Raw genomic sequence first — 144179 nt, forward strand, 5'->3', positions numbered from 1 at the left:
TTCCTTCCTTCCTCCCTTCTTTTCCTTCTTCCCTTCCTTCCTTCCTTCCTTCCTTCCTCCCTCCCTTCCTTCCTCCCTCCCTCCCTCTCTCCCTCCCTCCCTCCCTCCCTCCCTCCCTCCCTTCCTTCCTCTCTCTTTCTTTCTGACCTGGAACACGATATGTAAACAGGCTGGCCTCAATCCTGCCTCTATATCCTGAGTGCTGGGGTTAAAGGCATGTGCCAAGACACTTGGCTTTTGTTTTGGGTATAGTGCCCTGAACCAGTGAGCCATCTCTGTAGCCCATAGTATTCCAAGGTGTAGGGCTATACAATCGTTTGTTTACTCACTCTCCCAGCCTCCCACCTCTGCTGATGGGTGCCGAAGAGTGCGCACAGGTGCTTGTAATTACAAGTCACACGCTGGTTTGTATCTTGAAGCTGAATTCTGGCAGAGGCATTGCTGCTTCTAGTGAGATATGCAGTTGTGGCTTTGGTGGATAATGCCAAATGCATCCTCCACTCCGAGGCCCTGAGAACTCCTGTTTTCTCACACACTCACCAGCTGAGTGCGGTGACAATGTATGATGTGTCTGGCATGTAGGCAAATTTTCAATCTGCATTCCAGCTACCCAGTGTGCATGTGAATACTTGTTTATATACATAGATTTAAGAGACCATAAACACGAAAAGGCACCCTGCTTAGTGCCTTCTTATTTGTATGTGCACCTACTTGTCTATGAAATATTTATAACTTTTGTCCTATCTCATGTGTCTTTCTGACATCTTATGAGCCTCATATAGGTTTTATATTTATGCTGCATATGGTTTTTGGCAATGCACGTTCATTCTTACCCTGCTTTTTGCCCTCGTCTCTACTGTGGGAGTTGGAAGCTGGAAATAATTGTTTACAAGCCTCCCTTTCCTCTAGATGCATTTCCTCTTGTGTGAGTTAAACAAGTGAGTGTGAGGCAAAAACAAACAATGAAGCCACCCACTCTCTTCCAACACACAGAAGCAGTGAATGGGTTCAACTCTGAGTCTGGAGTCTCCGAAGGATTCCCCGGCCCCCCTGCCAAGCACATCCCTCAGGATCAAGGAGTATCGTGATAAGTCATTGCAATTTCCTGTAGGCAACAATGATCAAGACCCCTGAAATGTGTCTGCAGTTGACATAAGGTAATGTGAGATTCAGAAATGCTCGGGAAGTTCCTCTCTGTAATATCAGCATAAAAAAAAAAAAATGGTGGGAAAAGGAGCCTATTTACAAGATAAAATACCAAGAGATAAGCGCAGTTGTGTAAAACCTGGATGCTGCTAAACCCCTGGAAGGCAAGTCTTAGACAGGTGGAAAGCCATCTTCTGTAGTTCTGTTTATTTATTACACGCATGTGCACGTGACTGTGCCACGGGTGCTTCTCGGGAGCCCAGAGGGCAACTTCTGGGAATCAATACATGCTTTCCACCCTGTGGGCTTCTGAAAACTGGATTCAGGTCACCAGGCTTGGCAGCAAGTACTGTGCCCCTGAGCCAACACTCGGTGTTGGCTGGCGATGGATTTTGTACTTTCCTTTGTTCCATTTCTATTTTCCAGTCGTTAACCGCATCCTTGCTGTGGAAACAGGGTAGCTTTCATCCTTCCCAGCTTCCTTCTTCAAATCTCAGATAGGTAAATCAATGGCGTTCTCAATTTCTTCATGGCCTGAGCTTGCAGTCACCACTGTTTTCTTTGTTGCCTGCTGAGTAATTTCAGCTTTGTGCTGGATCCGCTCGACCCACATCTTTATTATTATTGTTTGTTTTAGTATGTTTTGGTTTGTTTTGGGTTGAGGATACACGTACCGAGTCTCATGTACACCAGATTGGACTGTGCACACAGAGCCCTCACTGCTGTGGAGGATGGCCTTGAACCATTGGCCATCCTTGGGTTTTAGCCTCCTGAGTGCCTGGATTCTTTCTTACGATCCCCTAGTTTCATAATTTCCCTTTTAAAAGGGGTACAGCCTGAATAGGAAATGTCCCACATAGACTCACATGTCGAATGCTTGGTTCCTCAAAGTGAGACCACCGAACAGGAACACTCTGTGGGTGGAAGGAAAGGTTGATTTTGGAAAATTCACAAGTGTTGTTCCTATCTCTCAGGAGGCAGAGAGAGAGAGGGAGAGGAAGACGGAAGGGAGAGAGAGAGACACAGAGACACACAGAGAGATTATAGCAAAGTGGACTGCCCTGGCTGTCTCTTGGGTGGTAGAGACAAGAACAAAAGGCAGGGACCGCTTTGCCAGTTTTAAAGGGTATCTGCCTGTGCAGAAGTCTGCAAGCAGAAACAGCCTGGGAGTTAGAGTAGATATTGGGGAGGTTCACTGGCCAGAAGAGGCTGGCAGCTAGTGTTGTGCTCTGGTATGTGCTCATAGGGAACTAGATGCCCCATGTAAAGGAGACAGTCATCTGTCAGGGGGTGGGCATGACAAGCAGAAACCTACTTCACACAAGTTTCTGAGCAGCACTGATTCAGTTCACTCGGTTAAGAGTCTAACCTGAGGAGTCCAGACTGTCATATTTGGGGTTTGGGTGCCCACTCTTGGGAGGTAGTAGAAACTTTAGAAAATGGGGGCTGACCTATTAGACAATAGGTCACTGTGGGGAGGGGTGCTCTTTAAGGTTATATGCATCCTCTGGTCCCTGGTCCCTTTCTAGTGATCTGTCTGTCATGAGATAAATAGCATCTGCCTCATGTCTTACCACTACTCTTTCTCAGCACAGAATCGGGATCAGTGGAGCCAGGGATGCTGGTCTGAGCCCTCTGAAAACAGGAGCCCAGATGAGCCCTTTCCCCTTTAAGTTGTTTTTGCCAGGGAATTTTGTATTTTGTATTTTGTCAAAAGGAAGCAAAATCTGACCAATATAGTTGGGTAATCCTTAGGCTACTTTCCACATGTCATGAATATTTCATACCCTTGTTAGTTCTCTACATCTAATAAGTGAAGTTCCATTTTACCTAAAACTTTCCTTAGAATGCTAATATAAAAACACAGATGAAGAATCACTGGCAGGTGTGGGAAGTAATGGAAACCTGACAAGGCATTCTGGGTAGGAGTTTGGTTTTGTTGAGAAGATGCTTAGGGTTCCCATGGTAAATCTGTCCTCTCTGGGCTACCTCCTACAAGTGCAAAAGCTAGTAGGAGACCTTGCAGTAAGAAAGCAGACAGAATTTGCATCTACTTCGAGCTCATTTTTAATGAGTTTCTTTCTGTTTTCTATTTTTGTTCTCTCTGCTCAACTCATGTTATCCCAGGCTTGAGCTTAGAGTGGGAGCATTGAACACACATAAATTCATGTTATTTCAGAAATAAAGCATGAGACTGTTTTGTAATCATTTGGAACTGGGAACAGATTTTTTTTTTCAATTTGTAGAGATTTCTATGTCTTTAGAATCTGCCCTGGCAAAAGAGGAAACTGAAAGAACAAAACTCCCCAGAAGTGATTCACCCATTGCATTTTCTTCCTTCTGAGACAGGCAGAGCAGGAAACTGTTATTTCATGGTATTAAGAATGAGATGATAGTCCTTGACCTGAGACTTTTAGGGTCACTTGCTATTCATCAGGTTAAGTCAAATTACCAACCAGCTAGAAGAAAATAATTGGTATGACCTGACATTGTAAAACTGTGTGGCTCAGGACAATCAGGGTCATTCTGATCAATACCAGAGGAAGAAATTGCCACTTCCAAGAACGTTGCAATAGTCCCAACTTCCAAGTTTCTATAATTGCTGTAAAATGGTTTTCTCTGTTGCCCGGTAGACATATCTCTGAGAGTCTCTACTTTTCTGTATTTTTGTGGCTTTCTCAAAAAAATATACAAGTCCTTTGAATCACAGCATCAAAACTCCTGATGACATTTGTGGCCTCCTTTTTGTTCTAAGAGGCCTCACATCCCATTCTAATGGCACATGTGGAGCCCCTAGGGCTTAGAAACAGTATTTAAAAAAAAACCTACATATTCCCATAAACTAACATTTCTGGTAGGGTGGGAAAACGCTACTGTTATTACCCCAAGGAGACTCTGATGACCACATTTGATAAAATCAGAACTATGGACACTTTTCATCTGTAATCTCCATATGCTATTAATATAAAGCCTTCTAGATCATAAATGCTTAGTTAAAGGCTACATAATCAATTGCAGTGTGATGGTTAACCTCAATAATCAACTGATGAGCTCTAGAACCACCTGGGAGATAAGCCTCTGGGTATGCCTGTGAGGGGTTTTCTTGGTTATATTGTTTGATGCAGGAAGACTAGCCCACTGTGGGCAGCAGCATTCCCTAGGCTGAGACCCTGGCTTGTACACAGATATCCATTGCTCTTCTTCCTGTCTGCAGATGGGATGAGGCTAGTTGCTTTAATCTTCTGCTGCCTCCACTACACTACCACGATCGACCACACTCTTGAGCTGTGAGCCAAAGCACACTGTTTCTTTCTAAAGTACTCTTTGTCACAGCAACAGAAAAAGTAACACAGGCACATAGTATTAGGTTTTTCTTTCCTAAATCTTTATCCTGGATAAATACTGGGGTTTAAAAAAAAGTATTGGCTCAAATATTTACCCAAACTTCTGATTTCTTACACATTTGAATGGAAGCCCTTCTGTGTCCATTAGAAGAGACTTCTGAACTATATTTTCTTTAGCTGCTCATCAGCAAAACAAAAAAAAAGACAATTTCTAGACCGATAGTGAAACATATGTTTTATTTCAGGGTTTTTCTTTTTCCTGAACACATTCTTTACTAACCCATTAAAACAGAGACTGTTATGAACAGCTGATCTTTTTGTGGGTGTGTGGTAGTGGGGGTAAATTGATCCGTTTAGAAAGTAAACTGGCTACCTTTATCAACATGAAGACTAATGCTTTAAAAATCAAACCAAAACAAAGTGTGTAAAGCTCTTGTGCCTCAGGTTGTATTCGAACAGTTTTGTTCACTTCTCCTCACAAAAGTGTCTCAGACCCTTGGCACAGTTGGCAATCTCTCAGTGGTTAGTTACTTTAGAACATTGCTCAGATCACCCCCTCTGTCTGTTGCTCTGATGCATGAGCAGCAAACCTAACATCTCAAACTGTCCTAGAGATTTGTTTAATTGACCTGAGAAACCCTCCCAGGGCTTCTCCTCAAGCTTTTTCTTTTCTTTTAAAAAAAAAGTTATTTATTTTATGCATATAAATACATGGTTGCTGTCGTCAGACACACCAGAAGAGGGCATCAGATCCCATTACAGATGGTTGTGAGTCACCATGTGGTTGCTGGAATTTGAACTCAGGACCTCTAGCAGAGCAGTCAGTGCTCTTAACTATTAAGCCATCTCTCCAGCCCTCAAGCATTTACTGTGTTCCTTAATTTGTGGCTGTATCCAGATGGTCTTTCTATTCTATGTAGGATACTAGGATCCTCCACAGCATAGATCTTTAAGGTGCCCAGCATGCTACTTGGCACATGTATCATACATAGGTGAACACATCTAGTATGAGTTGTCTTATAAGAAGCATTATGGTTTTATCTAGAAGATATGAAAATAAAATGCAGATTTTAAGAAATACTCAGAGCTATCCTAACAACCATTTTCCATGGAACAAAAGTGTTCCTCCGAATGAATCACAGAGCTGAACATAAAAAGAAAGGCGTTCTTGTGATATCAGTCCTCTCCAAAATACTCACTTACTTGCTGCTGAATGAAGCTAAGCAGACAACACAGGTCTAATTAAGCAGGTATAAACATCTTCTCAAAGCTCTACCTGTCTAGTTTGACTAGTTCTGGTGAGGAACCACCTTCCTCAGCTATGTATACAGAGGTACATGAAATGACAGAAATAAAAGATAGCCTCTTCTCCCCAAGAAGAGCATGCTGGTCCATTATGCCTAAGTAATGCAATCTTCAAAGACTATCAGGTTGGGCACTAGTACAAGCTACTGCCTTCTACTCACTGAAAGATGATACTGAGTTCCATAGAAGAGCTAGGAGCGACATATGTGTTCCAGTGGCTCTTGCTTCGCCCTTTGCACTCAATTAACTTCTGCCTCTGGATCTCTGATATGTCCCTTTGTGACAAATTGTTGATAGAACTACCAAATCCTTCCTAGAAATTGTTTGGAAATCACAATTCAATTACTAGTGTCCAGTATCGTGTGTCTTTATAAACTCCTAAAGTGAGGAATGGTCAGACTGGATAAGAAACCACTGTAAAAGGGACAGCCATATCAGGACATTATGGTGTTCAATGTCATTCAGCCTAGAAATTCAATATATAATATTAGGTCATTTATAATTGTACCTGTAATTACCTTTTTGTTGGCAACTTTTCTGTAAAAGCTTGGTGAGGTGGACATTCAACTTACCTAGTTTACATATGCATAAAACAGGCCAGGTGCAGTAATATTGATTGTGGCAAATATTGTCATCATTTCGTCTAGATGCTCAATACATATGGGTACATCGCTCCTCGTGGATCTGTCCAAGGTACTCAGGATTGATGTTACCTTCGGGGTTTCCACTCCCTGATTTACCATAGTCTAGTAGTCCCTTTCTTCACGTACAGGAAGAGGCTCCGGTGTTCTTCATTCCAGTATGAGCCTGACACACACAGAAGGAGGTCATGAGATGGATTAATGACTTATTAATGAATTAATAAATCATCCCAGGGAGATTATTTAGTACTCAGTGGGTAACATTAATTCATGAACTTAAGTATGGGGAAAAGAACAAGGAAACAGACAGGAACCCAGCCCAGGAATGGAGGACAGAGATGGGGAATTTTGTAGGAGAGTTGACTCCAAGCAGCAGTTGCCCACATACTCCCCACTGTCTTGTGCACATATCTCTGCCCATTTTTCTCCTACAGAGTCCCCCCAAAATACATCGAGGATGTGGTGTGTGCACTTCTTGTTGCTGTTACAAAAATAGCACTTTAAAACTGTGAAGGAATTGAGTGTATTTAGATTTTTGTAAATAAGGAATATGGCTCACTGGTTAAAGCATGCCCCATATAAATGTGAGGACCAGAATTTGGGTCCCCAGAACAAATGTGAATGCCAGGTGTGTCGGTGACATGCCCATAGTTCCAGCACTGGGAAGGTGGAGAAAGGGATGGCAAGGCCAAGCTCAGAGCTTTATCAGCAAGCTCTGGATTCAGCTAACAGCCCTTTCATCTGTGAATAGGTGGGTAGCTGAGGAAGACTGCCAACATCAGTGTTGGGTCTCCACATGCACACTTGCACACACATGAGACTGCACACATGCACACAGCCATTTACTCATAGGTGTACCACACATACATATACACGAGAGATGTATGGTAGGATGGCAGAGTGAATTAGCACGCAGGGACTGTGCTAGAGTTGAATAAGGGAGGTTAGATGACTTTAGGCAAGCTCCAACGCTCTGTGCTCAGTATTCTGAAAAATGGAGATGAAGTTAATGGTAGTATCTGACCAACTTAAGATGGTAGTTTGAACAAATTAATCTTTGTAAGGCATTTATAGCAAATGCCATATAGATGTGCATCAAATTTAAGTAATGGTCTTCAGAAGAAGAAAATTAAAGAGGTTATGGTGTGTGTCAGCCACCAAGGCCTCTTATTTTGTTGCAAATAAGCATGACATATTTTATAACTTTGGGGGAGGGTGTATGCAGAAGCCTACCGATCCCATCTGAGATCTACAGAAGTATGATTTATTTGTCTGGTAGAGAACCTTCTCTCAACCAGCAAGACATCTGAAAAGAAGCCTGAAGTTGATTACTTGTGGATGGCTAATTTTTATCAAAGCATTGGTGGAATGTTCATCAGTAAATAGAAGAATCCATTCTCCAAACAGCATGGCCAGCCAAGCTGGCTGGGGTGGGGGTGGGGGCACTGCAGGGGATGGGACTGGTTTTCTAATAATTTAATTGCTATCTCCAAGCACAAATGGCTCAGTTTGGTTTATGAGTTAAATGTTTTCACCTGTTCCAGGGAGGGAAATGACAGCTCGACCAGTTCTCTCTTCCCCATTATACAAACATCGGTTTCTGATGGGTTCAGCACCTGTGTGTACATTCATTTTCTGGAATTAACAGACTTCATGCTTCTTATGGTCTCATTTGAATTGTACAGGACAAAACCAAAGAGATCGGTGGGGGCCAACCTTCCTTTTGTCACAAGGATATACTTTGTGAACTTTGTTTTTTCTTATAAAGGAGAGATCTTGCTGAATTTGAACCAGGAATAAATTAAAGTAACAAGAGAAGAAATGAGCAGAAAAACCAAGTAATTGGAGTCTGAGGATAAAAATAGAGTCTATTGGGGTTGGAGAAATGGCTCAGCAGTTACTGACGGCTCTCCCAGAGGTCCCGAGTTCAATTTTCAACGACCACATGGTGGCTTACAACCATCTGTGATAGGATTCTATGTCCCCTTCTGGTGTGTTTGAAGACAGCAACAGTGGTCTCATATACATAAAATAAATAAAATAAATCTTTAAAAAAATACTCTATGAACTAAGTGATCAGGTTGGTAAGAGTCAGAGCTGGAGTGAGCTCCCGATCTATGCACCACCCAAAAAGCAGAATTTCTGGCTGGATGTCCTGCTTGGTTAGTGTTTCCTCAAGCCTTCCATCCTGTTATTGGCAGAGACATTCCTGCTCAGATGTTCTCCAATGAAACAAGCTTTGCATTCTTTGAAGAGATTGGGAGAAACATTTGCAGTGTGGCACTTTGTGTTGAATTTGAGGGAATTCTAAGTAGAATGTCACTAGACAGGTTTCATTCCTTTGTCCTCTTAATAATTATCTAGACTACCTCATCTTTGAGAGCCAAGCTCTAAGTCCTCCCACACTTATGGCAGATATGGGCCATAGAAGACTCCAGTGGGGAACCTGTCTTTCGTTTATGGACCTCCCAGCCTGGTATTTATGGTTGAATGCTCACTCCTGTGCTTCACCAGACTCCTGATTGCTCAGCAGAGAAGGGTTGAAAAAAATCACAGTAACGCGAATTAGAAATCCCATATTGTGATGAGTTCTACACATTTCCAAGAGACAGTGTACTCGAGAGGCACAGGGAAACAGAGAAGCCAAACCGATGAGCAGTCAGACAGGGGTCCAACGCCCCCTTTCAAAGTATGACTCACAGAAACACAGAAGGCATCAGAACAAATCTATGCACAGCTCAGTGGAAAGTTTGAGTCTTAAACTGTTTGAATTGTTGGCTGGGTTACCTGCACAGCTTCCTGGAGGATGACAAGAAACTTTCCCTAGAATTCACAGATCCCAGGTTTATCCACTAGAAGCAATCAAAGGCAGTCTGGTAAGTAAGTACAGCTCAAAATCTCTGGGAATCTCCCAACATTTGTTGTTCAACTGGAGATCTGTTACCAGCATCATGACACTGAGATTAATGCAGCTTTTCCTGGACTTAGTTACATCTCCATTTCTGTGATAAAACATCATGACCAAGGCAACTTATAAAATGATGTGTTTCATTTTGGACTTACTGTGCCAGAGGGTTAGAGTCCATGACCATCATAATGGAGCACATGGCTGCAGGCAGGGGGACAATAGCTAAAAGCTCACATCTCGAATCACAACTACTCAAGGTAGAGAAAGAGACACTAAAATGGTGAGAGTCTTTTGAAACCTCAAATCAAACCCCCCAGTGACACACCTCCTTCCAACAAGGCCACACCTCCTTTTTTAAAAATTGGATATTCTCTGTATTTACATCTCAGATGTTATCCCTTTTTCCCCAATACCATCCCCCTCCCCCTTCCATTGCCTCCATCTTCTAACCACCCTTTCCCACCTCATCACCTTGGCATTTCCCTACACTGGAAAAATAATCCTTCACTGGACCAAAGGCTTCTCCTCTCATTGCCTCCAGAGAATGATATCCTCTGCTACATATGCACCTGGAGCCATGGGTCTCTCCATGCAAACTCATTGATTGGTGTTTTAGTCCCTGGTAGCTCTGATGGGTTTAGTTAGTTGGTAATTTTGTTCTTCCCATGGGATTGCAGATCCTTTCAGCTCCTTCATTAGGGTCCCCGTGTTCAGTCCCATGGTTAGCTACAAGCATCCTCCTCTGTATCAGTATGGCTCTGGCAGAGCCTCTGAGGAGTCATCCATATCAGATTTCTGCCATTAAGCAATATTTGGCATCACTGAATGCATATGCGATGGATACCCAGTTAAGGCAGTCTTTAGATGATTTTTTTCTGCAATCCCTGCTCCTCTATTTGTCATATTATTTCCTCCCATGAGTGTTTAGTTCTCCCTTCTACGAAGGACTGAGACATCCACCTTCTGAGGCCACACCTCCTAATCCTCCCCAAACAGTTCCACCAACTAGGGACCAAGTATTCAAATATATAAACTTATAAAGTCAATTTAATTCAAACTACCCCATCACGTTTTTTCTTGATTTCTCTTAAAACAAGGCTCTGAGGGCTCCAAACATCTAGAATGTCTTATGAGAAGACATACTTCTGCTTCAAGTAGTATGTGGCTTTCTCAACTGGTGAGAACTTGAAGATAACATGCTGCCTTTTCATTATCTTCTCTCTTTGAGGAGAAATGTGCCAGAAAGCCATCACAGAAACACGCATCACATCTCCCTTTCTTAATATCCAAGTGCTGAGAATATCCTTAATAATGTAGGATGACTCATTGGCATAATATAAGCTGGTGATTATTATGAAGGCCTTGTGAGGTACTGAAAAACTAAGGAACAGAATTTATTTAAGCAGAAAAAAAATGAAATGTACTGGAAAAAAACAACAAAAACCTTACAAGGTTCTCAAATGCTTTGGAAAGACAATGAAACTATACCCTTGTTTGCCTAAGGCATCAGGTCTTCACAATTTACCTAACGTTTTTGCAGCCAAAATACACTTCCTTGTCTAACTTGTCTTGTGCCTTTGATGGCATAATAATTACCATGGCTTCCCATTTCTGTTGAGTAGTACTTTTGAGAATAGCATCCTTTAGAAACAGAATATGAGAGTGGTATCTTTTTTTATGCTTACCAATTAACAAACACATAGAACATCCATTATCAGACATGCATTATACACCAGACATGACGTTTTTTAAGAATTAATAGGATACAGAATCTGCCTTTAAGAACCTCATGATTTAGTAATTAAAATATATTAGGCTTGTAGCCAGCATGGCATCTGAGGTTTAAGCTATTTGCAATATTTTTAAAAAGTAGCAGTCTCACAGGCCATATGAAGCTCAAGAAAAACAAAGGCCAAAAAAATGAAAGCCTCAGTCCTTCTTAGGAAAAAAATAAATGTATAGTACCCTCTCAGAGTGTGGTACACCTGGACCTTAAATCATTAATAATCCAAGAGCCCTTGGCAATTTTTGGTATTCAAAGATCATGATGCTTAATCTATACTCACCAAGAAAACTGTTTCCATGTTACGTTCTGTCCTACATGTACTTTGTGCTCATGGTAACTAGTGGGATTTCAATGCATACTATCAAACCTCTAAAAGAATTAAGTACTGACAAAAATTATTCATATAGTGTTATGCCAAAATGCCTTTAAAAAATCTGTATATGTATCCCTCTTTTTTAAAAAATAAAGTTGTAAGAGAGAAAAAAGTAGCAATCTTTAGAAAAACAGGACCTATTTCCCACTCTACAAGTCTGAAGTTGCGCTTGGGAATAATGACCTCCCACACGCAGGGGCTGCTGGTTAAGCCATGAGGCAGGCTGGAGCACTGGAGGCCTTTCTCTTTCCTCCTTGTGTGTTTCCACTTCTTCATCCACAGCACAGATAGCCTGCTTATCTCACGTACGCATCATGGAATCAGATGAGGAAAACCCTAGAAGAGTCTGGAGAACATGCCAGACGTTAGTTGGCGCCACAAAGGAGGGAATCTGGTTTGTTTTGCTCATCTAAAGGGCACCTGGATCTTGATACACATATGAGACATATTTACTGAATGATGGACCACACAGGGTAGCAGTTGATATTACCCTTCCACTTTAAACAATCCAAAATTATTGCAAATTCATTGCTATTTTACAAAAGAACATCTCTATCTCCACCTGCATCATCTCCATCTCTCTCCATCATCATCGCTCTATTTCTTCTAGCATCACTGGGCTTGAAGTGATCTGCAAAAGCATCACGTCCATCCTTGTAGGGTGACTTTAATGCCCTTGACTCTGTCTTTGCCACGTACTTGTGTATCTTGCTTGTTCCAGATCACAGCCACTGGGGAAGTACTCTTTGGGCCACCTAGCAGAATGTTTTCTCACTCAAGTGAAACCTACTTCTACCTAAAGCCACTGAACAATTCTCCCCAGGTCCCCAGCCTTCATGTGTTTGATGGAGTCACCACCTTTCTCTGCCCGTAGATTTCCTGTGTATAGACTAAATGGGATGATTTCTCATTCATAAACTTATGACAGTAACTTAACATCTGGTTAATAGTATAGGAAAGTATTGCCAAATGGATAAAAACTTTTACTAGTATTGTCTTCTACTACGCTGGCTGGACTTATTGGCAGGCACTGAAAATGCTGACAGGTATAAAGTAAACATGAATGGACAGAGGGAATAAGTACTTAACATAGTTTCTCTGCTGAGGAACCAACTGAAGCCAAATCAGATGTGTAAAGGCGGGTTTATTGAGAGGCAGCTCTCAGCTGAGTCCACCGATCTCACGGGTGGAGGGCAGTGAAGCTATCCGGAATTTATGGGTTTGGGGCTCAGGGTGATGACAAGAGAGGTAGGCACCTGTGAAATTTTGCTCATATAAGGTAAAAATATTAAGCCCCTGGGAAGGCATTTGTGGGTGAATTTAATTATTTGTAGCCAGAAATGCTGAGACAGGGAGAGATGATGTGTTAGACCACATTTCCTCCCTGTAGGCAGGCCTGGGAAAGAAGAGCAGACAGGTTTCTTAGCTTGGGCAGGGGATGAGTCGGAACAAATTCAGTGAAATATTAGTACTGCTAAGAGGTTCTGTTTGCTGGCATTGGTGTCAGACACCTATAATCCCTGAGGCAGGAGAGTTGACAGTCTGAGTCTAGCTTAAGCTGTAGAGCAGGATTCTGTCAAAGAATAATAAAGTTGTTGTTTATGCACATTGTATAATAAAAATAAAATACAATAAAGTAACATTACGTGGAAAAAAACCCAATAGTCCAGTTTATGGCTACCACAGCCTACTGTCTAGGCACTGTAGAAATGGCCACGCCTCACACTTGCCTAAGCCTAATGAGAATGCTGCCTGTCATCGGTGATATTGTGGCAGTGAAAGACAGATGCCATTTTCTTCTGTTGCGTGTTATGCTATCTTTAAAGTAGTCAACAGTTTCAATGTCTGCATACTTAATATTCCCAAGATTTTATGCACTATTTACAGACATATGTATCTATCTATATCTATATTATTTATCATTTCTATCTCTATCTCTATCATCTATATCTATAGAGAGACAATGTGTCATCTCACCGTTGTCCATCTTCCTCACATTTGGTTCCACAGAGCGAAGACATGCATTCAATGGAGCCAGAAGTGTGAAGAGCCATCTTCCGAGATCATCTGGGGAGAGGCAGCTGTGTGGTGGTTGCTTTTACCACATCACCCATGATTCTGTCCTAGTAAGCATTAGTCCCTCCTTTGCTTAAAGGGGAAGATGGTGATAACAGTTCTTTGAAATAAGAAACACTTGTTTGACAAGCATTCTGCAGGCCAGAGTGTTATTGTCTTCTTTTCAAAGTTAATTGTAAAACTTCCCTATATTAAAATGTATGTGTCTGTGTATGTGTATACATATATGTGTGTATGCACATATATGGGTATACACCCGTGTGTGTGTGTGTGTGTGTGTGTGTGTGTGTGTGTGTGTGTGAAATGTATTCAACTTGCCACTTCAAAGCTCCAAAAGATTCATCTTCCTGACTTATTGCCACATGTGTACCAAAAGGTGTTAGCTGTTTTGCCTGTCTGGTGCCACACTCTGTGGGTGGATGTCTGTGAGGATGTCTAGTGGAGGAACAATAGGACTAGATGCAAAATGGATAGTTTGAGTCAAAAGACTGGGATTCACAGGGCCTGGGTGTAAGGTTCTGCTGGGTTATGTCTTGTCCTGCTGTGTGGACCACAGGATAAAAAGAAACAGCTTACAATCAGAAGCTAAGAATACAGACATGGCAATGATTGTGCTAACTTGAAAAGGTCCACAAAAAACCAAGGCTAAGCAAATTAAGCCCAATTTTAGACAAAAAAATTATAAGAAAAATATTATAATAATCAGTAACCTCCAAACTCAATTGGGAAAACAGAACTACTGCAGGAAGAGGTGGGAGGGGCCAGGGGGCCTGATTGATAGCAGGGCACTGAGCATGTGTGTCTCACAGTCTAGCTTGGGCTTCTGAGATGTTCACCCTCTTGTTTGTCTTCTGAAAGTCCATAGACAGCAAGGAGAAACTGTCCTTGAGGAATTGTAAGTTGTTCCCTTGGGTAGCTTTCGCTGGCACCTTGTGCAGAAGTGTGTTTCTGCCTTTGGTTTAGCTAGATGACAGATTACCCTAGTATAAAAAGAAAACAGCCAAGTTAGCGTAGGAAATACATCTTTCTGTGCATTCTAAGGTCTGAGGGTAATAGCAGTTTTTCTGTCTCACTACTTCCGTTAGTTGGCTCTCGCCTTGCTGTTGAACACATTGGAATGTAGCCAGGTTTTCTGGGCCAGACACATTAAGTGTTTGTGGTGTATCCTCAGAGACTGGTCTTGGCTTACTGCTCCTCCTGGGCTGGCTGACATAGGTCCTAATCAACAGGAAAACAAACCATTCCACCTCCAGTCTGCAGCCAACAATGCGTCTCTGATTCTTGCATCCTAAGAGCTGCAAGCTGTTCCCTGCCAGCAGTGAGGAGCAGGGCCCATCCATTCATTTTTTTTTTCCTCTACTTCATTTCCTTATGTTCCCTCTGCCTCTCCAGTGATACCTCTGGGTCTTCTCCAGGTTCATTTTGTCTCCAAACCGTTCCTGTTTACTTGGATGCTTGGATACATCCCTGATGGGTTTCATTGCTGGTTTTTATTCTTATTTCTTCGTGAAAACCTTCTTAATAGATGGTATCATCTTAAGAAAATGGAAAGGAACAAACTGCATGCTTTCTTTCATATCTACCTCATCTCTGAGAAAAAGTTCCTTATCTCCAGAAGGGCAGTACATAATACCCAGCATTGAATGAATAAGTGGATAATCAATTCCTCCCACCGTATTTTCTTGTTATCTTCTTATTCTTTTATCCAGTGTCTTATTTCAGCAATTATTTTCTCCCTCAACTCTGTCTTCAAATTTCTTCTTCCTTGGAAAGAGATGCTCTCCATTTTTTACAAATGATTGTCTCTAACCTGAAGAGAAAAACAAAACACAACAAAAACAAAGAGTAAAGCAAGAGCAGCCAGACACTTTGCAATCTCATTAATTTACTCTTTGTGTTGGCTGTACCTACTGCGTGTGTCTCCAGCATCATTCCTGGTACCAAGTTGAGTTAATGAGCCAACAAACACACAGAGCGCCAACTGTGGCCATACACCAAGGCTAGGACTTTGGTGTCTTTTTTGGAAGACCTGTCATTGGCCTTTCCAGTAAGATCATTTAGCTTTGATGACCAGCCCTCCTTATGCCATGGCTTTCCTGTAGTCCTGACCTCTTTCCAGCTTCCTTGTAAGGGCATGGTGTGATCATATGATTAGTCTCTTAGCAGACAGTCTGGCTCTAGTTTCCATTATGTGGCCACTCTGCTATGGGTCATGGCTATGATCATCATCGTAGACATTGTTACTCAACTCCCCATACATTCTACTCCCTCTTGTTCACCTCCTGTTCCCTGGCTGCTCTTTCTGACATCAGTCCTTCTTCTCACGTCTGTTTCCAGGGACCAGGTTCACGAATGCCTTGCTTCAGCTTCTCCATAGTCCCACTGCTATGTAGGCTTAGATCTTTCCAAGTCTGCTTTAGTTGGGGTTCTTAAATACTTCAAACTCTCTTCTAGTCCATGGACCAGAGGTAGCAGAGAAAGACAGTTAATAAGAAAAGGGGGTTGTGGACCTGTTTAGAAGTAGTTCTTTTGAGCAATTCCAATCTTTATTGTCAGGATATCAGCAGTCCAGTCCAATAGCAAACACCAAACACCAATCAATAGCAGCAGCTTGATCCAGCAGAAACTGCAAGGCTCCATCAAATTTGAATGAGTCAAGGGAAGCAGCAAGAATCAGTGGGAATACCATAAGATCTTTGGTGCATTTCTCTCTACGAAGTGAAGACCAGCAGAGACCAGTGAAGACCAGCAAAGCGTTGCTAGGTGTAGCAATGCAAGAACATCCTGTCACTGTCTGAGGGATTATATTTATATTCTTTCAAAACATCACATAGCCTCCACTCCAGCAAAATGTCACATGCCTTCTTGTGTTTCTGCTTTAGCAAAACATCCTCCTACAAGATAACTTTCAGAAAAATGCCCCATGACACAACTAAGTTTCCAGAGAAACCAGAAATTCCCACTTTACTCCCGCATCTCAAGATGTATTCAGGTTTCCATCCCCATATTCCTACGACCAGGCTTTAGGGGCGCATGAGCAATGTGATGGTAGAGGATCTATGTCCATGCAAGGCAATCCCTCGGGATGTAAAGCTATTTGGCTGCCATCCTAAGTTTCTTAAATACATTATCTTTGAGTTTTAAATTGGTGTCATTTGTCTCTTGGGTCTGACCATAACAAAATACCACAGTCTGGGTAACTTAAATAATAGAAATTTATCTCCTCGCAGAGACTACAAGTCTCCTCAGAGGGCCACAGACAGAGCTCTGTTTCAGATATCCCTTCTTGACTTTGGATGATGAGTTTATTCTTGTCTCATATGCTCTTATCCACCCACTGTTTCTCTCTGTGTTAGTTTGCTCTTCTCATGAGAACACTGATTGTACAGATTAAGACTCAACCACACAGCCTCATCTAACTCAATCACCTCTTTAAAGCTCCGATTTCCAAATGGTGTCTAGTATTGGGGATCGGGATGTATGCTCTGGGATTGCATAACTTATCAGTTAGTGAAGTCAGATGGGGGTTGGAGAACTCAAACCCCGAAGGTTCAGTGTCTCAGAAAACTGTGGTCTTATTCCTTTGTCCCTCCATATGACATATTTTTGGCTATCAGCCCCATGACTCTTGGCCTCCTAGCGGGCTAGCAGCACACTCCATTCCCACTTAGGAAGCATTGGTGAGAGGCTGGAGCGCAGCGCCATTTTGGTTTAGGAATGGTAGTACTACTTCACGTTTAGAGGCATCTGGCAGGGCTGAGCCTTCTGTCCTTCCAACATCCAGGTGTCCTGCATATCCTGATTGACTGTGCAAGTACTTAGTCCACAGATCAAGTTTCAAGAAAGGAACCTGATGTCCCTAATTTCTGACCCTGGGCCACTAATCCTTTTTGAAAATTTGATTAAAGCCCTGGTGCTTCTCCTCTGAGATGACATGTAGATGACAACTTTTTACACATGTTCAAGGATGATGTGTTCTATGAAAGTATTTCCTAGACCTCTGTGATCTGGTTTCATTGCCCGACTCATCTTCTGTTGCTTTCAATAACCACACATCACCTGGCCTCCACCCCCATCTCCCACCCCTACCCCATCCCCAGCAATCAAAGCCAGCCTCCTAGTTCATCACACTCATCCAAACCCTGTGGTTTTGCATAGGCTCCTCCTTTGGCTTCTGCAGTTTCCTTCCCTTGGTGTAGCAGGCTTTAATAACTGTGTTCTCGGCGAATCCTTACTGTCAGCCCCCTTTCCAAACACTGTGGGTGAAACAAAGAGCTCCTTTAGGCTCTCTCTCTCCATGAGCCTCCTTTGTGAAGTTCAGAATATTGGGTTTTAATTACCTCCTCGCTCCTCTTTCCCTTTTATTGGATTTTTTAAGGGTAAGATCTGCGAGCCAATCATTCCAATTTTCCTGGCAGCTGTTACGGAGCCGAGGCAAATAATTGCAAATCTCTGTAGAAGGAACACTTGAATGAACGGTTGGAGGAGAGAAAGTATGAGTTCCTGATGAAGATAATTTCTACATTTGGAGTGTGAATCCCAGCTGTGCCACCGAGTAGGATTTGTGACCTTAGGGAAATGATGCTTAAGCCTTAGTTTTCCAATCTCAGAATAGGGCAAACAGAATTTACCTCAAGACAAACTGATGTCATCCTTTATGAATGGGCAACCTCTATGAATGGACAACCTTTATGAATGCACAAAGATACATGGAACTTAGTCTTGACACTAACTCTCCTTGAATTGCAAAAGGCAGTAGATCAGTTTGCTGCCTGTAATAGAAGCATACCTATTAAATGCCCACAGGATGCAAAACATGATCTCCCACAGAATCAGGTCTCTGGGAGGGGTCAGGGTACGCACACTGAATCTAACGTAGAAACAGAGAAGTGCTATTTGAGAGGTGTCAGCTCTCGGGTTGGGAGAGTTCATGGATGGCACTAAGGGAGGCGACCCTGGGTGAAGTGCTTGTGTGAGCTTCAGTTTGGACCTGAGTTTGGATCAAGGAACATGTGTCTGTAATTCCAGTCTTGCAGTAAGATAGGGCACGGCACAGGTTAGACGTGTTACCAACGAAAGATCCTGTCTCAAAGGAGGTGAGGACAGATGGCAGAGGCTGTCCTCCCCCTTCTGCACACTCACTGCGGCACACGTGAGACTAACACACAGGGACACGCACATTTCCCATGCGTGTACTTATCGCTCCACAGAGACGTTCCAAGCAGAGCAGTGAGGAAGGTTTTCTAGGTGCGATGCTTGAGATGGACCTACAGGGAAAGGAAGAAAGATGTTAGTGACTCTGGAGGAAAGACATGGAGATGTACCAGTAGTGGTGCAGACAGCTAGGGGTACCTAGGAGGGACCTCTGGGCTTCCTGATCCTCCTGATGTTGCTTTCCAGGAGGCTGCAGTTTTGGCTACTGAAACAAATGGTTAGCCACCCGCCTTTGCCCCCACGCATGATGCTCACGGACTATCCATCTGGCGTCCACAACTGAGGTGGATATTGGCCTATTCTGCAGCATTCTGTCACCTTACTGCTCTGTGTAGTGTCACCAGACTCTGACAGTGGTAGAGATGCCAGTGCCCCAGTGACATCACATCCCCAGAAACAGAATTCTGCAAAGTCCATGTACGGTCTTGGGAACCACGATGTTAAAATGTATCATTTAGAATCAAGCTGCCTGCCAGGGAGGCGGGAGAGCACACAGGGATGCTATATAAACACGGAAACTGCTTTTCCAAAAGATCCAGGAAGCAGCTTTCACAGAGAGCATTTCCAAGAATCCTTTTCTGGCAGGGCCTTCCCAAGCAGTTCTCCCTCTCTCTGCTTGCCTCCCCCTTTCCCTCTTGGGTTTCTTTGTGTAGCTATCCTGAACCTCTTTCTGTGGACCAGATTGGCTTCGAACTCAGAGTGCTGGGATTAAAGGTATGGTGCCATTGCTGCCAGGTCTAAGTTTTCTTGTTTGTAAAACCCACATGGCCATGGACCTTTCTCATGTCGTACACACACACACACACACACACACACACACACACACACACACACACAGAGGGGGAGAGAGAGAGAGAGAGAGAGGCAGACAGACAGACAGACTCACACACAGACACAGACACACAGACAGACAGACTCACACACACACACACACACACACACACACAGAGAGAGAGAGAGAGAGAGAGAGAGAGAGAGAGACAGACAGACAGACAGACAGACAGACAGACAGACAGACACACAAGTATATGCTAAGGGACATCTTCGAGCCTGACTCTAAGGTAGTGTTCTTTTCCTATATGCAGGCCTGGTTGTTTTCTTACCTCCTTGATACACAGTTAGGCTAGCTCTGAACACACCCCTGCCCTATTTTCATTTTGTACCATTGCCCACACTTTACTCACATAGCCCCAGTTGTGTTTATTGGTAAAGTTTATTGTCTGTCTCATTACTAGACATATCCGTTCGAAAGCTGGTGTTTGGCACCGGACACAGATTGGATGAACAAGCGGATGCAGAAGAGAGTCATGGCTGTTAACCTGAGCCTGCTCCCCAGCCCACAGCCCAGTTAACTCTTTGGGATCGATCTGGACGGTGTTTGCTGCCCCTTGGCATCTGTACCTGCAGGTTCCGTACACCTCTCTGTTCATGTGGCCCCGTTTCATCTTGATCACCTCATGAGAGTTTGTACCCAAAGCTGGCCCTAAGACACCCTCTACAGAGTCAGAGAGGGTAAAGTATCCCTGGACATCTTTTCTTTCCTTTGCTCATCGCAGGGGTGGTGTGTGTGTGTGTGTGTGTGTGTGTGTGTGTGTGTGTGTGTGTGTGTGTGTGTGTGTGTGTGTGTAGGATCCTGTGGATCCCGGAGGTTGGGGAGGCATTTCGGGAGCTCAGCCACAGCCTTTGTGCCCAGCACCGCCTCCGCGCTAGGTCGCAAGCGCGCACCTCCACCGCACCGCGGCGCAGGGAGCTACTTGCACAGCTCCGGTTACTGGCAGTGGCGGCTCGGCAGCAGTGAGGCTCGCGCACCGGAGGAGCTGCTGGACCGTGTAAAACCTGCGGTAAACCGGGACAGGACGGGGTGTGGGGCTAGCCTTGGGTCCGGGTGCTTTTCAGTCTGCACCCATGTTGGGATTGGAGTGGGCGAAGATAAGAAGGGTGGGAAAGAGTTATCAGGGTTTAAGACGGTATTCAGGTATCTTGCTGGCCTTTTGAAGGGCTCCCAAGTTCGAAGCCTGTCCTGCTGCTAAGGTCAGCCCTTCCTGCCCAAGGAGTCAGGAAATCTTGGCTATAGCTCCGAGGGCTGAGCTGAGCATCCAGGGGGCGTAGGGCACCACGACCCAGCCACACCCGCTGCTGTAGGTGAGAAACTTTCCCGCCGCCACCTGGGTCTGCGGACCTCCGCAGCGCCACCACAGAGCCCCAGGGTCTGTGGAACCTGCACCTCCAGACCAAGGGCGTGGTCCCCCAGCCCCAGGATGCGCGTCCCCTGTGAGTCTGTTTCTCTGGACTAACCTGCGTTGACAGGTTTGTTCAGATTGGGGAGCCAGCGGGTGGTGGGTCACCTTATGGGTGAGACTGCCGATGCAAGTCCCTCCTGCGTTCTTCTCTGCCCCGTTCTGTGTACTGAACCGGGGAAGGCCTTCTGAGAGCAAGTGAGACAGAAAACTGTTCTGATGCTTCGGTTTCCACAGCGCTTTAGATGACATGGGGCCCTGGATATTGTAACTCCATTTAATCTGGCAACGATGAAGCAATCGGGAACATTTTGAGAGCAAAAGAAGCTTGGAAGAAGGTGTCCCTGACGACCCAAGGAAGAGAGAGAGGAACTGCCACACATAAATTAAGCCTTTCGAACTGTCCCCTCCCCCAAGTAAGTAGCAGTATTTCCAGCACACAGGTGAAAAGGGATGAAAGAGCGAAGTACTTTTTTTTCACCCGACTCCCCAAGCTAACTGTGGGGGCGGAGGGAGATCTGGAAACTAACGCTGTGATTCCAGGCATGGAGCACAGAAGCAAAAACAGGTACAGAAAACAGCGAAACAGATCAGCCCTGGAGGCGAGGATCCATCCCATCAGACCGGCACTGATGTTTCTAGCAGGGCAGTGATACTGACCTGACTGGGTAGAGGGGCGGAGCGGGGATAAGGAAGTAGCTCCTTCGGAGGGGCAGAGGCCGGCCTAAACTGCTTGGAGAGGTCTTGAAGTCCTAAAGGGGCAGTTCGAAGCTAGAGTAGCCAGCGCCCCGGAACAGTAAAGGGTTTTAGAAGCACCTCTGCACCTGGTGTGAGGGAGGGGAACAGAGCCAGGAGGCTTTTCAAAGGATGGAAACATCACCTCCCAGAACAAATGCCTTTAAGAGACAGCCCAGGACCACCCAGGAAAGCATCCCCAGAGGGAATTTATGGGTAACTGGGCTGTGGATGACAGCTTGCCATTTCCACGTTTGTACAATGTGAGGGATGAGTCATTAAGGTAATGATGCTAGCCTAGTAGGTGGCAACCAGCATTTTGAAAACATGGAGCTCAATAGAAGGGAAGAGAAAAGCATCAGCACTTATGAGAGCCAGAGTTGCCATCGACTTGTGGTGTGTGTGTGTGTGTGTGTGTGTGCGCGCGCGCGCATGCGCATATGCATGCATGCATGTACTCTGTGCGCCTGCGCATTCCATTCTAGCTGCTCATCCTGCTGTTCCCACATTCTTAGTCCTGGTGCCTAGTGCCTGCCCTCTAGGCTGACCCACCTCTGCTCACACAGGGTCTTACTTTGCCAATGACATCATTTTCACATTTTCCTAGTTTCTATTAGCTGGCAGAAGCTGGGACATTTGACCACTCAGAATCCACTTCTGGATGCTTTGGGATTTGAAAGTTTTGCAACTTGCTGAGGTGCTTCCTCATCTATGGTCTGTCTCCTCTAGTCTCAAGCCTAAGTGATTTACAAATATATTGGAGTCACCAACCCTACCGTGGTAGACAATATAAAGTGCACCTGGCTTTGTAGGATCTTGGGAGGCAACGTCCTGCTATATTAAACAACAGGCGAGGGTGAGGATGGGGTCGGGGCGGGGAGTAAAGTGAGTAAGGGGCTCTGTCTCTACACCTTTTCCTTCTTGGTACCACTTACTCTGACGAAGATATATGGTCTGTGAAGCGCTGATTAAAGTTGCAATAACTATAGATCTGAGGGGAAATGTATCTGCAAGATACTAATCATAGAATTGTGGGCACACAGGTTGAAGCTCTATCTCTATCTCAAGTTCAGAGACCATTTTAAAATAGAGGACATGGGGTTGGAGAGCTGACTAGGTGGTGAAGAGCACTGGCTACTCTTCCAGAGGACCTGAGTTCAATTCCCAGCACCCAAATTGTCCATAACGCTGATCCTAGAGGATCGGATGCTTCTTCTGGCTTCCCTGGGTACTGCACACACATGGTTAGTAGAGTACTTGCTAGATAATCTAGCATGCACATTAAAAATGCCAGAGTTACAGCCAGGCATAGTGGCTGTAATTCTACTGTTAGAGAGATAGAGACAGGGTTTGCTGCCCCACTAGTCTTTATGAATCATTGAGCTTCAGATCTGAGAGAGAATCTGTGTCAAAACGGTGGAGAGCAATAGAGGAAGATGCTTTACACCAGTCTCTTGCTTCCCCACACAAACATGCACACACATGCATATATACCCACACATATACACATGCATGTACAGACACGCACACACACACACACACACACACAGAGTCAGATGAATTGCATAGGTTGTACAGGGTTATGTTTGGGGGCCGTCATGGGCTACACAGTGGGTCCTTGTCTCAAAGATTTGGGGGTGGAGGGAGAGGTAGGAAGAGAAGAGATGCGATTACAGGATAGTTCCTCCCTGATGAGCTGCATTCTGGGGTCTCCGTCATCTGCCAGCTAAGCGAGCCCTAGGGACCAGCCTTGCATTTCATCGATAAAGACATGCCATTCCTTATGTGCATTTGTGTAGAGCTTTTCAGACGTCAGGAAGATAGGAGTGTTCGAAATTTACCCCAACACCTGTAGCACCCCCATGCTGTGGGACTATGTCATCACTATGCCCGTTTAGGAGATGGCAGGAGTGAAGAGACGGAGATGCAGGAGTAAGGTATGTGTGCTCAGTCGCAGGGCCAAAAGACAGGAGAGCTGAGGTTAGAGCCAGGCATGAACCAGAATTACCTGTTGCCTCCATGTGGTGTAGATCAGAGGAGCCCAGGGTCTACTCCATTCCATGTTCAATTCTGAGCAGCAGCTATTTAGAGGATGGAACCACATCAAAGAATCTGCAGGAATGTGGCTTGAGACAGAGATCTGGAGGAACAGGCAATAACCTGGCCTGAGCCAGTCCTGAGCTAATAAGCAGGAGGTGGAGCATGCCTAGGACTGGCGGTCAGGACTATAGGAAAGAGCAGTTCCCCCTAGGATTAGAGGCAAGCTGGATTTCCTTTTCCAATGTTCACATTGAATTTTGTTAGAAAGCAAGAAGAAAAACAATCAGAAATTAGCACACAATGTGGCCGTAGATAAAGTGAGGGCACCGAGGTAAACTTTTTGACTAAGGAACACACCGGCCACTCCAAGAATGTGAAGATGGAGCTGGAGAGATGGCTCAGTTGACAAGGTGCCTGCGTGGCAAACACGAGAACCTGAGTTAGGGACCCCCCAGAATCTGTGGGAAAGGTTGGGTGCCATGGTGCGTGCCTGTAGGCCTAGTTCTCAGGGTCAAGGTGGAAGCCGAGACTGACAGGTGGGCTCCTGAAGCTCCTTGGGTAGCCAGTCCAGCTGAGTCAGTGAGCTGCAGGTTCAACGAAAGACTCTGCCTCACAAAACAAAGGTGGAGAGGAGTAGAGGAGGGCACCTGACATGGACCTCTGGCCTCCACATACATAAGCATACATGTACAGATCATAGCACCTGAAGAATGTGTGCATGCATGCTTGCACACACATGTACACACACACACACACACACACACACGGCGGGGGGGATTTGTGAGCGCTGGATGGATTGCTGGGACAAGTCAGTGACGGAACACTTGCCTACCTTAAGTGAGACCCTGTATTGTATCCCCAGCACCACAAAGACACAAAAGATGAGTAATAATATAAGGGTTGAGGGAAGAGGCTGTTGAAGAGATGTCTTTGGAGAGAGCTGTTGAACTTGCATATGTGTTTCCTGAACATGCAGCTCATGAGATGTCATAGGTAGCTCAATCAACCTACCTTGTTCAAATTTGGTGAGAAAAGGATGCTAGGACCTTTCCTGGGGCCACGAGGGACCAGCCAGAGTGGCAGCACAGGAGCAGCGAGCTTTGAGGTAGGGAGGTGATGAAGAGCCACCGGAAAAAAGACAGGTGTCACTGAGCAGCTCAGAGAACCAGGCCACTGTAGTCCTGCCTTCCTGCTCTGACCTTGCATGGGTGAGGAGCTGTCCAGCAGCTCAGAAGATGATGGAGAAAGAAAAGTTCTCCTAGGAGGGAGCACAGTGAGAGGCCAGCCTTCATTTGTGGACACTGCTGTTCTAGTGACTGTGTGAGTAGAGAAGCTCTGTCCTCTGTGGTGAAAGGCAGCGGAGGGGTATTGGGAAACAAAAGCAGGCAAATACTGGGGCAGGTCCCACCAAATGTGGCTGCTCAGAATATGAGGGTTTTTTTTGTTTGTTTTTTGTTTTTGTTTTTTTAATAGTTGGATTAGAATGGGAAAGAGTAGCAATCTGTCCGCTCGATGCTCCATTTGCTTCTGGTGGCAGAAGATTTAGATGTGGGAGCAGTTAGGGAGAAAAATACTTCTTTCGCCAGTATTTCAGAGATTCCCATTGGAAAGAGAGGCTCATCAGAATTTAGGGGGAGGGAGGGGAGGAGAGAGAGGTGGGGAGGGAGGACGCTGTAATAGACACATGAAGAGAAGTACCCTGCAAAATTACGGACAGTACCAAGTGTGCGTGTGTCGGTTGTTTGTGGTTAGAAATGACTTTTTCACGCATTTCATTTTCCTAAAATTGTGACCTTTCTTCAGACAACAGCACAGCAAACAAATGGGTGCGACAGGTGGGGAGATGTGTTTTCCTTAGTTCAGGGTTGGAAGAAGTGTAACTTTGTAAAGCATTAACATCACGAGATTCCATAATACATACAGCATGTCTATGACCCAGGCCTGTGCTCTTAGTTCATTCTTTTTTCTTTAAACAAAACTTTATTATGTTTTTGTGAGCATGAGGGGTGTGTGTGTGTGTGTGTGTGTGTGTGTGTGTGTGTTTGTATGTGTAGGTTAGAGGACAACTTAATGATGTTCTCTTCCTTTATCTTTATGTGGGTTCTAGGAATTGAGCTCAGGTTTGTACAAGAGCTTTAACCACTGAGCCATCTCACCCTCGATCTTGGTCTGTTCTCGGTGTGTGCACAAAATACCTTAGGCTTAGAAACAATAGGCATGTATTGCTAATAGTTCTGGAGGATGGGAAATCCAATGTGAAGACACCAACACACTCAGTGTCTGGCAGGGACTCTCAGCCTTATAGACAATGCTTCGTTGTTGTGTCTTCATAAGATGGGGACAGGCAGTGCACTTGGCTGCTTTTCTTAGGCTACTAATCCCACTCAGGAGGATTGAGCCCTTGTGACCTAGTTACCCCCTAAAAGGTCTACAAACTCTTACTATGATCCAAAATTCAACACACGAGTGTGGGGAAAACCAACATTGAGAACATGACTTGTAGGTGAAAGGAACTCCAGCAGTCAGCAAAGTAGAAAAGGCCATTGTTTGATGACTTACAGAAGGAGCCAGGAGACAGAGCAGGCCAGGGGAGGGCTTATTAGCTGAATGGCATCATAACTTTTCTTGTCGTATTCTGGGGAGGACTGTCTCCATCCCCAAAGGTCAAGAACATTTGTCATGTCACAGTACCTAGAATTTAGTTGGGAAGATCTTCTGAACTGAGGCAGGGGGAACTACAGGGCCAGGAGACACTAACTCGAAGCATTATTACTGTGTGGCCTGTTTACTTATTAAAGTGCATCAAGCCTAACTGGGGGAGGAATTTCTAGTCCTTTTCAAGGCTTGTTAGAGAAAGGATGTCCATGTGTTAATCAATCGAGTCTCTCCATTTAATGTGCTCGCTTAGTACCTATCTGGGCATAATTTTTAAGGTCCATTTGTTATTTTACAAGTTACTATCTTGATCTGAATGTTTATTTTTTTAGGGGACATCATCTATCTTAGGGACACACTTTTTATTCTGTGGTGTGCTCTGAAACCAGTCACATCTGTGCCCTGGCAAACAGAGGCAGAGCCTAAGGTACATTCTGAAAACCTGTTCGGTCACAGTATAGAGTGTCTTCTGAGAAACAGAGGGGGATGAAATAAAGCTTGAGAGTGTAGACCATTGGTTCATCTTAACCTGGGAGTCCTGACCCCTTTGGGGGTCAAATGACCATTTCATAGGGGTCACCTAAGATCACTGGAAAACAGATATTTGCATTAACATGGAGATGAAGGTTATCTAACTGGCCTCTTGGGGTGAGCATCTTTGAGGTAGTTGGGTGGAGATACTGAATGCCTTTTCTCAGTTTGATCCATCAGGGAACTTGCATGTTTGAGAGATGGGAAGACACGCTTGCTCTTAAGAAAGGAACGCCCAGGAGGAGCAAGAGGAGCTAGTGTGGGGTTCAAAGAGTCAGAGGAGCTAATGAGAAAGTGTGACAGTGTGTGAGGAAGAAGACACGATGGATGGTTTTTTACACATGCACAGAAAGGTGTCTGGAGTCTGCTAATCACCGTTTCCCACCAGGGGTTGTTCCTGATGCTCCCAAAAAAGCTAGCCCGTTTTCCAGTGTGGTTTGAAGGTCCTAATTGTTACTGCCTTCATTGGCAACAGTGCTTTCAGCTACATAAAAGAACAGTTTGTCTTTCTACCACCCCAGGAAGCTTGTTTGGGATGTGTTTCCCTTCTGCAAGGTTATTTTTAAGGACTCTAATGATATGGGGGCAATCTGACCTACATTAAATATCTAAAGCAGCAGGACACCAAGGGGGACACCCCCTAACTCCCGTTTGCATATACAGAGAACACTGCCAGCCTTAGCCCCCTGGTGTTAGTCCTGGGGTCACTACCCCAGAACCAGCCAGCTCCTCAGACAGTCTCTAGAGAGTGGGCTTCCCAGACAGACAGGGTAGCAACTTCCAAACAGCCAACAGGTCTGGCTTCCCTTCAGCCAAGCTCAGAGACAGCCCTGGGTGTCTATAGCAGGCAAATTAAGATATTGCTTGCCTTTAACTTCTTTGTCCTTTCATCCTAAACATCTACCTTGGGACATGGATGGGAAAACATTGCCTGCTGGACTTCCCTAGGGTACCACATGACCCTTTAAAGATGAGCCCACAGGTTCTGTCCTAAACTTTACCTCTGGGAGTCAAAAGCGAAAAGGAGTCATACAGTGAGAACATCCCTCCCCGCCCCCCTTTTGCCTGACAACTTCTAAAACTGTAGTTGGCTGGATGAGAGGAATCTGGCTTTCCCTTCTGCCCTACTGCAGGGCCTCAGGGCTGGCTCTGGTATCATTCACAACCCGGTTTGATATGCTAGGTCTCTGCTTTTCTCCCATCATAAATCCTTTCTTTTAGGACCATGGCACATGGAAGTAATAGAGTTGAGTAAGCTATCCCTAATAGCTTGTTTAGGTGAAGCAAATAGTGAACAGGAGAAAAGACACCTTTGTATAAACATTTCGTGTACACCAGAGAGCTTGCAGTGGGGCCCTGGGAGAGCACCAGGTGTCTGCTTTTAGGCCTGTGGGTCTCTGCCGAGTATTGCTCTGGGCTGCCAGGCTGTGGGTAGGGCAGCTGTGTGATTGTGGTGTGAGGCTTAGAGCAGAGGAACAGCATTCTCCACTTTCTTTAAAATGTGTTCCATATACTTATCATTATCTTCTTGTTCCCTCTGCTCTGTTTATTTCATTGGCTGTAATGTCAATTTGTAATGATCAAAGGACACCGCATCGTAGTGGCCTTAAAAAGAAACGGGCATTGCCGGATTTCTAAGTTGGTAAGTCAGTTAAGGAGCAGCGATCCTGAGATGTAGATGCTGATAATCACAGCTTTTAGACAACCAAATGTCATCATTTGAGTTATTTTTATTATAAATAATTTCTCTCCAAATTGTCTTCCTTTTCTTTTATTTCTTTCTTTCTTGTTTTCTTTTTCTTTTTCTTTTTTTTTTTTTTTTTTTTTTTTCAGCTCTGAAGATTTGAGTCCAGGGCTTCCACACATGACAGGTGGTCACTAAGCAACATCCCATATCCCTTACTTTTAATTTTTTTTTTGCCTAGAACACATAGATTGGTTAACCACAGGGTAGGTTTTGTAGTGGCTAGCTGGCCAAGGAGTTGGTAATATCCAAGGAAAAACACAGTGGTGGTTCTGTCCCAGAAGGGTTCTTAGCTAATAGTAACAGTTTATGCTATTCTTAATATTCTTTTAAAAAATATACATTGTATATGAGTACACTGTAGCTGTCTTCAGACACACCAGAAGAGGGCATCAGATCTCATTACAGATGGTTGTGAGCCACCATGTGGTTGCTGGAAATTGAACTCGGGACCTCTGGAAGAGCAGTCAATGCTCTTAACCATTGAGCCATCTCTCCAGCCCCAGTCCCTATTCTTAATATTCTTAATCTTACCCTGAATCTTCACTACAGAAAGAGAGAAAGAGAGAGAGGGAGGGGGAGGGAAAAGGGGAGGGGAGAGGGAGAATATCTATTGTTTCTTAAACATCTGCTTTCCTGATGCATACAGTACCTTCTCAGGGGCCTCTTTACAAGGAATCTGATTCTGCTCCATTCTGCTGGCCTCGGTGGCTTCCTGGAACCTTGGTGCAAGCCTCTACAATCCTGTTGCTCTTTTATTTCTTGTGCCTGTCAAACCATTATGTGGCAGATGCTGCTGCGTCCTGATACCTCTTTAATTGCAATAACCTATTTAATAACACAGCCATGTTGTTGGCCACCCCGGCAACGTCCTAGCTCACCTAGAGCTCTTGTTTAAAAAAAAGAAAAAGAAATGTCTGTTACATCCATGGGATGTTTTTTTACTTACCATTTTTTAAAGTTTATTTTGTTTGTAAACATCATGAGACTTAGTAACATTAACAACTTAAATTGCCAACCTATTAAAAAAAAAAGATTTCCCCTTTGGAATTATGTTTGTAGCAAGAGCTGTAAGAACAATGTTAATCAGCCTTGAATCATGAATTACTTTGTTTTAAAGTAGAAAAGCTGGTTGTTGATAATTTTTGAAATCCTGAGAACTCCCTTTTTTTTTTGAACCAAAAAAATTTACATTAAATTAAAACACATTATTTTTTGATAAGGCACAAAATATGTGAAGTATGTTATAAAAAAAGAACTTATTAGAGACAAGTTGGGAAGTTTGAAATGGCTGTTTGTAAGCATGTGTGGTTGATCTTAACCTGGGGACTGGGAACTGTGGAACTGACTGGCTGGAGCCTGGGACAGGCAGAGCCGCACACAGATCCTCAGGCAGTGAAGAGGGGGAAGTTTCCATCAGCAGCAAGCAGGCCCCTGAACGTTGGCCGTGCCCACCCTTGGGAGTCAGTCAGCCTGGAAGGCAGCTGGTATCAACCAAAGCTGTAATGACCAAGAAAGTAGAAGTCATCTGAGAATATAGTAACAGTTTGGGGAGGGCGGACTGTGTTTGGAACTACCATTAAGGGTCTGCACTGTAGCTAGCACTTTTCTAGCTGGTATTGCACAGTCTTCTATGGTCTCAACAGTCAGATGCTGAACAAGCACAAGGCCAGGTTCATGTCAGCAGGCCCTGCTCCGTGGCACCAACTTTCTGCCTCTCTTACTTTCCTTGGTTCTGTGACAGAATACCTGAGGAAACAGGAACACAGATGGGTTTATCCCAACCCAGAGTTTGAGGGCAGGAAAGGCACGGTGGCAGGGGCATGACACAAGTGTTCACACTACATCCACAGCTGGGGAGCAGAGACAGATCCATGCTGGTGCTTGATTCTCTCTGTCTCTGTCTGTCTCTGTCTGTCTCTGTCTGTCTCTCCTTATTCAATCTGGGACCCCACCCATGACCCGACATCACCTAATTGTCATGGGTCATCCCTCTTCACTTAAGCCTGTCTGAAATCATCTTCATAGATATATCTAGAATTATGTTTCCATGGTGATTCTAAATCCAGTCAAGTTGATCAGATTAACCACGGCATGCGGTAGTGGTTTTGCATTATTTTAAACTGACATTGGATGGGTGATTGATTTAACGTATGTGAAGTTCAGCGGGCCTTCTGGTTTATGGAGGCTTTTCTCCTATGTAAGCATTGACACCTCTGTTTCTGTCCACCTTTAGGGGAAGGATGTAATTCCTGACACTGGCATTTATCTGTGGGCCCCAGCACTTTACTTGTCGGACACTGTGGAATTGGATACTTTGTGAAGGACACCTTTCCTTTGCTAGACAGATTACATTCCTAAAGCTAGCCACCAAGGTCTATTTCCTTATTTGGCCACTTCCTTATGCCCAACTAAAGCTCCAAGGTCCAGCCATCAAAACACCAAGGTCTAGTAATTCACTATTTGGCCACACTGACTATCATGTTCAGGACTTACCAATTCATCCTAACACAGACCTCCCCTTTACCGTGTTAAACCCATGTCTGCCGAGACACTGGCTGCTGTCTTTGCCTGGTCCAGAGGCAGCCCCTAGCTTGTCTGATCTGGAGTAATAAATCTCCTTTCTGCAGAGGATTTAGTGTTTGCCTGTGTTCTGTGCTGACTCTAAGGCCTCAGCATAGTGGGTCCCAGGTCTAGCTAGGAGTAAGGGGAGAGGAGTCAATGAAAGGAGATATAGGAGCCTTGGGTCAGAGTGGTGGTACAGATTTTGCTTAGCTGTCCCCGTGACTGTACCCTAAAGTTGGCTGTGGGTGACTCTTCCCCTGACAGGCAGGCAAAGGTAAGTTCCAGAGAGTTATTTTAAAGACAGAAGTGCAGTGGTGGAGATGCTCACAGAGTCGTGATTTTGATTGGTGTTTCGTCCAAAATTTCTCCTGATTTCTGTTTATCCACGTGCTTGTAGGGTTCTGGTTTATATAACTCTTGTGGCTCTACCGTAGCAGGCTGTCTCAAGTACATTAGATGTAATTGCCCATGGTAATTACACGGAGGCTGCATGGGCTGTAATTAACCCAGGCACACATTCTAACATCTCCCGAAAGAAGATACTTAAAATAACCCGATAAACAAACAAACAAACAAAAGGTATTTGGGAAATGCTGTAAGTGTGGCTCCCCCCCCCCCCGGGGGGTAAACAAAGGCAAGGTTGGGCCTCTCCTGAGGACCTTCCCCCACAGTGCAGTTGCTGTTGCTCATGCTCTCATTTTACCCTGTTTCCTGTCATCTGGGTTGTACGTCTGCATGGCTACACAGTTCAGTGTGACACTGATGGTACCGATCCCACACAGTCTCAGAGGCTCTGACACAGCCTCTTCTTTCCCTTCCCCCGCCATCTCCCAGGAGTTCACTCTGCTTGCATCCAAAGCATCCAGTGCAGTTCACAGCACACAGAAAGACAGTGTCTGGTGTGAGATATGCTGTTGACTAGTGGGGAATGGGGAAAAATAAAGGCTACACTGTACGAGGTGTGGGCAGCTGTGACCCAGCGGTTAAGAGCTAGTGCATCCGAGATCAGTCAGGGTAGCTGTATGTCTGAGACAGACTGATCAGTTCTGCGCTTGCCTTTCTCCATGTGTGCAGGATGGAGACGTCTGTCCAGAGGATGACTTCTAACAGAACATCCCTGCCGTCACCATCTAACTCCGACTACACCTGGGAATATGAGTACTATGAGATTGGACCGGTTTCCTTCGAAGGGCTGAAGGCTCATAAATGTAAGGCTGTGCTGCCGTTCCTCTGGGTAGCTGTCCCCTGTTTGTTTTAACTGCGAAGCCTCCTGTGACTGTCTTTTCCTAACATCCTATCTTCTCACAGAATGCTCTTCTGTCTCTAAATACAAGGCACCCCCTTCACGTTGGCTGGCTTCTGTGGGGGACATTGGTAATTCTGATTTACAAAGGACTTAAAATGACACCTGCTTGGTGGGAGAGTAAGAGCATGTGTTTTAGCTTTAGAAAGAAGTTTTTTGGTGTTGTTTGTTTGTTTTAAAGAAGGCATTAACTATCCCAGGTCCTGCCAGACAGTGAATCTGCCTATCTAAACCCAGCACTTGGGAGGCAGAGGCAGGAAAATCTCTGTGAGTTTGAGGCCAGCCTGGCCTACAGAGTAAGTTTCAGGACAGGCACAGTCTCGGGAAAAAAAGAAAAACCAAACCAAACAGAAAGAAAACAAAAGAATGAAACAACAACAACAAAACAAGAACAAAGGGAACAAAAACTCCCGCAAAACAACAATAAAAATGTGTATAGAACTAGGATGTGCAGCGATTCCATGCAGACTTTTTTGTAAGAGCCAGAAATACGATTTCCAAGCCCACAGGAAGGATGAAGAGCTGAGAGCACTGGTTGTTCTTTCAGAGGACCCAGGTTTTATTCCCAGCACCCTCATGGCTGCTTACAACTATCCTCAACTCCAGCTCCAAAGGATACAACCCTCCTCCTACCTTCTTCATGTGCACTCTACACAGATGGTACATGTACACACATGTAGGCTAAACACCAATAATACACGTGACATAAAAATAAATGTTAAGAGGCATTTCAGAACCCCCATTGAGAGTCTAGATTTGTGAAGAGCAGTGTTCACAGAGACAGACAAAGACAGCCTCCCATCAGAGGCCGTAGAGGTCATCATAGGTGTCAGTTACGTCACAGGGCACCGGGGGTGATTATTGATCTGCCACAGAGCAATGCCATTCAGTGAAATGTTAACTCTCCTCCAACCCAGTGCTTTCTGGCTCACACCAAGCATCCTTTTTTGGGGGGAAGGCAGAACTGATATTATAGGTAATGCACCTCGGCGGTCCATTCTGGGTCCTGCTGTAACTGTGCAATGTTCAGCTGTTTCCAGTTGAATACAAAAATACTGTAAACATTTTAGACTTGCTATGATTCATTGATTTTTTTAGTGTGTGTGTGTGTGTGTGTGTGTGTGTGTGTGTGTGTGTGTGTGTGTAGGTAGGTAGGTAGGTAGTTCCTTCAGAGGGCAGAAGAGGACATCAGCTCCCCTGGAACTGGAGTCATAGGTAGTTGGGAGCTGTCTAATCCAGGCGCTGGGAAATCAACCTGGGTCCGCTACAGTGCAGTGAGTGCTCTTAACTGCTGAGCCATCTCTCCAGCCCTTTATTTTAGGTTCTTAACTGGTCCAGATCAAGTGGAACATCAGAGAGTATAGTCATTGGCTGGTCCCCGCCCTTCCCTTCCTCCCTCCGTCCCTCCCCTGTAGGCAGCAGTGATATGGTACAGCAATATGTAGCAACGCCAATTTGATACATGGAAGGATGGCTCCATTTGTTCCTCAAGCAAAACCACTAGCCAAATCACATCTCCTTCACACGTGCAGTAGCAGTGAAATGCTTTTCTCCTTCCTTTGTTGACACCTGCTCAGTGTTTATGGGGATGAGGAGAGAGGGCACGAGCCTCTTTGGATATACTGTCATGCATTATCTGATGAAGAGTCTTTGTGGTCTGAGCACGGAATCGCCCTCCTAAACTCACCAAGCTCTTTAATCTGTTGTTCTTAATGGGATGACCTCTAGGAAAGGGCACTTGTCTGTTGTGAATTTTGGTGGGAATCGGAAAGACTGGCAGAGAGCCGCGCTGTTCTCTCTGATGTGAGCCTTTCTGTCAGGGCTGTCAGCGTGTTCCCGTCTCTTTCCCGTGGCCTGAGGGGCGCCACAGGCAGCCCGCTGCTATAATTTCCATCGGCGTGTTTTCAGAGACAACCATGGCTGCTCTCTCATGAGCACTTTTGTTGTTGTTATGGATATGATTATTGTTTGAAAAAAGAAAAAGAACTTCCTTCAAAAACCAAGGCAGAGCTGTGTCACATTGCATACTTAATTTAATGACTGTAATGTTAAGGAGGATGCTTTTGTTCCAACATGAACATCAGGGAAATATCAGAGTCCAGGTGAGTACTCACTGTTCCACAGTGAGAAATATGACCAAGGTGAAGGCTCTCGGCACGGGACAGAGTATGAGGCTGAGGGGAGAACAGAATATAAACAGACGTGCCCTCTCCATATATAGGACAGTAAAAAGGCCCAGGAATGCCAACCATAGGAATGCAAGCATCTATATATTCCTTCATTTTATTATCTTTTCTTTATGTGTATTAGTGTTTTGTCTGCTCATATGTCCATAAATCATGCGTGCCTAGTGACCATGGAGACCAGAGGAGGGTATCAAGTCACATGTGACTGGGGTTACAGACAAATGTGAGCCATCATATGGGTGCTGGCAATTGAAACCTGGTTCTCTGCAAGAACAGCACGCACTCTTAACTGCTGGGCCATCTCTCCCGCTCCTGGAGTTCCATTTAAAATAAAGCAGTATCTTTTATCTTTAATATGACATGCTGTTTTACTGGGTGACCTACACAGTTAGTTTGGTCAATAGAATAGCAACAGAACATTTTCAGAAGAAATGTATATTGTAGGGGAGACTGACCATTATGTTTCACTCCCCTTTTTTTGTGCCACATTTGGCAAAGGCAGCTGCCTCCTCAGATGAAGCTCTTCAGCCTATAGAAATCATGGTTGCTCCTTAGAGTAGAAATGGTTCATTCATGACTTCAGCATATTTCCCAGGCACCTGTGATACACGGTATCACATTAAGTGCTGGAGAGACAGCAGTGAGCCTGAAATTCAAAGGCACCTCCTCTAACAGCTTGAATTTGAGGCTATCCATGGAAGGGCCTTACTGGAAAAGATCTGAGGGAATGATCTGGAAGAACTGTGACAGAACATGGCAAAAGGGTCTTGTGGATGGAATGAACTGTAATATGCAAGGAAAACAGAGATCACCCTAGTTCCAGGGGAATGAATTCCATACAGAGTGGCCGAAACCAAGGGTAGAGAAGTCAAGGAAAGCAGAACATGAGGGGCGGGGCATAGAGATGAGGGGCGGAGCATAGCGATCAGGTTGATACTATTGGCTTTTCTCTGAGAAGTCTGTACAAGGTTTAAAACAGAAGAATAGCCCCTGCCTTAGGCTTCAGTGGGACCAGTGAGGGACTCTGCCATAGCCATTGAGGTACCAAGGTGCAGGATAAGGTAGTCTAGCAAGAAGCCCATGCATTTCAGATATTTATAGATGTGGGGTCTCTAGATTGTTTATGACTTGGCATGGTCTTAAGAGGATAGGCAAGACTGTTTTGAAGCTTTGGGACCAGGTGACTGGTAACATGGAATTGCCATTAACTGGGATGAAGAAGTGTAAAGGAAAGATAGGTCTCAGAAGTGAGGAACATCAGAACTCAGCTTTGTACCTGCAGAATTAACATACCAGCCTTGCATCCAAGAAGGCATGGGGAGAAAGATGGAGGTTGTAATACCTTTCAAGGCTAAGAGGCTGGTGAGTGGGTGTGATTAGAAACCTGGTGTGTGTGTGTGTGTGTGTGTGTGTGTGTGTGTGTGTGTGTGTGTGTGTGTGCTGGGATTGAGCCCCAGGACACAGTTAATATCTGTGCATTAGTGTCTGTCAACTTGACACACACTAGAGTCACCTAAGGAGAAGGAACCTCAATCAAGGACTTACCTCCATCACCGTTGGCCTATGGGCAAGACTGCAGGGCATTTTCTTGATTAGTGATTGATGTGGGAGGAGCCAGCTCACTATAGGTGGTGCTACCTCTGACAAGTGGCCTGCCTTGAGTAGGCCGGTAGGCAGTGTTCTTCCTCCATGGCTTCTGCATCAGTTTCTACCTCCGGTTTCTGAGTTCTTAGATTGCTGCCTTGATATCTGTTGATAATGGACTGAAAAACATAAGGTAAAATAACCCTGCCCCTCCCCAAGTTGGTTTTGGTCAGTGTTTATCACGGGGTTGGTGAGGACACTACTGAAGGAAAAGGAGGATTGCTGTTTTGGACCTGACTGTGTTTTGGAGGACTGCAGAGTAGAATTTTGGAACTTTGGGTTGAAAAAGCCATTGAGTGCTCAGAGGTCAGAGCGCTCGCTATCTTGGGAACTCAGAAGGTAATGCTGAGCCCAGTGCACATAATGGGAGTCTGGACTTAGATGTTTCAGAGGGAAGCAAAAACTCTACTGAGCTGTTTGTGTGATCTAATCTGAATCAAGACCCTAGAAGAGAAACGTTTGTCGTCTGGGGAAAATTAGACGAAGGTTAGCTGGAGCTAAGAGAAATCAGCTGTGATTGAGACTAGCATCATCGAGGTAAAATCTGGGAAGAGTTCCTCATGGTCAGCCCAGTGATGCTATGCTTCTCAGGGCCCATGGCTGAGTTCCATGTTGGCAGCTGAACTGGATAATGTGTTAAGTCTCTCACAAGGTAGCGATTTTGAGGCAATGGGAGGGGGCGTCAAGGAAAAAGGCCAAGGCTTGGTACTGTGGGGTGGGGTTGGAGTCTCCCTCTAAGAAAGCCCAGGAGAGGCACGGGGGAGAGTATGCCCTCAGCTGCAGTAAAAACCTCATGATAGAAGGGGTTATGGAGAGAAACAGGCTTGGCCGCATGAGGTGAAATTCAAGTCCAGAAGGGAGCCCAGGAGAGGCTACTGCTGAAGCTGTGGAGTTTTAGAGATGCCAGGACTGCAGGATGCTCTCATGGTACATAGTCTCAGCATCCCTGTTTCTCTCTCTCTCTCTCTCTCTCTCTCTCTCTCTCTCTCTCTCTCTCTCTCTCTTTTTAAGGTTTATTTATTGTATGTATGTGAGTACACTGTTGCTATGTTCAGACACACCAGAAGAGAGCATCAGATCTCATTACAGATGGTTGTGAGCCACCATGTGGTCGCTGGGAATTGAACTCTGGACCTCTGGAAGAGCTGTGAGTGCTCGAAACCGCTGAGTCATTTCTCCAGCCCGGAAAATTTTAATTACAGTAGAAATCCCAGTCAAACTCTTATTACAAACACCCAGAGAAAACCACAACAGTAAAATGGGCCTTTTATATGCATTTCGTTTTCTCTCTCTTATATATGCTAACACATAGTTTTATTGGTCGTTTTAAATCCTTAAGGTGGGATTCTAAAGACAGCCTGAATGTGGAAGAAGATAGGGCTGCTCTAAGAGGTATCAGGGTCTCACAGAAGCCTTTTAGTAGAGATGAAATCACAGGTGGCTTCTCAGCTTGTTTAAGTCTTTGGAAAGGCTTGGTAAGCAAGGAAGGGTTTGCACAAGCCTGTTGGATGAGTTTATGTATATAGTGAAGGACATTGCTCAGCCCACACAGTTATATTTTGTTTTCCCTGGCTCCCAGAGACCCCTACCACGCTGTCTTTAGGAGAGACCTTCTCAATAAACAGATCTGGAAATGCCATCATCACAGAAGGGCTGTACTCAAACCCTGGGACTGAAGCATGCCACTGGCATATGGCTTTAGAGTTGCTTTCTCTGTAAAGCGGCTGCTACAACAGTGCAGACTTGGAGATGGCCGTATTTCATCATAGCACAAGCCAAGGCGACTGAGATTTATAATTTCAAGTCAGCTGTACTTGCCTCCCTGTGTTTTTGGTGACTTGCTTTATATCTTTTAATTTCACTTATTATTATTGTATGTGTTTGTGTATATGACATGTGGGTGGGTGCACACAGGTGTCTTGGTATTCACATATGGACAGCTTTGTGGAGTTAGATCTCTCATGTGCTGGCATGGGTTCTGACTCACAAACTCAGAAAGTCAGGTTTTCTCCACAAATGCTTTTCCCTGCTGAACTATCCTGAAGGTCCCCACTCCACACACCCCTTACTTTTATGGCTTATTTTCATTATATTAAAAGGCCATGTCTAAAGAAATTTCTATTTCTTTAGCACTTGGAATTAAGATACTAGGAATGAGACATTAATATTTTTCTCCAAAGTGCTAAATATACTATCTCAAATGTCTGTCTGTCTGTCTAGACAAGTATGCATTATGCACAATAGATTGTTAATTTTACTTTAGAAAATGTGCTGTGTATATACATATTGATAAGTTATTTCTCTAACAGTGAAACGAGCCAATTTAAGCCAGATAAGTGTGTGTGTGTGTGTGTGTATACATATATATACATACATATATATATGTATATATATATATACATACATACATATATATATATATATATATATATATATATATATATATATATATATATGTAATTTTATTGGGAAACTGCTCTTGGGTGAGTTCATTAGTCCCAAGCAACAAGGCCAGAGAAGTTGCCATGGGAGGAAGACAGAGGGGGAAGGGAGAGAAAGAAAGGGTGATGGAGTGGGTGGAGGGGAAGGAGAGAGGGGGGAGTGAGTGAGCGCACTAGAAATGTCTGGATTATATAGGAAAGAGCCTCTGGGGGAGGGTGATCCCAGCCCCTGGGCCGGAATGTTCAGTGCAGAGGGAGGAGGGTGGAGTATGTCAGGTAGGGACTGAGGGAGAACCTGGAGGCCAGGTCCACTTTAGTACATTAAACATGCACCTCAGCTGTTTGCCTGGGGTTCCTAAGAAAATTGGGATGCTGGTGCAGACCTGAGCGAGCCTATTTAACTGCCAGCAATCCAATTACAATTAGTCTTGGTATTTAAGCACATTTACTATACAAACTTTGATCACCTTTAAAAAAAAGTTGTATTAATATTCATTGTATTCTTGTTAATACACTCCATTGTATGGAGTGGGTAAACCTTTTAAAGTTTAGGTACAAATATAAGGTTGAAAAGGCAGACTGACTCAGCCCTGTTGCACCTCCACAGTGCGTGATCCTAGAGTGTGTGTTCCAGACTCCGAAACTGACTCTGATCCTTGTGCCCCAGACACATACACAGAGGCTGTTGAGCTTGGGTTTACGATGATATATATCCCAATAAACCTACTATCAACTGGAAATATGGAAGTTGAAAATGGTTTAACTTACCTCACCTAGTAAACATTCGAGCCTAGCTGAGTGGCATGGTGTAGTATGGCTGTTCCTTCTGTAATACAGTGGCCCTTGAGAAGTGGCAGCAAGCTGCCCCTGTTCTTTGTCTAGAGACAGCACCATGCCAACTGTGTCTGGCAAGCCTGGGGAGAGACTGAAGTTGGAAATACAGGTTTGAGGGGGTTCATGTTGCTTTCAAATGTCCTATAATACAAAACTAAGTCAGAAACTATCAACAGCCCTAACTACTGCTCAAGACAAGGAAAGACCTGTCCTTCAGAGAAAGAAGAGACTAGTGCTCTGATTTAAAGGAGGAAGCGGTCTGCCTAGTAGAGAAATAAGAGGCTGCCTGCCTGGGTGGTGGTGTGAAGCTTGGACCCGCAGGGCGGACTTCAAAGTACTAAGAAAGTGTTGGTGTAAGGAAGCTGTGGCCAGCAGCTAAAGGGACACACAGGGACAAGGTGTCCTCTAGTCCAAATAGGATTTAAAATAGGAGCAAATTAGGAGACAGGGGTAACCATTGTAATGATAAAAGCCGGCTCTGCAGATACCTTCTCAGCACCAGGTAAAATGCCCGGGGTGGCAGCCTCAGTGCTAGGAGAGCAGAGGTATTCCTTCATTTAAGATGTACTTTCCAAAAGGTGACATAGACCTGAATTGTGACCACATGAACATGAGTGAAGTGGGGTAAAGCCAGTTCATTTGAAATATCTCTGATTAAAATTAATTGAAGGTGGCGCGAAGTAGAAGATTGACGCTTGGGATAACCTGTGACCTGTCGTTGTCATACTCTCATTGTGCTGTTTCTGACTTCTTTTCATAGTCTATGTGTCTCTAGAGACCTTGGACTCCTGAAATGTGTAAGCTAACCCAAGCTCCGTGAAACACTACCGTCACCTTTCTTGTCTTGCAGATTCCATTGTGATTGGATTCTGGGTTGGTCTGGCGGTCTTTGTGATTTTCATGTTTTTTGTGCTGACTTTGCTGACGAAGACAGGCGCACCGCACCAAGAGTAAGTCTGGGCTGCTGCTCTGTGCTTCACTGAGGAGGTGGCTGATGGAGGTGGGCGGGGCACCAGTGCTGGGGGCTGGGCAAAGCCAGGGGCGGGGGAAGGGGCGGGGCGTGGATTGCCTAGGTGCTGGGTCGGAGAGAACACAATTTCCTCCTCCTGCTTTTTTTCCCCCCTCTTGTAGCCCTCATGAAACCAGCCTTCTTGGTCCTTTCCTGCCATCTTTATGCTAATCCTAGTTCTGATTTTTATATTGAAACTAAGATGTATTCTCACCCTTTTCCGAAAAAATGTTGCTACAGAAGAAACCGCGTGCGGTGATGTGTTTACGGAGTTGAGCCTGGCGACTATTCTCCTCTTGTGCCTCACGACTTGGTTTCTCCTGACTTTTCTTAATTTTCATACTTGAGCTTTAACGAAGATCCCAGCAAAAGGGAGCTTGTTCACTCCATCACACTTGAGTCGCTGGGAACTAGAGAGATCCTGTAAATACAACAACAAAAAAATGAGGGGCACTTTTCATAGTATTGTTCTGGGAAATGCAAGCATATGGTGTAGTTGTTAATAGTAAGAAAAGATAAGGTAAAACAAACGTATTGGAGAGATGGCTCAGTGCTCTTCCAGAAGACCCTGGTTTGATTCCCGGCACTCACATGGCTGTCCTCAACCATCTGTAACTCCGGTTCCAGAGCATCTGAGCCTTTCCACTGGCCTCACTGGGAGCAGGCATGTTGGATACATACAAGTAGGAACAATGTTGTACATATACATAGCTTGCCCATGATATCTAGCTATTTGGCTAGACAAAAGTTTCTGTACATCTATTTTTTTTTAAGATGAAGTTAATTCTTAACCTCTACATACTTTAAGGGCTTCGTTCACTGAGCTGAGTGCCTTTCTTGAATAACACTGTCAGTCAGTCCAGACAAGAACTCCTTCCTGTAGCTGTAGCCTTTGAAGCTTACAGAGTTTGAACAAGCCAATTTTGGAATATCACACACACACACACACACACACACACACACAGACACTGGGTGTGTAGGGACTGGGACAGGAGTAGAGGAGGGGGAGAGTGGGCATATTTGCATTCTGCTTACCCTGAGTCGTTCTGAACAATGCTCAGATACGGAGCAGGGCTCCCTGGGCCCCTGTGTGGCGCTAACAACATGAGTGTCCTTTACTCTTAGGTCAGTTCTCAGAGCCTTAGTTTCAATACCACTTCATAGCCTGGGACATGGTAAGATTTGGCTTGGAAGGACTAATGGCATTAAGCAGCCACTGGGCTTGTTAGTAGAGCATAACAGAAGCCGAATCACCCTCAAGTGACTTCCAGGATTGGTAAGGGACAGAGGCAGCTTCATTGGAGCAGGGGTTCTCAACCTGTGGGTCTCAACCCTTTGGTGGGGTGTGTCAACAGGGGTTGCATATCAGATATTTAAAAATTCATGACAGTACCACCGTTACAGTTACAAGGTAGCAATGACATAATTTTATGGTGGGGTGGGAGGAGTCACCAAAACATGAGGAGCTGCACTGAAGGGTCACAGAAGTAGGAAGGTTGAGAACACTGCTCTAGAGGAGCCCCCCCCCCCCACACCATGTGATGACAGCATGCATGGGGATTCCCACTTTTCTGTTCTTTAGACAACCCAGCCTTTCCTTCCATCGCTCATTCCTCAGAACCTGATCTCAGGGCTGGGAATGGTGCTCAGCTTTCTGGAAGAGACCTGGGTGTCTGTGGGCACAAGGAAGGAAGGGTTTGGAGGCAGAGATTCAAGTACAAAGCTGGTATCTTTTTTTTCTTACAAGCTTTTAGGCTGGAGAAGCAGCTTTAATGGTGATTATTTTTCCCATAGATTATTTTGTGTGTGTGTGTAGCAGGAAAGCTCTTATCTGGGTACCATACAGGTAGTGAAAAGCCATTTTTGTCCTTTCTGTCAGCAGGGGAGACCGAGGAGTGTCTTGGTGGAACATTAGAGCCCATTAGCACACATCTGTCAGAGAGAGGCATGGGGTTAGGGTTAGAGGGTTCTTAGATTCATTTTTATGTTGGATATTTTAGACTTCTTAAAAACGATTTTCAAGCCTCAGACATTGAACATCCCCACAAATATCCTGATAACGGTAGCTTTTACTTAAGGGTGAATACAGGCTTGCTCATGACCTTCTAAAACTAGAAATGACATTTTGCCTCGAATTGTAATTTAGCAGACTATGGCCCTTAGTACAGGGCAGGGGTGTGCAACTAGTCAGCAGGAAAATGTCACTGATAGAAATCATTAGCGCTGACCACCATCCCAGGTCTTGAGGGCAGGGTACAGATATGGGGAGTGGTTGCTAAGGAACCCTGAGATGCTAAGACAGTGATGAGCACTGTCAATAGGTAAAAAGGCTGTGTTGGGTCCAACCCATAAACCTTTGCTGAACCGCCTTTGTTTTTACCATCAATTAGAAGGTTTTACTAAGTGTGTAGTTACTGCATACCCGGGGCCATGCTGAGAGGAATTCTAAGGTTAGGGAGTTTTCACTGCCCACTGAGCCCAACATCTCCCAGCTAACCACCAAAAGCTGTGCCATGGAAGGGGCTTTTACAAAAGTGTGTGCCTGGTGCCTCTGTCAGGTGAGTCATAGTGTCTACAAACTCTTGGCTCAGGCTGTGTCTCTGTGTGTGGGAGCGGTGATTTTCTCACAGAATTTCACGCTGAGGACGACTTTTCTCAGCTTGTAAGAGCCCCATGGAAGTGACTGCTGGAAGTGGCAGGTGCTCTCATTCTTCTGAGCCCACCTTCCTCCCTGCAACCCCCACATGAGTAGGCATGGAAGGGAGTCTGTGTGCAATGACCTAGCACTAAGGGAAATCCTTAGGGACTAATTCAGGGTATGACCAGTATTGTGTTCTGCAGGTAGAGGTGTGTGTGTGTGTGTGTGTGTGAGAGAGAGAGAGAGAGAGAGAGAGAGAGAGAGAGAGAGAGAGAGGGAGAGAGGGAGGGAGGAGGAGAGGGAGGGAGGGAGAGGGAGAGGGAGGAAGGGAGAGGGAGAGGGAAGGAGGGAGGGAGGAAGGAAGGAAGGAAGGGGCTGTCTGCCTGACTTTATTTGGTTTTCTGTCAGGAGAAGATGTGTCTGGGATGGTTGTGTATCTCCCAGTAGTAAGGGTTTTAGACAAGCCCAGAGATAACATCTTGCCATGCTCAGTGTTTCATATGGCATCCACTGAGGCTCATGTCTTCCCCAGGCCCTTTGAAGGTCACACATATTTATCCGTGTGGACATCTATGGATAGGAACAAATGGCTGGAGGAAAATAGCTCCTGCAGGAGGCAGAGAAACATGACCTAAGGAAGAAACCAGAAAAAGATGGCAGGAGGGGAGGGGTGGACAGACCCCTTTCCTGCTGCTAGATCAGAGTCTTGCCGTGGAGACATGGACCACGCCAGGGCAGGGGTCTGCTGGTGGACCAACACCTCCGACAGAGGTGCAAATGGGACAATCAGGTCCGCTATAGTTAGACTGTGGAGTGAGGAAGAGGCTGGGGGGGGGGTGAGTAGAATGGGAGGGAAGGTGAGTACGGACTGTCACTGCATGAGTTAGAGGACTGAACGAGCTCTTCTGAAAGATGCTATTGTGGTGTTGATAACCCCACAGGCTGGGAGAATAGAGAGGGTGCAGCCTATGGTCAAAAAAAAAAAAAAAAAAAAAAAAAAAAAAAAAAAAAAAAGCCAAGGATCAGAGCAGTCAGGTCTAGCCTGGGCAACAGGATGTTGGAGACAATTAGTGAAATACAAATTAAAAATAACGAATATACTTGCTTAAAGCAAAATGAGAAAATAGGTTCAGGTTTCTAGCAGGATGAACAGGCTTATTTCTTGGACTTATGAGGACTTTTAAACACTTAAGCCATCTTGGGACACACATCTGCAGGACACACAGTGGGTCTGAACTGTCATGAATGAGGAAAGGTGCTAGGATTCTTGGGGATAACGTTTTTTTGGGCAAATAGTCTTTGAGCGCTCTCTTTTCATGATGGTACTAACCATTAACCCACCCTTTCAAGGCTCAAGTTCTTGAATCTTGGGGCTTCTGGTTTTAGATATAATTTTAGCTAAAGTGGAATTTAAGATGTTAGGGCCTTGTAATTGTCTATTTCAGAGGTTTAGTCAGAGTCATAGGAGAGCTGGCCAGTTTTAAATGTCTTTTTAACTGCTGTTTAACTGCTATTAGAGATATTGGGAGCTTTAGTTTCCCCCAGGACCTCCAGGTTTGGGAGTTTAAAGCTACTGCTGGCCCTCCTCTGTCATGAGAGCACAGAACCTGTATGTGATGAAAGATTGCTATGAATGTGGCCAAAATGTTGTAAACTTACTTAAAACATAGTTTTTGGTAACTTGAAGGTTTTAACCTCCCCCCCCATTCTGTGTGTGTGTGTGTGTGTGTGTGTGTGTGTGTGTATGTGTGTGTGTGTGTGTGTGTGTGTGTGTATCCAGGTGCCCACGGAGGCCAGAAGAAGGTGTCAGATCCTTAGATCTGGAGTCACAGGTTCTCTAAGCACTCAGGATCTCTGGAAAATCAGTCAGTGCTTGCTTTTGGCTGCTGTGTGTGTGTGTGTGTGTGAGAGAGAGAGAGAGAGAGAAAGAGAGAGAGAGAGAGAGAGAGAGAGAGAGAGAGAGAGAGAGAGAGAGAGAGAGAGAGAGAGAGAGAGAGATCTAACCTGTAACCCAAGGTTCTTGAGCACAAACTTTTTTTAGGCTGCAGTGCTGTGTGGTAATGTTGAACACAACAGCAAAGTCTTCATTATTTGAGGGCCATTCTTAGTAATTAGCAGGAAGACAGGCCACCACTATGATGGTATCTGAGCTTATGCAACGCCCCCATACTCCCTCCAGGCTGGCCAGTTTGAAAGGTGCAAAGTACCAAATGGTCTGTTCTTGCCAAGCACCCTGGGGAGGAAGCCCTGCGGCAGATGGCTGAGCAGCTCTTGGAGAACTGTGGAGCAAAGGCAAGATGGTTTCCTGTGGCTAAATAGAGGCAGAGGAGAGACTGCAGGGACTGATTTGTTGGGTTTCCCATATCGCTGACTTTGGAGTCTCCACTTAGTGTCAATCATCCCTCCATCCCGGTGCGTCTGCTTCTAGTTTTAGGTCTTAGCTGAACATGTCCTTGAATTTATTTCCAGCCTGTAGGATCTGTACAAGAGGCATCTTACCAGGACAAGATTGTTTTAATTTCAGATCTCCTCATGACGGATGTGTTCGTTCATTCACTCGTCCAACAGAAACACACTGAGCAATTAGTATATGCCTACTGCTGGTTTTGGCACTGGGAATGTAGGCAGGAAGTATACAATTCCGGTCTGGAGAGCTCACTGCTGGAAGCAGGTGGCAGAGAAATGGAGAAATGGGCATAAGACAGAGGAAGACAAAAGCAGAGAAGCTCTCAGGGTCCCTGCGGAGCACCTAGCCAGATCAAACTTGTTGCAGAAGGTTTCTCGCAGAGATGGGGCCCAGAGGAAAGAAGCGACTTGGCAGACACTGGCAGGGCTTTTGGTCTGTGCTGTGTGCCGTAGGCTTGTGATTCTGAACGCCACTATAGCAATGGTTATCTGGGATTCTGTGAAAATGCTGATTTTCTACCTCTGGAGATTATAAAGGTTTGCAAGACAGGACTTTCTTCAGAGGCACCTATTTTTACTTTGGGGCAAGGCCGGGAGATGGTCTAGTTGCTAAAGTGACAGCCAAGGCAGCTTTGAGGACCTGAATTTTGGAGCCTGGAAACTCACATAAAAAGCAGTATAAGTCTAAGCTGAATCAGTGAGCTCCAGATTCAGTGAAAGATCCTGTTTCATGAAAGGAATAAAGCAAAAACAAACAAATTATGGGAGAAGACACCTGTACACACATGCACACATACAAACACATGTACCACATAGACATAAGCATGAAGTAAAGACTAAAGGCTGATTTAATGCAGGAGATCTAAGAATCACTGGAGTGCTTACAGGGTGCTGGGGGTTCTGCATCCTATCTGTCCTCAGGAAAATCCAGGGGTTTCCATCTGGAGGATTTTTGCTTGGATGTTTGTGTTCAGAAGTGATGTGCCTCACTGCTGGTGCTGGTCTGCATAACCCAAGAGACACCCAGTAGGTGCTTCCTGGGACTCTCCTGGCCTGGCCTCTATGCAGAACAGCACGAGGCTGTGGGTGTGTGAGCTGCAGATCTGTGACCTTTCCTTCTTTTCTTCACAGCAATGCGGAGTCCTCAGAGAAGAGGTTCCGAATGAACAGCTTTGTGTCAGACTTTGGGAAGCCCCTAGAGTCAGACAAGGTGTTTTCTCGGCAGAGCACGGAGGAGTCCAGGTCTCTGTTCCACTGTTACATCGATGAAGTGAAACACTTGGACAGGGTTAAAGTTTGCCACCAAACAACTGCCATCGACAGTGATGTCCACCTCCAGGAAGCCCTCAGAAGTGGTGGGAGGCCTGAGGAGGACCTAACCAGGTTTATGAAGTTTGACATCCCCAACTTCGTGAACACCGACCAGAACTCCTTTGGGGAGGATGATCTTCTGATTTCGGAACCACCTGTTCTTCTAGAAAATAAGCCAGTTTCCCAGACAGCACGCATAGACCCGGACTGAGAGACATTGTGGGTGCCTTCCTGAGGCTGTGTTCTGTCTCTGTATAGCAAGAAATCACTTGTGTGCGAGTGTGTGTGCGCGCGTGTGTGCTTGTGAGTGCACAGGCATGTGTGTGTGCTGAGTATGCACATGTGTGTGTGTGTGTAAAGAGCAGAGGCAGGGGGAGGGGAGAGGATGTGATAGGGCTGGGACTTAGTGATAGAGGGGCAGAATTTAGAGATGGGAGGCACCATTTTGATTTTGGGAGGATAATTTTTTTTCTTTTTGGATTAAAAATGCATTGCCAGTATTAAACCTCCTTTATTGAACTGATTAGCCACATATGCGATTGAGCCCCCTCCTGGATGAGGGTTAGGTCACTGCTATCTGATCTAGCCCTTCCCCACCATTCTATGCCTGTAACAGGCTGCTTTACCTCTCTGGACGACCATGGTTTTACAGGTTAAGGTGGCCTGTCTGGAGTAGATGACCTAGCCCAGCTCTAGAATATTGTGGCTTTCTGACTTAGCTTCTAAGATGACCTAAGAAACACATAAGCTGTAGAACATAGAACATGGCATCCTGGCTTTTATGGCAGGTTCTCCAGGTCTTGGTACCCTCCCTTCACTCAGCCCTCACCGAGTCACACTTTAGTTCCAAGCCCAGGAGCCTCCCACGCACTGTGGGAGCAATGTATGTGATGAACCCCACCCGCCCCTGCTTTAACCTGGGACAGCTTTGGCTCCAGTGAGTACCAGCCCAAACTGTTTTCACAAGCGTTTGCTCTCAAAAAATTGGTAGATTGTCATCTGGCTGGCGTGGGTCCCTTCGGGGGTGTCCCTGGGTTTGCATCCCTGGACTCACAGTTCTGACCTTCAGAACAGGATACTCCTCCTCCCCGTGCTGTTGGCACACTTGGCCTGGAGCTGAGATGGACAGTGGGGTGCTTGTGCCACAGTAGCAGATGTTCAGGATTGTGCTGATGTTAATGTGAGCAACGTGGTGTTCATTTCACAAAGGAAGCGACCCTTTGCTGGAGTCAGAAACAACTCCGTCTTGCGCACAGATAGTTGTATGCATGAGCAGCTGCTAATCTCTGGGTGGCATCTTTATGAATTCATTCTCCATTTGTCTTGCTTAAGTTGCAAAATAAAATGCATTTGATCGCGCAGGGATTTTTCTCTGGTTTGTTTTTCACATGGTTAAGTTTTTATTTCTCTAAAAAGCTATCCTGTGCTGTGTCTACAATGTCTCCTGATCTCTGAGAGTGTGACATTGTATGCTGTATGCTGACAGTGTCTCAGGGATCCTAGACTCAGTCATACAGGTACTTCATTTGGGAACAAGTTCACCCAAGGAAATCCCTGAGTTCAATTCCCAGCAACTACATGGTGACTCACAACCATTTATAATGGGAATCTATGCTCTCTTTGCCCTCTTCTGGTGTGTCTGAAGACAACAACAGTGTATTCATATACTTAAAATAAAACTAAAAAAAAACCCTAGAAATATTCTTAAAACAATAACAACAAAAACCTTCTGTTCAGCCCAGCAGGCTACAGGTGCATCACAGGGATGTTCGTTCTGAGTTAATTTTTTGTTGCTGTTAAATTAGGGCAGACCATGTCTTTAAACAACATCAACTTATTTTCTTATCATGCTAGTACACAAGTCTAAAAACAGTCTCAAATAGCTAAATACAATTTATTATTGAGGCTGTGCACCATCTAGAAAAGTTCTGGTTTGGATTTACAATATCCTCCAAGGGCTCATAGCTTGTGGACTTGGAGCCCAGCACATCAATGAGCAGAGGTGGGAAGAATCTCGGAAGAATTCAGCCCATAACTGGATCACAAGGGCCGTGAGTTCATTATGAACTAGTTAATGGGTCTAGTCTAGACTAACAAGTGATAGAAACATAGGAGGTAGAGAACCTAGTCGTTGGCATGCTTGGAAAGCTGGGTCTTGTTGCTGGCCCCTCTGTTCCCTGGCCTCTATGAGGTAAGCAGCCTCCTTCACCATACAGCTCTTACTCTCATGATGTACTGCCACAGGCCTAGAAAGAATGGACTGAATGACCATGGATTTGAGGTCTCTAAAACCATGAGCCCAAATGTATTTTTTTCTTAACTTCTTTCAGAGAAAGCTAACATAGGAAGCTCTGGAAAAAATCTATTTTCTGGCCTTTATCAATTTGCACAGGTGGCTTAATCTTTGGATCATGACCTCATGTCACAGTGACATCTTTTTTTCCTTTGATTATTACTGCCCTTTGTCATTCTTACCAGAACTCTGGTGTTACATTGGATTACCAAGGATAACTCATTTCAAGTCTCTTTCTGATCTCGTTTGTCATGAAAGGTAACATGGGACTAATTTCCAGAGATGAGATATGGATATATCGAGAGCCAGCAGCCTTCCTTCCCTGCCTTCTTTGGTCCAGTTCATCCTCTATGTAAAATATAGTTATCTCAAAATACTAGCATTTCAATCTGCTACAGTACCAACTCTAAGCTACACACTGTCATTATTTTAACCATCTAAGCCAGATGTTAGTGAGTCTTGGGGAAAGTCATCTCCATCAACAGACCTGTAAAGCTATCAGACATTTTTTTTGTCCCTTGGTATTACAAATCTAAGGTACAGGGTATAAAATTCCTGTTTGTGGGTCATACATTTCAAGGGTGGCAATTTCACTAGGTTTCAATATATAATATATAATAAGCCCCCTCACTGAAGAATTAATCTAGCCTGATGTCAAGCTTCCAAGACCAGACAAGACTGGGCACATTCAAGGTAGCACAATAGTAGACTATTCTAAGCCTAAAACTCTACTTTTGTATTGGTCCTTTGTCCTTTAATGGGTGAATGTGGCATTAGCTGAATATTTACCAGTCTGTTTCTCCATGAATAATTATCTTGTCTCTTTTCCACTTTGGCTTATCCAAGACAACCGATTTCCTGTAGAGAGAATAGCTTGTGAATTGTATGGATGTATCACCTGTCAATGTAAAAGCCTATGGCCTATGGTTTAGGCAGGAAATGGAAGGTGGGACATCCGGGAAGAAAAAGAATCCTGGCATAGAGCCAGGCACAGGAAGGTTCGCTGCAGACATGAGATGGAGGCATGGTGCCTGAGCACAGGTCACCAGCCACGTGGCCAAATGTAGGTTAAAAGAAATGGGTAATCCAAGTTACCATCTAGTCAGAATAAAGCCTAGCTATCAGGCCAAAGTATCTGTAAATGTATTTGGAGTTTGACTCTTATTTCTGGGAGCATGGGGTGGGAGGAAGAACCAACCGGACCTAACTTCAATTTCCTACCTGTTAGGGACACTTAACATATTTGCACTGTAATGTTCATATTTAGCATTAGTCAACGTCACTGTCTTTATTGATGCTACTGAAATTTCAGCAATGATGGGATAATTATTTGCTAAATACCCAGACACTAGCCAGCTTGTGATGATGTGTACAGGGCCATCCCCTCTCCTCACCGTACTCTTGGAGGAATCTGATCCTTAACAGTATCAATAGCATCTAGCTACAAGGGCATTGGCTCTTCCTCTGAGGTACCGTATTTCTTCCTAGCCCTGTTTTGGCCTGCCTTTGGGAGTGGCTACTTGTGTGCCCCTGCCCTTGGAAGCTGGTTGCTGTTTGGGATTTTGGTCCTCTTTCCCAGTGATGTGTGGCATGGGCATGTGTTGAGGCTGCTTTTTGTGGAACTTAAACCATACTGACTACAACTACAAAAGCCTCCATCACTGCATGCGAGTCAGCCTTCCCACCCTGCTGTGACACTCACCTGGGTGATCATTTCTCCTGTGGGCATAAAGCTGAGCTCACGTATGGATGCTTCTCTTTTGCCTTCCTTTCTACTCTCACTACTTCTGGGGAGACCATGAGAATTCTAGTTATTTGTATCACACCACTAATCCTTAGAAAAGCATCACGATTACTTACGGCTGCTTTATCGCATGTCAGAAAAGCGCCGGCAGAACTCTGTTCTAAATACAATCTCAGTTACTGGTTTGAAAAAGCCCGCAGCCTTTGAATTTTAAATCCAGAGCAGCATGCCTGTAATGGCAGCACTTGGGAGGCTGAGATGGGAGGAACGCCAGGAGTTCAAGGCCATCTTGGATCACACAGCAAGATGCTGTTTCAAAAACCCAAAGCTCATAGAGAAAGCTTAATTGTATAAAAGGCTATGGCAGAGTAGTCACTGCCTTGAAGCATCTTACTTCTGGGGCACTTTTGCAATGAGTTTTCTCTTAAAAGACCCGAGACTGTTAAGAGTTAAGAAATTATTAGAAGGCTTGTAGGTCATCCAGGATGACTTAATCAAGGGCCTATCTTCCATGTTCCTGGTAACACTCCAGTTTTGCAGGTGACGGGCTAAGTAATGGCAAGGCAGGGACTTTAATTGCTTATTATAGTTTGCAATACTAAAGGGCAGAGAATAATCACACCACCACCTCTTAAGACTTAAAATACCACGTAGAAGGGCAGTGGAGGCGACAAGGGCTTTGCTGACGCCCATTCGAAGGCTCTTCCAGGTAGAACATCACTATTCTTACACATTCAGACATAGTTTTCTTTAATTCTTTCTAACACATCCTGTCAGAATTACTTTTGGTCAGAAGAAGGGGATCTGCACTGTTTCTCAGGCCATGAATGGGGCCATGGCATTATGAAGTTCTAGGGTGATTATCAGAGCACTATCCGATGGAAGGTTTTCTGGCAGAGAGCAAACATGTACATTGTCCCTCCCTTTGGGATTAATCCAAATGGGCCTGCCAGTTACCAAGATGAAAAAAAATGTCCCACAGAAAGCTATTTAAGAAACAAACCCTCATAAGGCCTACCTAAATATGCAGGTGGCACGTTGTTTTCCTGGACCCTTGCTGCATATTAATAGTTAACTGACAATTACATGATAACATCCCCTAAATGTGTCCAATTTGTTTGATCCATGTTTCAGTCAAACAAACTGTTGGGAGCCCTTTTTAACTCTCTGAAATGCTTAGCTTTCAGACAGGGTCTCATCTAGTCCAGCGCTGGGATTTGAACCAGGGAGGGCTTTGTGCAAGCTGTATCCCCAGTCTGATGAGCTCTTCATTTCAAATCTGCGTTTGTGGCTGTTGTGTCAGTATGTTCGGTGTGATTCAACTTACTGTTCCTGTACAGGTCATACGTTCCTTTTTAATTTTTCCAGTATCAGTCTGTGGGTTCTACTGTATAAATTAGAAAACTCACACGTCCTTGTGGGCTTCTGTATCACTTATGTGAGCTTCCTGGGACTAAAATCCCAGTCACAGCTGTAGAAGTTACCAAGTGGTGGCTCTCCGTCTCAAGTTAAAGGAGCACTGTCCGGCTCTGCACCTGCCTTACCCAGGAGACCTCACCTAGGAGAGGCCCTTCATAGTTCAGTCAGTGCAAGGCTAATCCTGTTGGCTCATCCCCTGAAAGACTGTCCCACTTCTGAATAAAGAGATCAAAAACTTAGGGATGTCGCTCAGTCAACAGAGTCCTTGTGCAGCGTGCACAAAGCCCTGGGTTCAAATAGCAGCACTATATTAGATGAGATCCTGTTTCAAAACCCACTACCACCACCAAGCCCTCTTCAGGTCACTTGGGTGACACACAGCCCCAGCACTAAGGAGACTGAGGCATGAGGACTTCAAGTTTGAGTTAAACCTGGGTCGTGCAGCAAGACTGTCTCAAAAAAGGGGGCAGGGGGCTGCCTGGCATATAGGGCATTCTGGGCCATATCCCCTGTACTGTCAAAATGGAAGTGTTCACTGGAACTTAGCAGCTCCACACTCAGCTCCAACACAGCCTTCGCTCTAGGTCATCCCAAATAAAAGGATCATATTCCTCCCCAACAGCACCCCTTCCTAGTACTGCTATTAGAAAACCGTGTTCCATGCTCATCACTAGTCAGTCCCTCACCCCCTTAGGCCATCTTAGTCTCCAAACACATCTGTATCAGTAAAGCTTAGACGCTTCCACCCAACCTGAGAAGTAGACCTTTAAGGACCACACAGAAAGCACAGGGCCCTCTAACCCCATCTGTTCATTAAGAGCCATTTGTGCGTTAAGCCACACCACCCTCTCTTATGAATTCTTTAAACAGCTGCAGCAGCCCAGCTTAGAAAGCTAGAATGTTTAAAGTAGATGAGGCTAACATGATTGCCACAGCTCCTGCATATACTAATCCCCATCCCTCATGATTGCCACAGCTCCTGCATATACTGATCCCCATCCCTCATGATTGCCACAGCTCCTGCATATACTGATCCCCATCCCTCATGATTGCCACATCTCCTGCATATACTGATCCCCATCCCTCACGATTGCCACAGCTTCTGTATATACTAATCCCCATCCCTCATGATTGCCACAGCTCTTGCATATACTAATCCCCATCCCTCATGATTGTCACAGCTCCTGCATATACTGATCCCCATCCCTCATGATTGCCACAACTCCTGCATATACTAATCCCCATCCCTCATGATTGCCACAGCTCCTACATATACTAATCCCCATCCCTCATGATTACCACAGCTCCTGCATATACTAATCCCCATCCCTCATGATTGCCACAGCTCCTGCACATACTGATCCCCATTTCTCAAGGCGAAAATGTTTGTGCAGGACAGCCATGTACAGACACAGAAATGATGCATTTGGACTTGGCTCAACCTAGTCAATACTGACCCTTTCTGCATGTTTCCCTTCTGTTTTAGAACCAGCTTTGTTCTTTTGATGGCTCATATATAGACTCAGTCAAAAGGACAAAGGGGGCTGGAAACTATGGATTCAGAGCAGGTATACTGATAAACACAAAACACATAAATAATAAATTATCTGTATTATAGCTGAAACGTTGTATATGAAAATATTGAAAACAATAATGCCTTTTACTCCCCTCTCAGAGTGAAAACACATTATAAAATGTTGGCATTAGGACAATTCCACTAAGACTTGCTCACCCATGTCTTAGGTAACATTCTACTTGCAAGTATTATTTCAGGACTGAGTTTACTGGCACGGGCAGCTGGGATGTAGTCAAAATCGAGACGTGCTACTAATGTAAAATATACTCTAAAGACTCAGTTCACAGATTCATTTTACATTTTAAGCTGACTAAAAATTAAAATTCACTGTGCAGCTCTTGTCAGACTGCCTGGAGCTCAGGTGTCTTCATGTTACCCGCCTCTTCTGCACAGATCACCAGGAGCGCCCAGTGCAGACACCACACTACGCTGTCTCCACAGACAGCTGTCTCCAGAGAGACACTTGAAGACAAACTGGCAGCAGCTTTCATTTACAGAAACCACACACATTTCTGATCCACTTACAAATGGCATTATAAAATAAACTAGCTATTTTAAAGCACATTTTAATTTTTTCTAATGGACATAATATTTCTTTTTCAACAGAAAAGGAAAAAACTTAATATATTATTTATAACTTTGTTGTTTACTAGGCCCGTCCTTCAGTAACAGACACATCAAACTGTGCCATTACTTTATATCTGGTGCAAAAGGCTCCGGAGAACTTGCTGTTTCTCTGTTCAGAAGTTACAACTGTCATCTAAATTCTTGAGGACACTCTACAGCTCAGGTGACAAGGCTCTCCTTCATCTACCTGTTTCATGATACTTTCTGTCAGACAGAGAACGGGAAGTCATTTAATCTCTGAATGTGGCTGGGGATGTGCACCCTCTTCTTCCAACCGTAGCCTGGGAGCCCTTCCACGGGAAACCTTGCTACTCACAGCCTTCTGACATTACGGAACCTGCTCATAAGTTATCTCAAATGTTTAGTAGTTTTCAGTAAGAGAAATCAAGATGTGTGTTCTTTCCCTGTTGGGTCATGGCAGTTTATTGCGATGTGTTACTGTGGTGGTCACCCGTGGCTGAACGGTGGCTGTCCTGACAGCGGCATGTTTCTAACCATCTGTCAACTAGGTCACTCTGATCCAAGTTCCGACTAAAACTTTGCTGTGTTCTCTTCATCTGCAAGAGCAACTGGGACAACGACCCCCTGTCGGTGCAGCTCCCGAAGGACGTCTAGTATGGAGTCTAACTCTGTTCGGAACTTGTCCAGCTCCCGATTCTTTAACTGCGCAAGTCTTTTCCATTTCTCAACTTCTTTGTTTTGCTCCGTTTCTACTACTTGGCGTGTTTGCTGTATTATCTGAAAATATGAAAAGTTTTATTAATATTCCAAGTCATAGTGGAAATGAGGAACATCTAACAGTGTTAAAGAGAGGACAATGCTACCTAGGTATACTCAGGGCCTCTTGGGGAAAACTCAGAACAACCATGAAGCTTAAAGGATTTTACTTTTTGTCTCCAAAGGTTTATGAAAATCTGTTAGGGTTAAATGTCCCATCATCTCTCAAAACCCTTGCTGTGGCTATATTAGGAGTGAAGAAATAAGTTAATTAGGTTGTGTTGACTGGCCCTGAGCTGACAGGATAAGTGCCTTCTGAAGGCAATGAGGGGGTGGGGCTGGAGAGGTGATTCAGTGGTTAAGAGCGCTGGCTGTTCTCTAAGAGGTCCTGAGTTCAATTCCCAGCACATGGCAGCTCACAACCATCTGTAATAACTGTAGTCCCATGGGATCTGATGTTTCTTCTAGAGTGCAGACATTCATGAAGACAAAACATCCATATACATAAAATACACACACTACAAAAAAGATGACGGGAACACCGAGGAAGCTTTTGGTAGAGATAGAAAAGCCACAGCTGCTGCAGTAGCACCCCACCCCTGCTTTACCCCCAAGGTGCTGCAGTAGCACCCCCACCCCGCTTTACCCCCAAGGTGCTGCAGTAGCACCCCCACCCCGCTTTACCCCCACGGTGCTGCAGTAGCACCCCCACCCCGCTTTACCCCCACGGTGCTGCAGTAGCACCCCCACCCCGCTTTACCTGCTGGAGCTCCTGCTCTCTCTGCTTATGCCTCATCTCCATCTGCTTGATCTTCCTTTCCAAGCCCATGAAATGTTTCATCTCTGGTGTGTGGTTTTCTTTGGCTTCTTTCAGTTCTTCTAAGAGTTTTGTAATCTAAAATCCAAGTAGAAATTGAAAAACCACAATCACAAGGAAACAATTATTTTCAAACAGATAATCTTGAAAAGCAAGAATATTTGTAGAAGATTTCCAAGTGGCACCTTGGATTCAAGTAGAAATTACCAGCTTCTATTCTCACATCCAAGCAGTAAAGAGCAATCCCGGCTACGCCGGCCTGCCATTCTAATTGGTCCCAGATGTGGCCTACTTCCTCTCGTTACTGTTATGGGGTTCAAGTGAGCTGGGTGCTTTCTTCAGCTCTGATATGCTAGGAACTGCTTTATGGTTCAAATTACATGTGCTCCATGCCCAGAAAGAGCAGTCATTTTATTTCTAATTATCTGATGACCCTGTATCACTTGATACTGTTGGCAGTTTGCTCCACAGATAAAGATCTGCTTGCCAGAAGAGGATGATGCAGGGGTGGTGGCGGCAGTGGTGACCCCAGGATGCAGACAGATGAAGGCACAGTCCTTGCCTTCATTGCAGCACCTGTACTTTCTCACCACAGAGAAAATGAAGTTTTTTTTTTTTTTTTTTTTTTTTCCAGTACTAGGAATAAAATGGAGGGGGTTTGGGAGATTTTATAGTGAAGCAATCAACTGCATTTTTCCTATCACATAGTAAGAAGTTCTACCACAGATCTGGTTTCACTAATTGCTATAGCAAAGGAAATAATAAGAAAGTGAAGATGGATAAAATGACACATTCAATCATGTTTTACATAAAATACCTATTAGCTAATAACAACAGTAGCACTTCCTCAGTCCCTAAGTGAGCAGGGAAAATAGTGAGCACACACGCATATTTAACCAGAGGTGATCTAAGTGTCTCAGATGAGACATCCTGACGGTGTCACGGTCACCATGGAAACAGGTGGTCCGGAACCACTGTGGTCATGCAGAGCACAGGAGAGGCTCACACTGGGCACATACATGGTACTCACTATACAACGACTACTAAAACTTGAGAAAACTCCGCAGGCATGATGATTGAACAAGAAGCTAGCAGACTCATAATTAAAGAATGGATTTTCAAACATTTCAATCCTGTAAACTTATTTTTGGAGTGTGTCGGCCTCATGTGCCCCGGTGTGAGCACGTTACCTCTGAGCTATCACTAGTTCCTCACCAGCTCTTTCTGGTTGGAAGATGACTTTCATCCTAAGTCATTGCCAGCTTTTGCAATACCTGTAGCTCATACCTGGTCTTTGGAAGCCAAAAGTAAATGAGAATTCTGAGGAGGACAATGACCTGCAGGGTGGGGAGAACTCAGAGGTGGGTGGCAGGATTCCTATGGCAGATGCCACTGACTTGAATTTTAAAGAACTCGACCAACAACCCACAGCGTGTCAGTGCTACGCCTTCAAGACAGCAGCCTCAGCTTATTACATTTCTACTCCTTTACTGTCTGAGCCACAGAATCTATCTAAATATACTCTGAGGTAAAGACAGATTTTTAAATTTAAAAATCACATGTATTTACATACACAAGACTGTACCTCTACACTGTTGGTACCCCTGTGGGAATAGGAAAGGAGTTAACAAGATGTATTTGGGGCAGTGGGAATATAGGTGACTTTTATAGCTTCTAATTTCTAACGTCTAATATTAATTAGTATATACTGGACATTTAACCCATGCTTAGTAGCTATAAAATAATGTGAATCTCAGCCATGTTAGTAGTCACTCTGCTTCAGGAGAGGGCACTTCACTCAGCCTGTGTCACTGGAGGCAGTGTTACAGACGGCTGTGAACCACCATGTGCTGGGGATTTGAACTCAGGTCTAGAAGAACAGCCAGTGCTCTTAACTGCTGAGTCATCTCTCTAGACCCTGTATGTTGATTACTGAATTCTTTTAAATCATTTTTAACAGATTTTTTAAAAGGTCACCAAAAATATTAATTACCAGAAATATTTCTGTCTACTGAGATTTCTTTTAAATTCTGGTAATTTGATGCTTTTGTCTTGGAGAACCCAGAATTTTAGAATTTTCTGTCTTTACTTTTAACGGACTGATTGTAATTTGTCTCAAGGAAGGTCTTTGTTGTTGCCTTAGTTGGAGATGGGGGTCCCTTTGGTCTCTTAGAAGACTTGGAAAAGACTTTAATGCTGTGCCTCTTTCCTCTGCATCTCCTACCATGCAAACCTCGGTTCACTTATGGTGTCCACTGGCTTCACAGAACACCTCCTCCATTACAGTCTCTCAGCTCTTTGATGAAAATTTCATTCATATTTGGAATTGTTCTAATGTCTTTGTTCCAGTTTCCTATATCTTCTTACATGAATTTCCTTGTGATCATTAGTTTAAGTTATTTTTCAGGAATCTTATACATTTTTTTTTTCAAAATGGGAATTCTGGAAAATTATGTTTCTTTAGAGCTATGCTATTCCATATCTCTCAATGTTCACAGCAATAATTCTAAGTTCAGAGGTGGGAACAGTTCATTTTCCCTTCAAACTGAGACGGAATGCCTCAGTACACGCAAGGCCAAGACATTAGCAATGCTGCAGCAGCTCTGGTAAATGAACTCCATAAGAAAAGCAGGCATCCACACTCAGCATCTCTCGCTCAGCAGACAGCGGCGTATGAAGTTCTAAAGGGACAAGGCTTCAACACGCACTGCAGCTGTTTAGCTTTCTGTGTGTCCTCCCTAGTCCACGAGAGGACAGAAGTCGTGAGTAAAGGATTGGGCAAGTTAATTTGGAAATAGGCTATCAGAAAAGTATGCCTGGCCCTCTCTTGCTCTTTTGTCTTCTACCACAGACTATGTAGTATAGAGGCCCCAGCAGCTACTGGCATGTTGTTCTTGGATATTTGCATTAACAATACTTTTGATGAATTATCAGTCTTCAGGATGCTTTTATAACAGCAGAAAACAGTAAAACAATATTTTATATTTTCAAATATCTTGGCTACTCTTAAACTAAGAACTGCCTTAATCATCGCTGTGTCAAACAGATTAACAGGAAGATAAGTTGGTTAAAACTGACCTTGCTTTTTGGCCCTGCAAACATAAACATTTATTTCCTGCCATTGCTTGTTCTAAAAGCTTTACTTCAATTCTATGAGATCCTATAAGCTTAATGATTATGGCTAACAAGATTCTGTGAGCTTCTTGAGCAATGAAATGCAAGCATGTACACATACACACATATGTATATATATGTGTGTGTGTGTGTGTGTGTGTGTGTGTGTGTGTGTGTGTGTATCTTCCCAGAATCAAAGGAACCTCCAACCAATGAGTTTCTGTGGTTTTCCAGGAGCCTGTGCCAATGAGCATGCGCCTGGTGACACCGTATGAAGACTGTCGATGTTGCAGGGAGACCTGATGTGTCTCTTTGACAGGCTTTTCAGTGGGTGATAACCGTGATAACCGTGATAACCATGGCATAGTGAATATAAAAAGCTCTCCACACACCCTTTTCTGTTTAAGGTAGGATACAGAATCTTTTACTGGCAACAGCTTGGCTCCTATCAGCCCAGCAAAGAAGGCATTAGATGAGTCTGAAACCTCACTCTGAAAGTTTTCTTCCATTTACTCCTTCCTTATTGTTCCCCACCTTTGAAATCCAGTGGCTTTTTTGGGTCCCACACACACATTTGACCTGCAGAAGGCAGAGCTCTAAGCCCTGTGTAGGTACTTTCTACTGGGTTTTCTTCTGCTTGCTGAGTACTGTGAGCACCAATCAACTGTTTGCTTTTCTGGAATCTAATTAATGTGTTGTTTGTTACAGGAGCCTGTGCCAGCTGTGCGCTCACAGAACTGATAGACAATACGTTCCTTGAAAGTTTCTAGAAACTCAGACAAGGCTTCTTGAAAGCTCAACTCTTCCTGGAACCTGTGGACAGGATCCTAGGGAAGCTGGCAGCAGAGAGTATAATGTAAGAATTCTCACCAAAGCCAATGTTCTCTATCCATCTACCAATCCACCCCAGCCATCACCTCCCTCCTTCCCTCTCTCCACCCCTTTCTCTCTCTGGCTTTTTGACCCCCCCCCCCCCCCCATGTAGCCTGGGATGAGATGGCCTCAGTCTACAGAGTGCTAAGCTTACAGGTGTGAGCCACATGCCTGGATTCTCAGCTGAGAGGGAAGGTAAAGTCTTTCATTGTCTCTTCCTTTACAAAATGTAAAACTCACTTCTTTGCTAACTACTGCATGTGATGCGTGGCTGTGGGTCTTGAGGCTTGTGAGAGGCTACTGTTTAGTTGTCTTTTTTTGCCATCTGCTGGGGACTTACAGGCAGAGGCCACACTAGGTCTCATAAGCCTTGTTACTCTATCAGGGTAAAGGACTGGGGAGCTAACAGTGTTTACAAATGGATGCATTTCTCCTTTTTATTCTCATGTTCTGATAACTTGGCTTTTGGAAGTAGTGAAAAAAACTGGTTTCTGCCAGCTAGAGGGACATGTTGGCTTATGTCAGGCAGTTTACGAGAGGGACTAGAGGTAGATTGACAAGTAGCATTCTGTGTGTTGGCTTTGGGCCTACTTCAGGGCCTTTGGCTTCTCAGTCTTTGTTGCTAGTTTGGTGCTGTAAAGTCCCACTCAGGGATAGCTGTGACTGCAGGTCTGTCTGGAGCCTGCCTACTTTCCGTAGGAAACACTTAATCACCACCATTCTCACCACCAATGTAGTAACAGGTTTTTGATATCCCAGGCCTTCTGGGAAGGAACTCTGGATCCTGAGGAGGTTTAGGAGTCCTGTAGATAGTAAAGCTACAAGACCCACAGATTAAAGGTTTGGGCTCATGCTGTGTAAGTCATATTAAAACATTTGGGTTTTCACTTCTAAACTGACTGAATTTTAGAAAGCAGACTGTATACTAAGTTACTAATGAATTTTCTATTTGTGACAAAGACTTCTAGGTTAGTGTGTACATTTGTTTAAAAAATCTATACATAAATATGAGCATAGCTGATATTCCTAAGAAAATTTATTGAATTCAGTAATTTGGCTATTTCTTACCTGTTTCTGTAGGATTTCTTCTCGAACTTGAGAAACTGCAAGGGACTCTTGTTTACCCTGCAGCTCATTAACTTGACCTTGGAAATGTTTTAGAAGTACCTAGGGAATTAAGACAAGTGGAGTTAGTCTCCAACCATATGACCCTGAAAGCACCCAACCTCATCTGATCTTAGAAACTGAGCCGGGTCAGAGAATTATTTAGCTCCCCATGAATACTATGTGTAGATCCTATGAGAAAGCCAACTCAGGACAAAAAATTTTTTTTTCTTTAGAAGTAAATCTCTGTAAAGTATAAGCTTTGGAAATGTACAGGATTAGCTTTATAGTTTATGAATAAGCAGTCTGTTAGTTTTTTCTTAATTAGAAGATTATTAACTAACGATAACAGTTATAATATCTGTGGACTACAAATGTCAAGTTCATAATTTCGATAAAGAGCTGGACTCCATGTACAGACTTCCTAAGAATGTGGGGCGCCCAGCTCTCCTCCGTGGGACTAGACCTTTACTATTATAATGAGGCTTCAACTTCCACAGAACTCACTATTCTGCAGTTCTGCACCTGCCATCTGAGGAGGAGACATTATGTGTGTTGCTGTGGTCTGACAGCACTGCTTTCTGTCCAGACTGTCTCTGCAAATCTCCTTGGTGCAATGGCAGCTGCTTCCTGACACCTGCAGAGGATCTGCAGGGCTACCTGGAGTGCTACGTCCAAAATACTTCAGAAGAGCATTTGAAGTATGTCTCACCACATTATGAGAACTGCCTGGCTTCCCTGCGTTTCATTCCGGAGTACTTCAACATGTACCTCTTTATAATAGGGCATTTCTCAGGCATAACAACAGTTTTGCATCTGATGATTTATAGTGGTTTAAAATTCTTAGTAACCTGTCCTTAGTTAAATTTCCTCAGTGAATCAAGGCAGGAAGGTATGGACTTCCTGCAGCCTCCCCGTACAATTACTTATGAACGTGAGTCCTTAGGAAGAAACACAGCTCCACTCACCACTGCTTACGTCCCTTTTTAGTCACTGTTTTAAACTATGTTGGATAAAGTTCTATTTGTATCCTAACAATACAGAAAACAGCTACCTGGCAGCTCTTTTCAGATATTCGAAGTACCTGTCATCCAAGAAGGAGGACAGCGGTCACAGGAAATTTGAAATGTGGATGACTTGCCAGTATTCCCACCACAGCTGTTGAAAGCTGTGCTTCCTAGGGGCTGGAGCTGTGTGTCTCTGTTCATTACTTTATCCCAGGTGCCTCACTGGCTGGAGTCGTTATTTGTTCTATGATGAACAGTAACGAGCAGGAAGAGTGCATGAGGACAGTGCTTGTCATCTGGGACTTGGGGTGGAGGGAGGGAGCTCAACAGGCAAGCCCAAGCGACAAGGTCCTAGTCAGCTAGACATACCTCAGCCTCCTGTGACTGCCCATGGAGAGGAAGATCTGAGAAATGTGTAAACACTTATTTATAGGGCATATATAATTTTAAGTTAAAATGTTAAATATATAGTAATAGTTTCCCTTCTATATGGATAAAAATTAAGTCAATAACTATTTTCCAGTTGTATCATCAGCCTGAAAAAAAAATACGAGGTCAAAACACTTCAATGTTAAATCACATTCTGTCAACAGTCTTAAAGATACACCATTGAAGTCTTAGAAAGACAGTTACCTCTTGAGTTGCGATTTTTCGATTCAGTTCAGCTACTTTGGAGGAAGAATTTTCTACTGCATTTTGGCAAAGGAGTTTCTCTATTTCCCTCTCATGAGATGCTTTGAGGGATGCAATGTGTGCTGCAGCGTCGTCCTTGACCCTGTGGAACAAGCATAAGACAGCATGTAAAGTGGCTCTTAACCCCTGTGACTTAGGGACTCCCAAAGCCTGGAAGCAGCAGCAACAGGGAGTTACTATTTGCTGCACACCAGGTGTGTTCAACAGGACGCTTGAGCGTCTCTGATCATCCACAGGTGAGCACTTTCTAGGAGTAAGAGTATTTTGTAAGAGTGAGCAGATTTAGGAAAAGTGACACCCAGAGGCCACACTGATGGTGCAGATCTGTGAACCGTTTAGCATGAGATCAAGTCGAGTCCAGATGGAGTTTAATATTGGGTCTTTTACTGCCCCTCTAACTGCAGCTATATTTTCCAATTCACCTATCTGAATTTCAGCACGTTTAGTCATTCTGGCTTTTAAGGACAGATTTCTTACATGGGTTCTTATCTGGATAACCACAGCAAATCCCCTTAAAACCCTCAATGGTTTTTATTGGCAGTTCACAAAAATTTGGGCATGCAAATGACTACATAGGTAGTGTCATGATATGAGAATAAAAACATTTATGGTAATGCTCAGACAAGAAATTATTTTAATTTGTATTGTGTATGTGATAATTCGTTTGTCTCTTTGACAAAATACATGCATCCCAGGGCAGTTAAATAAGTGTTGAGGTGACAAAGAACTAAAATGGCAACTTACAGATGACAGACAAACATCAGTTGCTTATTTGCTATTTCTCTAAGGAAACAGTATAGTTAGTGTTCTAGGAAAAGGATAAAAACCAGAAACGCTGATAATAACTCTGTTCTAGTAAAGAACAATCTCAATCCAGCCTAGGAAGACTTCTCATATCAGAGAAGCAGACTAACAACACTAGCAAAAACTTAAAGAAAATTTCCCTATATGAAACCTTAAATGGCAAACCTGAACTTCAAATGTTTCTAGGAAAGAATGCCATTCCCCAATTCCTTTAAACAACTAGATTCAGCACTGGAGAAATTGGTTTCACGATGTGGCTACCATGGTGACTCGGTCACCAAAACTGCTGTCAATCAATCAGCATCATGGCTGCTGTCTCCATGCTCATCCTGCTTGAATGAATCCAGGGGGCGTTATGCATGCAAAGCAATGCCATCTTCTATCTGTTCTTTGGGAGCTACAAGGCTGGTGATAATTAATGCTTATGTAGGAGTAAGCCATCTTCTGAGATTTGCCAAGGAAGGTTTTGTGGAGAAAGCAGAACTTCAAACATAACTGAGCAAGAGAAACAAAGAAACATGGCAAGTTAGGCCCGGAGGCTAATATGAGAGTGTCTATGGGATTTGAGCAGAGAAAGTAGTGTTGAAATTTAAGGAAGTTGGGAGTTACTGAAGGAAACAGTGACCAGATGACTATGAGGACATTTAAGGAATATTTATTACTACTACTACTACCACCACCATTACAAGATGATTGGGAGAGAAATAAAGGATGATGGTGTAGGGAAATATGATGTACTGTTTAGTACAGAAAGGAAGGTGGCACAGATGGGAACATTATAGGCATATAATCTTCTAGTCAGTAAACCCAAGCACTACAGGAGTTGACACTGATTAGCAGTTGGAATTAAGTTAGCAGTGGGCAGGGAAGGGAGCCTGTGGAAGAATGAGTAAAGAGAGAGGAATGCTGCTGGTCACCCAGAGGACATGGGCTGGACTGGCACGAAGGTCATCAGAGTCTGGTGTTTCATTCAGTAAAGAAGTCACTACACTGAAAATCCTCTCTCTCCACTTACTACTGCACACACAACAGAATAAACAGACCAGCGCCGTGTGTCCAAAGCTGGCCTCTGGCTTGCTACACAGACCTGGGACTTCTGACCGTCCTGCTTCTATAGTACTGAGTATAGTCTGGATGCACCTGTCTCTGTGAGCTGGGATTCAAACTCAGTGTTCCATGTACAAGAGGCAAACATTCCAGCAATTGATCAACTGCAGTTTCTTAAAATGTAGTTTGAATGTGTTTCAAGGTTATTATAGGCAAAATATGCCTCATAATGAAAAAAACAAAACAAACAAACCCTTTTTGTGTTCCCACATATTTACAAACAATTTAAGCTTTACCTTTTCATGGAGTTTTCAAATTGGCATATTGCTGCTTCAGATTCCATCTTCAGCCTATTCCTCTCTAAAACCAACCCCTCCAGCTCACTTCTCAGTCTGTAGTTTTCTTGTAAGACCTCTGAAATATGAGAGTCAGTAAAAGTGTGTGGCTGATACAGTTTGGCATCCAGGCTTTCAGGGAAAGCATTTGCATTTCCTCTATTTGGGTGCAAAACCTCTTTCTTCAGCCTTTTGGCAGCCGTTTCCTCTCTGCTCCTGGGGCTCTGCCTGGACAGCATCATCCTTCTCTCCTTCTGGAGCCTCTCCACAGTCTTTGTAAGGTCTTGTATCTCTCTCCCTTTTGCTGCCAGCTCTTCATTGAGCCTCGCCAGCTTTGCCCTAGCCTGAGCCTGCTCTACCTGGAACTCTATGGACTGGAGGTCCTGATCCTCCTTGTCATTCTTCTTGTGTTCTAGGTCAGCATTTTGATGTTTAAGAACATCTATTTCAGCTTCCAGCTTCCTTACAGTGATCTGATGAGCGTCCTTTATGTCCCCAAGTTCTGTGTCGAGTGCTGTATGCCTGGAGGAGCTGTTACGTTGGCTCTGTGCAGCCTCCTTCTGCCTGTGGGCAAGCAGCCGTTCCTGCTCCTCCAGCCGCTGCTCGTACTGAATCTGGGGAAAGAATCCAGACCCTATTAAAACCCTGCTCAATGCATCACTCCTTAGTGAAGCCCCGTGTCTTACTGCACTGCTATGAGTCCTCTGCCCAAACACTCACATATTCTTATGTCTTCAACTTTGAAAATCAGATGTACTGAGGTCTTATTCTTTGAAGGGTGTTACTATATCATTTAAAAATTGATTCAGCTATATATTAGGTAACATGTGCCTATAAAGTCCTCAAATGTTTTAAATCTTAAAATAAGTTTAAGAGATAGGCATAGTGGCCCATGCCTAAACCCCAGAACTTGAAAGGTGTAGGCAGGAGGATTGGAAGTTTATCTATTTAGGCTACACAGTGAACCCAAGGCCAGCTTGAGATATGAGACCTTGGGTCAAAAAGAAAAAAAAAAAAAAAAAAAAAAAAAACTAGTTGGGTTTTTTTCCTACTCAATACTACTACTAAAGTAATAGAATTGACACTTTATCAATGTTAAGCTAATCTTAATGTTAACCTATGATGCTGCTTCTCCACGCAAGCTCTCATACTCTGAGGATAAACACAGAAAGCAAACGGAGGTATTGAAGTGTTTGAGAAACAGTGTGTTTTCCATTTGTTTTGATTTTTTGAGACCTTCATGCTGGCCTTGAACTTGTGATCCTCTTGCTTCTACTGCCTGAGGACAATACATCTTCAAAACTGGGAGTACAACAGCTTAGAGTTTTTATACTGTACTTTTAGAGCAAAATGAAATATAAATAATAAAGTTGATTCTATTTGAGTCGGGTACCAATGCTGCTCATTTGTGAGGATTCACTGAGCTACAACTTCATACTAGGCACTGGGCTTGGTTCTATTGACCTTCAGCTGTGCTTTCAACCAGATAATGGTCTAGGGAAGGGGCGCAACACAACAGGTGCCACATCTTGTGACACTTGCTGTAAAGAAGACACAGGACAAGGCCAAGGCATCTGCCTGCAGACCTGAAGAGGTGGGAGACTGCATGGAGACAGCACATTAACATCTGGTCTTCACGGCTGAGTCAGAAACAGGGCAAACAGATCCAGAGCCATCCAGAGACAGGATGGCACGAAAAGGTTATTGAATGTTAGTTTCTACTGAAAATCAGAAATGAGAGGAGGAGGTGGTGGGTAGTGAGGAAGGGTGGGAGTGGAAAGGGATAGGGATTGTAAGAAAAGTTAAGGTACATAGATTTATAGGCACAAAAAGGAGTGTAGGTTGGACTTCACACCAGACTCCCTACATGTTCAATGAACTTCAAACTAATTATAATCATTTAGTTGAGTGTTTGTGTGGTACATATGGTTAACTGATTAAAGTATTTATTAAATATCTAGATACTTAATGTTATCACACAGAAGTTGCTGAAGGGGTATCAACAGACATGGAAGTGCGTGGGGCAGGCTGTGGCTCAGTGGTAGAAGACCTGTCTAGCATACAAAAAACCCTTAATGTAACCTCAGAAAGACCACTTCTAGAGTGTGGTGGGGAGAGGGTATGTGCACATCCATAGAGATGAGTTGGGGCAAGAGGAACCTGACAGAGCTGGAATACCAGAAGGAACTAACCAGAGCGGATGCAACAGGCTTGCAAAGTAGCACTCATGGAATGTGAAGACTCACAAAGCAGCACCTGCCTTAGTCAAGCCGGCGGCAGAGGAAGAGAGCGGCTGCTGCGCCGTACCCTGATCATCCTTGCTCTGCTCTGGCACTCAGGTTTGCACTCATCTTTGTTCCACAGAAGAATGGAAAATCCAGAAAGTGAGAAAGCCCTGGGCAAGGATGCTCTTCAGTAGCCCATCCCACCTCCAAGGTGGGTGCCTCTGCCTTATCTCCTTACCCACACCCATACTAGATGAGTTTCAGCGGGGACCATCAGTAATGATGAGGTCTTCTCTCCTTTGCTTCTGAACACACAGCAAAGGTTTTCAACCTAATTTCCCTGACCTCTTTCTTCTGACTGTAATGTCAATAGGGTCATAAAGATGCCTTGTGCTTGGCTCTTCTGTCTGGAATAGAAAGGACTTGCTGGGGGAGCTAAAGAAGATACTGGTGGGCCAGGATACTCAGAGGCTTTGCTAAAACAAGGGCTAGGGACTCCCTGCTCCGTCCCCATTGCCTTACACTTACCTTCATTTTCTGAAACTGCTGTTCCATGGTGCGAAGGCTTTTCTTGGCTTCTTCATCTTTGCCCTCCAGATCAGCTTCTAGCTTTTTTATCCTTCTCTCCATAAACTCCACGGTATTTCTATCTACTGAATCACCAGCTGCCGAGGCAGCCAGTATCAAAGCAGGTAAGGAGTTGGGATACCTTCTCTTCAGAATCCCTTCCATTTCTTTAACCTACAAAATGTATTAAACATACCTAAGTTAATATACATAAAGGTACAGTAGTTAAGCTTAGATAATGCTACCCCAGTCATGTCAAGGATGTTTATAGCTTATCTCCATGCTGAATTAAAGGTGCAGGACAGTCATATGGAAAGATTACCTTCTCATATCTAACTAGCCTGCTCAATTCACAGTGATCATCTTACAGTCACTTGAAAGACATCTTCAGACTCCACTGGTAACTGCAGCTTGGTATCCCAAGTGCCAGTGCCTGTACCCGCTTTAAAATGAATTATGGCCATGGCATCTGGTAAACTCTATTAAACCCAACAGTCTTTGTTTCCCTAGCCCAATAACATGCAAAAATGCCTACCAGAGACACAGCATTGCACAGACTGTGCTTATACCCAGAGAAGGCAATGCACGCACAGACACAGCCTCCTAAGCACCTGCCGGTTAGAACATCAGGCCTTCCCTGCCAAGAACACTTAGTAGAAAAGACATACATGTATGAGTGTTTTCTCAGTACCACGTACACGCAGGGGCCCATATGGGTCAGAAGAATGTACTGTATCCTCTGGGACTAGAGTTAAAGACTGTTGTGGGTACCACATGGGTGCTGGGAATTGAACCAGGGTCCTTTGCAAAAGCAGCAAGTTCTCTGAACCACAGAGCCATCTCTCCTTCCCCTAAAACGACCTCTTAACGTCTTCATAAAAGATGATTTTCCACTCAGTCTAAAAACCAATGACATATTTTAAGACTTTTCTGTAAGAGAGTTATGTCCCAGCACACAGAAACTACAGCTTGGCATTGCAGGTGCCAGTGTCTGTACCTGCTTTAAAATGGCATTATGGCCACAGCATCCTGTAAACGACATAGTAAACCCAACAGTCTTTGGTCACATGCTTCTCTAGCCCATGGTCATGCAGTAAAACATGTCTGAGACACAGTGTAGCAGAGTGGTTAGGTCATGTTCGGTAAGACTGTTTCCCATTAGAGGACCTTCCTCAATCCAAACTTCCAGCTTATGAGTTAAACACGGATGTCAACAATATTAACTCACAGGATCCACACAAGGAGGACCAACTTACTTCCACCTTGATAAGCTTTTGCAGAGAAACAGAACAGAGTGAACACTGGTAAATGTTGGTTTTTCTCATTGTATTTGTCTAAAAAAAAGACTACCTTTCCTAATTGCTCAAAATCCTGTTTGTAGACAACTCACAGAAGAAATTTCAGAACATACCATCTGCAAAGCCAGCAGAGTGAGCATCTCTATTCCTAAAAACTGCCTGTACTCATGGTACACTACCAGTTGAGTTCTATCGAGGTATATATTAAATAAAATTAGATTAAAGCATTTTAATATGTTAATATGTTAAAATAAATAGATTTATATTAATATTAAAATGACATATCAAGAAACACATAACACATTTTTGGGAAAAAGTTAACTTCTATCTGTACTTTCTTTAATTTTGGTTTAAGGTTTTATTCTTTGGTCAGTGATACCAATGACTGGTACACAAAGCCAATTTTGAAAAGTCTCACTCAAACTGTGAAATAGTCCATTAAATAAAAGTATGAATAGAAACTGTAACATTTTTCTTATTAGCCTCATTCATCTGTTCTATTTAGAAAATGCATTTTATTTACAACTAATCTATTTCAGCAATGGCTCCAAAATGATTCTAACTATATTGTGATATACTCTGAGTATATAACATATTCAGGTATAATATCATTATAAAAGAAATGCTCAGGAAGACAGAACAAGCAGGAACATCAGAATGTGCATGTAGCAAACCTCACTGAAAGTGTTACTAATCTAAGATGTGTAATCAATAAATGTTCAGTGAAAGAGCGTTACTTTTATAAAGAGTATGTTTCTGGCCAACATGAAATACCACTTGTGGGGAGGAGGGAGGAGAGAGAGAGAGAGAGAGAGAGAGAGAGAGAGAGAGAGAGAGAGAGAGAATAAATATGAATGTGTACACACCTGCAGAAGCTGATGGAGGTCAACCTTGAGCACTGTTTCACAGGAGTGGTCTTTTTTTTTTTTTTTTTTTTTTTTTAAGAAGTAATTTTTTATTTTAATGTTTTCCAAAGAAATAATCTTTTTTTATTGGATATTCTCTGCATTTACAATTCAGATGGTATCCCTTTCCCCCAATCCCATCTCCCCTCCCATTCCCATTGCCTCCATGAAGGTGCTCCCTCTCCCAAACACTCTTCCCACCTCAGCACCTTGGCATTCCCCTACCCTGGGAAACGAGCCTTCACACAGGAGTGGTCTTATGAGATAATTTTTATAGGGCCTTTTACTAGAGTCAGGCTTTGTGCACTGGGCCTGTTGGCTATCTGCCCAGTAAACCCCAGGTTTTTACTCCCTCTAGTGTTGGGATGACAAACACATGCTACCAGCACATGCTACCACGCCTGACATTTTCTGGAGGACCAAAGCCATCTCCCCAGTCCCACAATCCAAAGTCTTCTTTGCTCCTTTGTCTCTGTCCCCTCACAGTTCTGGACAGCTGCTTTTACACTTGTCACAGTAAACTTTAAACTCAAAGACAGCCCAAGGACAGTTTTGCACTACACTCACTACTGAGTTATCTCTAGTTTTTCAAGCCACGTTTGTCCTAGTCTTTTCTTGGCCCTGCAACCAAAGTACTAAGTCATACCTCTTAATGCCAGAAAGGTCCCGTGAAAGTAACAAAGTTGAACTTTTACTTAGGTTCCCTCATCAAACCACTTGTCTGTGATGACCTCACAATCTTAGATCTGTGATGAAATAATAGTGGTCTGTCTAAGAACCAGATTACACAAGTTCTACTTCCTTATCAAAGGCTGGAAAACTTTATTTAGCCGTAATATAAATGCTAGATAGAATGCTTTAAAAATAGAACGGAAATTGACTGTATTCATCCAAAACGACTTCAATAAGAAAATTTATTTTAAGAGTCCTCACAGTAAGGTTTTAATTGTGCTACCCACACCCTAAAGTGAACACTTGAGATGCCCAACATGAGCAAGTCTGAGGCTGACGGCCAGGACCAGGACACTAGGTGTTCTCGGCGCAGGGTGGTTTCTGTTACATTGCCTAAATTAGCAACATTCCCAATTCTGAAATCTTCTTGTACTCCCTTCCCACCTATTTTTTTGGTGGGGGGGAGTTTGGGATATGGACTAGTTCTGTTCTTTAAAAAAAGAGAGAAAGGATTTTGCTATGTTGTCTGAGCTTATTCTGAATTTTTGGGTTCAAGTGATCTTACTGCTTCAGCCTCTCATAGCAGAAAATAAACTTGATACCCAACTTGATTTCTCATCCTTCTTTCTAGAAGTTTACTAGAGCTGCAAGGCAGAAGGAGCCCTGATCCATAGGTTTCCATCTTCCGACCGAGAGACTCAGTCTACCACTCCGCAAGTATAAGCCCTGGGTTATGCAATCTGCTATATACACACTTTAAGGATTTCATAAATATGATGTCTTGTGGAAAATCCTGAAGCAAAGCACCATATACATTAAAAGTGTTTTACTAATTTTTTAAAACATTTTTAACACTCACCTGCCGCTCCAGATCCTGAATTCTTTTGGCATCAAGAGCTCTTTCCTTTGAGCGTAACCTCTGCTGAGTAGCTGGGCTCCCATACTCAGTTTTCAGTTTCTGAATCTGTCCACAAAGGAAGAATGTAGGAAGGTAAGAGGTATATTTACAGCAACAGGAAAGCACCGAATGTGTGCAGAGGAGGGGTGTAATGTTGACTCACAGATTAACTCCGTAGCAGACAATGACTGAGCTATTACTTTTCCCAAGTGTCTCTGAGGAAAGCACTGGCTGCAGGAAATGTGGGCATACAGGGAAGCTGGGTCTGTGCACTTGTTGAAACAGATGGTTGATAAGCTAACCAAGTAAACTAACACGAAATTCACCCAACAGAGAGCTAAGCGCTAGCAACAAAACTACTTACTGAAAGCCAGAGCAGGGTAGGAGTACAGGAGGAAGTTCCAAGAGTAGGAACTTGAGCTGAGTTTTGATGGAGGAAGAGAGTTAGTGAGGCACAGGAAAACTCAAGGACAAGGCAGCATCTGAGGATGCTGTGTGGTTAGGGGGAGTCAACTCACCAAGCAGCACAGAGGTGCTCAGCAGGGCCTTATGGGTCAGGCTGGGATAAATTGCTGGTACTTATCTACAGTCTACCTAAAGAGACTAGTCATTCAGAGTCAAACCAAAACCCAAACTAGCTATAAATCCAGACCTAAAGAGTCAGGGTTGGAGCTGAGGATACAGCACAATGGAAGAGAGAGAGAGAGAGAGAGAGAGAGAGAGAGAGAGAGAGAGAGAGAGAGAGAGAGAGAGAGAGAGAGAGAGAGAGAGAGAGAGAGAGAGAGAGAGAAGCACATAGCAGTAAGGGAGCCATGACAGGAAGTTCCACGAGTGACACCACAGCAAGTTGACTGCTGTGGAAACGCACCTCTGATCTCAGCTTCTCAGTTTCCTCATTGGCTTCTCTGAGACGGGCTGCATCTTTATCCAGAAGCTCCTGATTTTCCGCATACCATTGTAACCGCTTTTGTAGACGACCAACTTCTTGTTTATGTGTTTCTTCTAAAATCTTTATTTCATATAATTTTTCACCTACATGAAAAAATGGCTCAGTAACCTGATAGTTATTTTTCAAAATATGGTAATAACAAAATTGTCATTATAAATAAAAATGTCTACCTAGTAAAAGCATTATGAAGAAACAAAAGGCAAAAATAAGTGATGTTTAGCTCAGTGACTTGTTGAATCCTTTAGTAACAGAGCCAAGAAATTGTGTTAATAAAACAATCCAAATCTACTTCATAGCAAGGATGGCTATTTAGAAATGTGTGATTGTTTCCTACCGACTTATGAAAATCAAGTTGTTTTCAGGGGAAAATGAATAGATTTGAGGAATAAAAACAAGGAGTATCGATAGTTACAAATACAAATGTATTATTATATATAGCTAACACAAATTTACATAAAAAGGTTTTTGAACTTTCAAAATTAATTCCTGAAAATAGCTTTACTCTTCTGCTTTAGAGATTAGAAAGGACATCGTATTTTCATAAGCACTCAAGAACAGGTTCTTTGTCTCAACTTTCCACTGAAGCTGGAGGTACTGCAGACAGGAGACTAACTGTGTGAAGTCCCTGACCATTCCAGCCTTTGCTCTGCTGCCCCATCACTACCCAGCCATGTGCCACAGGCACACAGCCCTCCCTGTTCTTTACTTCCAGATCATGCTGTCAGGGCGGACTCCAAAGCCATTCTTCTCCCAAACTCTTAGTGTGTGTTTGAACGCCCTGCTCTGGTCCCATTAAATTCTGTTTATCCTTATCCTTCCCCTGGAATTTTTCCTGGTGGGTGCTATGCCATCTTTCCTTTTGTTTCCTAGAAACCATTGCAGTGTTGTCCGTTCATGTGGCAAATACTTCAGAGCATGTTTTCTTTAGCCCTGCCTTCAGGAAGCTCTCAGTCAGGCTGAGATTGCAGGCCTCTAAACAATTCAACACAAAGCTAAAAACTCAATTAATGTATGATTCACCCTTGACGCTGCAATTATTCTTGTTAAAAATAAGATGTGTATATCATCTTACATTTAAAAATGTTTCAAAGACTACAAGCTACACGCAGGGTAAGTATTTTAATGATACCATTCAGTTTCCGTTACTTGAACTCATGATTAGAACAACCAGAGAACAGAGACTGTGTCTGCCCTGCTCACCTGTGGCATAGGCGATTTGATCTTTGGCTTGGTCCCTCTCTTTCTTCACTTTTTCTAAGTCCACTTCAAGAGCTTGTTTGTCTTGCTTCAGTCTTTTGATATCTTCCATCAGATGGTTCTTTTCTTTCTTGATAGTTGAAGGAATACAAAAGTAGGTTACTTCCAAACCAATAAATAAATCATGGGGTATTTTCTCCTTCACCCAACCCATCAACAACACAGCCATGAATGTTCCCTAAGTTTCAGGTCACATTTTAATCTCAAAGGGATGGAGGGTGCTCTGCTCCTGGACCATCAGTAACTTCCTAGTCTGCAGCATTGGGCACAGTTTTCTCAGCACTCCACTGGAGAGCCCCCTCTATTATCCTCTTGTGTTCTTTTCCAAAGCACATTGATGGTCAGTAACCCCTCACCTGGACTGCTGCAAGAACCTCACATCTAAGTAAGCACCTCCCCCCAGCCCCTACAGCCTGTTCTCACGGCAGCTAGCAGGACTAGTCGCACTCCTCCAGCTGAACCCTCTGGTGGTTCTTCTCTCAGGCTGAGCCACAAATCTTTAAGCATGACTTTCAGAGTCACACAAGTCAGCCGTGACTATGGCTGAGCACACCACTAGAAATCTGCTGTTCCACTCTAGCCACGGATGCCTCCTCGCTTAGGACACTCCTACTTCAAGGGTCTGCACTCCTCATTCTGCCAGGTAGCTGGTCCCTTCATGTCATGGCTGCTCAAAGGAAGACCCAGAATGACCTTGCCTGGCCATTATTCTCTAGAAATGCAAGCTTTCCCTCACCTCCAAGCACAGTTGTATTTTTCCCAGCACTCCCTATAATCCACTTGACCTATTACCTAGCCACCTAAAAGCAGAATTTCACTTTTATTTTTTGATGATGATTATCATTTTAAAGACGGATTCTCACTGAGTAAGCCTGACTGGCCTAGAACTTGCTAGGTAGATCAGGTTGGACTTGAACTCACAGAGATCTACTTACCTATGCCTCCCAGGTGCTGGGATTAAAGTTGTGGGCCACCAAGCCTGGCTTATTTTGATAACTCTTGTATCATAATCACGTGAAGGTGTTGGACATGAGAAGAAAAGTTAAAGGGCTGAAGAAATGGCTCAGTGGTTAAGAGTACTTGCTGCTCTTCCATAGGACCCACTCACATAATAGCTCACAACCAACTATAACCCCGGGTTCCAGGGGATCTGATGCCTTCTAGCTTCCACAGGCACCAGGCATGTGTGTAGTACATAGATACACATGCAGACAAAGTACTCATGTACATATGAATAGTTTAAAAAATGAAATGAATGCCCAAATACCTTGTACTCCACACTTTTGTCAATACTTGGGCTATGCCCACTCCTCTGGTTTGCAAAATTCATAACCTTCTGAGAGCATGAAGTGGTCTCAACCACTGAGTCATCTTTTCAGCCTCTTAACCTTTTTTTTAATGCTCAACCCTTTTATATAATTATGATATAAGAGTTATAAAAAATAAGCCAGGCATAATGGCACACAACTTTAATCCCAGAGTTCAGTTCGTAGCAAGGAAGGGATTCCTAGTAATCCTTCCAAGCCCACACAAACCCGCATCTCTATTTAATACAGCACTGATCTGTGCACTGACTTTTCTCACTACTTAGAGTTAAGCACAGGCAATTGCTCTCTGTAAGCATAATATTTTTGTGCACCATGTAAAGGTTATCCTTGTGTCATTCAAATGCTGACTTCTTTGCCCTCATATCTTGTTTTACAATAGACACGACACTGTAATGCTTATGTCAAGAATCTCCTATCTCAAGTTTGTGTAAACAATTCTTACCATTTGTTCTCTACCTTGTTAATAAAAAAAGATGGTCACCCAGTTGGAAGGCAGAAGACAGAATAGGGCAGGACTTCACCAGCCAGGGGAAGGAGAGAGACAAAGAGAAGGAGGGAGATGGAGCTTAAGAGCTCAGCTGAAGTATAGAAAGTTCTAAATGCAAGTATTATGGGGATTTTGGCTGTGAGCTACTACATTAGCTTAGGGGATTAAGACAGATCAACCGACTGCTCAAGTACTGAGGTGAAACTTGAAAGTAAAACTTGGTCACTTTGTCATTATTGGGGAACTAGCTAGAATAAAGAAAAAGAGCTGCCATATTAATTTAGTACATATATTTATATTAAAGTTAACATTTACAACTACACATGTGTACGTGTGCACTGCAAATTCTCACAAATGCTGGATTATACTACCTTATGATTTAAAGTTAAGTCTCACAAAAGAAAATAAGTGTATTCATAAAACATAATTTGGGATTTTATAGATATCTTAGTCTCATTTCATTAAACAATGTTTGATGTCTGTGATCCACGAATGTCTTTTCAGGGGGATTATAAACTTTAACACCCAGTATCTCTCTGCAAATACCTTTTGTTTAACTCCTGTACTTAGACACGCTGTCTAGTGGTGTCTCTTTGAAGTATCACTGAATTCAGCCACATACTCAGTGGTTAGATGGATATCCACTCTAGGTGTGCCTAGATGCTGGGACAGACACCACAGCATGTCAGTATGGCGTATAATGCATTGTGTGCGAGGGGGTTCTGCCCAGAAGATGAGTTTCCCTCCCTTGTGAATCACTGGGCACAGTGAAACTTTAAACCTATTAGAAAAAAAAAAATAGACACTAGAAAATGAGAAGACACCCCACACTAATGGGTTGGTAGAACTAATATTTCGAAAATGGCTACTTTACCAAAGTTACTTACAAATGCAATGTGATTCAACTCAAAATCCCCATCTCAATCTTTATGAAAATAGAAAAAACACTTTAAAATTCATATGGAAGAATTTTCACAAAAGATTGTGAAAGCAAGTCTGTATAAACAGCAATGCTGGAGGGAATACCAGTCCAGGAATGAAAACATACAGGGAACATGGTGACGGGAACAGCATTATTACTGGCACAAAAGCTGGCAGGTAGACCAGTGGCTCAAAATAAAAGATGCAGATGTGAAGACAGATAGCTAGGGCCTTCTAGTCGTTGACAAAGATGTCAAACACACACACAAAGAAAGCTAGGAAAACTGGATGTTCACATGCAGAAGAATGAAAACAGGCCCCTATCTACTGCCTTGCAAAAACCTCAATGAGAAACCTGAAACTCTGAAACTGCTTGAAGAAAAACACAGGCAGTATCCGTCACAATATAGGTGTAGGAAAGGACTTTATGAACAGACTCTCTTGTCCAGGAACTGAGACCACCGAGTGACAGATGGGTTCCCACCTTTCTCTTGGGTAACTAGGAAACAGATGTTTGTAATGTGCAGCCTGCTCTCTCGTTGTGCACTGACACCTTGGGAGATAGGTAAAAAGTTACTAATTTTAAAAACTACAGTGTAGTATCTTCCTATTTTAGCATACAGTGTACACATTACAGTGAAGAAATTCTTTTAAAACTTTTTTATTATTTTAATTGTGTAATCATGAGTGTGAATGTGTATGTGTGTGTGTGTGTGTGTGTGTGTACACACATGAGTGACGGTGCGGTGCCCTGTGATGGCAGAAGCATTGGATCCCTGGAACTGGAGTGAGAAGTGATTGGGAGCTGTCTGAAGTGGGTACTGACAACTGAACTTGGGTCTTCTGCAAAAGTAGCACATGCTACTTACCAACAGCTGGGCCATCTTTTCAGCCCTGGGAATTTATTTGAAATAAAGTATATGTGTGCTCCAAATGCAACACCTCTGATGTGGCTCTGTATGATTAATTCCTGAAAAGAGGTTGTACTGCAGAGCAAGGGCCATTTAAACCAGTTTCCAAGGTTTTCTGTACATGAATACTAAATGCTAATCTTAGATACTTTTTTCAAATAATATATTTCAAGTATATTTTATTTATATATTACAAACAGATTTATTTAACACACACTGAAACTTCTGATAACTTTACTAACCTCAGTAGTTAAAATCCTTATTCAACTTACCTGTGCTGCCCGTAATTCTGCTAGAAGATCTGTAAAACTTTGGTTTTTGGTGGGTTCTGTATTTTCAACTGCTTGAGACAGAAGACGATTTTTGTGCATCTGTTCTCTGATTAAAAAAGAAAAGATTATCCTTTTTAAAAAATAAAGTATTCCTTTTAATACAAAATATTGTTAATGAACTCAAACTATATGGATCACTAGAGACGTTAAAGAAAAGAAGGCTTGGGGAAATGCTTTTGGTTTCACTTTAGAAGAACAGAAACACTAAGATTTTAGTTTAAGTGAAATTTAAAAACATTGCTTCTAATTCTCAGAGAATGAAGTGTCTCAGAAAATGTGCTGATTTTCTAGTGCTTTCTGTGCACTCCTGGTCTCACAGTTGCTACCTCCTCTCTCCTGACAAACACAAACCCCAATGTTATAATGGAAACAAACAAACCCAAAACATAGCTGGGCCTCAGATTAAAACTTAGATACTTTTTCAAGAAACCGATATAATATAACCATGATGTTCTAAATAAATCATTTAAGTGGATTATTTCATCATGGGAGTTTATCAGTGTCAAACTCACATGTGGATACACTAGCTATCAAGTACTAAATGAAAAATCCTCTCAATGTGTAATATATGAGTTATGAGACTGGAAGTCAGTGTACAAATGAAAACAGATAGTACTCTTTTCTTGAAAATAGCAAACGTACTGTTTTAAAGAAAAACCCACATTATTAATATAACATGCTTAGAAACAGTTAAGTATATGTAAGTGTAAATATATCAAAAGAGCTTACTTTAAAGAGGCCAACTCACTAAATAAATTCTGATTTTCTTTAAACATTCGCTCTTCATTTTTCTTATTTTTTTCCTGAAGATCTTTTACTTGATTATACAACCTTTCATTTTCCTTTTTAAAAACAGAAAAATGGAGTTTAGTTAAAAACTGCAGTATAACATAAAATGGAATGTTAAGAGAAAAATCACATAAGTAGTTTTTAAAATTTCCTGTTTTTAACTTTATAAATTTAAATCTTTTCACACATCTATTATCTTAGAAGGCAACTTATCTAGACACAATTCTTTCTGAAATGCTAAGAATGTTTACTTAAAAAAAGTTACAAAATTCCCTAAACTGCAGGGTTCAATGGCTAAGGAGCGTAATAAGCTGAACTCCATCATGTACATGAACTTTGTGCTGTAGGAAGGAGAGTGGGGATGGATGGAGCCCACACAGCCTAACACCTACATGCTGAGCTAAGGCTGACTGGGGCCAGAGGGGCTTCTAACAGCGAGGTAATTAGCTATGGAACAGATCAATCTGTGAACACGTGTGATTAGACTTACTGACCTCACTTTTTACATTGAGAATTTGATGACAACTAAGAGCTTTTGAGCTGGTAGCAAAAACTCTGGATTATCTCAGCATGTGTGGACTAGTGCCGGGCAGATGGCTCGTCAACACACACAGAACTTAAGTATGTCGTCTGAGGCGACAGCAGACATACGTAAAGGTCTGTGAAATCTTAAAAATCCTTCTCTGTGTAGCAAGATGAGACAGGGAATGAAGAATCTGAATGGATGGTGGGGGACAAGCAGGAGAAACAGGACAGAAAGGGAGGCGGGGAAGGATAGAGGATACACGTTAAGCCTGTGCAGGTTTCCCCTCCTCATAAAGACAGTAGGGCGAGAGGGACTGCACATGGCTTCACAGCAAACATTAAAGTTAAGACTTAAAACTAGGTTTTTATTTAACCCAGAACTGATGCTCTCAGGTACTTTAATCTGGCTAATAAAAAACGTGCACAACGACTGGGCAAGACAGTGCATGTCTGTACCTAAGACTTGGGAGGTGGACCACAGCCTTGAGGCCTGCCTGGACAGTAAGTGAGTGCCGGGGCACAGGAGGGAGCACGGGAGGGAAGTAGAGGAGAAAAGGTGTGCTGGGGGAAGCCACTAGTCAAATTATTACCTTAATTATATCTGAATGTCACATGACCACAGCAGTACTGTAATATGCCTTATTTTTATAATTATTGCCACACCTGTTGGTAACCTTGAAGAAGTGTCTCTTGTTCTTGTATCTCTTTTTGAATTTGTTTCAGTTTCTCTCCAGTGACGGGGTCAGATGTTTCTCCAAACTGTAGCCACCTCTGTTGTCTGCTTGTTTCTTCAAAGCTACTTAACTTTAAGAAAATGGAGGAATTGTTTTATTTGCAGAGAAAATGAGGAAGAGAGGAAGATAAAGGGGTTCTCAGACCCAAAGCATCTCCCTTAGTGAGCGTACTGGGGAGTGCTGTGACCAGTCAAGCCAGCACAGAGATCTTCTGGGGAGACTCAGAAACATTATGACATACCGATTCTACACCTTTTCATGCTGTTCCTGCTAAAACTCTCACTTCTCAGCAGTCAAAATGAACTCGGTGATGTGCTTTTAAAAGAATGCTGACACAGGAAAATCATCAAATGAGCCAGTGTTCCTTTTCCTCTTTCCAGCTCACTCTTTAGTAAGGAGAGAGCCAAGAATGAAGTCTGCATTTTATGTGGCAAATACATCAAGTCAACAGCTCCAGGCACCGAGGATGACAAGGAATTTAGTAAGAAGCACGGTTTTTGTTTTTAGATAAATAAAAAGGAAAAGCAGAACAGAATGGTGTTTGTTACCTTGGCCTGAAGAATGTAATTTTCTTGGTTCAGTTTGAAGAGCTCTCCCTCCTGCTGCCTCTTTAGGCTTTCCACTGTGCTCTCCAGCTCCTTCTCCTTCTCAGAAAATGCCATTTTAATTTGCTCGATTAGCGCTTGTGCACCCCTCCATTTTTCCTCTGCGTCCTGAGCTCTTTTCAACATTAGTAATTCCTTTTCTCCGATCCCACCGTGGGATCCCAAAGGCTCCTTTCAAAGAAGCATTGCTTCATTACATTAGCTGTACCTTTAAGACTAGAGCACTAACAAAAATAAAGACTGGAAATGACACGGTTACTAATGTTTCACTACAAAGAAAACAGTAGCAATGTGGATACAGAAAAGAAATTTCGTATTTTATTTGTGAATATTAATCAACTTCAATTGTGCTATTTTCTTATATGCAGTGTGCAATTAACACATACTTTATAATCTAGTTTTAAAATACTTTTTAAGATATAAAAATTGTAAATATTAAGATGAACTTTAATACCTACAGCCTGTAACTGAACAAAGGAATCATCTGAGGGGTCTTCAGGCCTCTTTGGTGTAGTTGGGCTACCTTCACGGTGAGAGGACGATTTATTCAAAGCTGCAGGCTTGATGACTTTTGTTCCACACAATATTTCTAAATATTGCAGACAATAGAAGAAAACACCACAAATATAAGGCTAAAGGTACATCTGGCAGTGCTGGACAATAACATAAATACAAAGCCAGGCAATGGGAGGGTAAAATGACCGCCACTGGCTGAGAGCACCACACGGCCAAAGTCCTTTCACTCCGGTCACTGCACCCTCAGAAGCCACTCAAAGTCAACATCTACTTTTGACCCAGGACACTTGAAATGGCAGATGGAGCTAAGTGAATGTGAGGAGACTGTGAGGCAGGGTGACTTAAGGCTTTATTACTTTTGAACAAATTGTTCTTTAGGATGGTTACAGTAAGGACATCCTTATGATGAACCAGAAGAGCACAGCTGGTCATTACGAACAGTTTTAGTTTAGAGTCACTGCGCCTCTAGCACTCTTTTGATACTCAAAGTGTATGGCATTACACTATCAATGGAGGATGTTCAATGCAGAGGCTACCATAACAGTTACCGAGGTCTGAATTCAAAGGTTAACAGTACTGTTATAATCAATAGCATTGTTTAACAAATTAGAAAAGAATGAGACTAATCTATGTTTTGGTCTGTCCCTATCCTCTCCTCCTTCCCCCACTCAATCTGTCTGGTCATCGATTCAAGGAGAGTGACCTACACTGCGGAAAAAGACCACCTGCTTGCTAAAACTAAAGGGCAGTCCTCAGGCCCGCTTCTTCCCCTGTGGGCAGCAAATGGCAGAATAGAGCCTCCTTAGATACAACTTCCCTAGACTAAAGATCCTGTCAAGGTTTCTCCTGCTCACTCTGCCTGCCCTGCAGACCCTCTTGCTCTGTTTGGTCTCCTACAGTGAGTTCTACCTTTAAACAGATTTCCAATATTCTCATCAACCACTTTTCACTGCCACTGTGCTGGGTCAAATCTGTAAACTATACACTGAAGTCACCCCCAAAGGAATATACACTTCTTTATTATTCTCCACAAAACAAAGAAAATTGACAATGTACTATATGTATCCAATTCTGTCTTGAAAAGAATATATTCTTACCTTTTTTTCTGAATTGATTTGAGGTGGGAATAAGTCTCACATTTTTAGTTTTTGTATTATCCTTTGAAGTTTTCTTTTCAAGAGCTGAAAACAACTGGAGCGCTGAACTGGGTTTGCCATAACCTGAGCTCCGGACTGATGTGTACAGCCCACTCTGTGGCTTCCTCTTAGGCAAAGGAGGTGCACTTCTGGCCTTCTTACACGAAACCTGTTTACCAGTGACAGGCACCTCTTCCTCGGCACCGAGCGGGGACCTGAAAATCTACATATAATGAGGACAAACTCTTTAGTATCAGGATGAACTTCAACTATTATTATTAATGAAAAATTAACAGATGGCAAGACTGTGACTGGCAAACAGTAAGGTCTGTGAAGGGCGAGCTACCACAGCAAGGCTCTCCACTTACAAGTTCAGTGTTTTGAAACCCATCTTCAAAGTTAGCATTAGGACAAAGTACTTCAAAGTAATAAGCTTGTAACTGTCTTTTCTCTGGACTTAAGGTACATTAAGAATAGCTATACTTGTGATGGCTAGTGAACTGTCCACCTGACAGTCTAGCTGGGCTTGGGAGATTATCCTGACTGGGACCCGGGACTACACAGAAGGAGAAAGGAGCTTTGCTGCACCGATTCACTGCTCTGGTCTTTCATTTCTGCCGCCTGGACTTTCCCATCACGATGGGCTGTCCTGTGAGCCAACCAACCCTTTTCTTCTCCCAACTCTCTTTCCCTCCCAGAGTATTTTACCACAGCAACAATAAAGAAAGCAATGCAACACCCTGAGATGCTTTATAGACTAGAAAGTGAAAATAAAATACTGGAACCATGGGAGCTACAAAGCAAAAAGATAAAAACAGAGAAAGAAGGAACAAGGAGATGTGAATTTTGTCACAGTTACTAATCACAATCCTGTAAAATGCCAACTCTCCTGTGGTGCAGACTATGAGGAGAATGAGCCGTGAGCAATGCAGTGACGTGGAGACTATTTCTGGAACTATCCAAGTCTTACACTCGTGATTAAAAGGAAAGAGAAAGAAAAGGCAAGCGAGAGCTGTGAGGAATCTCACTTTGGTGGTACTTTGAGCATGGAGACTGGACGTTCTGGTAATAAGCCCCACTTATAGAATGACAGCACCCACAGATGTCATCAACCCCACTAACCCAAGCACAATCTTACCTGGTTAGTTTTGTCCTCCCGAGGTAATAGTGAAGGATTAACAGATGTTTTCTTCCTCAAAATCTCCAGGTACATTTTGTCCAAACGCTCTTCCATAGCTGGACAGCTGCTGCCCACGCCCTCACCCAGTGTCCTGTGTAGAACCACACTCTCATCGTGTGGGTGGGGAAACTGGCTCACGTGTCTAGTGTCTTGACATGTAGTGCTTGTGTCCATCTTCAGGGGAAAAGGGCTCACAGATTCTGCTTCTTTACTGTCTGCTTCTTTCTTAAGGCTACAGAATAAAGTGGAATGCAAAATAAACTGAAGGTAGAATAAATTCCACAGTCACCCATCCACATTAGTACATACACACAAGCTGTAATTATTTAAATGAAGTTACAATGTTAAGTATGACATTTACAATACAACACAACATAATGAAACCTAACACCAATTGCCCAGGACACTCACGTAACTGTTTATAGTTTTTTTTCTGTTCTTTTGAGGCAGGGTCTAATGTAGCCCAGGTTGGCCTCTAACTCACATTTTAGTAGAGGATGATCCTGAACTTTTGATCCTTCTAACTCTATCTTTGAGTATTAAAATTACAAGCATGTGTAATTCTGGCTAATTTCAAATAATTTTAATGTAGCACAATAATTTTTATCTACAATTTCTTATTAAGTCAACATGTACTTGAAGTAGGCAAATTTTTTTTATAAATATCTGTAAGACTAAAGTGACTATGATTTATAACAAGGAATCATGTGCCATAAATATTAAAAAGCATAAAATAACCACAGTATAGAAAAATTTTTAAAAGAAATATATCATCAGGATTTTAAAATAAAGCATTTACCATTTAATAAGCTGAAACAAATTGGATAAGTATTAAAAGTGTCAGAAATATGGGCTGGAGACAGCATTGCTGCTCTTATGAGGACCTGGTTTCAATTCCTAGCCCCCATGGAGTGACTCACAACTGCCTGGATCTCTAGTTCCAGGGGATTCAAATCCCTCTTTTGGCTTCGATGGGCACTAGGCAAGCATGTGGTACACTGAAATATATGTAGACACAAATTCATATACATTTTTTAAATCTAAGAAATATAATATAAGCAATGTCCTATATTTGGTAAAATACCAGTACACCACAAGAGTTCTAAACATAGGAATATCTTATGATTTGTAATTGAAGAACAGTTCAAGAGGCTAAAATTTCTTTATTATGCAGACTGTAAATGTTGGAAATGTCTAAAGTACTGAAAACCAATGGGAGAAATATCAGCTTCTTCCTTGTTCATGGTAGCAGAAGCTGTGTGCATGCTAAACCAAAGCATTTCCTGTTCCTGCTGGAACAGGCTGCATTCCTTGCTTCCTTGCTTTGAGATGGGCCACTTACTAGCTCCTGCCATTAGAATTCGAGTGCCCGGATGGGTGGGCTTTCAGGAAAATGACGGTAGAGGCTAGGAGAGGCAATTATGTTTTTGTGCAAAACATTTGTTCATCTGTCACCTGCGACTTCACATGAGGCAATCTACATGACAGATCTGGAGAAGTAAGAGAAACAGGAATAAGCAGGTGGCTAGAGAAGACGTAATGAAATGAAGTGCTGGCTATCACTGTCCATGACTGGCTATTAAAAGAAACCAGATGAACTCAGGACAGAATGGCTCCTCTAGAGGACTGACAGGAAAAGACCTACTGGGCTTTCTCTTTATGTGTAGACATCAGCATAGGATTCAGCCTGGGAAGATGGCATGAAAAATAGTTCATTAGATTTTTCAGTTCAAAGAGTGCCTGTGTGTCTCTCACAAGAGCCATATAACCTGTGTGCTCTTCACACAGGTTACTGTTCCAGAGGGTCAAGAACCAAACACCTCAAGAAGATGTAAAATTTCATCTAGCAGAGAACTTCGAATCTAACAAGGAATGTGGAGCTAACTGGAGCCAAACAGACCTGAAACCTCCCTGACCAAGGTGTGACCGAGAGATAAGTGACAAATGATCGCTAAAGATTTAAGATGTGCCAATGGTTGTACTGACATTTCTGAAATTATTGTTGGATCATGTAGGTATATTTGCTTTTATTTATTTTTTTTTTTTTTGGCTATACGTTTATTCTATTATTGTTCTCGTGGTATACATATTTAACACAAAATTTACCATCTTTACCATTTAACCGTACATTTCATTGGTAAAACATATGTTCATTATGTTGAAGAAACTTACGGCATCCGTCCCCATACGCTGATTTGTGAAGCTGAAACTACAGGCATCAGAGACCCCTCCACCCTCACCAAGCTACTGCTGCAGCTCCTGCCTTTCTTCCTTTTGTCATGTGACTTTCAAGTATTTCATGTAGTTCAAAATCACAGGGGCATATGGAATTAGTTCTCCTCATGGCTGACTTTCTTCCCTTAGTACAAGATCTTTATGATGTATAGTTTTATGTCAACTTGACACAAGCTAAAGTCATCCAAAAGGAAGGAACCTCAATTAAGAAAATGTTTCTGTAAGATGAGGCTATAAGCAAGCCTGCAGAGAATGTTCTTAATTAATAATTGATGGAAGTTTTGATGCTGCCATCCCTGGGCTGGTGGTCCTGGGTTCTATAAGAAAAGAGGCTGAGCAAGCCATATAAACAGCACTCCTCCATGGCCTCTGCATCGGCTCCTGCCTCAAAGTTCCTGCCGTTTGAGCTTCTGTCCCGGCTTCCTTTAGTAATAAACAGCAATGTCCTGAACTTTCCTTCCCAAGTTGCTTTTGGTCATGGCATTCCATCACAACAGTGACCCTAAACAAGACAATCCTCAAAGTCCCATTACCATGGATACCAGGAAGCAATCAATGGAGGGACAAGGACCTTTGTGCACTCCTGGTAGAAATGCCAACCAGTACAGCGGCTGCGTATCACAAAGAGTAGAAACAGATCCAGTATGACCCAGCAGTTCCCTTTATGGGCACATACCTGGATAACCCAAAGCAAGTCTGCTCCAGAAAACATATTTGTCCTCAGGTTTTAAACAAATACAGAAACGTATGTTTTAGAATTCATCATTAAAATAATTTTACAAGATGTGTAAGAAACGCTTCTGCAACATCACACCCCCCCATGCACCGAGTGGCAGGCTCTGCTCTGCAGACGCTGACTGGCACACAGCTCCATGTGAGACCAAACTTGACATTCAAGGGGGCAGATTTTAGCCTAAGCTTCACTGTGGCATTTTCCTCTCAACTACATACATATGGAAAGCGGCCAGTAAATCACAAGCAGATTTACCCACTGAGAACATGGCAAAAGCAGGGGCTCAAAAGGTCTGGAAACACAAACTCGATGGTGACAAGATGGCTTCATGAAGTGTTCCAAGGAGTCAGAGACTGGACAATGCAGGTGGCTAGCATGGGCTGCCTGTGATCTCTGATCGTGGACATGTGACCTTGGATAGTTATTTTAAACCTAGACCTCCGTTTTCTCATCTGTGAACCATGGAAAACAATGGACTATATTCAGAGCTGCTGACTGGCTGAATTAATACACATAAAGAATGTACAGTTCATGTCTACTGTTAGCATGTGATGTATGTTAAGTGTCAGGACCAGCACCATCACGATGCAGTTAGAGCTTGTTAGTTCAGTTTTCTGTGAGAGAGGAGTCTGAAGATGCTGGTATGTTATAAGGATGTGAGGGAGAGGATATGATATTGCAAAGCTACATGAATGCAAAGCTGTCTGCTATAGGTTCCTGTGACTGTTACTCTGCCCTGGCGTATCACAGATCTCTGCATACTCTGCCACTAAACACTGGAGCTTCAGGGTTTCCACTAAGCCCATTTCTCCCATGACCTCAGAGCTCCCTCCATTAGACGGGATGGCTGGTGACTAAATCAGAACTGATTCACAGAAAACCAATCATTCACATAAAAATACAATTAATTTCCCCCTCATGGTGAATCAGCTATCTATGTGCCACTGAAAGATGAGGAATCATATTTTCAGTGAAAACATTAGGACTATTAATGGCGCCAACTTCCTTAGTAGCTCCTTTTCTCTTAGTACTAGGAGAATTTTGATGGAGACAGCAATGGTTCATGGGTACACATATGCAAACCTGTATTTTCGCTAATCAATCACTAGGAATGATTCCACCTGTGAAGAAGCAAAACAGTAAACACCGCTCAGCTAAGCAACCATCCTGCACAGGGCATTGCTCAAACCTCATACCTGACAGGCTGTAAGTCAAAGCCCCTGATCCCATAAGAATCTATCCTGATAGGCTTCATCAGCTCCTCTACTGTGGGAAGATCTAAGAGGGAAGAGAAGGTAAATTAAAAACCAAAATTGCTCCTGAAATTGCTTAATTTATACACCAAATCACACCCAAATAATATTTTTTATATTTCATATAGTTAACAAAATGGCATATGTAATAAACTATGTTTGTATAATAAAACTGTACTAGGAACCTTTTCTTTGAACTTAGACGATATATCTGTTATCTATACCCAGACCATATACACATACTTGTTGTGTATTTTCTTTTTAATTTCAAATACTATTTTCTATTAAAAAACATTAATATACATATATATGCATGCCAAGTTTGCTTAGTTTGGTTAAGGCACATTAGAACGTGAGCTGTATTCTGCACTTAGCAATAATTGGAGCTGATCCAGGTGGGGTTTCATTTGATCATGCCATTTACATCTGAACACCGAGAAGTCACCACCACAGAAACCATATGCAAAATACTCTTTGTGGTCACTATTGAAAGATGGTAAATAGAGAAAGTCTGTCTGTTCACTATTCATCCGCCATTCACCCGCTCAGTCTGTCCGTCTTTACCAGACTCAGTGGTAGAGATGTTCTTTGAAGACTCTTCATTTTCTTGAAGACCATCTTTTATGGAGCTCCTGACATTTTGCACAGAGCTCGCCTCAATTCGTGGTTCCCCTGTATCTCCCAGAGAATGAGCTACGTGACAGTAAGCCTGGTGCAGGGCTTCAGTGTCACCACTGCTTTGTCCATAAGGAACACCTGTCGAAATAAATACAACTCCTGTGTATCACTTCAGACAGACAAAACCCTAAGTATTCCTTAGTCTCGTAGGGACGGTGAGCAAGGCTGCAGGACAACAACAACACTACAAAAGCAGAGTCAGGCAGAAGCTTGGGCAAGCTATCCGTACGCAGTAAGAGCGAGGTGAGACAGGTCCTGATGTAACTATGAAGTCTAACTTTATCAGTCTTCTCATGGTCCTTAATCAACGTCTCTGTGCTGGGAAAAACTATTCTTACACTTTCTACATGGCTGCATCCCTCTGAAGGACCCTGCCCTTGCCTGACACTACCATTTGCACTCTGCTTGAATGGTACCATCTCAGTCTGTAATGGTTCTACTACAAGCATGCTCCTCTAATTCGCAAACCACCAAGTATTTCAACATCTTGTTAAAGCAGCTATGACTCAAAGCTGTTTCTGAATGGCCGAGTCGTCACATGTTCTTTCTGAGCCTGTGAGACACCTGCCATTATCTTTTACCTAGTTATTGTTTCGTTTGTACCTTTTCTTCTTCCTGTAATTCCTACCACTCCAGTCAGCACTTTTCCATTTTTTTATTTGTCAATGGCCCATTGTCTTAGTTAGGGTTTCCACTGCTGTGAAGAGACACGGTTATCAAGGCAACTCTTACAGAGGCAAACATTTAATTGGGGCTGGCTCACAGTTTCAGAGGTTAGTTGATTATGGAGATGGCAGGAAGTGTGGCAGCTTCCAGGCAGACATGGTGCTAAAGAAAGAATAAGCTGAGAGTTGTGCATCTTGATCCGCCTGCAGCCAGGACAAACTGACTCTTCCACACTGGGCAGAGCTTCAAAGTCCACCCCACAGTGATGCACTTCCTCCAAGAAGACCACACCTCCTAATCGTACCACTCCCCAAGGGCCAAGCATATTCAAACCACCACACCTATCAAATGGTCTATCCCTAGCCCTCTTTTAAAACTCTCTGAATACTTTAAAAAGCTCAGTTAATTCTTCCCTTTCTCCCCCCTGTGTTCTTTCCTTTATTCTAAACTATTTATTGTTATTAGCTATATATGGTATGCATATAAATACAAAGCACACATGTGGGAGCTAAAGGACAACACTGAAGTTGGTTATAGAGATTGGGCCACCAGGACTCACGAGGTAAGAGCCCTTGCCCACTAAGCCATCTCTCTAGACCCTTTCCTTTTTTTTTAAAGGAAGGATCTTAAGCAGCCCATGCTGGCCTCAGGCTTGTTGTACAGCTTGGATGCCTTTGAACTTGTGATCAAGTGTTGGGATGATAGGCATGTACTGTCATGCTTGTTTTATAAAGCACTGGAGTCTGAACCCAGAACCATGTAAGTACCAAGCAAGTGTTCCAACAAACACAGCGGTGTCTGAGCCCCCAGCTAGTTTTATTAAGACCTCGTCTACATGCCTGTTTCATTATTCCCCAATCTACATTGCTGTCCTCTTTTTGGAACATCACACTCTCTAAAAGACATTTCTGATGTCTTGTAAAGTCAACCATACAACATACTCCCAACTAAATTTATTATATTCCTCACCCAAACCTGTTTTGCTATGAGTGTTTCCTATACTTAACTAATGGTACCAGTACTATTATTTACTTGATCACCCAGAACACAAAACCTTTGAAGACAACCGGAGGGAATGGTCTGTTCTGCCACCTTTATATTGAAGTGAACCCCTACTACAGTCACACATGGGGGGGACAACTGAGAAAATCATTTTTATGAGAAAAAAAAAAAAAGAAAAGCCACAAAGTGCTCTTTTTTTTCTACAAACCTAGGAGGAGACTGAATGAGCTGCTGTGTACACTACAGGAAGGCCTGCATGAAGAGTGGGTGGCACTGCAGCGTGGAGCATGCACGCCATTCAGTAGGATAAAGGGTTGAAGGGGAGCTGCAGGCCTGAGAGCAGTAGTTCCCAACATGTGGGGCTGCACCTCCTTCACAGCCCTTCCACAGGGGTTGCATAGCAGAAAACTTGTACGTTACAGTTATGAAAGAGCATGGAAGTAATTTTATGGTTGGGGCCACCACAACAAGAGGAACTGTGTTAAAGGGTTGGAGCATTCGGGAGGTTGAGAAGCACTGCCTTAAAGCAACAAAGAACTAAATGTGTGGAGAAAGGAATGACCTAAATGTCAGGAACTAGGTATAATAGGCAAGACTGCTTGGAAATGGAGCAGGGAAAGATCCTTCATCAACTGCAAACATATAAGCCAACCCACAATACCACAAGTGACCGTACTTCATGCACTGTCAGTAAGAAGGCGTCCTTCTCTCCCTTACACTGAAAAAGAGAGGACTCCATGTAGTCACTCTGTACTAGTCCCAAGCGTCCTCTGCTCCCAACTATAGAAAGCTATCTCTGTTACTCGCAGAGAAAGGCCTAGTCTCATGGAACAATGGTCATCCTGTGATGACTATTCCAGCCACAACAACTTATCTGGAATACAAGTAAAAATGAAAATAATTTAGCCGTGTATTAAGAAAGCCTCACTTATACTTACTAACCTTTCTAATACCTAGCATAAAGAATTTCATGATGCTAATGAAAGATCACTGACATGTCACCCATCCAGGCTGCTTATTACTAATAGAAACCCAGCAAGACAAAACGAAAGTTCACTAAGCCTTTCTGTTGTACCAAATTGAGATGCTCACCACAGACTGTATTTTAAGATATACTTCAAATGTACTTTAGAAACACTAAAGTTCAACACCCTACGGACAACACTGTTTATAATCTATGTTTGAGTTCTGTGTTACAGCTTGAGCTGCTAACTGAAGACTACCAGTAATGCAGCATGCGATTGCTACGTATTGCTTACTGAATTCCTTACAATTTAAAAGTAATGTCAGAATTAGGGGGTGTGTGTGAGTGTGTTTGTGAGTGTGAATGTGTGTGTGTGTCTGTGTGTGTATATGTGTGTGAGAGTGTGTATATGTGTGTGTGAGTGTGTGTCTCTCTGTGTGTGTGTGAGAGTGTATGTGTGTGACAGTGTGTGTATGTGTATGTGTGTGTGAGTGTATGTGTGTGACAGTGTGTGTATGTGTATGTGTGTGTGAGAGTGTATGTGTGAGAGAGTGTGTATGTGTGTGTGAGAGAGTGTGAATGTGTGTGTGTATGTTTGTGAGAGAGAGAGAGAGAGTGTATGTGTGTGTATGTGTGTATGTGTGTGAGAGAGAGAGTGTGTGTGTGTATGTGTGTGTGTGTGTATGTGTGAGAGAGAGAGAGAGTGTGTGTGTGTGTGTGTGTATGTGTGTGTGTGTGTGTGTGTGTGTGTGTGAGAGAGAGAGAGAGACATGCATGCTACATCTTGGATACAGAGGTCAAAGGAAAACTGTGTAGTCAGTTCATTTCCTCCACCCTTACAAGGATTTGGAGAACTAAGCTCAGGTCACCAGGCTTGCTCAGCAAGACTTTTTACCTACTGACTTTTTAGCCATCTTACTGAGCCATGATTGCTGACTCTTAAAGTATACTATGCTGTATCCACATCAGCTGACCATTACAACATCACCTTAGATAGGAGGAAACAGGCTTAAAGACATTAGGTGTTCAGAGTCACACTGCTCACAAGCAGCAAAGCTGTGAACACGAATACAAGGCTATGCCACAAATTCATAGTGTACTACCAGTAACTCGCTAACACTCACTGCTGATTCAGAAACATTTAAACAAGAATAGCAAATGTATTACCTTGAGCCATACATTTTTGGTTTCTGAGTTTTCTGTATAGCCCATAGTAGTGTTTTGGTTTTTTTTCCTATTGTTTTATACCATCAGTGTTTCAGAGAAAACCAGAAATCCCACAGCTGTTTGGGTGAAATCCTGCTTTAAGCCTGCTTTGAAACTTAAACTTGTAATAAAAGCTGCTCTGTACAGCCCAGTGTCACTTCCATAACACTGCAGCGTGACTGCTGCTCATTGTGACACTCCTCGGGTCATTTCCCACACATCCCTGCAGTACACCTGCATCAGAGCAGCCGCTGTTCTACAATCCTCTTTCAAAAAGCTCATGGCTATGTACCAGAAACTGAGGAGACATGGACTGTACTCATGTTGTGGCAACACTGCTGTATAAAGAGACAGTAAGAGCAAAGGACATGCTCCACCTTGGCACACATGTCATCGGGTAAAGCACTCGGTTGAGAGACAGATCAAAACTAGGTACTGATGAAAATGTCTATCCTTTGTTCATTTGTTTTGAGACAGGGTCTCACTACATATCCCTGGATGTCCTGGGCTCTGTAGGCCAGGCTGGCTGTGACCTCAGAGCTCTGCCTGCCTGTCTCTGGAGTACTAGGATTAAAGGCGGGCATCACCACTGCCTGGCAGGATACTACCTTCTAGGTGTCACTTACAGTTCTTTTCACTCTGTTTGCTTGGGATCTCAGCTTTTTAAAATTTAAAAAAAACATTATTTGTGTGTGTTTCTCTCTCTGTGTATTTGTGTGTGTGTGTGTGTGTGTGTATGTGTGTGTGTGTGTGTGTGTGTGTGTGTGTATGTATGTATGTACATGCCATGGTGCATGTGAGTGTGTGTGTGTGTATGTGTGTGTGTGTGTGTGTATGTACATGCCATGGTGCATGTGAGTGTGTGTGTGTGTATGTGTGTGTGTGTGTGTGTGTATGTACATGCCATGGTGCATGTGAGTGTGTGTGTATGTGTGTGTGTGTGTGTATGTACATGCCATGGTGCATGTGAGTGTGTGTGTGTGTGTGTGTGTGTGTGTGTGTGTGTGTATGTACATGCCATGGTGCATGTGAGTGTGTGGTGTGTGTGTGTGTGTATGTATGTACATGCCATGGTGCATGTGAGTGTGTGTGTGTGTGTGTGTGTGTGTGTATGTACATGCCATGGTGCATGTGAGTGTGTGTGTGTGTGTGTGTGTGTACATGCCATGGTGCATGTGAGTGTGTGTGTGTGTGTGTGTGTGTATGTACATGCCATGGTGCATGTGTGTGTGTGTGTGTGTGTGTGTGTGTATGTACATGCCATGGTGCATGTGAGGAGGTCAGAGGACAACCTGCCGAAGTCCTTTATTTCTTCTACCATATGGGTTCTGAACTGAACTCCGGTAGTCAGGCTTCGTAGCAAATGCCTTCACTGGCTGAGCGTCTCCCTGCCATCTCAAAGACTGGGTCCTTTTATATCCAAGTGGACCTTAAATTTCCCATCCTACTGTCTCAGCCATGCTCAGATTTTTTTTTTTTTTTGTTTACTTTTATTATATATTTGAAGATGAAACTATGTCAAGCAAATCTAGACAGCAATGATCCTTGGAAGATGTTGACCAAAAATAAAAGCTATGACAAAATAATGTAGTTTGAGTCTTCTTGAATTTTGATCTAGGAGATGATTGCATGGGATGTTCAGTGTTTAAAAATTCATTAAGCCAGGGACCAATCAGATGGCTTAGCAGGTGAAAGCTATGCTAGACAAGCCTTAGTATCTGAGCTTGGTTCTCAGAACCTGTGGCAGAAGAGAGCTGACTCCTGAAAGCTGTGTGTGCCATGTCATAGTGCCCCCAGAGATACAAATCATCTACATATGTACACAATTCAAATATTAAAAATAAATACATATACACTAAGGTATATGAGCTTTTCTGTAGGTATGGTGCACTGCAATACAAAACTAATTAGTTTAAACAAAATCTAAGATGCTTAGAGTTGGTTAGTGATTTCTATTGTTTTTTTTATCCAAGTATCTCAGTTTACCTGACAAATTAATAAGTTCTGGGACCCTGCTCCCATAACAAGACGGTTAAAAAGGTCCCAGTGAGAGAAATCAAGAATATATTATACTTTACATCAAAACAGAATATACTGATGGGCACAATCTTAATTTCATGGACAATTCAATTGGCAAGATAATTCTACTGCTATACTGTTTGAAAAGGCATTATCACAAAATTGTTACAATGTTTAAGGAAAATAGTTCAGACCTTAAGGGTGTGGCCTAGCCTTTTCCTAAGGAGGGAACTACGTAATGCACAGGAAGACCCACGCTCCATATCCCTGATACAGGGTGAGCATCGTGGGTGGGCACAACAGCTCGTTTACCCTCCCCACAGCTCTCCCCTGTAGTGACAGATCTTGCTATGAGACTGAATGTCTCTAATGTCCAGATGGTTATTTCAATTACTTTCCTAGAGATGAAACTGGTTACTCACAGAGAATTAGTTAATGAAGAGTCCAGGTTTCACGTACTTTACCTGTTTCCGCTAGCTCACCACCTGCCACTTCTGGGAGGGCCTCTGCTTTAGGGGTCGCTTTCTGTTGATTGTGAAGGTCAACGTCCTCCACAGAGTCAAAAGAGTCAAGCAGCACAACTGCAGGAACACAGAGGGAGACGTGAGGAGTGCAGAAAACCTCATGTGACGCCAAGAAAGCTAATCACATGCAATACTTAAAAACAAACAGGTACAGATGAAAAGTGCAAGTGTATAACCATGTGTGTGCTTCTACAAACATGACTTTCTGTACACAAAATAGACTAGCATCAACATGTACATAAGTGATTCCATATATCTATACATTTATATAGAAGGTTAAGGGCTCAAGAAAAACAAAAAAAGGAAACATTTCAAACATGACAGATGGGGTCAAGATAGGAATAGAGGACACATGAGAAAGACTATAGAATTTAATTCCTTAGAGAGATACTTAAAATAAAGACATTTTATTTAAAATTATTTAGATCAGATATTTAAATAGTCTAATTATTTGCCAATTAATATTTACCATTAGCCAGCATGCCAGCTTTTTCTTCCTCCTAAATTAAAACAAGAAATTACATGTTTTTAAAGTAAAATTACATAAAATGACCACAAAAATGAACAGAGTTCTGAGAAGCAGGAGCTATGTGATATCAGGTAGCATGTTTTCCTTCAGCAACACTTATCTGAGCCACAGTTTTGTAGGAACTTCTATGTGTCTCTTCTAAACCTGGGCCATTACCAAAATTATTTTAGGCCTTAAGAATATTTAACATACCTAGAGGCCACCAGCTCATCTACTTTGTTCAAAAAATTTGCTTTTCTTTCTTCAAAAAAATAATCAGAGAAACAAGGCTATTTCACATAGGAGCCTAAAATTATATCATTATCAATCAATCAAAATTAATTAGTGAGTATAAATCCAATTCCCCATTTCCTCTATAGTTTGAAAGACATAACTCCAGACAGGTATGCTACCAAATAACAAAACCCACCAAATCACTAAGGAGCACTGCCCTTGATTTCTTTCTTGGCTACAGAGTGCAGCATCTCCTACAGTTAGAACTTCAGTTTCTTACAGATTTTTACTCAGCTCCCTGGAAGGGCTCCCATTAGCATCCAGAGTACACTCTCTTGATAAATGGCTCTTGATAAATTGGAAACTGAGTGATACATATTCACTGGAGAAAATGTAATATATACATTAAAAATGAAAGCATTTATGTAAAGATCAAAAAGTGCTTCTATTTAGAGAATTTACGTTTCATATGTTTAAAACATTTTGTTCTAACAGTCACCCCCAAAGACTGTAAAGATCATGACCAAATAATAAACAGTAACAATCGCACTAACTACTCCTGTCTAGCTTAAGTGGTCTAGCTTACAGCGCACAGGCAGTATTTAATGGCAGCCCTAACACGCATTGGTAAGAACTGAGGCTAGCAGAACTAGCGAGCCGCAGCTGGATGTCAGCAGAGCAGCCTGACTCCTTATCTTAGCCACAGGTGTTCTAGACTCTAACAGTGCCCCTCATGGATCCTGAGGGGTATTTACAGCCTTTCATAAGAACAAGATTTACAATGTCAGTTTGTAGACCCACTGGTTCCATTTCTAAGGTTACCTTAAGGAGTCTATATAGCAAAGGTCATCTTATATGAATCAACTATCATGACTGTTTAATTTATACTGACACCTGAGACTTGCTAAGTTAACAATGAACAAGGCTGTGAAGAACTCTACCTCAAGTCTTCATATGGCGAGTCAGCTGAGCTGATGAAAGCAGACATAAAATGGCTGCAAGACAACTGGTATGTACCTGGTTGGGAGAGCTGTCTTTTCCTGACTCAGAGTTTTCTTTGGGATGGGTCTCTTCATCTTTAGTAATCAAAGGTTCATCAGTATCCTCAGCAACTTCAAAATCATCACTGTATGTTTCTGAAGATTATTGTTAGGAACAGAAGGATCACACTGTCAAAGTCAAATTTCAAGAAAGAATTTCGGCTTGTACAGAGGACAGCTCTAAGTACAATCCACTGAGGTCATAGCATGCAGTACCTCCCAGCATCTTTTTTCTTTTCTTTTTTTAATGAATGAGTTCAATTTAAAATGAAGACTATCTTAGGGTAATTTTCTTTTCTATACTGTGTCATATTCCTTACATAAGTACTGGCCCTCCTGGACTCCTGCTGTTCTCTAGTCCTGAACAATTCTTACAGTAAATCTAGATAATATTTCAGTGACTTTGCAGTAGAAGGAAAAGGTGTCTCTGAGTTAATTGATCTCATCTGTCTACTTATGAGGACACCATCTCTTCCATCAGTGTTTAAGTTATTTATTGTTTTTAAATCAAGAGACTGATTGAAATCAGTGGGCTGAAGGGAGGAACCCACTCAGCATGGGAAGAGTTATGGTGCGGGCGTACACAGTAGGATGTAAAAGTAGGATAACAGTGCTTACGAGCATGGCCTGGGAGGCCTACACTCAATGCTTTACCCTACTACTTTCGGCTTCAGTATGGTGGTCTATCAGAAAACCTCTGGCCTTAAGTTTCTCACCAACAGAGACGACAGTACTTACCTCAAGGAACACAGATCTGAGAGCTAAGCAGTATCTAAGAAGCACCTCATCTACAACATGCACAGTCTAAGGGCCAAATATGATGTGTAATAGTACTGATCGGCAGGATTGGACCTAGTTTTGATTAATCTGTATTAAAAGTTAATGAAGCCAGGCATACCTCCTTCTTCTTTCTCTAGGGTCTTGTGCATGCTAAGCAAGTACTCAGCCCTTTCCTTCTAAATGGGAAAATTGCTAATGTGCACTATTCTAAACTACACTTCAATATTTTCATTTAGTAACTAAGAAAGTTACAGAAAAATATTACCATATAACATTTTCATGGCAGAGACCTTCCTGGAATCTGTCATGAACAGAGCTAGTGTGAAGGAAGGAGGAAATGTCACTGCTCAGTACCCAATGTCATCAACCACGGCCACACTGAGCACGCTAGTCTGTCATCTTCTAACTATGGCAGAAGGATATTACACATTCAAAATATCCTCTTCTATTAACTTCAAAACAAGAATATGTTCTTAAAATTCAGATAAAGTCAATCATAGACAATTAAAAGTCTAAATAGATCATGTTGCAGGGCTGAGTGTCTACCAGTGTTAAAAGAAGAATAAAATCCAGGTAATTCATAAACCCCACGACATCCAACGAAAGAAAGCAAAGAATGGGACCCCCACATCCACAGCGAGCAGTCAAGAGACCCAGAATGGAACAAATCATATCATCTGTGGGAAGATTAACATTGCAGAGACTTAACAAAAATAAACATTATAAGGAGAGTGAAAAACTTAAAACCTCAAAGAACTTCCAGGGAAAAAGAAGGAAAGAATGCAGAGCAAGCAGACTGAAGAGGAGAGCAGAGGCCATAAAGGTTTAGTAGCCCAAATGTGGAGCCCTGAGAGCAGGTCTTTCAAAGGCTCTTGGTGGTCTGAGACAGAACTCCCTGCTCAGCACCTGAAGTGAGAAACACACGACTGGGAGACAAGAGTGACGGATCTGGACGAGGGATGACACAGCACAAAATGGTGGCGAACACAGTGAGGATGCTAACCATCTCTAAGCAGGATGAAGACCAGATAAGCAGCCTGGATGGCCAGAATTTGAAAGTTACGATACAGAAGAGAATAGCTTGCAAACACAAACAGGCAGTACAGTGTGCCTGAATATCCACAGGTTGTGTAGTTATGGATGCAAACAACTGCAGACTCAAAGTGTGTGGGAACAAACCACATCTGCACCTTCTCCTTAGTCATCGCTCTGTAAACGAAGCAGACGCTGTCCTGACAGGTAGAGCGTAAGCAAACAAGAAATGACAAAGTACACATGAGGATGCACATGGGTCAGATGCAGACACTAACCATTTAGTGAAGTGAACCTGAGCACGTAGCACTGCAGGGGACTAAAGCCAATGGCTCCAGATACCTAGGGATGGTGTACATGCAGAGTAACTATAAAACAAATTGAGTGACTTCATGAGAAATGTAGTCAGAAGAAAAACATTGGAAAAAAAAAAAAAAAACCAACTATCTAAAAAGCCTACATTGAAAAAGTGTCCCTTCCCTTCCTGTTATTTCTGTTTTTCAACAGGGTCTCACTACAGAGTCTAATCCAGTCTTTTACTCAATTTTCCTGCCTCAGCTTCTCAAGCCTTGGTGTGAGCCACCATACCTTGTATTAAACGTTCTTTAATGATGAAGGTAAGGAATATTTCAAACAGTAAAGTTGGAGACTTTGTTCTCAACAGCAGCATGGAGTGGATGACTTAAAGAGGGCTCCTCGTGCTGAAGAGAATGTGTACAAAGTACAATCCATGCCCCAGCGTAAAGACCTGACAGTGAGCTGTGAGCCAAGACACGTCACGCTTTACATTTCAGTACCGTTCTCATGCGTGTTCACTACTAGTCATATCATTTTTTCAGTGCAGTTACCTGGTAGTTCCTTGTGTTCTGATTCATTCTCACATTCATCTTCCGCTGCTTCGGCATTACCTTGATATCTGGAATAACATTTAACATGTACTATTATAGGTTAGTATATTTTCATACAATATATGTTGTATTGTTTTAAATTTTAATTTTAATAATTTTCTAGAAATTCAAAATTCTAAATTATGTCTTCTCAAGTTCTACCAAATTCTTTACCAAAGTTTAAAAATTGGGTGATAGAAGAAAAACATTTTGAAAACAAAAAAATTCTTAAAGCTTAAAATTAAATTATAGCAGCATTAATAGTCAAAAGAAAATGCCATTTTTCTTAAGTACAAACCACAAAATTTTATATCTGTGCATATGAATACAGATATGCACCGTCCCATGAATCCAGTAACTCTTCTTCACAGAGATTAGGAATTATAAAATATGAGAATTAAGTAAAGTTTACAGGAAGGCCAAACAACAAAACTCCATAAAATGAGATCAGTATTTATATGCCAGTAAACAATTTAACTTTTAACAGGAGCTGAATCGGGGCTTCAGTGGTTTGGATGATAATGGCCCCATAGGATCATATATACATACATACATACATACATACATACATACATACATACATATATATTTAGAGATTCAAGGTCTATTTATTTGTTCCTCTTAAAGACTTATTTTTGACTGGACTCAGATTTAGAAGTAGAAGCTCTCAGCGAGGACAGCCTACGTCTCTTGGCGATCTGTTCTTGGCGCTTTTCTTTGGCTTCCTTCATTCTCTTAGCCAAAAGTTTAGCGTATTCTGCAGCCTCCTCCTTGTTTTTCTTAGTGTGTTGCTTCTTCAGAGCGATGCGTCCACGTTTGTGTTGCAGGACACGTGGAGAAACAAGACGCTGAATCTTGGGTCCTTTGGTCCTGGGCTTCTTACCTTCTTTGTTTAAGGGCTTCCTGACAACGTATTGACAGACATCATCTTCTTCGGAAAGATTAAAAAGTTTTCGGATTCTACTAACTCTTTTAGGTCCCAGCTAACGAGGCACAGTAGTATCTGTCAGTTCTGGAATATCCTTCTCTCCTTTTTTTACAGTAACCAAGTTGAGAACACTCAGATTGGCATCTACAATGCATCCACGAACGGACTTGTATTTCTTTTCTCCAGTTCTCCTTGGTCTATAGCAGGAATGCCCCTTACTCAACAGCAAGCACTCTCTGCCATGGGTCAAAACGCCTTGCTTCATGGGAAAACCTTGTTTGTCATTCCCACCGCTGATGCGGACCACATAACCCTTCCTCTCTTCACCAAGAGCGTGAGCAGCTACCTCTGTGGCCATGCGCTTCTCACAGAACTTATGAAGCTTGCGTTCGTCACCCACGTCAATGAGCTTCTAACAGCCAGTGGCAGAGAAGGAGATGTTGAGCTTCATCTTGACACAGCCGACTGCCTAGGAGGCGTCTCGAAAAAGAGCAGGATCATATATTTTAATACTTGCTCCTTAGCTGGTGGAACTGTTTGGGAAGGATTAGGTGTGGCCTGGTTGGAGAAGGTGTGTGACAGGGAGGCTCAGTCTTTAGGGTTTCAAAAGCCCAGCATTACCAGTTAGTTCTCCGTGCCTGGTGCTGTGGATCTAGATGTGAGTTCTCAGCAGTTCCTGCTGCATTTTCCTGGTACTACTTTATGTGCTGTGTCAGAAACCACGAATCTTTAGAGTTGGCTATAGTTACCCATGCACTGTGATTCTCCCAACTCTTCCAATTCTTAGAAACCTTTGTGTTCTTAGAAACCCTAAACAAACTGATTTCATTTATAAGAAGAAACACAACCATATGGATAGTTAAGCTAAGGAAGTTAAAGGCCTTAAAAAGATTCAAGAATGCAATGATTAACTATGTAAAAGAGTGGCCAGTTCAATCAACTAGGATTTTCACATAAATGAGGTTCCCGATAATCCACAGTTCCCACACACAAAGGTAAGACACATCCAAACCTGTCTTTGCTTCTTTGTATTTATAATACAAATAATATCCTGGATTTTTATTTTCCTCTGTTCAGAGAAAACCATTTTTTTTTCCTAGCAAAGACTTGGCAGTGCACTACTATTAGTTTTGATAGTATCTTAGGTATGAAATTTCAGGTATCTAAAGGCAGAATGGAGATTCAATTACACTTTAACATACTCTGTCCATACACAAGAAAAATCATGACTATAACAAACACAGAATATAGTTAAAAAGATAAAATTTGAGGTGGGGAACTGGCTGTTCATAAAGGGCTTGCTAGATAAACAAGATGACTTGAGTTCATGTCCCTGGAAAGCACATTAAAGCAGTGCACAGTGCTATGTGCCTGTGATCCCAGAGGTGACAAATTGGACACAGATGGGTCCCTAAAGCTTGCTGGTCAGCCATTTTGGCTGAACTAGCAATCTCCAGGAAAAACAAGAATAAGAAAAACAAAAAGGAAAATAGAAAAAGATAAGATTTAATTTTTCTGTTATATGTTTATCTACTAGTATTCATGCATATATAGAAAAATCACAAAATTAGCTAATGTTTATATTGTATTTACCTATGTGAAGCTTTGAATTGTGCAGAATCGTCGGAATCCAGCTCTTGATTTAATTTTGAGTAATCAATAGATGACGTCAAGCCTTTCTCAAGTCTGGCAAAGAACTGCTCTTTCTCCTCTTGCTCTTCTAACGTGTCCAAGCCCAAACCAAGAGTGCTATGATGGAGCTCAGAAACAACCAATTCTATAGAGAAACGAATGATAAACGACTTTGTTAATATGCACATCTCTGATAAAATTCAGTAGTGCTTTTGTGGACACTGTACAGGAACTTCCCACCCACGAGGCAGAGCTATAGACGGCTGTAAGTTTGAGTTTGTCTCTAAGTTATGATTCTGATCTCTGGGGAGATCCTAAGATCTGTCTGTATGACCACGGTGATATAAGCTGAAAGACAGCTGAGCCACTGATACAATGTCTCTGAAGTTCAGTAAGCAGTAACTTCCCGACTCTTATCCCACGTCTCACCATTAGCTTCTAAGCTGTCAACACTTAAGATGGAGGTTCCGCTGCTCTTAAGAAACTGAACTTTTTCAGCAGACTCCTCTTCTGTATCCATAACAGGCTGATATATCTTCTTTGTCTTCAAATAGCTCACATTTGTTCCAAGCAGTCCTGGGAACAAGACTTTATGAGTTGGTATTCATATTTAGTTAAGGAGTTATATATCCAGGGAGCTGTTTGGTTCATAATGCCAACACAAGAATACTGTCTTAATTAATTAATTTGGTGCATAATGGTTACAAAACAAATTTGTCATACTACACAAAAAATAACTAGACCTAGAATTCACAAAAACTGTAATTGTTTAATTACTGTACCCTTAATTAAAAAAAAAATTAAAAAATTTGCATAAGATTCCTTTGCAGTTTTGCTGCCTGAAACAGATGGTGGAGAATATGAGCCAGAATGTAGGGGTCAAGGTGCGGGTGTAGGACAAACATGAGGTCTAGACACGATCCTTGTTGGTTTAAGAATCATTTCAAGAAAACACCAGAGCATGTATGAAGTAATCATTTTTCAAACACTGAGGAAGTCTCACACCTGGGTATGTGCAATACTGTTGGGGGAGGGGGTGATATCACCGGCTCTAACAACATATTTGAATGTTTCCCTTTCTCTGAAACTGAAATATAATGGACATGTTAAAAATGTAAAAGAAAAATCAAGTGTTTCATGAGTGGTTCCTGTTAGAGTTAGCTTCAGCTGTCTACTTTATACAAATCTTACCCCTGGCACATCAAGTCACTGCAGGACAAGGTGCATCCTTTCCCACTGAGGCCAGACAAGGCAGCCCAGTTAGGGGAACAGGATCCTCACACAGGCATAATCTCTTTATTGAACACTAATGGGAAAAAAAAAAAACTATTTTAGAAAAAAATTCTTTACAGGCATATTCAGCATTGTTGCATGGTGTGGGGGCTCATAAAAAATCACCCTGATGTTTTCACTGAGAAATTCCTTTAATGTGCTGCAATGTTAAAAACAAACAAGAAAGCAAATAACAGCAACACCAATACAGCAGCCATGAGACCTGTGGGACCTATGCTGCCGTGAGAAGGGAAGCCTTCCCACCCACACAGGGCTCCCAAGTCCAGGATGGGGAAGGGGCCCTTTGGTGTGCTAAGCTCAAAGGAGAGAACACTAATGTCAACAGGGACCTAGAAGGGTTACGGCAGGACCGTGTGAAGCTGTGAGGCTGAGCCTTACTGCACAGGAAGAGGAGTCAGCAGGGAAGCGCCGGCTAAGAAGTCAGGCCAGAAGCCGGGATCCAAAGGTGTGTAGAAGGCAGAATAACTGAGTGTGGCTGGATCACGTGAGACAGAGAGAGCTACCATCGGATCATGTAGAACCTCAACTACCAGTTTAAGGAATTCAGGTCCAATCTTGTCGGGGAGGGATCAAAGAAAATCAAACAAATGAACAAACAAACAATCATAAAGAGCCATAGGTAAAAATCTTCCTGTGAACAGGAGAAACAGAAAAGCAGAGACGCTATTTCTCACCATGGCTGTGCTTACCCCTGACCCACAAATACTGCAAACACATCAGTAGTTATTTTTCTCTATGACTGTGGCAGCATCAAGCACTTGCTTCAGGCCATAGACATATGATGCACACCTATTATATATGTAAGCAACACTTAAAGTCACGTTGCATGTGACTGACTGGGGACATCCTGGGAAAGTATAAAGACATATCAGAGAAGATGAATGCATTTGTTACAGATGAGGAAGTAAATTGCTTTTCATGACTTATTAGCAAACTGAGATTCCACATTATACTTATTTGTTAGTTGGTTACATGAATATAGTGGCAGGTTATTCGTTAAACTACCATAAATATACTTGATTTATCTCCTTCTGAATGCATATAAATGATCTTAATGCAAACTAATGCAAAAAGGCATTCTTAGTTACATAATGTAGAGCAAAGTTGAATAATATGAGAATCAAGTCAAGCCTCGGAAATCCATACCATCAGCATAATTTCCTTTACAGGGTAATGGTGCAATGATACAGTGCAGAATTAAGTCTTGACTGACCTCTTGTGGTCAAATGATTTAAAACAACAACAAAACATTAGCAGGCTTTACCATCATCTTCAAAATCATCTCCAGCTATCCACCAAGGCACTGGGTCTTTCTTCTTCATTTCTTTGTTAGGTTTTCCAGGTGATTTACTTGAATTTTCAAAAGAATCATCTGAAAGCTGAATTAAATACAGGTTACTAAATGTTAAAATCCACTTCAAATTACGAAACCCCAGACATTACTACCATGTTTGTTTTCTTTTAGTTCTCACAGTTCAGTTATCATATGAGCAAAGGCCTAAGAAATAACGTATAATCCCACCTTCAGACACTGGTGGCCAAACTTAAAAATCAAGTATATGTCTTTGTATGCTGACTAATATGCAGAATTAAACAAGATACTATGGTGGTTTGCGTGAAAATGGCCCCCATAGGATAATTGGGAGTGGCACTCTTAGGAGGTATGGCCTTGTTGGAAGTGTGTCACTGAGGGTGGCATTGAAGGTTTCAAATGTCAAGCCAGGTCCCAGTCCATCCTCTTCCTGCTGTCCCAGATCCAGATGTAGAGCTCACAGCTACCTCTCTAGCACCATGTCTGTGTGTGTGCTGCCATGTTTTCCACCATGAGGATGATGTACTAACTCTATGAACCTGGAGGCCCGCCCCAATTAAATAATTTCCTTTATTAAGAGTTGCCGTGGTCATGGTTTCTCTTCACAGCAATGGAAACACTAGCTAAAACAAATACAACAACAAAATAAGAAAATATGATCAATATACCTGCTTAGAAAGAAATAGAGGATAAAATCCTACATTCTGGACATTTTCTAGGGCCTAAAAACAAGAGGCAACTGAGCAAACTTGTTACAACTTGTTCTGGGGTCTCAGTGGGTAAAGATGTAGTAACCACAGAAGTAAACATTTTGTGCCAGACATTGATAAACATGTATGTATTTGTCCCTTTCTGTTCCTTACGTAGTATTTTACTATAATTCTGAGTCCCTTTTCCTAACCTCAAGAACACTCTCCCTTTTAGCCAATAAGGTAGCCTTCCTCTCAGAGACAGCAGAGAACTAAAGGACACCCTCATCCTCAGCCCAGCACCCAGCTTGGAGTCTGGGAGACTGCCTCCCAACTCAGAAAACACCATTTCTTCTTCTGCTCTTTAGATAGCCCACAGAGGAGTCACCTTCCCTCTACTGGCTCCTTAGCTATGAAGTTTCACTGTCTCCATTCTCTGACTTTGCCTCCCCCTTCCCACTCCTCTCCCAGTTTCCCACTCAGCACTATATACCTCTAGTGTCCACTTTCTAAGTGCCCATCACAAAGAAAAACTGGCCAGTCATCCACTGACTACATCATGGGGACTGACAGCCCATGGAATGCTCTGCCTATGATTGAGCAGTGTCCTTCCAGGTTCCTCTTCAGCTCTGTGGCCTTGTACATAGCTAGTTAACAGTTAGGGGCTCCTGAGCCCACTTCTCCAACACAAGATTTCTTGTTGACTGCTGTTACAGGATATTTGAACCTGTTTTAAGTTAAGGTGTGTCTCAGCCCTTTGTACACATCTTTAGCTCCTCAGGCTGGTATACAGACACACTCTTAGTACCCATCTTTAATCCCAAATAATAAAGGCAAACTTAGCTTGTAGAAGGAAGCACCCACGTTTGAAAGTGATGTCTAATTGATAGCAGAAAAAGTGACAAATCAGAGAAAGATCTGAGAGAAGAGAATGTGCCCAGCTTTCATGAGAAGAGAGGGGAAAGGGGAGGTAGTTGTGGGAAAGAGACAGTACAGAAGACAAGAGTACAGTACAGGATAGAGTCCGTGGACAGCAGGACAGTGGGGCTGGGGGGAGGGAGGAGGCAGTTTTACTGAGAGTTTTACAGAGATAGGCTAAAGAAAGAATAAGCTACACAAAGGTGAATTCAGAACAAGGAGCCAGAAGATTAGAAAGGATTGCTAGAGTTAGGCCAAGCAGAGCAATTCAGAGAAAAGGTCAGATTGAATAAATCAGCTGGGAGAGGATTCTGATCCAGAACAGCTGAGTTGAACAAGCCAGCCACAGCTCAGAAAGGACAGGGAAGGGTGAGTATATTCAGCAGTAAGTGGCAGAGGCTGAAAACATTCTAGGCCTATCTATATTACATTGTGTAGAGGCTAGAAGCTTCCAGGACTAGGCCTGGGTTAGCAGATGGAGGCAGTGAGCCTCAGAGATGACAATTACATGAGGCAAATAAAAGTTACTCTTACTGTGTTCACCATCCTTTCCATTCTCCCTCTATACCCCCTTACCCACTCCCTGGGGAGAAATCATGCTTGGCACATGCCTTCTCAGTGTTAGGATCTGCACCTGGTTTATCTCATTCTTTAAACAACCTCGAAGAGATCAATTATGAGAACCTGAAACCCAGGGGGAAAATGCCTGTCTCAGTTGCAAGTGTTAAAGAGTGATAGCACGTGTGATCCAGATCAACTGAGGACACCAAGGACAGCCTTCCTCCAACTGCTACATGCAGCCGTCCAACTAGGATGACACCAGGGCAGTCATCTGAACTTCTGAGTTATTATCAGTCTGAATGTCTGGTATCTCTATCACTTCCCAGTTGGTCTTTAGACACACTACCACATCGAAACATTCCACTTCTTTCCTTCCGAACCCCAGTTTCTTTGTCTACATACAGGGATAGAACCATTGACCATTCAGAGCTATAGTAAAGATCAGAAAGACAAGGGATGAGTATCCTCCCTTCCAATACACTGCAGGTCTTCTGACTTTCAAGATCTTCTTTACTGCTTTGAAGGTTATTGCCATCAAACAATCAAAAACCTGGGCCTCCAAGAGTAAAGGTAGTGAACATCAGTGCCTTCATAAAGGAATATATGGCTGCTGGGAACAACAGAGCTTACAATCCGGCAACTTCATGGCTAGCAAGTATTCAGAAGAGATTAATGTATATCCACACTCACACTTGCATGATTATTCAGAGCAGCATGATTCATGAGTGTCCAAAATAGAAGGATCCCAAATGCTGTCAACTGAAAACTTAATAAGCAAGGTGCATTGTTTCTATAAAATGGCAAACGATTCACTAAAGGCATGCTGTCACATACATAAACCCTGAAACACCATGCTAAGTAAAAAACAAAGCCAGACTTCAAAGACCACACATCCTCTATGGTTCCATTTTTATAAATATATGTAACAGCCAAACTTGGAAACAAAGCAGTAAGTGATCGTCTAAGGCTGGGGAAGGACAAGGAGCCAAGAGAAACAGTTAAAGGATAAGGGGTTTCGTTTTAGGAATAATACATGTATTCTGCAACTATGGTGAAGGTTATGAATTCTAAAACAGTTGCCGTGCATACTTTAAGTGGGTGAATTGAATGGGTTATGAGTAACTGAAGAAAGTTAACTTAAAAAAAAACTGGGTTGAACCACTCTCCTATAACTAGAAATTGAGCAAAATGGTTGTTTAACACAGTTCTCTCCCTCTCCTCTCTCTCTCTCTCTCTCTGTGTGTGTGTGTGTTTGCGAATGAGCACATGCACACATGCACCGTGGAGTGAATGCTGCGTCACTGGGAACTGCTGGGTAGACTGGGTGAGAAGATGGCATTGAGCTGACAGGTGGCAGTATTTGACATGAGAAAGTACTGAGGACTGCTGGGTAATTCTGTAGGTGGGAGTAGGAGGCATGTGCCGATGGGGCAGATTATGTTTTCAGATGAAAGCACTCAAGGAAATGGCCCTTACAAGTCAAATTTACAATAAATGTTACAATAAACAAGGCCTGAGCTTACCTCCTTCATAAACCGTTCAAATTCTTCATCTAGGTCTTCTTTGGAATAGTGAGCCATGGTTAGTAATTCTGACGTCACAAGAAAAGCATCCTAAACTTACTTACAGCATTGGAAACACTAAATGACAGAAACAAAAGAAAAAATACACAACTCTTGAGAAAAAAGTGCCATTAAAACAACAATGCTTTAAACTTCAACTTATCAAGACAGTCTTTCACATGGACACATGTATGTGATATGACTTGACAGTCTTACACATGGACACATGTATGTGATGTGACTTGACAGACAGTCTTACACATGGACACATGTGTGTGACATAACTTGACAGTCTTACACATGGACACATGTGTGTGATATAACTTGACAGTCTTACACATGGACACATGTGTGTGATATAACTTGACAGTCTTACACATGGACACATGTGTGTGATATAACTTGACAGTCTTACACATGGACACATGTGTGTGATATAACTTGACAGTCTTACACATGGACACAAGTATGTGATATGACTTGACAGTCTTACACATAGGCACATGTATGTGATATAACTTGACAGTTATGCTGCAATTGCAATACGTCATTGGAGGTCTAATTCACTGAAACTAACTGACTTGGGAAAGTAGCTAGTGAAGGTTATCTTCTCAAGCTTGGTAATTACATTTCATCCCATAATGCCTCTCAGAATCGAGGTCCTCACGGAGAATTTTTTTTTTTTAAGGCAGGAAGTGGAGAGACCAATTTTTTTTTCTTGTAAGGCACAGTACAGGTTGGGCTGCTTGTTATGTATTTTCAGATTGAGGGTTTTGCAAAATAGACTTTCTACTATCAGGAATTTTCCCCAGATATAAACAAAGTGAATTTATCAGACTCAGAATATAATAAATAATTTAGTGGTGTGTACCTGAAATTCCTACGAGACAAGACAGCTTTTCAGTTGGGAGGCCAGCCTGAGTCACAAGCCTGAGTTTCAGTTTAGTCTGAGCTATACAGTAACCATGTCTTAAAACGTCCCCAACGAGCACAAAATACCCTTGAAAGTTAAAGGCATGCACTAATTATGTTTCTCTTGAAGCAAGAGCATGCTAAAAGAAACAATGCCCCAAACACCTTGAATGGGATCTAGTCAAGTTGCAGCACAAAGCTCAACTTCAGATAGGTGAGGCTATCTTCAGATCCGTCCTAACTTTTGGATTTAACTCTTTGGAGCAACACAAACAAACCGTAGTTTGCTTTTCTATGGGACGGCAGTGGGAGGACTCGAGCGTCTAGTTTGTCCACTGTCCTCCAGGAGAACACCTAATGCTTTTCTTTGCATTTTCGACCCATAGGTCCAAGGGACAGGATAAGGAGTTGGACAAGCAGCTTAGAGGCGAACCCCACGGAAGGGCCCTCAGCCAGGTGTGCCCAGGCTGCAGGAAGTGCAGATTTGGGGTCTGGCTCGAAGCAAAGACACAACCGACTTGGAGTCCCGGCAGAGGAGCGGAGTAAGACGAAAAACAAAGTTCGGAGACCCGGCCTGAGGTACAACCTGGAAACAATAACAGGGTCGCGAACCACACAACACCTCACCTACCTGCTCCTGGGAGCCCGCGCTCTCCCGGAAAGTCCCGGTCAGCTAGCTGTTGTCAGGGCAACCGACTTCCACCGGCGGGCTCCGGAGTGCCACGTGATCCTCCGTGCCACGTGACCCACAAAACAGACAAGTTGTCAGTCTTCTGGTGATTTTCAAATAAAGACTGGAACCACCGTGGCTCTGCAGGGTGTGGCGGCCGTAAGAGGTGTGGGCCTGACAGCAGTGTGCACATCCTGCTTTCTCTTCCCTCCCTGAAATTCTGAGCTCTGCCAGCCCGCCGCGAAGACCCGGGGCGCAAGCGCAAAAATCTCGAGCCAGCGCATGGTTTCCTGGGAGTTGTAGTTTAGAAACTTTGTGCTCACCCCTTCTGCAGCTGGTTGCTCTTCTTTCCAGCCTTTTCATTTGAACTCTGTTGTTCCGGTTGAAAGTTTTAAAAACGATTTACGAGGGTTTATTTCCTTCACGTAATAATCCATGTCTGGGTGTTGTGAGAACAATACAAACGTATTAGAAATAATTCTGGTGTTAGAAGAGACGTCCGCCACCCAGTGGACAAGCATTTGAAAATACACAGCACTAAGATCTCAGTGAGAGCCTTTGCACTAGCTCAAACAGCTATGGTTTTCCCTTATCCCACTTTTCAAAGCCATCTTCTACAGTGACTTGTTTGAGGTTTTCCTTTTTCTTCCTTCCTTCCTTCCTTCCTTCCTTCCTTCCTTCCTTCCTTCCTTCCTTCCTGCCTGCTTGCCTTCCTTCCTTCCTTCCTTCCTTCCTTCCTTCCTTCCTTCCTTTCTTTCTTTCCTGCTCTTTCTCCCTTTCCCTACCTGCTCTCTCTACCCCCTTCTTTTCTTTCGTTCTCTGGATACGTATACGCACATAGGCACACCAAATCTGAAGACACCAGTTTGGAATAGAAGTAAAATCTTCAAATTCAAAAAGTCAAGGGCTTTGCCTCTGGTATACATAATTCTGTGCCTCCTTTATGGCTTGAACTTTTCACTTAACAATACATATTGACATCTGAGTGTGTACAAGCTAGAAACTACCCAACTAAGCTTGGTGAGAGCTTTACACACATTATTTAATTCTTACAGTTTACAAGTCAATTTAATTCAGCCTATGGCTTTATTTTTAGTACACATCGAATTGAGTGTATTCCTTGCCCTGTAGACATTGGTACTGTGAAACAGACAAGTAGCCCAGACAACTGTTGAAGGAGTGGAGTGAGAAGAATTATGGTGACCAGTCATATACACAAGCTGGGAAAGTTTGGGGATTTTCCCACTTGTCTCATTTCAGTTTCACTCACCATAGGGTTTTTTTGTTTGTTTGTTTTTTGTTTTGTTTTTTTAATTATCAACTTCTTAGGGTACAAGATCGCTGGAGAATGACACTCCAAACTCAAATAGTATGCAAAAGCAAAAAGCATTTATTCAGCAGAATTTCCGCATGCAGGGGTCTCCCTATTCAGAAATGGAGACACCTAGTGGGCTTGCAGACCTAGCTTTTATTGTCGGTTAGGGGAATTCTATGGAGGGGTATAAGACCTTTTACCTTGATTGGTTAGCTCTGTCTCTAGAGGCCTGACTGATTCTACAATTGGTTAGAAGACTTCCAGGAGTGTTTTTTATGGGGGGGGGTCTCTTATTCATTCTAGCTACCTATTCTTATTTTAGGCCAGATAACAAGGTGTTCTTGGATTGGCTGCCCTCACGGCACAGCTTGGCTGACCACCAGGTTCCTGAATCCAGGTTTTTATTTCTGGGAAACAGAAACGTAGGCCTAGTCTCCAAACTGACAGTTTACAGCCTGTCATGGAGTCAGCCTGGCTCTGAACTTAGTCTCTTCAAACTGAGTATTTAATCAATAGTTTAGCTATTTGTACTAGTAGATTCTGTTCCTATTGTATATGCTGACCATCTTCTACCCCCACTCCTCACCACCACTTATATTGTGGAATTAACAACCTCCACCATTTTTTCTGAGACTTTCTGACTTAATTTGAGCACCAAAACCCCCAAGTCACAAGAACAATTTTAGTCCATGAAAACCCAGAGTTATTTCTCTTATTTCATACCTTTCTTCCTTTATTGATCCTTCCTCTGATAACACGCAGTCATTTTGAGAAGATGCCCATGTCTCTCTCTCAGAAGAGAATTCCAATAGGCTGTACTTTCTTCTTTCTTTCTCTTTCGACCTGTAAGCCATGTCTGTGTCTTATCTGTTCCGGTGGCTTCTTTCAACATACAACTTGGAGCTTCAACCATTAACAGATCTTAAACCTTACTTGATATTTCCCCGTCTCACTTTAGCTATCTGGGGAAGTTAATGCTGAGAGATCCTCTGTCTAAAATGCCATTTAAAAAATGCCCACCTTGTTCTGTATTTACCTGTTATTGAATATTCTCTTTCCTCCTACCAGTCTATTCTAGGGACTCATTTCCACCTTATTCCTCTTTTGTTAGATTTTCTAATTCAGTTTCTATATACAACAGGCTACTAAAACAATTATTGATAGTTTCACTGATTTTCTCAAAGGGTGTTGTTAGATTGAAGAAAACAAGTTTCTACAACATAACCTCAGTTAATATCAAATCCCATTTATTCTTGTCCTAAATTTTCTTTTGAGCTTTAGTGTTCTATATATGGTCATCCAACCATATATATTCGCATAATATCCTAAGAACATCTCTCTGTACACCAAACTGACCACCAACTCAGAGATCCATCTGCTCCTACCTCTTTAGTGCATACACTAACCCCATCACCACTAGAGCCATCTCTAATATAATGGAAGCCTTGTTCTTTTGCATATGTGAATGCATGTGTCTACGAACTCCTACGTGTGCACATATACAGAGGCTACAGGTTGATGATTGGATATCTTCCTCAATTGTTTTCTACTTTATGCATTAAGGCAAGGTCTATCACTAATGTCCAGAGCTTACTGACTTCACTAGTCTAGCTATCGAGCTTGCTCTGAGGATCCTCTGTCTGCTTTGAATGCTGTGGTTACAGCCATCTGCTACTCTCCCATCTAGCTTTTACATGGTGCCCATTCTTGCACCACAAACACTTACCACTGAGCCATTTCCTTCCACCCTTGAAGCCTTGGTTTTTCTTCTCTTCCTATACCTGTTTCTCTATCTATACTTCTCATTATACCATGTGACACAGTATGTAATTACTTGACAGAAATCTCAGAGTTTTCTCTTCCATATGTGTAATCAGTCATGTCAAACTACCTTTGAAATGTGACTGTCCCTTCTATTTGCTTCTCTAAATCTTAAGTGCCGATGCCTTGACCCAAAACATTATTTCCTGATCTACTTTTCTAGCCTCCTACTTCTTCACTTGTTCACCCTAGCACACTGTCTATATAAGGACATTATCTTTGACAACATAAAATAGGTGAGTTCATTATTCAGGATCCTTCAAAGAATTCTTGCTGGGTCTGGCATGGCAGTGGAAGGGACCATGTGACACAGTTCTTGCCCCTGAAGCAGAGCCAGCAGCTCTTTGAGTGCTGATAGTGGTTGTAGGTGTAAGGCTTGTTTGCATAATAATATCTATATAAAATATATATCCTTTAAGGATACACACACATATATAGATATAATAGTGTTTATATAAAATATATATCCTCTAATGATAGACATATATATACCTATGTTATATGTTATATATATATAAACATATAATTTCATGTTCCTCCTTTGGGGAATGTTTTCCTTGCCAAGGTTACTAGGGAATATTCTCTCTGCCAAGGTTCATCACTCCATGACAATCAAAAGAGCACAATTCCAGAAGGTGAGGGTGTGTCTGATGTTCTTTCAGGACGGCCCTTAAGGCTGTGGGAAAGAACTCTGAAAACATGAGTTCAAGAGTATATAAATCAGTGTGAGAACTGTTCTTCACAGGATTTCTCAACTACACAAAATATAAAGATGGAATTATGAATTGGATGAGGGGCTTCATAGACTTGAAAGAACAGAGACAGCTGCACTAATGAGTCAGTCAGAAATATACTAAGAAAGGAGACATGATTTGGTCAGCAGAGGAAAAAACTGCATCGTGGGTAAAGGAATAGTTTAAAAAACAGGAGCTTGTATTTAAAATAAATACAAAACGTATGATTTAAGTAATAAAGGGGCACCAGGAAGTAAAATGGAGATGAATCCTGTGTTCAAAAAGATAAACAGATTTAGGTAGTAGTGATCTCAGGCAGGATACCACCCAGCTAAACTTATTGTTTGTGTTTGCAGTTGAAGAAGGAATAGTTTGAATTTTTAATCTGGAGCAAACTACAATCCAGAAATGATCCAGATCTTGAGTCTGGAAGACACAGGCCTTTGAGCTGGATCTTGAGGAATAGTGGCCATAAAAAAGCCAGGCATGGTGGTACACTCCTTTAAATAGGAGACAAAGATAATCAGATTTCTGAGTTCAAGGCCAGCTTGGGACAGAGCAAGTTTTAGGTGAAGAAAAGCTTAGGTCCAGGCCTGGTGGTACTTTATTTCTAGCATTTAGGAGACAGAGCCATGCAGATCTCTGAGGTCAAGATTTGTTTAATATAAAAATGGGGCCATGTTCCAGCTCCACAAAGCAACAAATGCAGCTCCAGCCATGTATCTCTGTCTTTAGAGTCAAGGGGCTAACACTCAAAAATTTTCATACTGAATTATATGGTATACCACTCACTAAGTTTTTGATTCCAAGTTTAATTGTTAGATTTTATTATTTTTAATTATGTTTTGAGAACTTTGTGTTGAGCATGTGTGCATATATTTTTAAGTTACTCAATTTTGCTAACTATATTTTAAAGTAGATAGTAGTAGCAACACTATAGAGAAGCTAATATTTAAAGAATAAATTTCTGAAGTTCACAAAACTAAAGAGAAGCATATTCAAGATTCCTGCTCTGACATGTTGACTGAAAGATGCCTAATTTTAAATACTGCATAATACTCACTCTTATGGTAAGCATACATCTAAAATGTCTATGAAATGGAAAAGTAAGTGAGAAACACCATTAAGTACCACTGGGATAGAGCAAAAATTTCTATGTTAAAAGTTCTTCATAATTGTTATAGCTTTCACATGAGTTATTCCTGGACTGCTGCAGACTTTGATCTACATCTTGTTTTGTTCAGCTCCAAGTTGAGGCTCTCAGAAATAAGAGCTATACCTGACAAAGAGCCCTCATTTTGTTTTTGTTTTTGTTTTTTTAACAGCAGCAGTGCAGCGTGAGAATGTGGTCAACATCCACAGCATAGCAGCTGTAAGACCTGAAACATCAGAGAGATGCAGACACAGGACATCCTGAGATTGAATTAAGAAATAGAAAATTTAGTTAAATTTATTTAAAAAACAGTTAAATTTAACAAAGTACTGTTTCTTTACCTCTTCTTCGGATGTGGGTTCCCTTTACTTGAGTAGGTAATAGGAAAGACACTGAAAGCTTTGTGTTATCCTGGTCATAAGAAAATTAAGTTTAAAAGGCCATATAGAGTTGTTTTTATTTGTTATTGTTACTATTTACTTTTCTCCATTTGTTCATATCCTGATTCCCTTTGTTTTAATTAAAATTTTTCTTAATTCTTTTACATATGAAATCTAGTGTTCAAAGTTTTAGCTGATGTTATAATTTTCCCTAAGAAAAATAAAAAATAATTGTACATAATAGAATTTTGAGAAACTGTGCAGTCATCTTTGTGATGATTTAAATGTTTCTGAAACACGGGCAGATGCTTTTTCCCTAGGGTATGCAGGGCTGCCAGTTTACAATTGTACTGTGACGACATGAATGGTGATTCATTTATGAAACTTTTAAAAATAATTCTCCAATAATCCTGTAAATGGCCACTGGGGGTACCAGCAACCATAAAAATTTGACTGTACTTCTAAATAAGACAATTAACAAGATGATTTTATATTTGTTATATAAATAAAAAATTACAAAGTTGATAAATTGGGCTTCATCAAGTTTAAAAGGTGTTATTTTATAAAAGCCCTTATAGGAGAGTGAAAAGATAAGCCAAAGAGAAAACACTTGAATATTACACTATATAAGAGAAACATCAAGGATAAACAGTTAAAAATTAGAAAATGGAGCAAAAGCAGGAACAAGTGTTTCATGAAAGAGAATATGAGACTAAATGTACTCCCCCCACTTAATTTGATTTCTTTTACTATGATAAACACCATGACCAAAAGCAGCTTGACGGAACAAACTATTTAAATGGTTTACACTTTCATGTCACAGACCATCATTGGAGAAAACTAGGGCAGGAGCACAGCAGGAACCAGTAGTGGGAACTGAAGCAGAGACTATGGAGAAATATTGCTTACTGCCTTGCTTCCTCTGGTTTGCTCAGCTACCTTTCTTATGTAGTCCATGCCAACCTAGGGAATGCCACCTCCTACAGTGGGCTGATACAATTAAGGAAATGCCTCAAAGATATGGCCATAGGTCAATTCTGATGAAGGCAATCCCTCAGTTGAGATTCCTTCTTCCCAAGTGCGTCTATCAAGTTTTACATCAAGTTGACAAAAAATTCACCAGCATACACACAAGAAAATGTGTTTCTTCAATGAAAAGCAAAATTAGCCTTTGATCATTATGTATAATCATTTACCATTTTCTTTCCTGTGAAGTGTGATATAGCAATAAAAGGCTAAATATAATGTGATTTTTAAAGTGTTTAACTTCATAGTTCCTTTTTGATATAAATTTATTAAGTGATTAAAAGCGTTTATGGTAACTAGTGGGATTTCAATGCATGCTATCAAACCTCTAAAAGAATTAAGTACTGACAAAAATATATTCATATAGTGTTATGCCAAAATGCTTTTAAAAATCTATTCATGTATCTCTCTTTTAAAAATAAGGTTGTAAGGGAAAAAAAAGAATTTTTAAAATCAATTTAACCATTCTGATCACTGAATTAGAAGTATTTTGGTTTTCTCTCTACCTCTAATATAAGTTGAATTCATTTAAATATTTTGATTAAAGTCAAGTTTAAACAGTTTTTTTTCTTATTACCGTGCCATCTAAGAAGTAAAAGCTATTCTTTTTAATGCTGTTAAATTCTCAGCAGAAATGCACAATGAGTCCTACATCTCTCATCCCTACTATTAGAATTCTTACTGGTCCCATGTAAATGGATTTTACCGTCCTACATTTTCCAGAGCTTGAAGTTTAAGTTACAGAGAAGAACTTGCCCATGTAATACTTTCTATGCCGTTTCCTATGTTATACTCAGGAATAAAATGTTGGGCTTTGTGGGGAAAAAATGAACCAAAACTTATTTTGGCAATAGTGTATTTCCTTTAACTTGCTACATTTAAATTTTACATCTTAGAGAGAGAGAGGAAGAAAGAAAGAAAGAAAGAAAGAGAGAAAGAAAGAAAGAAAGAAAGAAAGACAGAAAGACAGAAAGAGGGTGGGGTGAGAGGGAGGAGCAAGGGGCAGGAGTAAGGTATGAATATGATCAAAATACATAGTGTGCATGTGTGAATTCTCAAAGAGTTAATTAAAATAGTATAGCAAGAATTAAACATTCCAAAATAAAATTTATAGCCCCCTTCAGTCTTGTAATTCTTATGAAGGCATTTTATTAACTTAGCTTTAGTTTCTGATTGAATTAAAATACCATTAAAGTAATGATAACTCCTTGCCAAGAATTACCACATTTCTGAAAGCATTTTCGTAACTGGGGTTCTGTTCTTTCGTGACTCTAGTTTGTGTCAGGTTGTCATAAAACTAGTCAGCATGACACATAGGCCATATACAGAATCATTTTCTAACCCTGGATTCATTCAAATTCTGATGCATAGATTCCAAGCATTCTGTGTTCACAATCTTGTTGGCCTCATATTTTTCTCCCACCACTGCTTCTGGGATCAGCCTTTGACCAACTTCCCACAGTTGTAACTCAACAGCTTGGATGCCGTGAGCTCTTACATGGGCCTCCCCTTCTGCTCCCTGAGACTTCTCTCATTCTGAAGAAAATCCACACAGCTCTTAGAAATGCATGGGTCTAATCTCTGTGGGTCCTCTCTTGAGCATTGTGGTTGAGCTAATGAATGAATACTTTCTCACTTCAGTCTGGAAGTTGGCAGTATTGATGAGCATTCATAGGACTTCTCAGGATATCCAGTGTTATTCAGAACTAGTTGTTGTTCATGGCACTGCCTGAAGAGCATGTTTTAATATTGGCTGGTCTCCCTCAAATGCCCTGTACTGCTCCCCAACTCATTTCCAAGTAATTAATTTTATTTATATGTGAGTCTTATATTCTTCTTGAGGAACCCTGGGAAAAATAAATAGCATTATTAATAGAGTTAGCCTAGAGGGTTTTATGATGGGATTTGGGAACTGGATAGCTCACCATTCATATGGCAGTGAAGACCCTAGTGTGATGGATAAGGAATGACCAGCAGCATGCAATTATGAAGACCCTCACTTGAGATTAGTAGAGCATGAGTGGGAAAAGAAAGGCGGACGCATACATTCACCATTTTATTTTTATGATATGGTGGGGATAGCAACTATGGCTAGATTAGGTGCCTTTAAATAAAGAAAATGACCAGCCTATGTCAGTTAAAACCAACTTAAGGAACCCTATAAAAACCAAGGCCTTTCCTGGCCTTTTAGGGTATCATTTTCTGTAGCTGCAAGAGCATGTGGCAAAAGTCCAGCCCAGTCTAATTGTAAGAGAGGCACAGCTGCAAAAGATACTGAAGACATGGTCTCATCCAGACTCCTAATCCACAACCCTGGTGGACGATGGTAGTTCCTTGATTAGGCAACATTTGGTAATACTGAACTTGCAGATTTCCCCAAATTACCTGCTTGCCTAGAGTCCTTGAACAGACCTATAAAGTCATGTCAGAAAACTCACAAAGTGATGTTTGTCCTTCTCCAGGTCTGTCATGCCACCACATTCATTGCCTCTGACCAGGAACTCCAGTGAGGTCTCCAAACACCTGGTAAAGGAAATATCCTTCCCACAGGAGGAAACTGTTTCTTGAGATTTCAGGTCCTAGATTATAAACCAGAAGAACAAATGCAGGAGTAAACCAAGAGGGGAAATACAAGAGGGTAGTTAGAGAAGGATTTATTGACATGTATAGACTCATCACTTAGATTTCAATACCAAGGACATCTGGAGATAAACCTAATGTTCTGCCAGGAAGTTTCTTTGAAACCTATAATGTGACAATGACCAATAGAAAAAAGGGAGAGAAAGACATGCTGAATTTAGTTTAACCTAGGATTAAGGATGACCTGAGAAGGCTCAGGGAGACAATAAACAGAGGCATGGCGGATTTTGAGTAGGACAGCAATCAAGTGCCTTTGTTATGGGAAGTCTAGACCCTCTCACCTGTGTCCTTCCTGAGTAGACCCAAGGGGAATTCTTTGCCATGATGGTTATGTCAACATTTAAGTGTTTTGTTGATGTCTGTCTTCTACAGATCAGAGTTTTTAATGAAAAATGATACTATGGAAGTAGGCTCCTTAGTACCAGTTCAATTTTAGGATTTCTGATGGCAGAGTCTACTTAGGAATATTGAACTGGTTCTAATTATAGCAACAGGAAAAACTTGTTCAGAAAAATCAGGCTCCCTTGAATTTCAGAAACCTATAACAATGAATGCAGGTTCATATTATTTTGAAGGATGAAAGATAGTAATTATTTGGGGTGTGTGTGTGTGTGTGTGTGTGTGTGTGTGTGTGTGAGAGAGAGAGAGAGAGAGAGAGAGAGAGAGAGAGAGAGAGAGAGAGAGATAATGCATGCAGAGACACACACCAACACAGAGACAGAGAGAGATATAAAGAGAGACAGACTCAGATGAACTATCGTAACGTCATAACGGAAAATCCAGGCTAGTACCTAGTTTATAGAGCTGTGCAATTTTGCAGACCCAGACCACATCAGCTAAAGGAAGATCAGTGGTTATGAATGAGGACTAATATCAAAAGATCCATCTTTTCACAAGAGGCCACAGCATGGCCATTTACCAAGATGATATCACACAGAGGAATGGATGTTAGATCTTTTAGGGACTTTCGGATAAGGAGCCTGAGCTGGCACTGAAGGTGACAAGATGAATCACTACGCTCTCTAGTTTGACAAAATAGGGAGGTCCTGTAAAATTAAAGTTGAAGTCCAAGCATGACTATGTCTCACAGAAGCCACAGTGATTCTTTGGTTCACGTTTTGATTATAAGTGAATAATTGAGATGTATAGAATTTCTAAGTGTGTACTTTTTCACTGGAAAAATTTAGATTCTATGTCTATACAGCCATTACCTCAGGAAGGAAGGAATATAGGTGTCCCCAAATGCTCCATCGCTATGCAAGCCAAGTGATTTGGTGTCAGGTGATGATTGTGAAAAGGACATTGTAGCAACCATAACATGATAAGAAAGATTGTCTGGGTCACTCTATCAGGCGATAGATGATCAGCAGAGTGCTCACCAATGGTGAGAAAACAGAATAGGCAGAGTAAGAAAAAATGGTGTCAGTAAGGCCTTATAATCCTCAAGAGCAGCAGGGCCTGCCTATGGCTAATGCCATAAATCCTCTTGAGGAGATGGTGACTAACCACCCTTTACAGGGGCCGCTATAATAGATTGGATTGAATGACCAGGAAATGCTTTGAGAAATGCAAAGAGTCTATTGTCTCAGATGCCACTTTGTATACATCACAAGTCCCCCCTGCTCCACACAACAAGCACTTTAACAATTTAACACACTTTGGCCAGCTATCCTCAAGTATAATTGAAAAATGCTTTGCCTATTACCAGGGTGGACGCTTTTCCTCTAGAAGTTTTGACATTGACAGTAGGATGACAATTGGACTACTATACACACACAGCTGACAGTTTTATGTTAGTCAGAGTTGCAGGGACTCTTTCACCCATGGGGGTGGCAGTCATGACAAAATGATACTCTCTCCACCCCTAGGCATTTAATTAATCTTTGCAGAAGACATGCAATTCCAGCATAGTTGGGCCACAAAAGTTAACGTTTGACAAAGTGTTCTTACCTCAGCACTTTTGTCCTTCCTGTTTTATATCCTGTTTCTTATTACTCCTGCTCTATGGGATTAGAGTCCCAGATAAATTGAATAAGAGGAAGCTTTTTTTGGGGGGTGGGGAGAAAAACCTAGGCTATAATAGCAATCTTACTAAGTTGAGATAATATATAAGCTCATATAATTCAATTCTTCATATCTAATCATACTTCATTATTGTTACTTATGTACACATAGATATAGACAGTGATTATTTTACAGATCTATATTTTAATTTTTACCTTGTAGCTTGTGGACATAGTGAGTTATAAGCTGCTGTATTTATTAAAGTATCCATTCTGTTACCAACAGGCTTTGAGCAGGAGGGCTTCTTCCATACTTTAAAGTAGTTTGAAATATCCCAGTGTTAGTTCCATATCGATGAATAATTAGGATTATCCTATTGTCCAGGCACGGGAGAATGAGAAGGAGTACAGGTCTACTCTAGCAAGATGAATGGAGTTGGATGTATTTTTGCTGGTGGTGTTTATAACATCACTTTATATCTTTGCCATCAGAGGCCATGAAAGGACAACGCAGGGCAGATAGTTGGGGTTTTGTGAGAAATAAACCGAAGCTAAAACTGAAGTTGTTTTAGAAGACTTGTAAAGAAAACATCACAGCGCAATATAAACAAAGTCTATTTTAAAGGAATAGACACACAGTTGTGAGCATCAGAGACCCTGAAATACATAGAAAATCTCAACAGAACCATGTATTTAATAGTATGGTATGCACAAAGTTGCTCTTTGTGAGGCACATCTTATGGTGTATGTGGCATCCAAGACTTGATAACTGTTACCATTACTATTGTTTTATTCTAATAAGGACACATAGAAGACATTTTACAGTTTGTGTCATGCAGCTCCAGGATGGATCGTGGGTATCAAAAGTACTTAATAACAATTCAGGGACATGGGGTCTGAACTGCCACCAGAGACTAAGCAGAGGTCCTTGGCACATGCTGATGTTTGAGGTCCATGCTGTCTCCAGAAACTGTGTGGAATGATCCATGCTTCTGCTGACTTGACTGTAAAAGGCAAGAATGCTACTTTTGCAGTGGGATTGATGACTGCAGACACATTTGAGTAAGAGGGACATAGAAGGCTTCTGTGACAACCCCTATCTCCTTCAGTCCTCCCCCGCCTCCACTCAAAGTAACAACCTAAAAAGAGAGAACTCTTAAAAATATGTGATTGAAATGCTGAAGTGTAGCTACCCACAGTTGATGACTTCTGGTGGAGAAAAGACTCAGCTTTTCTCGGGCAGTGACCCCTGGGAATTTGACTATACTCCAGTGGGTATATGGAAACACAAAGTGAACTTAATTTTCTTTCCTTCCTTCTCCCTTCCCTTCCTTCCTTTCTTTTTAAGTTGGGGAGAATCTGGTAATGAGTGTGATTGGAGTCATGTGTGAAATTACCAAATAATCAGTAAAATTATTATGTTGGGAAGAAACCCAACTCAGAGACAAGCTTGTTGCTGTAACAGACGAAATTCATTTTTAGAGATGACATGCTCAGCCAGCACATTCGTGCCAAACAAACATCCTCATCCCCCATCCTGAGTTCTCCCCTCTTTCTCCAGTCAGCTCTATCTTGCTGGTCTTGCTATCCAAGCCCACAATTCTCATGTCTGGGAAGCCTTCATCTTGCTCCTAGAAACATCCCCCTCATATCTAGAGTCACTGTCTTTGCCTCAAATTGGTACAGCAGAGGAACTAATAATCTGCTTACAGGACGTAGAGTTGAAAAATCCTGGCTGGAGTCTGACAAATACAGAGGATCCAAACCAACAATGGACTGAGAACAGGGTTCCCCATGGAGGAGTTAGAGAAAGGACTGAAGGAGCTGAAGGTGTTTTCAACCCCATAGGATGAACAACAATATCCACCAACCAGAGCCCCCCCCCCCCCAAATCTCCAAGAGACTAAATTGCCAACCAAAGAATACACATGGAGAGACCCATGGCTTTAGCTGCATATGTAGCAGAGGATGGCCTTATCAGGCATCAGTGAGAGGAGAGGCCCTGGGTTCTGTGAAGGCTCAATGCCCCAGTGTTGGGGATACCAGGGTAGGCAGGTGGGAGGGAGTGGGTAGGTGGGGGAACACTCTCATAGAGGCAGGGGAGAGGGGTGGGATGGGGGGGATTACATAGAAGAAACCAGGAAAGGGGATACCATTTGAAATGTAAGTTAAGAAAATATCCAATTTAAAAAAAAAAAAAAAAAAACAAAAGACAAATCCTGGCTGAAGGCTTCATTATTTCAATTCATGGCCTTTTCTTGACAATAACAACTGTTCTTGATTCTTTGTGTATTTACAAAATAACTTTAGGCCCATTTGCTTGTACCTGTTTGATTTTTTTTTTTCCTGGTGTGTATAGAATCCTTCAGTTTGGACATTAAAAGCATGGTATTTAGACATGAAAGCAGATTCCACCTACACAAACATTGATGTATTCAGTTGGCTGTAAACATTTTGCTCAGGTTTTTTCGTTTTGTTTTTTGTTTTGGTTTCTAGTTGTGTATTCAATTTTAGCAGAAAAAGTATAAAATAAATATTACATATGGATTGGGAGAAATTTAAATTTCTTTTCCATGAAGTCTTTGAAGAACTACTTCATGCAGAGAGCCAAAGCACACATATGTTCTTTAGCCACCATATAAATCTCACTGATGAAAAACAAGGTTTCTTTAAAAGAATAAGGAAATATAAAGAGGCTTGTTCCCACAATTCCAGCGAACCTTTCATCACTGCTTCTAACAAGTCCCAAAATGAATTTCATCTCTGTCCTCCCCTTGCCCTCGGCAGGAGGTTTTAACGAGCACTGCTTCTCAGGGTGAGCGTCTAAGGAAGGAAAGTCCTGAATAATCCATCTCCCACATTATTTCATATCCAAGAGCTGAATTCTGAGAGCAGCCATGGCCTTCAGAGGAGGTTAGGCCCTGGGAAAGAGTCAGAAGGGACCGGAGAATAGCTCAAAGATCCACAGAGATAGCTCAGTCCAGAAGGTATTTGCCATGCAGGCACAAGGGCCTGAGTTCAACTCTCTAGCACTCACATAAAAAGCCAAGCACAGTGGGGGTATGTACCCATCATCTTAGTGCTGGAGGGTAAGGGACAGAAGGATCCCTAGGGCTCAATGGCCAGTCCAACTCTAAGTTGGTGAGCCTCAGGTCCCAGTAAGAGATTCAAAAATTAAGGCCATGAGGAGTGACAGCCAAAGTTTACTCATTCACAAGTAAACACATACATGGATTAAATGAGTACATGGACAAAGCAGTTGGCAGTTATCCTGCGTTCCAGTAACTTAACATTTGAAGTCGGAGACAATACTTTCTTGCTTCTACCATACGTAGAAAAATTATTTCTTTGTCTTTACAATCTTACTTACAGAACTATTTTCTCTTTCTCTTCACTTCTTTTAAAAAAATCTGATCATAAAATCTTTGAGGGTGACATTATGTTATTAATTTTTGTATCTTTTCAGTATTCCACATATGAAGAATTTTATTGGAACTGCTGACTTCATTGTTTACTGATCCAATTTTATTATTTAATGAGTTAAGTTATTAGTTAATTCTTGAAAAATATTCTTATATCTTGACAAAATGTCTCATTTGGAGAAAAATTCTTCCCTTTATCTCTCTGTCCTTCACTAATTTTCACCTACCATTGTGTGTAGATGAAGACCTTGATCTTTGAAAGTATGATCTGTGTTATTGCTAGGTCGGTCTGATGACATTTTGATCTGGTCTCATGATCCCTAGTTTCAGTGTTAGCAGTGATGATGGGCTACGGCAGAACAGTAAGAGATGAAGGGATGATGGAATCTCTGTTACCTGCTCAGTAGTTGCTCAGTTCTGTGAACCCACAAGACGTCTTGCTTCCAATATCTAATAAATATATGGACAAAGTTAATTCTTTTGTTTTGAGCAATACTATAACAATAGAAATATTCTCTCATTCTGGGCCTCAATTTTGAAAAATGTGTAATAAGTAAAAACAAAACCAAAACAAACAACAACAACAACATCATCATCAACAACACCAACAGAAAGCCTTGCTGATTTTCTACTACTCTTGTAAAGAGTCCCTCAGGGTCAAATAATGATAACTGTTGGTGACATCCTTCAGGATAGGGTCCTTGTATTTTTGAAGAAAGTTCTTTGTGTCATGATTTTTTTATAAGTGAATGTAACTTGAATGAAAGCAAATTTCTTTATCACATTCATTTCTTTCATCTCATTACTTAAAGCACAATTTAGCAAAGTACCTGTTCCTGCCTTCTGTAGAGCTGCAACCTGGTGGATCACACAGGTCAGCTGCAGGTTGGTGGGGGGTGGGGTGGGATGGCCGGTGAGAGACAGGTTAGCAGAGTAGGGGACAGTTTGGCAAGAGCACACAGGAAATGGGATAGAAACAAACATGGCCCAGACTACCAGGAACACTATTACCTGATTGTCAGAGGAAAACGTTGTCTAATTCTGCCTCAGGTCAACATCCCTTTAAGTCCTGAGTAATACAACCAGAATATTGTGAATCCGAGTTTCTCTTACATTTTTCAGTTATAGAAGCTTTAGGTAAAGATGCAAGGTGTATGTTCCACTGTCTTCATTTTTTTTTCTTTAAAAGAAATAGAATAAAAACACTGAGATTTTGATCTCCCTATGTAGACATGGTTCCAGAATCTTGAAATGTTTATTATATTTATTATTAAATAGAGTTTCTATTTAAAAACACATAACAAAACTACTGCAAAAGGAGAGAAAAGAAATGCAACTATGAATTAATATTACGAACTTGAACCCTGGCTTTGAAACTCACTTCTTTGTGCTGTTCTATGATGAAACCGATGGTGGAGTAGAGACAAAACCTCTTAGGGGAGGGTGTGGTTTGACTGTAGACACAGACCTCCTTTATAGAGTTTGGACATGTCACCATCGTGAATCTGCTTTGCTTGAACTTAAACATCTAGTGGGTTTTCTTTGGTACCAGTAGTGACAGACAACACACCAGTGATGTGGGCTGTCGTGGAGGATTAACTAGCAAGGTCTGAGATCTCCCAGCCCTGCCTGTTGCAGAACCACAGCCTGGTGAATGATGCTGGTAGGGAGCAAGTTGGCAAGGACTCTCAGGAAGTGGAATGCAAGCCGATTAGGAGCAGGCTACCAGGAACACTAGCCTCTTGAACTGTAGAGGACTGAACGGTGTTGGCTTAGATCAATAGCCTTTTAAAGCCTGGATAACACCACCAACATATAATAATCTGTGCTTGTCTTACATTTTTTAGTGATGGCAACTTTTCAAAAGAAAAAAAAAACAGTGTATTTTTTTTTCTTCTTTTGCAGTAAGTTCCCCAGGCTTTATAAAATGAAATTTTAGAATGAAATTTTAGAATTCAACATTTAAATATTAAATTTAAAATTATAATTCAAATTTTGTTAAGTATATACATAGATGTCATGGAAAAATGTGTGGGGTGTGTATATCAAGACTATTTGAGCTGGGAGACCATATTTAACTTATTTATATCTTATCATGTTTTTTTAAGTTATCTCTATTTAACAAGGAACCTTTTAAGAAGCTTGTATAATGAAAATACTTAGACTACTCTACAAATCACAAATGCATAGATAATTCTTATTTAACACTGTACTATTCTTACTAGAGATTTATTGTTTTGGAGGCATAAACTATTAGAGACATAAGTGATAGATAAAAATTAAACATTCTAATTTTATTTCCACTTACATAAACTTATTTAAACATATCTGTTTTATTTTTAAGTTATGTGTGCCAGTGTGTGCCTGAGTGTGACTATGTGTGCCTGTGTGTGCCTGTGTGTGCCTGTGTGTGACTGTATGTGCCTGTGTGTGCCTGTGTGTGACTGTGTGTGCCTGTGTGTGACTGTGTGTGCCTGTGTGCGACTGTATGTGATTGTGTGTGACTGTGTGTGACTGTGTTTGCCTGTGTGTGCCTGTGTGTGTCAGTGTGTGACTGTGCATGACTGTGTGTGAATATGTGCAGATACCAGCAAGTACAGAAGGAGATACTGGATTTTTTTGAACTACTTGATATGGATTCTAGAAACAGAACTCAGTCCCTCTGTAGGAACAGTGGTTTTAACAGCTGAACCATTTAACTAGCCACTTAACTACTCTCATTATCAGAAAAATATTTTTAGAGATGTGACAAGTAGCACTCATATTTATGCCTTAGAAATATTATAATGTGAGAGTTTTATATTTTAAACCTCAGAATAAGGAATTATTAAATAAATTTATAAAGTATTTTTAAGATGAATGAAGATAGAGTAAATTATTTATGTTAGGGCTAAGAATTTCATGTTGTGGAAAGGATCTAAACAATCTAAGTTCTGTAATAAAATAAACACAAAGATGAGAATGGGAAAGATATCAGTTGAAGATTGTAACAAAATTCTTCCTGGTGTTTTTTATCTAGGTCATAGGGAATCAAAATATTGCTTCTCAAAGTGGAAATGTGTATTTTAACTTTGGTGTGTTGGGTCTAATTCAGGGAGTCCCATACACTAAGGTAAACAATGCACTTTAGTAGATTTCATAGAAATACTACCTGCACCTCTGCCAGCAGGACACAGTTGGCTAGAACTGGGGCAGAATATACCAAGTGTAAAGATACTCAGAAAGCAACCTTCAAAAACACTGCGATACATTTCTATTCCAACCGTTTCCGGGCACACTGATGAGAGCTAGAATCCATCCAGAAAACAGCAAGTTATGTGTGTAAAGATGAGATAACATGAGATGCTCGGCAGGACAATCACATCCCCGTCCCGGGTTTAGGCAGAATTATTGTTCACACACTGTTCAAGTCTCTGTCCCAACGTCAGCTATTCTGTTCCAGTTTTATTTTGATAAGTTTGGAGCCTGTAGGGAAAGTATGAGTTTACTGTTTATCACATGCTTAGAATGTTCTAAACAATACTGACCATTCCCAATCCTGTTAGTTGAAGATTCATACATACCACTTAAATGTCTCACTCCTAAGAACAATGGATGGCTGAGCACAGTGAAGCTTATGTACTTGGCAGCACTTGGGATCATGGGGCTGAGACTAATCGGGGCTGCCCAGAAAATTTCAGGCCAGCCTGGGATACCCAGAAACACTATGTCTGCAAAACACAAAACCCAACACAAAAAGACAAAAACTGTCCCCGAAGACCCACAAACATAATTCACAAATGCTAACTAGTATCTCTTGGTTAATTTTAGTAACATAAAATATATATAGCATTTAATCTATTATTGATAAAATTTAAAAGTTGATAAAATTAAACAATTAAATTAGATTCTTTGCTCATACAATATATCCTGATTACAGTTTCCCCTCTGCACTCTCCCCAGTCCCTACCTCTCTCCCTTCTGCTCCTTAAAAGAAAAGAACAGGCTTCTAAGGGATAACAACCAAACATGACAAAATAAAACGTAACAAAAGGAAACAAAAGCTATCATAGCAAAGTTAGACACAGCAACCCACTAGGAGGAAGAAAGTCCTAAGAGCAGGTAGAAGAGTCAGAGACCCCCTTGTTCTTGCCCTTGGGAGTCCCAGAAAAGATAATATAGCTAATAGCTGCAATATATATGCAGAGGACCCATGTAAGCTCTGCTTCTTCTTGCTGCTTCAATCTCTGTGAGCCCATATGTGCCCGGCTTAGTTTATTCAGAGGGCCTCGTTTCTTTTTTCATCCATCCCCTCTGGCTCTTACGATCTTTCTGTCTCCTCTTTCTCAGGATTGTGTGCTTTGAGGGAAGGGATTTCATGGAGACCTCCAACTTAGACTCTTCCCATAATGTCTGCTGTGGGTCTCTGTATGTTTTCATTTGCTGCTGGATGAAGGCCCTCTGATGATGACTGGATAAGGCACTGATCATGAGTATAGCAGAGTATCATTAGGAATTATTTTTAATTAACTGTAGACTAGTAGTGTTGGGTTTTATTCTAGATCTCTAGTTTCTGGTTATTGGTTACCCAGTGTCAGGTGTGGGTTCCTTCTTGTAGAAGGGCCTTGGATTAAACCAGGCATTGGTTGATCATTCCCACATATTCTGTGCCACCATTGCCCTGACATATTTTGTAGGTAGGACAGATTGTAGGTCAAAGGTTTGTAGCTGGGTTGGTGTTCATGTTTGTCTTCTGGTAGTATGCAGAGTACCTACCAAGGAGACTAGAATATGGGATGAGAGCTCCAAGCTTAACTTTTCTGTGCTCAATGCAATGTGGGGGTATTGTTCTTGGCAATGGAGCTATCACTTTTCAGAGCACAACCCATTGTCTTAGCAACAACCTGACTTGTTTGAGGATTTCCATGGGACCCACCTTGGCCATTAGCTCAATCAAAAGCAACCCAGAACCAATACTGGACATCTCACCTGGCTTTAAGAGATGTCCATATGAGACTCTGTATCCCTGGCTTAATGTAGGTAAGTGATATTTATAGCAAAATTATTTATTTCTTTTAGATTTTCTAATTCGGTGGCATACATTTTTTTTCTTTACTAAGTTCCAGGAAGTTTCCACTACACTCTTTTCACACCATCTTCCCAATGCCCCCCCACATTCCAGCTGTCTCCCTGTACTCTCTCCCTCCACCTCATCTCCCCACCCACAAACCTGATTCCCCACTTCCTGACCCACCAGAGTCTGACCATAAGCTCTACTTTATTTCCTTTTCCCAGGGAGATCACTGAATCACCCCTATACCCCTCCTCTTTCTCGAACCTCTCTGAGTCTATGGATTGTAGCTTGATAATCATTTACTTAGAGATAATATCTCCTTATATGTAAATACATATCATATTTGTCATTCCAAGTCTGGCTTTTCTCAATCAGTATGATTTTTTCCTAGTTCCATCTCTTTGGCTCTAAATTTTATGATGCCATTTTTTAAAGAACTGAATAGTACTCCGTTGTGGACATGTACCATATTTCTACATTTATCCATTCTTCAGCTGAGGGACATCTAGGTTATTTCCAGTTTCTGGCTATTATGAATAAAGCCGCATGAGCACGGTTGAGCAAGTGTCGTTGTGGTAGGAATAGGATGCAGTGTGCTTTCAGTATTTGCCCAAGAGTGGTAAGGCTGGGTCTTGGGGTAGGTCGATTTTCAACTTTCTGAGGGAACACCATATTGATTTCCAAAGCGGCTGTACGAGTTTGCACTCCCATCAGCAATGGAGGACTACTCCCTTGCTGGACATCCTTTTAGCATGAGTAATACTTGGGTTATTAATCTTAGCCATTCTGACAGGTGTAAGATGAAGTCTCAAAGTAGTTTTGATTTGCATTTCCCTGATTGCTAAGGATATTGAACATTTGTTTAGGTATTTCTCAGCCATTTGAGATTCCTCTATTGAGAATTTTCTGTTTATGTCTCTTCCCCATTTTTAAGTTGGATTAATTATGCTTTTGTTGTTGTTATTGTTATCTAGTTTCTTGAGTTCTTTATATATTTTAGATGTTTGACCTCTCTTAGATGTGAAGTTAGTACATTTTTCCCATTTTTTAGGCGGTTTCTTTGGTCAATGACAGTGTCCTTTGCCTTACAGAAGCTTTTCAGTTTCATGAGGTCATATTTATTAATTGTTGATCTCAGTGCCTGCTCTATTGGTGCTCAGAAAGTTGTCTCCTGTGCCAATATATGGCAAGATTATTCCCCATTTTCTTTTCTATCAGTTTCAGTGTATTTGACTTATTGTTGCAGTCTTTCATCCACTTGGACTTGAGTGTTTTGCAGGGTGATAAATGTAGATCTATTCTTCTACATGCCAACACTTTGACTAGCATTATTTGTTGAAGATGCTTTCTTTTTCCAGTATGTATTTATAGCTTCTTTATAAAAAAATCAGGTGTGTGGATTTATATTTGGGTCTTCGATTATATTTCAGTGATCAACATATCTGTTTTTGTGCCAATACCAGGTGGTTTTTATTACTGTAGCTATGTAGTGTACCTTGAAACAGAGAATGGTGGGCCCTCCAGTGTTCTTTTTATTGTATAGGATTGTTTTAGCTATCCTGGACTGTTTTCCATATAGAGAATTGTCTTTTCAAGATCAGTAAAGAATTGTGTTGGAATTTGGGTGGGGATTGCATTGAATACATAAATGGCTTTTGGTAAGATGGCCATTTTTACTATGTTAACCAATGAGCATCTTTCCATCATCCAATATCTTTTTTAATGTCTTCTTTCAGCCACTTGACGTTTTTAATCATATATTTTTCTACTTGCTTTCTACTGTCTGGTTACCACAAGATATTTTATTTTATTTGAGGCTATTGTGAAAGGCATTGTTTCTCTGATTTCTTAGTCTGTCATTTATATATAGTAGGGCTACTGATTTTATTTATTTTTTAATTAATCTTGTATCCAGCCACTTTGCTGAAAGTGTTTATCAGCTATAGGATTTCCCTGGTGGAATTTTTAGGCACACTTATGCATATTATCATATTATAGAAACTAACAATACTTTGACTTTTTTTCCTTTCCAATTTGTATCCTTTTGATTTCATCCAGTTGTCATATTGCTCTAGCTAAAAATTCAAGTATTATATTGAATATATATGGAGAGAGTGAACAACCTTGTCCTTTTCCTAGTTATAGTGAAATTGATTTGAATTTCTCTCTGTTTAATTTGATGTCAGTTATAGGCTTGCTGTAAATTGGTTATAGGCTATAAATAGGTTATAGGCTATCTTATGTTTAAGTATGTACCTTGTATCCCTAATTTCCCCAGGACTTTTATAACAAGGAAGTGTTGGATGTTGTCAGAGGTCTTTTCTGCATCTAATGAGATGACCAAGTTATTTTGCTTTCAGTTTGTTCATATGGTGGCTTACATTTACTGTTTTTTCATATATTGAACCACTCTTGTATTTCTGGAATGAAGCCAACTTGATCATGGTGGATGATCTTTCTGATGTGTTCTTGGAATTTACTTGCAAGGATTTTATTGAGTAATTTTTGCATGTATGTTCACAAGGAAATTTGGTCTGTAATTCTCCTTCTGTAATTCAGAGTCTGATAAAGATTCTGAATCTTTATGTGAGTTGAGTATCAGGATAACCTCATAAAATGAAATGGACAATGTTTCTTTTGTTTTTATTTTGTGAAATTATTTGAGGAGTGTTAGTGTTAACTACTTGTTTTTGAAAATCTGGTAGAATTTTGTGCTAAAACCATCAGTCCCAGGGCTTCCTTTGGTTGGAAGACTTTTAATGATTGCTTCAATTTCAGTAGGGATTATAGGTCTGATTAAATAGTTTATCTCATCCTGGCTTAATGTAGGTAAGTGATATTTATAGCAAAATTATTTATTTCTTTTAGATTTTCTAATTCGGTGGCATACATTTTTTTTCTTTACTAAGTATATCCTTAGTGTCTGTTGTTATGTCTCCCTTTCATTTCTGATTTTGTTACTTTGGATATTCTCTCTCTGCCTTTTGGCTAGTTTAGATAAAGATTTGTATATCTTACTGATTTTCCTCAAAAAACTAAGGAATTGTTTCATTGATTCTTTGTGTTGCATTGTTCTCTTTGTTTCTATTTATTGATTTCAACAGCCATTTTGATTATTTCTTGTAGTCTACGCCTCTTGGGTGTGATTACTCTTTTGTTCTAGAGCTTTCAGCTGTGATGATAAGTTCCCAATATGAAATTGAGCATCTGAGTCCTCTTTCTATGAACAGCTTGTCAATGAACATGAAATGCCTACCTCTTGGTTTTGCACCTCTGAATCTGTTTCCTTGGGGCAAGGGGTTGATCTATATCTAACTCTGCCAGCTCATAGTGAGGGGGAAGGGAGAAAAACTCACTGAAGAGAAATAATCTTCTGCTGTTCAACAGCAGCATAGGGTTTCTGCTTTCTGGTGCCAGTGATGGCAGCGTGAGTGGGTGGCACTAGACTACAGACTGCGTCTAGAGAGCACAGCAGTGCTGTTTCTGAAACTCAGGACTATTGGTCTATGGTGGTAAGGATAATGCTTTTGGTCAGTTTGTTTACATACTGTTTCTCTCTCTCTCTCTCTCTCTCTCTCTCTCTCTCTCTCTCTCTCTTCCTCTCTCCCACCCCATTTATCTTTTTCTCTCCTTGGATCATTTCCTCCACATCCCTGTCATTTTCAATTTGGTTTCTCAACCTTGGCAAGATTTCTGTGAGCTACTTAGGATGCATTTTGTTAATTAAAATTCCTAAATGTATGCATAGATACTGAAGTTTGAATTGAAAAGGTCAAGGGCAGATTGTGGGAGGCCTCATATGCCTTGGCAATAGAAATATTTAACATAAGTGAATCATAGATTCTCTTTGTGTTTAAGAATTTTTGTGCTTGAATTGAGCTTGGTTAGGAAGAGGGGAATAATGGCAAGAAAGTACATTGGAGGTAGCCATGATAGTATGAGAACTGTGTATGTGTAACTGAATCTGAGCATCTTTGGAAGTGGTGGAGAGGCAGCTTAAGAAACTTCTCACCACTCTTGAAGCTACTCTGAAATTTTTACTATACATTACAAAGTATTTTGTGTAGCTTGAGAAACTCAATTTTAACTGGAGAAAGAGATGTTATAGTTTAGTTCCATTAAACAGATTAATTTTTCAGATGATGTATAATGGAGCCTTGAGTTAGCAAACATTTGAAAAGAGGTGTGCTTTGGCAGAAACAGACACGAATATCTTTATACATGCACAGAAAAGCCACATTTTACTCCATCAACACCTAGAGCTAATGCATACAAATAAAACAACTTTAAAAAGAAACGGCAAAGTGACCTAGAATATACCTGCTGATCTCACTCCCAGCACCACGCAACCCTCACACACCTCTGAAAGTGTCTAAGGTTCCAGGTATAAAATATTCCCTATCTACTCAGCAGATCCACATTTTCCCTTCAGTATGGTCTGTAAATCCTTACCTGTGTTCATCAGTGGAATCCCTTGCTTTCCCTTTGATGCCCTAGTACACACCTGTGTACTAGTACTCTTAGACTTCTGCATATGTTAATAGATGTTTTATACAGGAGCTGTGTACAAAGAAACAGACTTTGAATATGTGAAGCAGTTTTATATATTTGGCGAACTATTTCTTCTGTTTATTATGGAGATTAGGTATACAAAAAATTCTATGCATGCAAGATATACTTCAAAATGACTTGAGCTACATAAAATATTAGCTATACATGTGTTAGAAATAAATATATTATTAGATATATAATATTATTTATGTTATTAATATATAAATAATACATTATATAAAATCAAATATATATCAATATATTATTACTATATGATATTATCAATGAGATATATGTGCATAAATATACATATATACATACATACATATATATATATATATTTCTGTGAGCAAGTCTAGACCAATGGCAATACTTTTTCAAAAGCATTTATATTTTTTAGTGCCTCAAATATCTAGTATGCTTCAGATAAATTTGTATGCTTAAAAATGTGCCTTCTTTTCAGCAAAAGAAGCTTTTAAAATGAAAAGAGCCACTAAACATACTAAACCAGGAAAGAGAATTGAGATATTGATTTTTTTTTTAATGTCAATGCTTGTGACTTGTGGCATCTTTGTACCACAGTCCCTTCTTCAAAGGGATTTCCTGCACCTCTCTAAGCTATTCAGCTGTCTTCATTTCAAGGGGCTTCAGATTTCTATTTCAATGCCTTTCAAAGCTCTACACTGGAAAGACATAGTAACTAGAAGGGAAGCAAAATGTGGCCAATGTTCACAAAAAATATTAGTGCATCTCATATTTCTCACCAAAAATATCATGGAAATGAGGCCATGTCTGCTCTTTATTTGCCTATTTGTTTCTTTGTCATTGGTGAGGATTTTTCAAACACCTACTGTGTTCTGGTGGGACAGTTAGGACAGTTTCAGATACCATCTTTGTCCTAGTGTACCTTGGAAGTCAGCAGAATTGAGTAAAGAGCTCAGAATCTCGACCATAGCATGTATGACACAGCGTGGGAAATTTATTTCTGCTGTGCTGTGATTGTCTCACTCATTGTTCTCCCACTGAAGTCAGGTTTGTTGTTCCAACACTCTGACTGGGACTCAGTGAAGACATAGGGAAACAGATATCTGTCTGTGCCTTGTGCTTGTGCATGTGTGTTTGTGTGTGTGTTTGTTGGAGAGGGGGTGTTGGAGGTTCCATGGTCTACACAGCTGCAGGGATTGACTCAACTGGGGCAGGTAGGGAATGAAAAAAGGAAGACACAGACACACCGACAGCAAAAGCTGGGACTGGTTGGTCTGGGCTCTCAGATAGAGAACCTGCAGCACTTAGATGCTCATTGTGTTTACTTTATAGTTGAATATGGTGGAATTAGTACACACAGACAAACAAGGAGGAGTTAGTACACACAGACAACAGGGTGGAGTTAGTACACACAGACAACAGGGTAGAGTTAGTACACACAGACAAACAATGAGGAGTTAGTACACACAGACAACAGGGTGGAGTTAGTACACACAGACAAACAATGAGGAGTTAGTACACACAAACAACAGGGTGGAGTTAGTACACACAGACAAACAATGAGGAGTTAGTACACACAGACAAACAATGAGGAGTTAGTACACACAGACAAACAAGGAGGAGTTAGTACACACAGACAAACAAGGAGGAGTTAGTACACACAGGCGAACAGGGTGGAGTTAGTACACACAGACAACAGGGTGGAGTTAGTACACACAGATGAACAGGGTAGAGTTAGTACACACAGACAAACAAGCAGGCATGGTTGTACACACCTGAATAAAAGAGACAGAGATCTCAGCAGTGGCCAACTCCATAGGAGAGCACTATCAACATTCTCCCTGGCACCAGAGGAACACTTTGCCACCTCTCTGTACCTTCCCCAGCTCCAGGCTTTGCCACCACATGGACCCATGAATTTGAGATATTGGTGTCTTTTACATGGTTGTGCTCATGTCAAACAATATATATTCACCAAGGATTTCATTCAGTCACTACAGGAGGTTATTAATACGGTATTTACAATGACTTACTAGAATTCCCATGTAACATTTCAATGCTTTCCTTTTTATGAATAATAATGCTATCTGGTATTATCTTGAAATGTATTTTATCTTTTTAATTGCTTAATTTTGCAAAATAGGATTGCCGTAGTCCACATGACAGGGAAGGCAGGTCCAATAATCTTTGTTCCTTTTAATCCAGTCTGAAACTCCTAACCTTTATAAAAGTATAACTAGGAATTTGAATAAATGTTTATTTTCGTAATCTCTAGTTTCACATATTCCTTCAAAACTGAAATCCTGTGTCTTCTCTGATGACCTAGCAGAGTTAATGTTACAAACTCCATCCCCCCCTTTAACTTTAACTCTGACTTAGTCTCTTTCATTTTTATTGCTCTGAAAAATGAAACATGAAAAAGAGAAGTCAGATATGTTTTATGTGTCATGTATAGCAGATGTTTCTTCACATGTTCCATGGGCATAATTCATCTTTAGAAAACGCAGAGATGGAAGTCCCAGCCAGCAGAGGCTTGTGCAATGAACTCTGCTTGTGCTGATTAGCACACTCAAGTTTCTTTGTGAGGTTCTACATTAAGTAGGAAAAAAATTAACGTGAGACTAGAATGTAGACAGTGGTTATAGACGGTTTTAGGGGGGGAGGGTGTTCTTGGTTCTCATGTGAAGAATGACTTGTCTATCAAGTCTAATGACTCAACTACGGGAAAGCATGGCACGTGGGTAATTTTATTTCTAAGATTGTCCTTGAAGAATAGGTTCTAGTACTTCAATGATACTTTAGAAAAGATTCATTTTTACTTATGTGCACATGTGTTTGTATAAAGGTATACCACATGGGTGCTGGTACTCAAAGAGGCCAGAAGAGGGTGACAGTTTTCCCAAGAGCTGGAGTTACAGGTGGTTGTGAGGATTAGACATAGATGGTAAGAACTGACCTCTGGTCCTTTAGAAAAGCAGGAAACACTCTTAACCATTGAACCATCTCCCCAGCCCTTAATATTGATATTTTTAATTGATGAACATAAACTCTATTACATATGAGCATGAAACACACTGAGGCTCTAGCCACGTGGGCTGATAGGAGATACTATTTGCACAGGACAGAGAGGGACTCTCTGTTGGCTAAACCCAACTCCATCTCTTGATGATTCTGGCAGATAGAACAGTTTTGCCTTTCAGATTTCCACTCAGTTATTTTTAGTTCTTCTGAAGCCTGGGAAATCAGAAATATAAGCTCTTTGCAAAGTCTAAGTGGGCCAACCCTAGCAGGACCTCTGAATCTGATTAGATAAAACAACAAAGAGATTCTGTTGGAGCAGAGGCAGGAAGAGCCAAGGTGGGTGGCAATCTGCTGAACTCAGGGGAAATGGAGCCTCAAAGAATTCAAAAGTGGGTGAAAAAAAAATAACATAAGCAACAGACAACTTTCCCACATCTCAGATCACTCTCTAAATAGGGCTAGAAAAAATTCCTCCACGCTAAACTTTTTTTAATTCCTGAAGTATAATAAACAACATGTGAATGTGTGTTGACTCTCAGCACCACCCTGGGAGAGAGTCTCTCTCTAGTAGCGTTCAATCTTTATACTGAGCAGTTTTCATTTCTCTTATGGGCTCAAGAGGTGAAGTGGGACACACTTTATGTTACAAAGATGGTTATTTGTCTAAAAGTTCCCAATATAATACTGGAGTAAAGTACTTAATTATTAAGGGAAAGACACCATGGGAATAAAGCCATGGGCTGACTCTCCTCCTCATCCCCGCCACAGTTAAGAAAGAAAGTCTTTCCCAGTTTGGCCACTTGATCTTTGAGACCAGAGAACCAGACTTTTGCTTGGCCAATACAGCCACAGTCTAACTAAGAAGGTGCGAGTGGGCAGTGCACTGACACTTGTCATCCGTGGCTTTTGATAGAACTTACGTAACAGGATGTATCACCAGCATCGTCACATTGTAAAAGAAAACAAATAAAAACCATCCCAGGTATTGAAATACAAGACAGTGGACATCTGGCATCTTCGGTGCTTTGGAAGTTGCTAGAATATCCTGCAACTCAGCCACACTGTTTAAGACACAGGGATTGTCTTACATGTCACGTTCGTTTGCTAATGTGAAAAATCACTCCAAATTCCTAACCATTTCCCCCGATATTGACTACATTCGTGTTTAGATTTGTTGTGAAACTACAAAGTTGTAAAAATCTAAGCAGGTTTTAAAATTTGTTTTTCAGGGCTGAGTAAAGCCAGCCCTGCAAAACATCTTTTGTGTTTTCTTTCAGAGCCATTTAACACCTCTCCTTCTTCAGCAACATCTGCTTGGAGAAGCTGAGAGCCACAGTAGATGTGAGCAAAGGTTCTGGTACAGGGACTGTACCATGCTTGGGCCAAGCAACCGTGCAGTCTGCAGAGAGAGAGATGCAGGCATCCAGGGCATATGGAAGTGATGGAGAAATGGGCTCAGACAACATCTCAGCACATCTGTGATGCTATCAGATTCTGCTTGTGGGTGCCTAGGCCTATTTTGTATGAGGCACAGCCAGTTTTGGTGCACAGCCCCAGTTCTGTAGCAGTGGAGAGTGCTGTGAACATCAGAATCAATGAGCACCAATTTGCCCTCAAATTCAACAAACCTGTGAGCACCACGGCCAGGCCAGGGCCTGTGGTAGAGGCAACCACACTTCCAGACTTGCCCTACTGGAGAGGCCTCCTACTCCTCAAGTGAACCGAGCCTGCTTTAGACAGTTCTCTGAAGCCACCCCATGTGGATTCACATGGGAGGGGAACCTTGCACTTGCTTATCAGTACCATTGTCTGTCTGTCACCTGTCAGCCCTGGGACCCTTGAAGTCAGCAAGGAAAAAGGATGGGCCTAATGGACAGCCGCTTCTGTCTTTCTGCTTCTTGGAATGTGACAGCTCTCAATGACACTGGCAATCTTCTGGTATGAAAACACTACCCAGGATTTTACATCGCACTCTTATTGTTTTCCCTAAAGGAAAACAACTTGACTAAATGTGTGTATCTGTCCTGGGAGATTTGTGATATTTGGTCGTATGAACACCTGCCTATAACAGAAGAATATCTGAATGAGAATTCCTTTTGTTTGAAGTATCGTCACATATTGCTGCCCAGGTCAGCTATTTGCACTGAGCCTCTGAGCTCCTAATCCAAAACAGAAGGCACAGAACTCCTCATTCAAACAATGTAGGAACGTTGTAATGAAAACTTCCCAACAAAGCATTAAGGTCGGTTATGTGGCTGTCTATCAACTGAAGGTATAATAGAAAAGTCACAGCTTCCTAGAGGTAGGTTTCCCTATCATTGGGATAAAACATACATACACACCACACACACACACACAACAACAACAATTACTTTGGGGAGAAAAGTTAGAAGATTATGAATTGTTCGCACATGATTTTTGTTCCCCTGAGAAGTCTGGGATAGATGCTTCGCAAGCCACAACCCCCCTTCCTCTGCTGAGCTTTTAACTTACATTAGTCAAGGCCCATGCAGTTGGGGAAGTATACAGACTGGGAGGTGGCTTCTCACAGGAACGACAGACAATGCTGGTTGCCTGCAGCTGAGTTGCATCCAAATGTGCTTCATAAATTCCTTGTGTCCTTGGATATCACTCTTAAACACCATATGGTGCTCAGACTTTTCTGTTTAAAGGGGTTGGAGACTCATCACCGGAGGATCCTGAAGTGGAGGAGACAGTCTGTCAGTGCCCTCGGAGCGAGAGCAGCTGAGTGTTTGAAGTGAGGCAGCCAGCCACCCACATAGTGCCAAATGTGCCACCGTGGGCACTGGCTGTGCAAGCACTAAGCAGGGGTGCAGAGGGTGTGACACCTGTCGGTGTATTTACTGCCTTTCTTTCATCGTCCTTTTCACTAATCACCTTTTAACTGCAATCAGCTCAAGAAATAAACACTGGCCGAGGCCAGCCTACAAGTCTGATGGGAGACTAACTTGCTCAAAGCCTCTCTTCAAAGTGTGCCTTGAAAGTAATACCAAGATTAAACCTCTCAAGCCAGGCTGCGCTCTTTGTTGGGAGCTTTTTCAAAGTGGATTTTCTTTTTTAGAAATTAGATACTTTTAAAAATTATTTTTTAATTAATTTTTTTATTTATTTACATCCCAAATGTTGCCTCTCTCCAGGTTCACCTTCCCAGAGTTCTTCACCTATTCCTCTTTCACCTCTTTGAGGGTGTTTCCTCCTCCCCCCAGGGATCTCCCTTCTTCTAGGGCAACAAATCTCTATAGGATTAGGAGCATCCTCTCCCACTGAGGCCAGACAAGGCAGTCCTCTGCTACCTGTGTGTATGTGTGTGTGTGTGTGTGTGTGTGTGCATGTGTGTGTGTGTGTGTATATGTGTGTGTGTGTGTGAGTGTGTGTGTGTGTGTGTGTGTGTGTGTGTGAGTGTGTGTGTGTGTGTGTGTGTGTGTGTGTGTGTGTAGGCCTTGGACAAGCCTGTGTATGCTGTTTGGTTGCTGCTTAGTTTCTGGGAGCTTTTAGTGGTCTGGGTTAGTTGACACTGTTGGTCTTTCTATGGGGCTGCCATCCCCTTCAGCTTCTTCAATCCTTCCCTTTTAAAAGCAATCGATTAATGAAATCTGTTGTGTGTTCATCTGGTTTGGTAGAATCTTGACCAGGATTTTAGGGAATATTTTCATTGCAAGAAATCCCTTGAAAGTTCTTGGTTCTGACTTAGAAGAATACGTAAATGGCGTTTCGAAATGTTCTTATTCGAGGAGTGTCAAAGGCATACCTAACGGGGCTCTTTGGTTAGAGAAAAGGCTTTTGCAATCTGACAACATTTAAACCTCAGTAGAATGGATGCACACAAGGAACTTTTCTCTTAAAAACTTGCACAAGTCTTTAAAGTTTTAACGCTTGTCCTTTAGCTAGTATACATGTTTCCAGGGCTGTAAAGCTGGTATGGGGTTCTCTCGAGTACCACAGAAAACACAATGGTTGACTCATCTTTGGGCTTGGGTTACATGTGTGAGGCTGTGTTTTGGATGGAGCACTCTTGAATAGCAACACTCCATCAAAAACACAGTGCCACACCTGTGGCCCAAATGGCTGACTAAGGCAAAACACATGACAGGAAATGCTGGCAGTCATGCTAAAAAGAAAGGGAAAGAAAGAAAGAAAGAAAGAGAGAGAGAGAGAAAGAAAGAAAAAGAAAAACAACCCTAAGCTGTGGCAGTGTCAAGACAGCACAAAGCCAATGATGTACATGAAAAATGGAGCCATTTTACGTATGTGGTACAAGACATGATTTATCCGGTTTTTAACACCCCCCCCCCCATAAGCCATGTTTGCTCTGCCCGATGTTGACACGAATATCGCGTGCACAATGTGGAGAAAGTTGCTAAGATAGATGTTCTGTCCTAAAAAGGAAATTATCTTCACCACTTGCGTAATAAGAAGTGAGTGCTGCTTATGTTTCCAAAGGCCCTAAGACGTCACCAGGAAGTAACAGAGGGGCTTTGAATGGGCTTCTCAGTGGCACCTAGAAGTGCGGAAGAAATAGCTGTTGCTCTTTCAAGGGAGGAAGGCAGACATGATTATTCAATATTATAAGGGAAAATGCGTATATATCGCTTTTCATGTGAAACATCCTGGCGTTGCCGTCCCAGGCCGATGAATTCTTACCCAGATCTCTTAAAGCAACAGGATAACACTGTCTGTCTGGCCGTGTACCTTTGTGTACTTCCGTTTTGGGAAAATATCATTTTAAACACTGTAATGGAGACTATGATGTTTGTACAGTTGTCTTTATTTAGTCATTTGCAAGAAATAATTTTTCCATGTAAAGAAATACTAGTAGGCGTGTGTAAACACAGGAATTCTGGTAGAGAAAAGCCTTTACTCCCTTCAGTAACACTGATTTTTTTTTTTTTTTTAGTGACTGAGTCAGAAGGTTTGTCTCCCGAAAGTTACCCGTGTTTGTTTCACTGGGACAAATTCCTCTTGGTTTGCTCCTGACAGAGACACCATGACAAGCACTGAACTTCTGGGTGCTGTCCCCATGCCGCTGTTTCTATAGAGAACAGTGAAGTTGCAACTGACTTGAAGTTGGCAGCTGTCATCTGATCCCCATGGAACACCCGACACAGAGTCTGCAGCGCTCAGTTCTGCCCCTGTGCCTAAACCCAGGAATGGAAGGAAATAGATGTTGGTAACTCCGCTTTCTAGAAACTGTGTGAACATGTCGTACAGTCTCCCATAGGTGAAAGCGACTTAGTATTAAAAACCTATCCTTTCCTTTGTGGAACTATCACATGAGCACGGTTATTCAAAACTCTATGTGGGGCTGGAGAGATGGCTCAGTTATTAAGAGCATTTATTAAGCTGTTTAGAGCACTCTTGTTTCACAGGATCCAGCTCAATTCCCAGCACCCACATGATAGCTCCCAACAATCTATAACTACAGTTCCAGGGGATCTAATGTCCTCTTCTGGCCTCTGAGGGCACTGGGCACACACATGGTGCACATACATACTTGAAGGCAGAACACCCATGCATTTCAAATAAAAACAGATCTTGTAGAGATGCTAACACTTACTTCTCTGGCATGATTTGGAAGTTTGTTGACTCCCTGTCCCGTATTGACACACATGTGATGACACACATTAGGAGCTGGGAAAACAAAGTGGATTAGAGGAAATAAACGGAAAGCTGAGTTCTCTAAAGCCTGAGGGTTGGTTGCTCCTGGAATCATTTTTACAGTAGTAAAATTTTGAATTTTCTCCTCCATAAGATAACCTGGTGACTGGTTGAAAATATGACATAAATCTTCCATCTGATGACCAACTTAAAAACAACAACAGCAGCAACAACAAATCAAAACCACTAGTTGAGATGATATTTTAAAGAAGTACCTAGATATGCTTGGCTTCGATTGTCAGATTTTTTTTCTACTACACATAGTCTTAGTTAGAGTTTTACTGTTGTGAACAGACACCATGACCAAGGCAAGTCTTATAAGCACAACATTTACTTGAGGCTGGCTTACAGGTTCAGAGGTTCAGTCCATTATCATCAAGGCAGCATCCAGGCAGGCATGGTGCAGAAGAAGCTGAGCGATCTGCATTTTCATCTGAAGGCTGCTAGGAGAAGACTGACTTCCAGGCAGCTTGGAAACAGGTCTTAAAGCCAATACCCACAATGACATGCCTACTCCAACAGGGCCACACCTCCTAATAGTGCCACTCTCTGGGACAAGCATATATAAGCCATCACACCCACAGTTGATCCCAAACTGATATTTTCCTTGTGAATTTTCTTTATGTTTTACAGCAGAATCTGTATAATTCAGCTTCTTCTCTGTAGTCATAGATGTGTGAATTCAAAACATGCTAGCACTTTTGAGAGGCATTATGTAAAAAGGGCTAGGGCATATAAAAGATTGTGAGCGTTCTAAGTTTCTCTTGACTCACACTGACTGGCTGACTTACTTTATTATTTGCTTGCCTTGTGCATGTGTGCTTGCTCCTTCATGCCACAGCATGTTGGTAGAGGTCAGGTGACAACTTACAGGAGTCAGTTTTCTCCTTTACTCATGTGGGTTCTGGGGAGTAAGCTCAAGGTAGTCAGGTGCTGCTGGCATGTGACCTTACTCACTCAGTCAGCTGGCCCCCAAAACATTAAACGGTCTTAATTTGATCATTGGACAGTAGAAACAGAGTTGCTGTGTGTTTTGTGTGGGAAAACAATAGAAGAGAAATTGTACTGCTGTTTTTGAGCTTCTGCTTTACTATAATGTTCTGTTCAGTTGTTGTGGATATTTTACAGGTGGGGAATCTGAGGCTGACAGCTTTTGATGTTGACACTAGATTGCTTCCCTGTATATTTTGTTACTTTACTTGGTATTGTAGTATTCTATTTCTTGGGTGTTAGCATCCTCTTTTATGTATGTGAGGGCCTTGCTGTCTTTAAGTCTATGCAGTGGAGATGTTCTGGTAGAGTTCTGGTAGATAGGACCAAAACTCAATCCAGGGACAAATAATCCCCAGACTCCTTATACTTCCTCATTGTGAGAAGTATGCTCTTGCCACAGTGTTAAGTCAGTATGTTTCGAGAGCATGTCCTGCAAGCCCGGAGCTGTGAAGTGTCTGAAGCTGGGACCATGACCAGGCAGTGGGGTAGACCTGAGTCTAACCTGACTTTATTCTGTACACATGGTTTGAATTGGCTCCAGGCTGTCAGGTCAGTGCTCAGAATGAAATGAGAAGTTCAAAGTGCTGTGCTTCCCAGAGTGGACATGCATCTTCAGAGAGGCTCTCTGTAGAAATCCTGCTGGGACTTCCACATAGCACACATATTTGTAATACCTCTTCATGCCTCAGGC

The 144179-nt window shown here is 42.1% G+C and overlaps 2 protein-coding genes and 1 pseudogene across 3 annotated transcripts; 1 reads left to right on the forward strand and 2 right to left on the reverse strand.

The window, feature by feature from the left end:
• Positions 1-32375: 32375 nt before the first annotated feature.
• MRAP2 (melanocortin 2 receptor accessory protein 2) lies at positions 32376-47283 on the forward strand (the record flags this gene model as incomplete). The annotated part of the gene is made up of 3 exons (XM_080934111.1): positions 32376-32508; positions 40559-40658; positions 46893-47283. The coding sequence occupies 3 exons, from the start codon at positions 32376-32378 to the stop codon at positions 47281-47283; spliced, it is 624 nt and encodes a 207-aa protein (XP_080790237.1).
• A 7849-nt stretch (positions 47284-55132) lies between these two features.
• Positions 55133-109772, reverse strand: CEP162 (centrosomal protein 162). The gene is made up of 27 exons (XM_080934715.1): positions 109677-109772; positions 108095-108211; positions 104356-104470; positions 102228-102374; positions 101760-101943; positions 99200-99267; positions 96517-96635; positions 95227-95257; positions 94698-94814; positions 88263-88454; positions 87642-87723; positions 83436-83709; positions 82259-82520; positions 81104-81234; positions 80589-80816; positions 79970-80110; positions 78722-78834; positions 77933-78038; positions 73957-74083; positions 72676-72839; positions 71769-71873; positions 67996-68208; positions 65204-65856; positions 62997-63138; positions 61321-61419; positions 56209-56343; positions 55133-55469 (listed from the first exon to the last, which is right to left on the reverse strand). The coding sequence occupies exons 2-27, from the start codon at positions 108149-108151 to the stop codon at positions 55263-55265; spliced, it is 4212 nt and encodes a 1403-aa protein (XP_080790841.1). The 5' UTR covers positions 108152-108211; positions 109677-109772; the 3' UTR covers positions 55133-55262.
• Positions 99868-100617, reverse strand: LOC308434446 (small ribosomal subunit protein eS6-like; annotated as a pseudogene). The gene has a single exon. The product of its transcript is annotated as a small ribosomal subunit protein eS6-like (transcript).
• Positions 109773-144179: the final 34407 nt, after the last annotated feature.

This window comes from Micromys minutus (assembly GCF_963924665.1).
Source record: "Micromys minutus genome assembly, chromosome: 21".
NCBI lineage: Eukaryota > Metazoa > Chordata > Mammalia > Rodentia > Muridae > Micromys > Micromys minutus.

What these genes read in the sequence shown, in the direction of transcription:
- CEP162 (XM_080934715.1), bottom strand. Translation starts at nt 108,151, where the DNA reads ATGGCTCACTATTCCAAAGAAGACCTAGATGAAGAATTTGAACGGTTT. An exon ending in CATCTCTACCACTGAGTCTG is followed by an intron (nt 87,724 to 88,262) that starts GTAAAGACGGAC and finishes CTTCCCTCTTAG; the next exon opens with ATCTTCCCACAGTAGAGGAG. An exon ending in GGGAGGACAAAACTAACCAG is followed by an intron (nt 82,521 to 83,435) that starts GTAAGATTGTGC and finishes CATTATATGTAG; the next exon opens with ATTTTCAGGTCCCCGCTCGG.